This window comes from Triturus cristatus, chromosome 3_1 (assembly GCF_964204655.1).
Source record: "Triturus cristatus chromosome 3_1, aTriCri1.1, whole genome shotgun sequence".
Classification (NCBI taxonomy): Eukaryota; Metazoa; Chordata; class Amphibia; order Caudata; family Salamandridae; genus Triturus; species Triturus cristatus.
The window spans coordinates 47,450,168-47,594,346 of NC_140583.1; the positions used below are offsets into that span (position 1 = coordinate 47,450,168).

General features: G+C 43.9%; 1 protein-coding gene across 1 annotated transcript; it reads left to right on the forward strand.

Moving 5' to 3' along the window:
- Window positions 1–6,466: 6,466 nt before the first annotated feature.
- LOC146859670 (embryonic protein UVS.2-like) lies at window positions 6,467–63,865 on the forward strand. The gene is made up of 13 exons (XM_085643421.1): window positions 6,467–6,587; window positions 13,551–13,575; window positions 14,210–14,275; window positions 16,056–16,196; window positions 16,298–16,415; window positions 28,637–28,812; window positions 31,602–31,683; window positions 34,619–34,746; window positions 40,489–40,610; window positions 42,657–42,882; window positions 54,619–54,737; window positions 56,600–56,822; window positions 63,525–63,865. Exons 1-13 carry the CDS (start codon window positions 6,519–6,521, stop codon window positions 63,533–63,535), a joined length of 1,506 nt encoding a protein of 501 aa, XP_085499547.1. The 5' UTR covers window positions 6,467–6,518; the 3' UTR covers window positions 63,536–63,865.
- The last annotated feature ends 80,314 nt before the right edge of the window (window positions 63,866–144,179 follow it).

Genomic DNA, 144,179 nt, shown 5'->3' on the forward strand with positions numbered 1-144,179 from the left:
AAGTGCTAGACCTCAAGGGCAGGTTTCCATGGGCTCATGTAATATATACTTTAAGTCATCAGCATGTGGGAGCACACATTTTAGGGAATATTTTGGCAGATGCAGCTGCCAAAACTGCAGTTGCTACTGCTAATGATGCTGCAAATACTCTTTCTACAACAAGAATTGATAGTGATATCGTGGCTGCTGTTAATGCAAATAAAGACGGCACACCTAACTTAAAGGCTTTCCTTCTAAATATCCCTACCACTTGAAAGAACATAATATTCCCTTTGTAATTATTCCAGGGATTGGCGATAATATGATATCCAAATAAGATCACTGACTAGTTTTAGTGATAGCTGAACATGAAGATGTTGCTTCTGCACATGCTAGTGGCCACTATTTTTCTGCTGCAGTTACGTTTTTGGTGGCACGGTTTGTACCAACATGCCAAGAAATATGCCCTGTGTTGTGACATTTGTCAACAAATAAAGGCATCCACCGGGGCTCGTCTCCGGCAGACACAACCTTTTGGCTTTGTTCACTTTGACCATTGTGATCCACTGATTTTAGATACTGCATTCACATTTATTAAGTTGCTGCTGATTCTTGCTTGAAGTTCCTCTGGGTTTGACCACAGTGCTTGACTGATGCTCGAACTGTTACTAAAGATATGCAAGTCATTATCAGGACGAGTGCATGTGGTACACTCCACTTGGACCGGGGCCCGGCCTTTGCTTCCAAAGCTTATCGGGGTTCTATGGCTTCCCTAGGTGTACAGGTGCATTGTTCATCTTCATACCGGCCCGAGCGCAATTCTATTGTGGAAAGGATGAACCGTGACTTAAAGCAATCTTCAACAGCTAGAGTATTAGGCACAGGAAGTAGTTGGATCCATCACTGTGATGGGGTTCAGAGGAAATTAAATAACCTCCCCAAAAGATCTCTGGGTGGACCCTATACAAAGTCCTCTTTGGCATCAAAATGTATATTCCAGACCTTGACGGTCGAGACATTGTGACGGTGGCCACTCTCTTTGATGTAGATGATTGTTGTGCTGTCTTACAGGATCTACAAGACTTCTGTGACACCAATTTCAACAAGCAGTTCAAAATATCAGTCTCTGCAAGCACTGAGAAGAAACCATCACCTTCTGGTTGTAGTCCAGAAATTGGTGATCTCCTGCAAGTGAAAATGGCAGTGAAGAAGGAGTTTTGTTCTTCATACAGAGTGCCGGTGCAAGTCCTTGGAATTCAAGATTTGAGAACTGTTATCCTGCCCCCGCTTCTTGGTTCTCAAGACAATCATTTTGTCTCCATTGATCATGTAAAACTGCACCATGTGACCGATCCTCAATAGTTGGCCACACGGAGTCCTTGGTAGTTCCAACTCTAGTCTTGTTACCATACAGGAAATTCCTCTGCAACTAGTGACTCACACCAAAGCTGTTTCTCTATAGCTGGAGAGGGCACAGAATGCACCACACTTAAACCCTGCATCAGCATCCATCAACATGACTGGACCAGTTTATTGTGCCAGCCATAGGGCCACATCCAGATCACTGAAGTAAAGCAGTCTTGTAATTATCGGCCTCGGGGCATCCAGGATTGGGGCGAGGCCTAATGAGCGGTGTTCTTGCTACACAACAAATGTCACTCAACAAACAGATCTAAGCATACTGTGTTAGTGGATTTTGCAATTCCTGAGATGTGTAGGTTCCTGCGCCTACCTCGTGCCTCCAAGTCTTCATTCTTTATGGCCTCTGTTTTCAACAGTTTTTCCATTCTCTCCAAGTGATTTGAAGTGTGAGCAGCCCCGCCCTTCAGATCCGACACCTTCCCCTCTGCGGCATCCATTCTTTGTTTGTGGCGGTCAAGTCGTTGGCCCATGGTATCCAGTGATCAGGCCAGGGCCCCAAATCTACAATCAATAGCACAAAAGCCTGCCCTAAGTTTGGCCATTATGACGTTCGTGCCTACCAGTTTTTCTGTACCATGACCTCCCATGGCCCCACCCTCCGAGATGGGTGCATGTTTTACATGTCAGTGCTGGAGTACACTTGCAGAGCTATGTGCGTGTCAGGTACTGGAACAGCTGGAAGTTGTGCATGTCAGTGTCGAGGTGCATAGGCAAGCTATGTGTGCGTCCAGTACTGGAACAGCTGGAGGTTGTGTATGTCGGTGGTGAGGTGCACTGGCAGAGCCCTGTATGACTCCCTATGCAGCAAAAGATTGGGGAATAAAATAGGCACAAACCATTTCAGGATGTTTGTAAAGAAACATAGAAAGGCCAGGAGTCAAACAAAGCACCTGCAAAAAGACTCTATGCACCATTTAGGACAACAAGAAATCATGCACTACGAAAGAAAACAGAAGATATTCTACACTATGAGAGAAAACATAGTACACCGGAAGAAAACAGAAAACAGAAGCCACGATTATCTATGAAAGGAAAACAAAATATATCATATACTATGAAAAGAAGCATTTGCAATGCAAATAGGTCTCACATTTGTGAGTTAGAGCTATTGACGTTGTAAATGGCAATGTTTTTTACCTACACGTTTTATTTTTGGAGTGAATGTATGTAGTGTGCAAAATCCCTTGGAAAGGTACTGCACTTCGCAATAAATATATTGAAAAAGACGTAAAGTGTGGATTGTCTCAACAATTGCTTGGCACGTACCTCATGGGTGAAGTGCACACCGTGGTGCTTTACTAATGCGAAACTCATTAATAAAAGTAGTGCTTACTGACTAACCAACGTGATCAGGATCGGAGCATGGGACCGAATCCCGGTTTCTCTTTCATTTTCTAGACTATTTGACTGACTCTCCTGCGTCGTGGTTATCTCCCAAACACTGGGAGGCAATGAAGTTTGCCAAGGAGGCAGGGGCAGGGGGGCTTCGGGGGTACATGAAAATGTATTAATTGCCTAGTTGTCAAAGGTCGCCCGGTGCTATTAGTTAAAAGTGTGCAGATTTCATTAAGATATTAAGAGTACTTTACTCGCATCTATGAGAAAATCGACATTAACTAAACTAAATGCCAGCATGCGTGTCAGTTTTCACAGTGTTTTAGACAGTACTGGTTGCTTAGTTTCTTTGCATTAACGTTTGTATTTACTCTCTTACACAGCATCCAAAGTAAGTTACCTAACCCCAAAGCCCAGAGTTGTTAAATGACCCATAGAAGCGAGTGTTTACAGTTAAGCAAATGTGTCCAAATGTAATTTTGGTGGTGCCATGGAATGATCAGTCAATGAGATACTCGATGAGCAGGTATTTAACTACATGTGCAAAACATACGGTATTGTGGCTGCTGTTTGTTTGTACACAACCACCTCTCTGAATGTGTTTTTTAACACAGACCTCCATCTACCAGACAGTGCTCACAGAGGGGCAACTAAAGCACAGAATGAAATGTATTAATTTATCCTGAGTGTGAAGGCACCCGGAAGGCTTAGGTGCCTGCCCTGAGAGGGATCCCAGCGCTTCTACAGACTCTGCCGTGCTCCTCTGCACCAGCAGGGCACAGCTCAGAATCTGCTGCTTCTGCTAAGAATAGGTGAGGGGGATGAGGTTGGAGCATGCGGGAGTTCCCAGCAGATTTCCAGGTTATTGAAAGTGATGATTCTGATGTGAGGCAATGGAGACTGCCTTTGTCTGTTTGTCTGCACCAGTCTATTTCTCTACCATCTACCAGGCTCACTGTCATGTATCTATTCATCTCTCTTTGTTAGAGGTGCGCGAGGCAATATATTAATTAGCAGGTAGAGCCAGCCGGAGACGAGCCAAGCGTATACGAGCCAGTGGGCGAGCTGTGAAAATGATCGACATGTTAATCATACAGTAAACATGATGTAAATGTGCGATAATGTCTCTTCAGAATTCAAAAAAGTGCATTTCTTTAGCGCATCACCTCAGTACACAAGATTATAGCACTGAATTGAGAGGAAGTTATTAAAAGTGCTCGTTTTAAGCTTGAGTTAAAACACTGCTGCTCCACCCGCCTGACAACAATGCCATTTGGCAACTAAGAGGCGTCAGTTGCCATGCATACCCTGAATGTTGCCTAGAGTCTTATTATATTTAGAGCAATATTAAAATCTAGTTCATTAAACATGAAAATTTTTGTACAGCACGCATCTCGAACTTGCATATTTCAATGTGGTAATGATAAAGATGAAAACGGAAGTGCCGGCAGGCAAGAAAACATGAATGGGAGTGGGGGGCCAGGGGAGGGGGAGAGGTCACAGACTGAGGAAGGGGGTGGTGGGGTGGGGAGACAGAGAATAAAATAGTGTTAGGAGTAAAGGGGCAATAGCCGTGGAAGGACACAAATGATGGATGAGGAGGGACTAACAAGCCTCAAACTAATCGGAAGGCAGCATTTAAGACAAAAGCCAATGGGCTGACATTGGGCGGAGCTTCCACGAAGCTTCCACACTACAGTATATACTGCATGCCTTGCAAAATGACGGCAGCCCATTTGCGCTGCAACACTAGGCGAGACCTAAAAGAAAATAGTTTTAGGAGTAAAGGAGCCAATAACCGTGGAAGCATACAAATGATGAATGAGGAGGGACTAACAACCCTCAAACCAATCAGAAGGCAGCATTTAAGAGAAAAGCCAATGGGCAGAGAGTGGGCATAGCTTCCACGAAACTCCCACACTACAGTATATACTGCATGCCTCGCAAAGCTATCGCAGCGCATTCGCGCTGCAACGCTAGGCGAGACCTAAAAACTAGGATTAGGCAACATTTTAATGACCGCAGAGTAATTGGAATAATTTCAATAATTGCGCAGTACTCTTGTTATGCAAAATTGCTGAAATTACACAATTTCTCCAGATTGAGTAAGAATAATTTTAGGCAAAAATCCTACTGCAGGAGCACAGGAAGAAGAATCTATGCAAGAGTGAGTGGCTGGTTGATACTGCTGTGCATGTCCTATAGCATGTAGCACTATCGTTATTTTGGACACAGGAGTGTAGTTTGCATTAAGATAATAGCGCTGAATGCTGATTTAAACTCTTCCTGTAATTATGCAGAATTCCCAGTAATTTTGCAGTGATTACTAGTAATTATGATAGTTATGATTACACCAGTTACACCTACCAATCAAAAAACGGAACACAGCATGCTCAATGAAGGAAAAATAATGACTGGAGGTTAAAGAAGGTGGGTGGGCTCTCATACAATGTGGGAATTTCTTTATTAGGGAGATGTTGAGATTGAGATTGAGGTATGTAATTTAGGAAGGGACACTATATTCCTTTCGTGATGGTTTATGGTTGAATGTCCCTGGTGCCATCCTCACACTCTTCCTTCTGTCATTTCACTCTTTCTTCTATCCTTCCTTCCGTCTGACCACATCTCTTTCAATGTCCATGTAGCCTTCCACCCTTCTTTTCCTCACTCCGCCCTTCCTTTAGTTCAGCCTCCTACTATATTTTTCATCGACCTTTCCACCCATCTTTTCATCCTCAAACCCTGTCTTTCATACTACCACCCTTAGTTTCATCCCCCACTTTGCCTTTCATCTCCTGCCTTTCATCCTCCCACACTGCATTTCATCCCACTACTCTGCCTTTAATCCTCCTACTCTGCCTTTCGTTCCCTCACTCTTCCTGTCATCCTCCCACCCTTCCTACCATCCTACCGCTCTGCCTTTCATCCTACTACTCTGCCTTTCATCCTACTACTCTGCCTTTCATCCCACTACTCTGCCTTTAATCCTCCTACTCTGCCTTTCGTTCCCTCACTCTTCCTGTCATCCTCCCACCCTTCCTATCATCCTATTGCTCTGCCTTTCAACCTACTACTTTCATCCTACTACTCTGCCTTCAACCTAAAACATTGCCTTCATCCTACAAATTGTGTCTTTTGTCCACCAACTCTGCCTTTCGTTCCTACACTCTGCCTTTCATCCTCCTACTCTGCCTTTCGTCCACCAGCTCTTCCTTTCATTCTCCCTCCCTGCCTTCCATCTACAACTATTTAACTCTGATCCATCTACAAAGCTACTTAACTTTGCATGAAGAATTAAATCTACTCTTCAGACGCAAGTCCAGCTCATCAGATGCACTTTTTGTGTCTCCTGTGATCTTCTCCAATCCGGGTCTTTCGGTGCCTCGAGGACTTTTGTTGTTGTTTGAGGAGCCAAACCCTTGAAGGTGCGCCTGTGTCCAATCACAAATTCACCCTCTTACAGAAAGAAAACAGAGTGAAAGATTTTCAAACACGAATACATCACGGTGCAGGGTCTGTCATAGACCAAATTTACCACACTTAAAAGCTGCTTATTATTAACTCGGCTATGGCACCTCAGAGGCGATCCCAGGTCCTGCTCTCCAGGACAGACACACCGTGTGACCTGTGCAGAAAGAGGTATCTTCATTGGGGCTGAACGCTGATTGGAGGATGCTCAGCCTCTTCTGGGTATATAAAGGACTGGTCTGGGGTCAACAAAGCAACTCCCAGAAGGAATAAACTGTCCTCTGGTGACCTGAGCACTGCCCCAGAAAACGAGGATGGACAGTAGAGGATGGTCACTGATCGCAGTGAGCCTGCTGAGCACCTGCTGGAGCTTACCTGTACAGGTGAGACCCCTTTAAGAATGGTATATAGAGCTGAGTGCAGGTACAGGTGAGAGTTGCAGTAAAAGTGTTATATATGCTTCTGTGCAGTTGTAGACTGGTGAAGTGTACATCACTGTAAGTACACCTGTGCAGGTGAGAACCCCAGTAACTGTGTTATATATGGTTCTGTGTAGGTGTAGACATCACTTTAAGTACCCTTTGCAGATGGCAGGTGCAGTAACTGTGTTAAATATGTGGTTCTGTGTAGGTGTAGACTGTCAGGTGTGCATCACTGTAAGTACACCGATACAGGTGAGGCCCCCTTTAACAATGATATATAGCTCTGAGTGCAGGTACAGGTTAGAGCTGAAGTAACAGTGTTACATATGGTTCTGTGTAGGTGTACACTGTCAAGTCCTCACTCTGGGCCTGCATCCCGCCGAGATGTTCACGTCTCTGATTGGGCCATGTAATTCCTGGATCAAACTGAGCTCTTTGTAAGCAGTGGTCCTGTGTGGTTTGATATTTGTTGGCATCTTTACAACAGAATGGAGAAGTGTTACATTAAGCAAACATTACTAACGCCAGGCTTCTCCATTCTGAAAATGCAGGGATACGCCACCTTCAGAAGAATGCAGCGCACCCCTGTGTTTCCCCTAGTGCTGGGGCTTAATTCAGCTGCCTAGCGCCAACACAGGCACCCTTGCACCATAGTGCAAGGGTGTCTGCGTTGGGGGAAATGATTGTCTATGTGCAGGAAGGTCTCCCTACCGGCACATAAACATTAATTCATGGCATTTTGAAACTTCTATGTGTGCTGCTTAATTCAGCACACATAGAAATTGTACCTTCCTGCACATAACAAATCAAAGGCCTTTTGCTGTTTCTATGTGTGCTGTTCAATGCAGCACATAAGGAAACAGCAAAAAGTACGAGAAATAGAGCATTTTTCCTCGTTTCACCCCCTTAAGACCAGGTTTTCCCTGGTCATAATTTTGCGCTGCTCCATATTTACGCCGCCCGTGTAAAAATGGGGCAGCGTCATAATCAATGGGTGTTGCTGTGGAACGCCCACAGCAACACCCATTGCCCTCCCCTTTCACGCTAAGTATAGCGTGATAGGGTGGCTTATTTACAAGGCAGCATTAAGCCTTAACGCTGCCTGGTAAATAAGGCGAAGCCCTTATCGCTACAGGAACATCACTAAAAGTGACGTTCCTGTGGCCATAGGGGATTGTAAATATGCCCCTTAGTGTGGTGTTTACACGGTGTTTGTCTGGCTATTACACAATGTTCTCTACTTTCTGTGCCTGCACAATTTCTGCCACTTTTTACTGTCAAAAAATCTACCTGAGTTTAAATAACTATTTAGGCACAAGCTGCCATATGCGATTACCAAATAGCGATTTTTAAAGAATCTCTATTGGTAATTGCATTTCCTTATACATGTAGTATTCAAAATAAATTTTGCGATTCCTGAACATTAGCTAATAGCGATTCGGTATTTTGGAATTGCTATTAGCTAATGTGACTCCATTCATTCCTATGGGCCTACGGGCAACTTGAAGTTGATGGTAATTAGCGTTTCCTAAATGCACTGTTTGAATTTAGGAAAGGCTTGTTGCATCGCCTCTAGGGAATCGCAAATTGTGATTTGCTAAATGCAATCGCAATTTAGGTAATAGCAAAAAATTGCGATTACCTAATTTGCGAATGGAAATGGGTTCATGCATCAGAAAAGGAATTTTCCATTCGCAAACGGGCCAATTCTGCCAATCGGCCCGTTTGCGACCGTAAAAAAGGTTGATGAATGTAGCCCAAAGAGGAGTCTGCACCCACATCAGGATTAGTGCGGTCATCAGATGGTTCTAGTTGAGGTACCTCAAGGCCCACTCCATAGAGCCTTCTGTTACATTATAGTGAACTCTGTACATCTTCGGAGCCATCTGTGCTGCTGAAGGCCATTTGTTCTTGTGACACTTTCACAGAAATGTTCCTTCATCAGTTGTCAGTATCCAAATAGGTGCATGAAAGACAGACTTCACCCTTTACATTTGTGCAGACCTGAGTGCTTGGGTCAGGGGGCCAAACCATGCCAGGAGCCACAGTGTTTTACCACAGTATGGGCGCTTACATATGGATCCGCAGCAATATTGACTGTAAGATATCAGCTGCACAGTATCAACAAGGAAAGTCAACAAGGGGGCATTGGAACAGTAAATCTCCACTCCCCAATATACTCTTACCTTGTTGATACTGTGCATGGGGATGTCCTGCAGCCCACACCGTTGCAGGTGGAGGTTTGTTGTTTCGATATTTTGACATAAAGCCCAACCTACATCTTATGTCATGACTTTAGGGATCCCCAAAGTTCTAAAATCCTTATACTTACATTAGGTGATTAAAATGCCATTTTTAGGTCTCGCCTTGGCAGCGCACGCGCTGCATGCGCTGTCTCAGCGAGCCCTAAAGTAATCTGTATGTTGGCTTAAACTTCATGTAATCTGTTTTCTTGCTTGCAATTGGCTTACTTGTGGTATTGCTGTTGTTATCTCACTTTCTGTTGGCTGTCGGTCATTTGCTAACTTCCTTGTAGTCCCAATTCAGCGGCGCCTAACTACAGTGCTAATCCACTCTGCTTGCACTTCTTTTAATTGCCTGCAGTGTGCCATCTGTTTTTCACGCTGCAGTCTGCGTCTCACCTCCTTCCACTCCCCCTTGATTCTTCTGGCGCCCGGCCTCAAGCATGTCAAATCTGCCTGGAGACGCCGCTGGTTTATGGTTACTTTCTCTTTGTACTGCACGTGCGGCTAGATAAGGAAGTGTTTTGAACACAGTAGAGCCTCAAGGAATTGAACAGAGTGATAAAACACACAGCTATTAACAGAGAGTGAAAGGAAAGGAATAGAACGGACTTAATAGCATTGCTTACGATCATTTTCAATACTCGCTTGTTTTTTGTTGAATTGGTCCCACGCCGTAGACAACAGACATTGGAGGCAGGAGGGGGAGAGTGGGCAGCTTACACCAGCTGGCTCTGGCTCGCTGTTCCTGCCCCTCATGCTGCCTATGTCTGCTCCCTGCAGCTGCGAGCACTTTCACAGACCAGCCAGCCGCAGCCCTCCTCGTTTAATTTTAATTAGTCCTGCGCCGTAGATAGCAGGCATGGGAAGTGTGCGGTGAAGAGCGGGGCAGCTTTCCATATTCAAAAGACAGAATGTGAAAAGCAACCCGCAATTTAAATTAACATACAGTGGATAGTTCAGCTGCACGGACGTTTCGCCTTAATTCCAGTACACTAACATGAAATCACTTGTACGAACGCTTTCATGGTGAGTTTAATTTTCCTTTTCATGACAACTGTGAGCGCTTATCTGTTTGCTTTCCAGTGGATACATGGTCCATTGTGATCAGCGCAGTTGCGTCCCTACTTGTTTACAAACCACCCATCCCTAACTCCCTCGCATTCTTGGAATTCCTCTTCCCACGTGATTAGCCTTTGAGCCAGATATGTGGCCACATTAGCTTTACATGGAGTTTACAGACTTTCCCTGTCTGAGTCATTGTGAAGTGTTTGTACACTGCATGGTTTTGAACTAAAAAAGAAAAGATGGATAGAACTTTTGTTTAAAAAAAAAAACATTTGTTTGTCGAGTTGACAAACAAATGCTTTGATTTGTGAAAGCTCCCATTCTGTGCTTTCACTTTAATAGCGACCCCGCAACTTTGTTGAGATGAGCCCAGTCTAAAGAAAGTAGGCGGGCCGCCATGAAAGTGAAAACTCAGACCCCGGCACTTGTTTCATGTTGTATTCAACATTCAATGTCATCCTCTTGTAAACAAATCACCTCTGAGTGCCTAGTGTATCTGATTAAACAGCGGGAAATGGTCACGAATCGGAAGGTAAAAGGACCTTTGCTGTGCCTTTTTTATTCAGTTTCTATTACAGAGCAGAAAGCATTGTGCCAAAAATTGGTTACACCAGTGAATAGTTTTGTAACACGTCGCACCATTACATGCTTATTTCACAGAAAGGATAACAAGATTTCTAACCTGCAAATGATTAAAAAGTGAGACGGTCACAGGGGCATTTCAACAACAACCGGCGATAATTATCGCTAAGCGCACTTAGCGCTAGGCTAATTATTGCCGGCTAGCGTGGATTTTTATCGCTGAGATAGCGTGCCATTTGCAACTCTTATCTCAAAAGCAATAAAAATCCTCGCGCTAACTGCCTAACGTGAGATTATTGCTGGAAACCCAGCGATAATCTCACACAAAGTGGCGTTAGCTTGTTGACAGGGCCCCACAAACTTAGCCATGATATCCACCTACCATAGGATATCATGGCTAAGTCAGTCCTGAAGCAGGCGTAAGGAAAGTAGAGATAACAGGGGTTATCGCTACTTTTCTTGCGGCTATGCTTCATAGCGTGGGGCTTGATGATAGGAGAAATGTCGCTTAGCGACATTTCTCCTGTCATGTCAGGTCAGGAACGCCCACTTTGCATCTCATTAGAGATGCAAAGCTGGGCGTTAAGAATTAGTGCGCTAATGCAAGTTTTCACGCGTTAGCGTGACCTTGCTAATTAGGCGATAAAATTATCGCCGCTTTTCAGCCGAAAACGGCCGCTAAAGCGGCGATAATTTTCTATCGCCTCGTTGCTGATATGCCCCACAGTGTGTTGTTCAAAGGTACAACGCAAATAGAAGCTTCCAGAATAATACGGTAGAGGTGTATGTTTAGTGAAATCGTCCTTCTTGTCCTTGTGACATTGTCATTTATACTTGTAACTTGTCCACTAGAAACTGAACAGATGTTTCTAAGCAGTCATGCACCCAAGCATACACAAATGCTGCAGAAAGAATAAAGTCAATTAGTAAAGTCTGCACATCACAGAACCTCCACTGCTGAAACGGAGAGATATGGTTTGAAAACGATCTAGAGACCATAAAGAAGCAGATTTTATCATCATCCAAGAATGGCTGGTGCTGTTTCTGCATTACCCTGCTAATTATTTGCCAAGCCACCTTTTTCTGCAAAATAATTGAGAAAGTGAGTTAAGCGTCTACAAAAAACACATGCAGTTTCACTGAGGTATGAGCAGCAGGCCTATCAAGTCTATGACGACACCACACAACACGGTCTCCCACGCATCTTCACTGATGGAGTCCGAGAGTGTTTCCCCCCTCACCCTCCCCCTCGCCTTCTGATTTTGCACATCTTCCTAACGTCTGCTGCCTTCGGTTTGTTTTCCTTCCTTCTGCTTTCAGAGCCAGGTTGGGTTCATATGTTTTCAGAAAGTGTCAGCCTGGGCTCTCCTGCCCCTTCCTTCGGGTCCTCGTTAAACAACATTCAGTTGGGGGCGGCGCAATGCAGCAGCCTACCAAGGGGCAGATTTACAATAACTGGCGCATCCCTGCATATCAGCAGGGATGCGCCAGTTATTGTGCATCACGGCTCCGCCATCATGGATGCGCCGCATTTACAATGCGGCGCACCAAGGGGCAAAAACGGACAGATGCATGACGCATCTGTGCCGTAAAGGCGGCGCATTGCTGGAGTTGCGTCGCAAGCGTGACGTAGCTCCAGCAAGGCTCTGGGGTGCCCTATCTTTACAATGCTGCATCAATCCTTATGCCTGCTTCAAGCAGGCGCAGGGTTTTGACGCAGCATGGGTCTAAAAGTGACTGAGTGAAATCTTGTAGATTTCACTGAGTCACTTTCCCAACGCTGATGCGTCAAAACCCTGTGCCTGCTTGAAGCAGGCGTAAGGCTTGACACACCATGTTAGGGATAGGGTAGGTTGGAACAGTGCTGGAGTTGCGTCGCGCTTGCGACACAACTTCAGCACTGCGCCAACCTTACGCCGGCAGATACGTCACGCATCTGCTTGTCCTTGTCCATCGTGGCGATGCACCGCATTGTAAATGCGGCGCATCTGCGGTGGCGCAAGGGCAAACTTGCGTGACGCATCTTACCTGGAGCATCCATGCTGATTTGCAGGGATGCGCCAGGGAACATAAATCTGCCCCATTAGGTGTAAGCATACCCGAGTGCTTGATGGTATTTGTGACTGCATAGAATATGTGAAAGTATGACCCTAACACGCAAAATGTGGCTAGCAAGAATATAGTATTGTAATGTGTACTCTGTTTATGTTGATCGTTTTTCGTGTGATTGTGTCCTTTGGTGCTCCCTTATTTTTGAAATACATTTACTTTACTACCAATTCTTATTTTATTCTCCTTTTATTCATCTTCTCTTCCATCTTGCCTTTTTTTCGATATGCTGCTTTATTCCCCTCAAGTCCTGTGGTGTTTACTTTCGTGCACTCCCCCATACCAATCTCAACGCACTAGCCAGTAACCACTGAAACCCGACAAAGTCAATTGCTCCCACATTGCTGAGACCTATCGCGATATATGGGATAAAGTACCTCCATTGGCCGTAAATTTACATCACCTGCATTTGGTTTTCAGGGACGCGTTCTCGTCCTTCAGCCTCCCGCTTTTTTCAGTCAGAGTTACTACGTTTCATCAGTAACTTCCGTTCGCGTTGCCACATGTCTGTTACCCTCAGGGCATAGATAATGCACTGGCTCTTACATTAGTACTTTTTTCATTTTTCAGATACATACTTCCACAACAGAAAATACAATTCCACATAATTGCACTCTGATTTACAATCCCACTCCACATAATCCCAGTACACTCAATACCACAAAATTACTATCAAAATATTTCCACTGCACAGTATGCAAGATAATTTCACTACACAAATCCACGTCACACCCTACAGTTCCACCACACACAATTCCACAACTAACAATCTAAGCCACATAATTCCACTCCACATCACATACATCACTCCACTCCAAGCCAAAATACATGGGTTAAACACATTGTCATTTGCAACGCCAATACCTCTAACTCTCACAAATGCGAGACCTATTGCATTTCTAATGCTTGTTCTCTTTTGCAGAATGTCTATGAACTGGATGAAAATCGTAAGTACTTTTTAAATCGGGATATCTTTAAATTTGAGCATAGCTCCTGTACATAACGAAGCGCTGTGCCCGGGACGCGGCTGCATTGTGTACTATCTACGCAATGCGTTTAAATTGCTTTTTGTGGATTTACAAAGGAATAGATAGTAGGATGTGCCTGCGCGCCTTGTGCATGAACATAATGCTGCTATGAGTCGCAAGGTGTGAGGATGAAAGGAGGAGCATTCACACCACTGACTGCAAATGCAAAAAGAAGTTAACAAGATAGGAAAGTGAGAATGAGAGAAACACCGACAGTGGACTAAAAAACTCAAAACCATCGGCTGGTTCACTGAAATGGAGCGGTTTATTGATCGAACCGCTCCATTGTGTATTTACAACTGGTATTTGGGAAATTTAGAAAGTCACGCATTTTAAGAGCATCCGTCCCATAATAAAGATGGGCCTGCACATTTATCCTTGTTTGACACATATGTCCTGGCACCTGCAGGGTCATGCACATTCCACCCCTTCGTAGACACAGATGCACATTTGATTCCAGTGAATATTTCATCTTTTATAATTGATTTCTGAATCCGCCTATTCCTGTGCACCAGCAGCTGACGTGAAGCTGGGAATGTGCCTTCTCTTTCAGACACCGGGGATCCAGAGGAGCCCCTGACACCAGGCATCTTCGAGATCATCACCAAAGCGAACAAAGGTAAGAGAAAACCTCCGGCTTCTGGGCGCTAGACTTTGTTACATAAGATTCAACTGTGACACTGATCCGAGGCGCCTTTGAGACCAAGATAGAACCAAGAAAAGAGCAAACCTCAGGGTGTCTGGGCGCCCGACTCTGTTAAACAATAGTCAGCCGTGACCCTGTCCAGACATTTTCGAGATCGTCACCAAACAGAAGCAAAGTAATAGAAAACGTCAGGCCTCTTGGCGCTACACTCTGTTACAAGATAGTCAGCAGTGAGCCTGAGCCCAGGTGTCTTCACGATCATCACCAGAGACAACCAAGGTCCTGGACGCGGCCCTCTCTGCAGAGTCACTCCAGATCTGTGCCTTCCTCTGCCGTCCTTTTCTGAACTGGTTTTTGTTGGCTTTTAGGACTCGTTTCCTGCTGACCAGTGGTAAAGTGCTTCTGCTTCTCCCTAACACATGGTAACATTGGCCTGCCCCTAACTGTCACGTTTAATTTACTTGTAAGTCCCTAGTATCTGGTGCTGGGTGTACCCAGGGCGTGTACATTAAACTCTACTTCGGGGCAGCAGCACTCCTTGTGGTACCCACTAAAGTAGAGCTTTAAACATGTCTCAGGCCTGACACTGCAGCCTGTAGAGCAGATTGAAGCAGCCATTTACACCTGGACTCAATCCAGAACCACTGGCTCGTATTTGACAAATGCAGAATATCTGGGAACAGATGCCACCCTTTTAGAAACATACAGAGGAGCGGAGTAACACACTGAAAAAGAAATGCATTCTGGGAAATAAAGTCCTCCCCAAACACATTTAAAATTCATAGCATAGAAACATCTGGCAACAACATACAGGTATGTATCATATCATCATAACAGAACTATTATTATTAATCAAAGCATATGATTGGCCCACACTGGTAAATATTCTAAAGCATTGTGCCCTAAGATGTTGGACTTGTAGTGCCATATATGTTATATAGACATACTGTATACCTTTTGGATGAAGCTGATGGTGTGGGCTAATGGCCGGGATTACAAGTCGTGAGGCAGGTTTTCTACCATACGGAGCATTTACCTACTGCTCTCAGGTACGCCAGTGTGCGCCCGTCCTAGCCATAACGACAGGTTCATCCAGAACATATACTGTATATAAATTATATGACACTTCAAATCCAATATCTTAGGGCACGGTACCACACAGACACACACTCTCACTCTCACTGTCCCTATATGAGTAGACAAGGATCTCCTGATCCTGACGAAATGCCAAGTTCCCTCAGACTATGAAACGCATGAAACATGTTCACCCCTCTCACTTCACCCACACTATTTTGAGCTTGAGAGGCCCAGAATAGCCTTCTCTAGCTACGACTCTTTAGTTTCCTGTTTTAACCGTAGCATAAGGACCCAGCTAAAAAAGAATCCTGTGGGGTCCCTGTAGCATTTTTTATCTTGCACAAGCCTTTTTTCTCCACCTCTACTCATACCTCTTCTAACCACACGCCCCTCCAGCCCTTCCATCTCACATCGGCAAAAAGAAAAGACCTCTGGCGAAAAGCCACCTTACGGGGCTCGTTGGGCATTGCAGCGCCAGCCCAACGAGGAGCTGCCCAATGATGAAGCATGACACCACTTGGGGTGTTTAAGGGCCCTTGCTCCTCATGGAGTAGCACCCCATTTTTCCTTCTTATCTTTACACCTGGACTACCCTCCTTCTCCACCCCATTAGGAACTGCATACCCTTGTTCTTTCAATCGACACTGACTACTATCTCTGTGTTTTACTGTTGTAGGTAGCTCTCAGCTGGTGCATGAGGGGGACATTGCCATTCAACCAGGCCGCAGTGCCAGGATATGTCCAAACAACAGCTGCTTCTGGCCTAAATCCAGTGACGGGACAATCCCTGTGCCCTACACGCTCAGCTCCAATTTCAGTGAGTTCACTTTTACAGCAAGGCTCAACTTTGTCTTTCATAAATACCTTTCAATTTGCTTCACCTAATGTCATCCTCTCCATTCCTCTGTTGTCCCTCAGGTGCCGAAGATGTGGATGCCATCACAGATGCAATAAAAGAGTTTGCAACAGTGACCTGCATCCGCTTTGTGACCCGCACAGCGGAACCAGATTACCTCCAGATCCTGCCTGCAGATGGGTAAGAGCATAGAACACCCTAAGGACTGACTCCACATTCAGGATCACACCAGGTACAGCTCCTTCGGAGAGACTCATTACCTCCAAGTCCTACCTGTGGATGGGTAAGAGCAAAGGGCACACTATGGACTGATCCTACATTCAGCATCACACCAAATAGGGCTCAATCATATATATTAATCATTACCTCCAGACCCTAACTACGGATAGAGAAGAGCACAGGACACTAAGGATTTATCCTACATTTAGCATCACACCAGATAGAACTCCATCAGATAGACTTGTTACCTCCAGAACTTGCTTGTGGATGGGTAAGTGCAAAGGACAACCTTAGGACTGACCCTACATTCAGCATCACACCAGGTACTGCTTCCTCACATAGATTCATTAACTCCAGGCCCTGCCTGTGGATGGGTAAGAGCGCAGGGCACACTAAGGACTAATACATTCAGCATCACACCAGCTACTGCTCCATCAGATAGACTCAGTACCTCCAGATCCACCCTGTGGATGGGTAAGAGGAAATGGCACCCTGAGGACTGATGCTACAGTCAGCAACACACCAGACAGGAGTCAATTACATAGACTCTGTGTAATCTTTCCTGATTGTAACAGGACAAGACAAAGTAATGTGCATGATCACTAGCTCACATAGGACCGAAGGTAGAAAACCTTGGGCATATTTATTAAAATAGGGGTGCAGGGCAGAGCAGCAAGTCACTCTGGCTGCGTTGCCCTGCGTCACTGGGAAAGGGCAGGAATGTTCCATATTTAAGCAATACGGCACATTCCTGTCCTTTCCCCCTGTGCTGGTGCAGTTGCAGCAGCCTAGCACCAATGCAGGAACCTTTGCACCATGGTACAAGGCGTGCCTGTGCTGTAAGGAGGATTGTTTTTTGCAGGAAAGGGCACCAAGATCAGCAATTGCTCAAACGGCACCATCCCCAACAATAGCAATATCCAGAGAAAATCCCCCAAAAAGGCCAGCTGGTACACCCAAGAACTCAGAAGAGCGAAACGAGACAGCAGACATTTGGAGAGGAGATGGCGCACCAGCAAGGACACTTCTGACAGGGCAGCCTTCAAGACCTCCCTCAACCTTTACCACCACCTGTTCAAAGCAACAAAGAAGACAGGCCTTGTGGATGCATCAAAACCAACGCCAACAACACCAAGGAAATGTTCAGCCTCTTTAAGGAATTATCCAACCCAGCTGCTAGCGAAAATATTACCACACCCTTACAGTAGCTGTGCGATAACCTTGCCCACTTCTTCCACGACAAGATCGCAGCTATATTCAGAAACTTCGAAACCACACCTATGGACTTCCTCGACAGATATGCCACTACCGTAACTGACACGAACGACACACTGACCACCTGGAAAATCCTCTCCACCCAGGACACCACCTCCACCATGAAATCCATCCACTCAGGAGCTCTCACAGACTCATGCCCGCACAACATCTTCAACCTCAGAAATCAAGGGATTGGGCAGGAACTCGCCACCCTACTCAACACCTCTATCACCACCGCAACATTTTCCGATGCCTGGAAACCTGCTGAAGTCAGACTACTATTAAAAAAAATCTCTGACAACCCCAGCTAAGTCCGAAACTACTGGCCTATCTGCCTGCTCCCATTCCCAGAAAAGTTACTGGAAAAGATCATCAATAATCAACTCATGACACACCTGGAGCAGAACCAGCTACTCAACGCCTTCCAATCCAGCTTCTGCAGCAATCACAGCACTGAAACGGCGCTGATTGCATCCATGGACGATATCCAAACCTTCCTCAACCAAGGAGGGCATGTTCAGATGGATCACCCCCTTCCTCACCGGACAAACCCAGAGGATCCACCCCCTACCTTTCACCTCTGAACCCAAGAAGATCACCTGCTGTATCCCCAAGGGCTCATCCTCCAGCTCCACACTCTTCAGCGCATATATGACCCAGCTGGCCAAAATCATCAGATCTCACTGTCTCAACATAATTTCCTATGCAGATGACACCTAACTCGTCCTCTCATTCACTCACCAGCAGAACTAACTTCCACTGATCCATAACAAACGTCGCCGACTGGATGAAGAACTACTGCCTGCAGCTGAACACAGACAAAAATGAAGTACTGATCTATATCAACAGCAGCAACACATGGAAGAACTCCTGGTGGCCATCAGATATAGGACCTGCACCCACTATCTTCAACCACGCCAGAAACCTTGGAACCATCACTGACAAAAAGCTCACCATGAAATCACAGATCAACGCTGACTCCTTTGCCTGCTACCTCACTCTGCGCATGCTACATAAGATCTTCAAGTGGATACCCCAACACACAAGATGCACCATTACACATGCCCCCATCACCATCCCACTGGACTATGGCAATGCCCTCTACACAGAAATCGCTGCACACCTCCTACAGAGACTACAGACCATACAGAACGCCACAGCAAACTCATCCTCACCCTTCCCCCATGAACCCACATCAAACCCCACCTCAGGCAACTCCACTGGCTCCTTGTGCACAAGAGTTGCCAATTCAAGCTGCTTACCCACTCACTCAAGGCTCCACACAACCAAGGACCCACCTACATTAACCATTGCCTGAACTTCCACCAATTGTCGAGAATTCTACGCTCCACCACTTTTTCACTTGCCCATATTCCCTGCATCTACCAACGCAGAAGTGAAGGATGCTCCTTCTCCCACATTGCAGAAAATACCTGACACAGCCTCCCCAGGCACCTCCGGACCATCACCTTACTTCTGGAATTCCAAATGGCCCTCAAGTCCTGGCTGTTCAAATAAGCCTCCGGACCTGCAAGCGCTAGGATACCCTATTGGGTGATTAGCTGCGCTTTATAAATCCTGATTGATTGATGAGGGGGGGCTATCGTTTAGCATTGTACCTCTACAGGAAATCAACCACAGACCCAAGAGCACCCCAAAAACGGACGCCGCTGGAGCGGTCTGCCATCTTGCCTGCCATGGAGGCCTCCGCGGCCGGCATAGACTGCGAAGGCCGGTGGCCTGGGACCCTGTCGGAGGTTGGGGATTTGTGGCGAGTCTGCACGTGGACCGTCGAGAGGAGAGCGGACCTCGGGACGGCAGCGGCTCGTATTAAGATATGGGTGATGCTGACCTAGTGGAACGCTGTTGGTGCCAGATCGGGCATTCCTCTGCCATCTGGGTCTCGGGGCCCGCCTGCCACGTGAGGAGGTGAGTCGCTGGTGAGGGCGGGGGTGGGCGGGGGTCCCCCCCACTGCGGGAGAAAGATGCGGAGCTGAAGCCGGGTGGGGGAAGTGGAGACTTTTCTGGGGCCGAGACAGGCCGAGCATCGATGGAGGCCTTATGAGACCAATACCAACGAATCGTCGCTTCCTGAAATGGTGGCCGGCCCCTCCCAATGTAGGCAGTGATGACAGAGCCGAAAGTGAAGCACTCATTACACAAGGCCCCCCAGAGATCTCTGCGTCCCACATACTTACCATTCTATCACAGAGGTATGTTGCAGGGCTGTGCTTTCTTCTTTCAGGACTTTCAGGCACCTGCTCTGTTTTTTTCGGCTTGCCTGACCTGAACATGGCGGCCGGATACGAATACAAATTTTAATCTGTTCACCTAAAAGGGGCTTATATGAACAGCAGCTGCCCCTCTATGCTCTTAGGACAATATTCTCCCTACCAAGGAGTCCATCAACTCTTCTGGTCTGAAGTAGGGGTTGTTGATGTACCGAAGCCTCACAGGGCCATGCCTGACACTAATATGACAGCCATGCACAAGATGATTTGATCTGAGCTCTTGGCCAATTTAGACCTACTCGTGCCTTCTTGTTTTCCTAGATGGATTCTGTCAGGGCTCTGCTGTTTCTCGAGGTTGCCACAACAATCTAACTCATCTGCAGTATACGGCTTGTACTAGAGGGTGTGCAACACCTTTAATCCCAGCCCTATCCATGACACAGACTCTCTCGAAAACTGGCATCTACCCAGTGCCGCCTTACCAGCCTCCCACTGCAAAAACCATGGCAGATAAAGAGCTTAAGCCGAACAACAATCACACCAAACCTGAACCTGGGAGCGAGCTGGAGGATGAGGTGGACGGCGCTTCCCAGTAACTGTGTGACCGGTGCTCTCGTTGGAACTTTGACGATGCCCCCTGGGTGGAATCCATAACTGTCTGTACTTACCGCGGTGTCCAAGCAACTTTGGCCGATGCCCGGTGGAGCTGTCCTATGCAGCTATAGAGGAGTTGGGCTCTGGTTCACCCCTCGGCCGTCACCTACCCAGCCTGACATCGGACATTGTTTCCCTCATCTCCCTGTTGTGTCTTCCACCTGCATTCCTTAATCCTGTTTATCATTCCCCTCTACCTTTCACTCCCCTAAAACGTGCGTATGCGCTATAACTCATATTATTGTGTAATCTCATGTTTCTCTCATATGTCTATACTTGGCTATGTAATTATGTAACCTGTAACTCGCTGATCCTCATGTAAAGCGCTCTGATACCTCTGGTTCTAGCCAGCGCTATATAAAATTCTGCAAATAAATAAATAAAAATTGATTGATCTATACTCTATATCGTTCTAGGTCAATATAAACATACTTGATAACATGATACAACACCCTAAATGAGCAATGACCTTATGTGGTCTGAAAACTCTCAGTTAAAGATCACCCGTGGGCTGCTGACAATCACTTAGAGACCCATCATGGTTTTTGGTGTCTCAGTGAATGACCATTCATGTTCTGTGAGTTCTCACTGAGGTATCCCTATGGGTTGTGTTCTCTACATGAATGACCCTCCAGTGGTTCAGGACTGTCCGCGATGACCCTCTTTGGATTCACAGTGAAAGGCCCTACATAGGTTGAGGATTTAAAATGATAGGCCTTCCATTGGCTGTGGATTCTTAGTGGGAGATGGTCCTGCATGGGGTGCGAGCACCATTCTCTGTGGAGTCTTAGTTATAAATCCACTACTGAGATATGACCCTCAATGACTGGAAACTCTCAGTAGAAGTTGCCCCTCAATGGGTAGTAAACTTAGGGTTAAAGACATTTCATGGCAAGTGGACTGTCAGTGAAAGGCTTTCCAGGTGTTGTGAACTGAGTGATGGAACTTCCATGGGTTTACACCTTTCTGTGAGAAATAATACCAAATGGTTTTGACTTCTCAGTGAAAGTGTACCATAAGGGTTTGTGGACTCTGTGTGGTCTACCTACTGTTCCATGCATTTCTACTAAGCTCTCAATGCTGAACCAACGCTGGACTATAAATAGCTTAGAGGTACTGATTTTGGGATTCTGTATGCTTTGTTCATTCCCTATAGGTTCTGATGGCTGGATCCTGCATACTTTGTTCATTCCCTAGTGTTGTGATTAAGGGCGGGCAGAGAACTCCGCTCCGCCAGCGGAGTGTGCGGAGATTTGCCTACTCCGCGCTTTGCTGAGAACACGGAATATAGGGAAAAACTCTGACTCAGCAGTGGAGCGGAGTTAGCCAGCCACCCCCTACTAAATTGTCTCCCCGCCTCCACCCCCCAATAAAAAATACTATAAAAGTAATTTAAAAAGAAATAAAGTCACTTACCTTTACTGCGGCGTCCCCGGGCTGCCCTCGTCCTCCTTGCCGTACATCTTGCACACGCGTGCATTATCTTGCAAAAAATGCGCATTCGCTCATATATTTTGTGTTGTGTTGCGAAGTGTTTTGCCCTGGCCACCTCTGTTAGTAAGTTATTATATTCCTATTGCTTTATGTCTACTGTCTGTTTGGCTGTCCCTTCTGGGGTAAGTGTAAGATTTAGTTCACAGGATAGTAAGTCTTTCTCAACCTCCTCCAGCTATTTCCTCTTTTCTTTTTTGTGACCTGTTATAAGCGAGAGTGCTTGTACCTTCAGTACTGTCTTGAAAGACTCACAAAGAATCTGGGGTGAATCCACAGACCCAACATTTTCTTTAAAATAATCGTCAGTGGATTTGATGAAGTCAGTCCTAATATGGGGGACCTTCAGGTACCAAAGGTTGGGTGAAATTGTCTTGCGCGTGGGTGGTGTCGCTAGCGAGTAGCGTGCACAAATCGGGGAGTGATTCGAAATACCCCTTGCTAAATGCTGCCCGTCTTTGAAGTATTGCAGTTTGTCGGCCGGTGCTATAATGTGATCTATTCGGGAGAGACTGTTATGACCTCTGGAGTGGAATGTGTATTGCCGTGCGAGAGGGTTGATCCTGCACCACACATTCACGAGTCAAAAGGCAGCCATAAAGTCAGCCAGGTTTTGATCTGATGTGAGGGGAGTTTCTGGGCGGAAGGCAATCTTTCTGATCGCAAAGTGTCATGTTTGAGTCTCCTCCTATCACCAGGTCACGATCTGGTAGGTCTATTATCATTTTATTCATGTCTGGGAAAGCAGTCCTGTGAAGTGCTGGGGGTGCATATGCTGACATAATGTGGAAACATCTTACTTCCCAGCTGCCTGTTATGGCCACGAAGCGACCCTGTTCATCTAAGTGGGTCTGGTCAACCATAAAGGGGAATGCTTTCGCAGTGGTATACCTGTTCCTCTGTACTCCGATGCAAAGCCCGAGTGCGTAAATAATTTGTACCCCTATCTGTTGAGCGCTTTGCATGTGTTCCCGATTAAATGGGTTTCCTGGAGAAGGACAACAACGGATGCGTCTCTCTTTATATATTGGAGCACAATCCCCCTTTTGAGTTTGTCTCCTAAAGTGTTAACATTCACAGGGGAGTAGCTTGAGCGAGGTGTCCATCCCCCTATCCTACATGTGTGGCCCTGCCGGGGTCATAGTGGAAGTGACTGAGCATTGGTATCACATGCCGGAAATATTTTAATTGCCTAGCTCTCAAGTTTATTTGATTTGACTGTTTCTGCCAGTCAGTGAGCTACGATAAGTTTAGGGTCAAGTGATGCGATGCATGAAGTTTGTGAAGGAAAGCTTTCTGTTGTGACTCCTTATAGTACAACGGTAACTAGAACTATTCCCAACACCATGAGAGTGCCCCACCCTACCTCCCTGCATGACGGTGTCTGAACATTTACTACTCACCTCCCTAACATTGCAGAGCAGCTGTCACCCTCCCCTCCCTTTCAAAGATGGGATGTGAACCTACTGATCCCACCCCACGATCCCCAAAAATATATAATAATAAGACATGATGTGAATTCCTTTAGTCTTTTCGTTATATATGTCACTCGTCAGAGTATTCGGATACTTGGATAGGTGCCCGATCACAGAGGGCTAACGTCCTGGAGTACTAGTCCCTACAGATCGTGACTGTTGCAAGTGTGGATAGATGAAACAGGTTTAAGCCATCTTTTTACTGATATTGTCACTATGAAGCTGATGTTGCCGAGCTTAGATGCTCTTCGGGCCCTCAGGTGCTCCACCCTCTGTGAGCTGCACCTCTTCCGGGCGTGGGTCTACTCGCTTCTGTTACTTCTAGGGTCATTGCATCCGCCTGTCAGGGGTGCCTGAGTCACTGACTTTCCGCCATCCATCCAGCCATTTCCATGCTTCCTCGAAATATTGAAGAACCATGTTTTGCACTCTGCCTCTATCCTCAGCTTATTTTATACAAACAAGGGAACCCGAAAAATGGCTAAGGACCACGGGTATCAATTATATATGTAGAAATCAATGGTCCTGAGCAGACACTAAATTTTACATAAAATTAAATATAGACCACAATGGGTTACTATACACATCCGATGTCCAGCCGGACAGGGGATTTTTATGTTTCAGATACTAAAGGATATGGTCAAGGAGAATGAAAACACTACATTTATCGTGGGGCACAATCCTGCACCCTACAGCATGGGGAACGTGCGGGGGGGGAAAAGGGAATAACAATGCAGACAGTTTAGGACAAACAACAGTTACAGGCAAAGACTGAGAGCTGTTGCAACTTGCAGGCATAAATAAAGTTGTAGCATGTTTGACAAAATAGAGACCACAACGAGTAAGCACAATGGATATTTGTGGCACTATTTTTAAAAAGTCGACGTTTCGATCCCAAGCTCATTGATTAACGGGATCATCTTCAGGACTAAATTTATAACATTTGCCTGGTTTTTAACGCCTGTCAGAGTAAAGAAAACAAAGAAAATAGCTTGTGTGAACAAGGGAAAACTTAGAACATATTAAGATTACTCGAAAGTTATAGCATGTCAGAAGGTCAAGGTTATCAATTGTGCACATGGAGTTGTGGTTAAAACGATCGTGCTCGGGCCTATTCCGGTCAAGTGAGTGGGGATTTGTTTGTGAGTGTGCTATGGCAAGCAGGATTTTATAAGTGACATTCAATGGGGGAATGATGAATGACTGGAGGGGTTTGGAAGTTTAAGGCATCGGCGGGCTACCTAGTTTCTACGTAAAAATGGTTTAAAAACTAGAACCACGTGAGTTATTAAAGGTGTGTGAATGTGCATTCCGATCGTGAGCGGCATGGGGGACAGTCGTATTTATTAAAAAATAAGAACCGGTATTGGGAGGACGTGAAGTTATGAGAAACACGTAACCGGGGGTGTTAACCATTACGGAATGGCGCGTGACTCAGTGAGAAAAGTAAGTGTAACATGTATGCTTACCCCAATTGAGGACATAGGGGTATCACATATGGCAGGTCAGAGTGGAAACTGACAATGAAGAACAGCGTTGTTGCTTTTGGTTTGGTCGCTGTGAAAAAAGTTACATTGCGGTTGGATTTGGTGTGTCATAATCGATGTGGGGTTGGGATGTAAATGAGTCTAGGGCACATACCTTGCAGTTAAGGTTTCTATAAAACTTAGTGGGCGCCGGAGCGTGCTGCTCCTTGCCTGGATCGGCTGTTGGGTAGTTAGACTGTGGTGCAGATGGGCCACATTTCAATGCGCCAAGGTATTGCTTCAATATACTAATATGTTACAGTCCAAGCTTGAAGGAATTGAAAAAGTTATTGCTATGAGAGCACTAAGCACCAGCGCCCAGTGCCTGCCATTGAGCCGGTTACTACACAGCACATTGTTGCTGAGGACAGAGATCTCCATTGCTGTATCTCTCTACAGGTAAGACAACCCCTCACCCCGATGTAATTGACTGTTTTAAGGATTTTTCCTCACTTAGGCAGCCTTTGACTAAAACCTCCCCTTATTTTCAATTCCTTCAAGCTTGGACTGTAACATATTAGTATATTGAAGCAATACCTTGGCCGTGCGACTGGAGTCGGACCCTTACGTCCGGGTCGGACTCCCCCCCGCGCTGGCAGTGGTGTGGACGACGTTGGAGCCCCCTAATACTAGCTCTCCTCAGCCACCCTGAAGAACAGCGAGCGGACTCCATTTTGAAGTGTCTTCCTGCGGCGAACGGCCGGTCCTCACGGCAACCGAGGGGCGCTCTCGCCCTGTGCAGTTCCCGAGTGGAGCACAAAGTTTTTCCGGTGTCTACATCCTCGGATCTCCGGTATACATGGTCACTTTTGTCCCGCTACTAAGTGCCTGCAGTGGAGATGACGATGGCGCCTGTTCTTCTTGCTGAGACGCTGGCTGACCCTGGACTCGCAGGGTCTGCGCGCTCATGTGCCCCGGAGCTGATTGCCGCATCGGAGGAGCAGCGGGATAGGGCGGACCGATGCATGGTACAGAGAGACCCGACCTGTGGGGATGTATTGGCCGCCCTCGTGGCGTTAAAAGTGGCGATGCGGAGTACTTGCTGGGCGCTGACCCGGAGAATCGATGAGGCACTGTTCGCAACGGGACGTTCCCGGCTGGAGGATCCCCCGCCGCCCATGTTTTCTCCTGGAGGTGAAACAATGTTGCAGAGCGGAGGGGCGGTGGCGCGGAGTCCTCCTGGCTACAATGTAACGCGTCAACCCATCGACACGGATACAGTTGCAGGGACACCCTCCATTTTGAACGCTGTGACTCTGCCTACGAACTACCTGTTGAGACCTAGCCTTTCACTTCCCTTGCCAGATGTTACCCTGAAGGCACCTATCGCTGGAGCTTCTGTGGCATGTTACTGCTGCGTTTGGGACCCTGAGGTACGATACGGCTTTATTGTCCCCTTTCCTCGAGAGCGGCCATCTTGTCTCTTTGTCCTGGCTGAAGGTGACTCGCAGCAATGGACGGGCCTGAACTACATCTGCCGGTCCGGACAGGGGTGATGGCAGGCTCGTTGTCGCTTTGGTTGGATCGGCGGACGGAGACCTGGACTGATACACGTTTTGCTATATTGGCTGAGTAGTTTTTAATGACCTGTTTTTTGCTACATGTCGCTGTGATTTCGCCCCCTGTTTCCTTCTTCTGCCGGGGGGCAGACTTGTGACGTACTGAAGTGCTGGGGGGTATTGATTCGAGACCACCGGGTTTACGTGGGTCTTTTGATACTGTGCTGTACATGGCGCAGGAGGTATGGGCGGCGCGGGAGTCCGGGAGTTCGGCAGTGGGGTGGGCTCCTCCCCGCTCTCCTTTTCCTGGGAGTAATAGGGTAGTGCACTCTTCCTTTTCTATGGTTCTTTTTCCTTTCTTCTTTTCTTAATTCTACATTTCGGGTTCCTATGGGGCGACAGACACGTAGCTAGGGGGGGGGTAGGCCATAGCCTCGGCATGCGTGTAGGGTGGGGGGTCTTCTTCGGCACATTTTTTTTTATTTCTATGGGCCTTCTTTTTCCTTTTTCCGTCCTTTCTTACGTCTTTTTCTAGGGTCAGTGGGGGGGACTGCTGTTAGGAGGGTAGCGGCTGGGAGGCACACCTCGCTGCGTATCTATATCCTGGTATTATAGATTCGTGCCTCCATTTTAGATGTGTTCACTGTTAGTTGACTCTCCTGTTGGCTGTTACCCATTTATCATATGATCGTCTGTTCTGTACACTGATCCGTTCTAGTTTCTGTATCTCCTTACATAAAATTTTTAAAATTAACCTTGCTGTCTCCTGCCACTCGGTGCACGTGGATTTATTGTAACTTAGGTCGTATGCTTTTATGTGCTGCCGTGCCACCGAGTGGACATATACTTTGCTATCAAGCTTCAGAATTGTCGAGGCCGGCCGGATGGTTGTAGGCCCGTATTTGTCTTGTACACAGTGCTAAATAAAGGTTTATAAAAAATAAAAAATAAAAAATATGCCAACTGCCGATATGCCAATGTTAACATGACTTAGGTAAAGACCATAACCACTTTAGCACTAGTTAGCAGTGGTAAAGTGCGCAGAATACTTTTTGCAGCTAAACCAAAGTCAGTCGAAACAGGTGGTTGGAAGGCAAAAAGTTAGGGGAAGCTAGGTCTAACACCAAGTTACTTCTGTTATACATATGACTGCTTAAGAGCAGCAAGGGTGAGTAGCTGAGAATTGCTCCAGGGGGTGGTTGAGGGTTTGGAACTCACAGTACGATAACATATGAGTAACTAAAATTCCTGTAAAGATAATTTGTTAATTTTGATTGTGCTTTGCATTTACATAAAGGAAAGCAAGGGAGTTAACATAGAGAACACCTAAAACACAGAAGGTCTTGGTTGCTCATGTGGCCAAAATACAACCTCAATCAATACCCTAACATGCTTCTGGTACATCAGTGCAGTTGTAGCCCATGCATTGTGTTATCCTACAGGGAGATGTTATGCTGTTCTCTGCTACAGCCAGAAACTCTTTTATTATGGTGGTGTTTATAATTCTCCGGTTTAGTGGAGCAAAGATGTCAGACAAAGTGCTACAACATATGAGCATGGCTATGATATGCCCGGTGTTTGACTGGACAGGTTTCTCTAGGTGATGCCCATCACAACAGAGGGGCAGGAGTCGGTCTCAGGTCCTTTTGCTGGACAGAAATGTTGAGTCTAATAGGAAAGAACCACCTATAGATCCATGAGGTCTACATGCCAAGATTAGAGAGGCAGAAATATGTCTACAAAGGATAAAGACATTACATACAATGTAAAATGCCACACACAACTGGAACACTGACTGCATTGGAGTATGGATTCTAGCTGTCAGGGACTAAACAGATTTACCCACCGACAGCTGGTAAATCTGCCCTCCCAGGCAGATAATACTCACAGATTGTCACTGTCCTAGAATCCCTCCTCCCTTGCAGATAACAACAGTCAGAGAGGAGACGCACAGGCTGATGCCTTGTGTGGGGTAAGATTGTAATATTCTTTCTCCAAGGGTGACATTGCAGTGATTTATGGATCTCTCTTGTCTATCTTCTTCCTTAGGTGCTGGTCATACATCGGGAAGATAGGGGGAGTTCAGCAGGTATCCCTCTCTGGGGAATGTATGTCTAGAGGAACCATCCAGCATGAGCTGAACCACGCCCTGGGCTTCTACCACGAGCAGAACCGCAGCGACCGAGACAACTATGTGACCATCATGACACAGTACATCTCGCCTGGTAAGTGAAACCCCTTGGGTTCCACTTACTACTGAGATAAAAAACTGCGTATGGCTCAGGTTCCTTCTGGGCTCACCTTGGCAATGTTTTAGACCCCTGATTTGTTAAGCTTAAGTTTTATCACAAATTCCCACCAACACATCACATCCTTTCTATCAATCTGACCCTTGGTTACGGTGATAAATATTTGTTACTGTTACAGACTGTCGTCCTTTTCACAAAAATTACCACAGCTTAGGTCATTAACTGGAGCAATGCTTCATTTGAAACCGTTTGTTGTTTGCCTACATTTAACTCCCTGTACAGGATGGGAGACGACCATTACATCTTGGTCATCACACCGCATTACCATTACAATGCGGTTGTTACAACAACCGCGTTGTTACCACGCAAAGCCATTACTACGCAAGTCATTACATCGACTTGTTGTAGATGGCGTGCTAACATTAGGAATAGTATAGTTTACTATTCCAACACCTTCCCTACTGTTACATAGGCTGGAGTTGGAATAGTAAATTACACATTTCTAATGTCAGCACGCCATCTACTGCAAGTTGATGTAATGACTTGCGTAGTAATGGCTTTGCGTGATAACAACGTGGTCATTGTAACGACCGCGTTGTGATGGCACACAATGTAATGACTCGTTTTGTAACTAATCATATTCACACAGGATAAATTGTGACCCGTATTTGAAATGCCCATGCCCTGATGTCGATATTGAGAATCAATGACTGCCAACTACAGTGCCCTGCTTCAGAGTGACGGGGTCCAGATTTACACAGATGTCACACAATACAGCGCAGCACATTAATTTGCTGTGCTGCATTGCATGAAAGCAATACTAAGATGTGGTGCTGTTATGCTCTCTCCCAGTGCTGATGACAGACTTTAGGCAGACATGTAGCAATGCAGAGACCCTTATGTGATTGGGCTAGAGTGTCTGAGTTGATGAAGCAAAGTTTTTGTGCTGAAAACTGTTCCTTTTAATACATAAACTACGCTTTGAGACTTTTTTCACTTCGTTTGTGTGCTAAACACTGCAGCTCCGATGCAAAGTAGGAAAACAAGAAGAAATGAAAACATTTCACCTCATACACTTCTCTCGAGGTTGCACAGGATTTTGGCTCAAATCCCTGTTAACAATTTATTGTAGATAGGGGATTATGTCTACACCCATGGGTGGTTGCATAGGATTGCCCATGCACCACACATCAAATTTCCCCTTGATACAAATTCATGCAAGGCATCGCAAAGAGCAACTGTGTATTACTTTAAGTAACTTTGGTTTACAAGCCAATGCAAATTGTGATTTGTTTTGAATAGTGAATCCCAAGTGAACACTTTCCATCAGGCTTGCATTAGAAAAGTAACATAAATCTGACACAAAGCATGTGTTTTGCATCTGGGCCCAGATGAGTTGTACAGCGCCTTCAGCGAATATAAGTCTTTGTCCCGCAGTCTTTTCTCCCGCATGGAATCACAACGCGGTTGTTACAACGACCGCGTTGTGATTCCGCACACCATTACTCCGCAAGTCGGAACGACTTGCGGAGGGGGGGCGCTGGATGTTGGAATAGTATAATTTACTATTCCAACTCCAGTCTGTGCGGACACTAGGGAAGGTGTTGGATTTTAAATTCAACACCTCTACCCCCTCCGCAAGTCGTTGTTCTGACTTGCGGAGTAATGGTATGCGGAATCACAACGTGGTCGTTGTAATGACCGCGTTGTGATTCCATGCGGGAAAAAAGTTTAGTCATAAACGTTGATTACCGCCTTCAGCATCCCTCTTTCTCACTCCACCTTCTCATATACAAATAATAGTGTTTCTTTCTACAGTTTTTTTATCTTCTGTTTGCACGGCATCTCAAAAAGCCTCCTCTGTAGCCCCAAACCTCGGCATGAAACACTCCCCTCTCCCTCTTCATTCAAATACACGTCTCCTCTCTCTGAGCACAGCCTACTTCAACTCACAGGCATGTTTGCCTTAATCTTTATCTTCATCTTTTATTCCAAATTTTCAAATAAATCACCTTTGCTTTGAAAGTCATTCCTGCAAAGTAATAATACCTTTTTCATGTATTAATCCCACAAATCATCTATTAGAACTCACATACCCCTTCCACTTCTCAAATGATCACCACTAACTCCTAATAATTTACTCCTCCTCTAAGAAACTGGAGTAAATGAATGGAAAGGTTTTCTTGAGAGCTCAAGACTAATCCTAAATCTTGGGTGACAGGAGCAGTGTGCTCTCCGGCATAAAGTGCTTCAGTGCCTTGTCAGGGATAGTAATCGCTATGTATCTGTAACTACAATACAATCTGATGGGTGAAGAACATTCTCTGAAGATAATCAAGGGGGTTGGAACACTTTATGAGGCAAAAAAAAATGTAGAAGCAAAAAACATGATGATTTTCCGGTCAAAAAGACAACAGTGAGTAATCTTAAAACATAGCCGAAACTCCAGTATGCCAATCCCTGATGTATGGAGCACTGATATTTATTTAGTGTGAATCTCGCTAGGGAGCAAGTTGAGGCTGTTCATCAGATAGGATTTACATTTAGAATTACACAATTTAATTTCACATGCTGATGTGCCAAAACCCAAGATTTGAACCCCCCCCCCCTTGTTCCAAATTTGACAGCTCAGCCAGTAGACTATTTCTAAGCCCTGATATAGCAGAAGCCGCACTGCCCCCTAGTGAGCAGGGACCATTATTGAAATGTGCCCTATCAGGCTCAGTCAGCACTAACTCATCTTTACTGTCTGCTCATCTTAACAGGAGACATCAGCAACTTTAACAAAGAGAACACCAACAACCTTGGCCTGCCATACGACTACTCCTCAGTGATGCATTATGGGAGGTAAGTCTCCGATGCTCAGCTAAGAAGAGATTTTCTGCTTAAAACTCTCATTGAAGGCTTTTACATATAGACAGTGACCATGATTTAGATTTTGGTGGACAGTGTACTCCGTTGCGCGCATGACATATTACCCTCCCTGCCAAACCCTAGAACCACCTGCTTCATTTAAAGATGGGCGGACCCTAAGTATTCGGTCAACCAAGCCCCTGTTTTTTCCTGTCCATCACCACCAGGAAAAACCTAGCATTGAGCGACAGGAAGAGTATGATAACGACTCCCACAACCTGGGTGAAAACCTTTAGTAATTGAAAGGAACTGCAGTGATGATGGTTCCTTTTTTTGTGTGGAGATGACTGCTGGGCTGAGGTCATGTCTAAATTTGGCGGATGGAGTACCATCGGGATGGCATTCGTAATGTCCTTCTCCAACCCCTTAATCCTTCGTCCAGCAAACCCCAATTCACACCCAGTGATCCTGATCACATTCTGATGTGATCTCTTTAATCAGAGCTGAGATTGCGGGAAATGGCAAGTAGAGGGTGATGTTTATTTCACCTTTGCTGGTAGAGTGGATACAGGGAGAAGAGCTTGGTGGATATTGGATTCTCTATATGTGAAGAAGAGCACCAGAATGGTAGCTGTGTTTGTTAGGTGGAAGAGGGGCATTGGAAAGACGGCTTTGTTGGTGTCATGAATGCCAGCATTGGTAGCGCCATAGGTGATGAAAGTGAGAAAGGGCAGTAGACTCATGGCTGTGTCAGTGAACATGCTCCCGCAGAGCTGGCGGTCCATGGATGAGAAAGAGTAGTACCACCATGGCTGTGTTGGTGAACATGATTGGTTAGGACTGACGCTCTGTATGTGAACCGGCATACGGAATGATGGCTGTGTTTGTTAGGGGGAAGAGGGGCAATGGAAAGATGGCTTTGTTGGTGTCGTGAATGCCAGCATTTGGTAGCGCCATCGGTTATGAAAGTGAGAAAAGTCAGTAGACTCATGGCTGTGTCAGTGAACATGCTCTCACAGAGCTGACGGTCCATGGATGAGAAAGAGTAGTGCCACCATGGCTAGGTGGGTGAATATGATTGGTCAGGACTGATGATCTGTATGCAAAGTGGGGTATGAAATTATGGCTGTGTTGGTGAACATGATTGGTTAGGATTGATGCTCTATATGTGAACCGGGATACGGAATGATGGCTGTGTTGCTGAACATGATTGGTTAGGATTGACGCTCTGTATGTGAAGAGGGGTGCAGAATGATGGCTGTGTTGGTGAACATGATTGGTCAGAATTGACGCTCTGTATGTGAAGTGGGGAAGGGAATGATGGCTGTGTTGGTGAACATGATTGTTTAGGACCGACGCTCTGTATGTGAAGCAGGGTATGGAATGATGGCTGTGTTGGTGAACATGATTGGTTAGGACTGACGCTCTGTATGTGAACCGGGATACGGAATGATGGCTGTGTTTGTTAGGGGGAAGAGGGGCAATGGAAAGATGGCTTTGTTGGGGTCGTGAATGCCAGCATTTGGTAGCGCCATCGGTTATGGAAGTGAGAAAAGGCAGTAGACTCATGGCTGTGTCAGTGAACATGCTCTCACAGAGCTGACGGTCCATGGATGAGAAAGAGTAGTGCCACCAAGGCTAGGTTGGTGAACATGATTGGTCAGGACTAAAGATCTGTATGCAAAGTGGGGTATGAAATGATGGCTGTGTTGGTGAACATGATTGGTTAGGATTGATGCTTTGTATGTGAACCGGGATACGGAATGATGGCTGTGTTGCTGAACATGATTGGTTAGGATTGACGCTCTGTATGTGAAGAGGGGTGCAGAATGATGGCTGTGTTGGTGAACATGATTGGTCAGAATTGACGCTCTGTATGTGAAGTGTGGAAGGGAATGGTGGCTGTGTTGGTGAACATGATTGGTTAGGACCGATGCTCTGTATGTGAAGCAGGGTATGGAATGATGGCTGTATTGGTGAACATGATTGGTTAGGACCAACACTCTGTATGTGAAGTGGGGTATGAAATGATGGCTGTGTTGGTGAACATTATTGGTCAGGATTGATGTTCTGTATTTGAAGTGGGGTAGGGACTGATGGCTGTGTTGGTGAACATGATTGGTCAGAATTGACACTCTGTCTGTGAAGTGGGGTAGGGAATGATGACTGTGTTGGTGAACATGATTGGTCAGAATTGACGCTCTGCATGTGAAGTGGGGTAGGGAATGATGGCTGTGTTGGTGAACATGATTGGTCAGAATTGACGCTCTGTCTGCGAAGTGGGGTAGGGAATGATGGCTGTGTTGGTGAACATGATTGGTTAAGAATGAAGCTGAATGTGAAGCAAGGTACAGAAAGATAACTGGCCACCACAGTGTGGAACTGCCATAGATGATGAACGTGAGAAAGTGAAGTTCAGTCATGCCTGTGTCAGTGAACATGTTACCATAGAGTGGAAAGTCCATGGGTGCAGAAAGACAGGTAAATGCTGTCTGAGTTGGTGAACATACTCGGTTTAGAGTGGAAGCGCCATTGTTAACAAATCACATGAGGATAATACCTCAGTGCTGACATCTCTGTCATAAGCAGAAATGTTGTGAGACTCAACAAGAGGAATTTTTCAAACCAGTGCTTTTTAGTATCTGAGATGCTGAGTGTGAGGGAGGGCGCTAAGGTGAGTGTGTACTGCCACCTGTGGATTAGATGCTCATGAAAAGGAGAACTGAGATTGAGCTGGGCAGGATCTGCGGGGGGCTTGTTCAGTAAAAGCATTAGACAAGCAATGCTTTAAGCAAACACCAAATAATTTCACCCTCACCTGTTCCCGCAGTAGACTCATCTGGACTCGCTGTAGAGTTTTTTGGGTAAATAATGAACCAAGATGGCACATGCATCGTGGGCTTTATCTGTGATGTCTTCCTTTCCCCAGGTATGCTTTCAGTAACACATCTGGACAGCCGACCATCGTCCCCAAGCCAAATCCTGATACACCCATTGGACAGAGAGATGGACTTAGCACCCTCGATGTTTCCAAAATCAACACCCTCTACCAGTGCAGTAAGAAGTGCATGCTCGCAGATAGATTCAGAAATTTCATAGCAGTCACAGCATCTTTTCGTCTTAGACTGCAATGTTATCTTTTTTAATGATTCCAGGTCAATTTCCAACAATATAATCCATCATGGGACATTTTCTGTTTCTTTAGTTTTTTTGTAGAGCACACCCTATTAAATGAATTATTGTGTTTAGTTGCTAGGGCTGTTAAATAAATAATATAAAATAGCATGTGCATGTAAGTGCTGCAAAAAAGAATCAAAGTAAAACGTTTTAAGGCTTTCCTAAAGGTAAGTAGAGTATGTCTATTGTTAATATACAGAGGCAGTACATTCAAAATCTTTTTGCCCGTTAGCGAGAATTTGCAGTTTCCCTTCCTCTGCATGTCAGACAGACTGATGCTGTTTCCTTGATGCACTTGAAAATAAGGAATGCTTTATTGAAGATAAGGACCTTTTGGATAGGGCTTTGGGATAGGCACCAATGAAGTCTAGTCTGTTGATATACTACAATATGTCCATATTATTAAACCAAGTCATCTCACCATGTCTAGAGCATGTACCATCTTAGTAGTTTGATTTTGGGAAGCCCACTCATAAAGGAAATTAGTTTAATCCAGGATTGAATCAGTCAGTGAACCAGATATGATTTTGTGTTATTTTTTTGGATGTAGGGAAATGCCTATTTAAGTTGTCTTATGTTGAATAAACGTATACACACTACAGAGCCTCAAGTTCAATTCTGCATTCCAGATGACCCTAAGGGGCATATTATCTAGGACAGTATCGCCGCTTTAGCGGCACTTTTTTCCTCTAAAGCGGCGATATTCTTATCGCCCTATTAACAAGGTGGCGCTAACATGCATTACCGCATGTTACCAGCCGAATTTCTAACGATACGCATCTTAGCGAAAACATCGCTAATGAGATGTAAAGTAGGCGTGCCATCCTGAAACAACATGAGAAAGGTCGGTAACACAACATCTTGGTATTTACAATGCGGCCCCACAACCGCGTAGCGATGTAAAAAGTCCAGCTAACTGCGGTTTGGGCCAGATTTTAACACCTCAAAAAAATCTGACTTAGCCATCTCGTCAATGGGAGGTGGGTTGTCAGGCTAAGTCCACCATGGCGTATTATCAAGGATTTCCCCATCGCTGAGTTTTTATCGCTGTATTTCCAGCGATATTCATGCATTTCGCCGCTATCGCTGGACTTTTAATCACCTTGGAGATAAGCGTTGATGATAACATGCTAACTTAGGGATGGAATCCAGGAATAGTCGGCCATAAGTAAAACAGCACTGAGCGTGCTTTGCAATATTTCTCGCAATTTCTTGATAATATGCCCCTCAGGTTTTTTTAGCTTTCTTTTTGAAGGTTGATGTTAGCTCAAATAACTCTGGAGGCTAATCGAGGTTATTTGGGAGTCTGTGACTTGAGGCTATGGAGAACATCCCAGGTTTTGCTCCATTTATCATAAGCCCACTTTTATTCATCTCCATGGTCTCTGGGGTTAATGATAGAAAACAGCAGCTTGATAAACAAAAAAGACAGGAAGAAAGGATGAAAATTGGGGCACTTTACTTTCAACCTTTCCCTCTGCTGATTCGAAGGACTCTAGTCTGACACTTTCTGTCTGTCCTCTTAGAAATATTTCAAAATTATCATAATCATTCCATAGCTGTTTCTGCCATAGTAGGCATGGTTCAGATCTGGTCCAGAAGAAAGATCTAACAATATAAGTCAAGATGAAGACATTTCACCATCATCAGCTAAGGCAGGAATCTAGCACTGTCTTATTGCCCTGCTGAGGACTAAAACTGCAACCGATAGTCCCTCTTTGTTCTGCCTGCTGTTAGGATGAAATCTCGCAGTCATCTCCTGCATGGATCCCAGTATTAATCCCCTTCATTAATTCCAGCCTTTTGTCTCATCCTGACGCAATCCCAGCTTAAATCATCTGATAGATCACAGCACTTGTCCCCAGTGGGATCCCAGAATTTTTTTTCAGGGTGGATCCCAGCCTTTATCATATGGCGCACTGCCAGCACTTATTCCCATGTGAGATCCCAGTGTTTGTCCCCTGATAGGATCCCAGCATTTATCACTTATTTGCCCAGCAACTATTGGCCACTGGAATCCGGATTTGAATTGCCCCAATGAGTTCCTGCATGTATCTGGATTCCAGAATTTATCCCCTGGTTCGATACCAGAATTTATCACCTGATTAGATTCCACCATTTATCCTCTAACTGCATTTATCTACTGCTTTCAATTCCAGAATGTATCTACTGTTTGGATTCCAGCATTTATCCACTGATTGGATCCAGCCTTTATCCCCTGACTGGATTCCAGCATTTATCCTCTGACTGGATCCCAGCATTTATCCGTTCTGTTCGTGAGAGTATCCCAACTTTTTTTCCCATGTGAGATCCCAGCATTCATCTCCTGGCATAGATTCAGTGGATCCTGGAATTTGCTATTAAGTAGATCCCAGCCTGGATATGTAAATAGGATCCAACTATTTATTTCTGGCTACAATGTCAGCTTTGGTCTACTGACAGGATCCTTACTGATCTCTTGAGAAGATACCAGGACATATGTCCTAATAGGATCTCAGTACTGATGCCTTAGTTTGACTGACACACAATTGAATCCCAGCATTCATATGCTCATAATATCCTGGCTCCATACACCGATGAGATGTCATCATTGGCCTTTTATAGGATCTGAGCATTAATCTATTCATTGAGTCCTTGCATTCATGCCCTTCTTCTGGTTGGTTATATTATGTTTTTGATGATTCCAGTTCAATTTAAACTAAAATCATCCTTAATGTTACATTATTGTTTTTTCTGTTTATTTGTAGAGCTCACATTATGAAATACATTAATGTGTTTAGGTGCCAGGCTCCCTAAATAAATAGCATAAAATACTATAGAAATGTAAGTTCTGCAAAAAGAGCACACATGAATGTTTTAAGGTGTTCCTAAAGGTAAAGCAGAGTATGTCTATTCTTAATATCCAGTGGCACTACATTCAAAATCTTGACCAGCAAGAATCTGCAGTCTCCCTTCCACTGAATAACAGTACCTGCGATGTGAAGACGGTATAAGCCACAATAGCCTGAGTTGCAGGAGGGAAGATGTCTAGTGGTTCTACCACACAGACAGGCTGGTGCTGTTTCCTTGATGCACTTCAAAACAAGGAATGCTGTGTTGAAGATGATGACTTTTTAAATAGGGCTTTTGGATGGGTACCAATGTATCCCTAGTTTTAAAACAAGTCATGTCACCATGTCTTATACATGTTGCATCTTAGTAATTAGATTTTTGGAAGTTCACTCATAAAGGAATTTGTTTCATCCAGGATTAATTCAGTCAGTGTACCAGACATGATTTTGTGATATTTGGTTTGGTTGCAGGGCAATGACTGTTGCAGTTGTCTTAAACTGAATATACCTGAAACACTACATTGCTGATGTGAGCCTCAAATTTTGTTTCGTAGATGACCCCGAGCCTTTTAGATTTCTTAGTGAAGGTGCATGGGATCTCAAATAAAGGCAGGGGGCTAAGTGAAGTTATTCAGTGACATGAGCCTAAGCAGAGCATCTAAGTTGTTGCTCCACTAAACGTGGGCCTACTTTTATTCATCCACATGGGCACATTATTTAGGCCTTGTTTAAGGGCAAAGAACCCGTCCTTCAGGCCCCACAAATGCATATATATTAGTATGTCATTAGCAAATAAACAATATTTCAGGTCACTGTCCCTAATGAGGGAAAATACCAGCTTGAAAAACAAGAGAGAGGGGAAGAAAGTGTGGACCCTGGGGTCCCAACATTCAGCTTCCCTCCCTGATGACTTGAAGGTCCTGACCTGACACTTTGTGTCTGTCCTGTCAGGAAATTATCAGAACCATTTTAGCACTTCATCCAACACAGTGCCTTTCTGAGCTGGTCAAGCAGTAGATCATAGTCCAATGTGTGGAATGTGACTGATATATATAACAGTATCAGTCAAGATAAAGATGTTTCATCATCTTTAGCTGAGTCAGGCAACTAAAACTCGCCTACTGCCCTCCTACAACTTAAAACCTGCTCCAATTGCCACTCTCTGTTCTTCCTGCTGATAGAATGCAATCTCAACATTTATCTCTTGATAAGATCCCAGCATTTATCCCCTGACTGAATTACAGCATTTGTCTTCTTGTGATGCATCCCATTAGTTCTCTGATAGGATCTCAGCACTTATTCCTCGATGGGATTACAGATTGGACCACAGCATCTATCACATGACTTGATGCCAGCATTTATCTCCAGATGGGATCCCAGTGAGAAGAACCCAAAATGTATCCCAATTGGATTCTAGCATTTATTCTCTGATTGGATCCGAGCATTAATCCCCTGATTGGATTCAAGCTGTTATCCTCTGATTGGAGTGCAGCATTTATACCCTAATTGGTTTATACAAAATATTCCCTGATTTGATTCCAGCATGTATTCCCTGGTTGGATTACAGCATTTATTCCCTGATTGGATCCCAACATGTATTCCCTTATTGGATTCCAGCATTCATCCCTAGTGAGATGCCAGCATTCATTCCATGATGGTATCCCAGCATCAAACTTACTTATGGATCCCAGTATTCAACTCCCAGCATAGATTCAGTAGATCCTGGAATGTGCTACTAATTGGATCCCACCATTCATATGTAAACAGGATCCAACTATTTGTTTCTTGCTATGGTTTCAGTATTAGTCTGCTGACAGGATCCTTACCGATCTCCTGAGAAGACACCAGGGTATATTTCCTATTAGGATCCCATTACTGATGCCTTAATTTGATTGAACAACTGACACACGATGGAATCCCAGCATTCATATACTCACAGCATCCTGCCTACATCCATCAATGAGGCCTATTTTGATTCCGAGCACTCATCTACTGATTTTCTCCTGGCATTCATCCCCTGTTGGAAAGTCAACATTCTTCTCCCTTAAATGAGATCCTGGACTTCATATCATGCAGCGATCCGAGTATCAATTCACTGGTGGGATCCTACCATCAATCCACTAGTGGGATCCCATTTTTAAATTTCTGATGAAATGCCATCAATTATCCGCTGACTGAACCCCACCATTCTTAACCTGATGAGATCTGTGAACTATTTCCTTCTTTTTGGAAAAATGTTCCTCTTATGTTGGTGTTTCAGATGGTTTTTAAGTTAGAGTTCTGCTATGCCCCTGTTTGTTCCCTTTACGGAGATCACATTAGTAGTTAAGTGGATTTATAGCTATATACACCATGTATGTTCCGTTGATCTGAATACACAACTTACTATAGACCAGTACAGAGACAGTGGAGTAATAAAAAGATGTTGTTCTTGGTGCAGAATAATTTGCTTTTTCAGAGTTTCTTTTTTTATCTGTGTCTCTGAAAACCTATCCTTCCCCTACGGCCATTTTACCTGCACCAGGGCAGTTTGTGATGAATCTCAGTGTGTCCAGTGCAGTTTTTGGTACCTACTTATATTCTTTTGCATGCTTCCATATCATTGTGAAGACCCGCACTAGCCACAGAGATCATTGCTTAGATCAAGGAGCTCCTTCTTGGTGGAGATATAAGATACCTACTTAAATACTAGTGAACATAACTGAGAAATTCTGGGTAGGAGTCGTTGACGCTCTACCTGTCAGGTTCATTGTGCAGTTTCGAGACATTTAATTTTCATATTTGGTTTCAGATTTGTGCAGCACTCTTCTCACTGACCCAACCGGCACCCTGACGTCACCCAATAACCCTTCCTCGTACCCAAACAACATCGACTGTGTCTACCTAATCCGAGTGCCTTCTGATAGTGATAAGGTAATGTAGTCAATCAGATTTCCTCCTGCAAGAGTCCTAGCTGTCTGGTGGTGGGGCTTAGAGTAGTGCACTGGGTTAAGACCTGCCTGATTGACTGGCGGCAGAGGTTTCTGCTGAGGCAGGTCACTATGGTTACAGTGTTCCATCAGCTGGGAGGAGAAGAATCTGTCCTTAGAATGTTCTCTCCAATGACCTTAGTACTATAACCACAGAGCTTCGAAGTAGAACTAATGAGAAAGCATTATTGAAGCCTAGAGTAGTGCTGCCACAGCAGAGTAGATGGAATAAAGGTTAAAGAGTTGGTCTACAAGGGGCAACTAAGTTAGACTTTATTCAAGTTCAAATTGGGCTTCAAAGAAATGCCACATGGGAGTAGTAAACAAAGGTGAGAGGGTATCTCAGCAGAGTTCCCCAAAGGATATGGACATGTAAAGGTAAATCTATTAATGAGCAGTGTAGCAGGACAGAACACTGGAGTGCACAGCGACAGGTACAAGAATAGCGAGTTTTAAATATAGTGCTACAAAAATATCATAGTCAAAATATCAGTTACCAAAATATAGATATGGTCAATATATGTATAGGTAAGTATAGACTTACTATACTTAGTTTCACTTTTTATCTTGAGAATATATAGATATATGGCTTCAAGGTAGGGTGTATGCGGAGAGTAGTAAATCTATACTTAGCTATACATACTCTGGATGTTGAGACAGTTGAGATTCTGGCTACATTGTTTTTGTATGTGCTATTTCTCTGCTCGATATTCTAACATACAACCCGTGCACAAAGCATGAGCTTCTCTTCCCAATGTGGAAATCCCTCGTGAGATTTACTCTGAAGGGCGGCAGCCTTCTTCTTTTCATGATCTGCTGTTGGGCATCACTCATATTCAAAGGTAAGACACAGGTTATTGGTAATCCGAAGGCGGTGCCCCAGAGGTTTAGGACTTATGATGAGTCCAGTGAGTAGCCAACTGTACTAGGTGTCTTGGAGCTTACACCAGCTTAGCTTCCCGGTTACTTCTTTAAGTATGTGGTCTTGGCAGAGAGCTGCAGCTTAGCATGGGCAATCAATAATACAGGGGTATGAGAGGTTTGTGCCATGCTTGCACCACGCAACATGGCACATGCCCAACTCAATACTTTATGGCAGATTTGCGTGGCTCTGATTGTCTACATTAATCTGGAGTAAGGCAATGCGGTACAAATTGCTATGATGCCTTACTCTTCCCTGGGTGGGCATTGCATGGGCATTGCAGTGGGTGGTCCCACCCAACTCCCAATGATGTTGATGCATTCCTAGATTTGCAAGGACTTTGAAACCTGGAAGTGTGACAATATCTCACACCTTCACATGGAGGGCATAACGAGGGGAAATATCTTTATATCTCCTTGTTTTTCCCTCATTCCATATGTGCTGCATTCCATAGCACACATAAAAAGAAGGCACCCCTGTCTGCACAAAAACAATCATGCCTACAACACAGGCACACTTGCACCATCGCGCAAGGGTGCCTGTTTTGGCCCTAGGCTGCCAAACTGGCGCCAGCACAGGGAAAGAGGACAGGAATGTGCCGTATTGGATAAAAACACTACATTCCTTCCCTCTCCCTGTGATTAAGGGCAGTACCGCATCGTGACTTGTTGCGCTGCCCTGTGCCACAATTTCCATAAATATGCTCCCTAGTGTGTAACTTCTTCACAACACATTCCTGAGCTTCAGCAGAGGTTTGGTTCCAAGGAGAGGCAACATGAGTGAAGACAGCAGGTGCAGGGTCAACATAAGGGTGTCATGTCTCTTTGAACACGCAACTGAAATGGAGTGCAGGTGGTGAAGGAGGCTATAAACAGAAGCAGTCACTAAATTAAAGAGTCGAGGTAAAGGAAAGCAGGTATTGTTTGAAAGTCAATGTGAAACCACTGACTGATTCTAGTCTGGGATATCTTTCAAAAACTGAAAGTCAGTCCTTTTTAAACAAATGAAGGTTAGAAAGTTCTAGACACTCTAGAAATTGTATGTCTAATTTACTGCTCTTTTTCTCAGATTCTTCTGCAGTTTGATGCTTTCGATCTCCAATCATCCCCAAACTGCAACTCTGACTACCTCACAATTTACGATGGCAACAATAAAGCAGCCCCAGTCTTACTCAGCAGAGCGTGTGGGATCAGCCAGCTCCAGCCATTCACCTCCACCGGAAATGAGATGCTGCTGGAGTTTGTGACGGACGGCTCCATCACCGCCAGTGGGTTCAAGGCCTCCTACAGCAATGGTACGATCCTTGGTGACAGGCTTCCTCAGACAGGGAGGTGGACTCAGAGGCCTCCTACAGCAATAGTACAGTCCTTTGTGTCAGGCTATTGCCAGACTAGGAGAAGGAAAGCAAAGGTCCCCTACAGCAATAGTATGGTCCTTGATGTCAGGGTGTTCTCAGACAGAGGATGGAGGGCTCAAAGGCCTCTTACAGCAATTGTATGGTCCATTGTGTCAAGACACTCTCAGTCAAGGAAGGGAGGTTGCAAAGGCATCCTATGGCAATGGTATGGTCCTTGGTGTTGGGATACTCTCAGTCAGTGGAGGGAGGTCGCACAGGCCTCCGACAGCAATGGTGCAGAACTTGGTGGCAGGCTCTCTCAGACAGAGGAGGTGGGATGGCAAGGCCTCCTACAGCTATGGTATGGCTTTTAGTGTCAGGCAACTGTCAGTTAAGGGAGTGGGTTGTAAAGGCCTCTTAAAGAAATGGTACGGTCCTTGGTGGCAGGCTCTCTCAGACAGAGGAGATGGGATGGCAAGGCCTCCTACAGCAATGGTATGGTCCTTGGTATCAGGCTGCTCTCAGTTAAGGGAGTGGGTTGTAAAGGCCTCCTACAGCAATGGTACACTCCTTGGTGTCTGGGTGCTCTCAGACAGAGGAGGTGGGATGGCAAGGCGTCCTACAGCTATGGTATGGCTTTTAGTGTCAGGCCACTCTCAGTTAAGGGAGTGGGTTGTAAAGGCCTCTTACAGCAATGGTATGGTACTTGGTGTCAGGACACTCTCAGTTAAGGGAGTGGGTTGTAAAGGCTTCCTAAAACAATGGAATGGTCCTTGGAGTCTGGCACTCTCAGAAAGGGGAGGGAGGTCACAAAGTCCTCCTACAGCAATGGTATGGTCCTTGGTGTCAGGGCGCTCTCAGAAATGGAGTGGGTTGTATGGTATGGCCCTTGGTGTCGGGTGCTCTCAGACAGAGGAGGTGGGATGGCAAGGGTTCCTAAAGCAATGGTACGGTCCTTAGTGTTGGGCGCTGAAGAACCAGAACCTTTTGGGCCTGGTGGCGCAGGGTACGCCCAAAGTCTCCGGAGTTCACCTGCTTCGCTACACAGAGACACTGGACACTCTGTCGGCGTTAGAAGATCAGATTTATTTAGCTGCAGCTAGTACAGTTATCCTAGAAGTACACAAAGTAGGTTCTCAGGAGACTGCCACTTCACTCTGTGGCGCACCGGGTTAAATACCATACAATGTTCATAATCATTAATAAAATGCACTCCCAGAGCATACAAGAAAGAGCCAATAAGGAAAGTTGGAAAACAAGGCGGAACCAATAAGTAAGGTTTGAAAACAGAAGTGTCAGATGACTCGAAGAGACCTCTCCTCCAACTATGTTTGTCACTCCACCCTCAAACTAATTTATTAACAGATTCATGACTAACTTGCAGGTGGCGAGATACGTTTGTGTGTGTTGGAGGACAGTTGTGAAATGAGAGAATGCTAGCAGGAGACAGTGAAGGCCAGTCGATAAGATAAGGTCAGGAAAGAATAGTGTGAGCCAACAGATAGTTGAGACGCGGATTAGAAAAGCCAGACAGGGATTAGTGTACTCGGCTAGTTCTAACACCAGCTTTGCAAATAGAGGCCGAAGGCGCATTTCGACACCAGGCTACAGAAAAAGCAGAATAGACTTTGTTCGCCGTGCTGCCTGAGTGATGGCAACACAAAATGGCGGCGGGCCACAAAATGGCGGGTCGATTCGATCGTGATCGAAAATCAAAGTTCCTCAGACCCTCCTTTTGCCAGAACTCAGGCAAGATAGACCCATGTTAATCTGAGTCCACGTCAATAGCCATGAGGTCATCGAGCTGTTGCTGTAACATCATTCTTATGTTTTCTGTTACTTGTGATTTGGGTTTTGGGATGCACATAGTAGCACAAAGATCACAGATAGCGGGACCACAGTGCATACAAAGGCAACAGGAAAATATAATGGTCAGGATTATACCAAGAAACGTCAATGCTTTCCAACCCCATTTGGACAGTAGTCCCCAAAACCATTCCGTTAAAGACCAATCTCCTTCGTCCTAATGGATAGACTCGGAGATTATGTGCAACTTGGAGATAGCTTGGTATACTGTCGGAGCGTCATTAGGTATGAAAATACAGCAACTTGACCCGATCAATTTGCATACTCCACCACGATCGGCAAGAACAAAGTCTAAGGCCACTCGATTTTGTAATGTCATAAGACGATCCGCCTGTAGTTCTGCCGTGATGTTACTTAAGGCTCCTACAATGATGTCTATTGTAGTCTCTACGACACGGACCAATTGCCTTATATTTCTGCTGTTAGCCATTGGACCCCAGAAGGGAAGAAAACCTTTAAGGAAATCTCCTCCCTCTTGTCCTGCTGTGTCCTTTGAATCAATAATCCCTCTGCCGTATCGGGTTCGGTGATGATTTGCGGAAGTGGTGTAAGTAGGGGGAAGAAGAAAGGCTATATAACAAGTACCAGAGAAACCCGTTGGTAACCAAGTATAAGCTCTATTATAGCAGATGAAATAGGTGCCTTGAGACGGCACTAGAGGAGGCGAGTTCTGAGAGGAATAAACATATGTGTAGGAGCAGTTATTCCTTTGTGTAGTGTCAGAAGGGCGATCATTTATCTGTAAGCAGAAGTTACCCTGATGTGGTATAGTCCAAATCGGCGAGGACTTTCCTTTTCCAACCTTACTACTAAGACTAGACATATATTGGGTGACGTTCCAATTAGTGTATGCTTTTCTTTCGTCAATGGAGATTTTACTATTTTCCATGATCTTAGCCATAGCTACCATAACTTTAATCAAAGAACTATGACTAAAATCCGGATAATTAATATGTGAACTAACAGATCGTCTGAATTTGCTTTGATAAGCATTGGAGAAGATGACGAAGTAAGCCCAAGCAGAACCCTCATAAGAGAAAGGGAGAACTAGATATGGCATTCCTTTCTCTGTGGTATGTGGCATAAGACCACACACCCAACAATCAGTTGTATTAACCACTAATTGGTGCTGATGTAATAGCTGGATAAAGGAATTGTTATAATACTCGGTTCTTCTGACAAGTTCATGTGAAGGAAGAGTATGAAAGAGGTGTGGAGAGATAGTAGAAGAAGGCAAAGAGGAAGAAGGGGAGGCATCTTTTGGCTGCAAAGCATAAATTATACAACTAATAAACGCCAAAACAATACATAATGATATAATAACACATAAAGTTATGCTGAAACGACTGTACATTATTTTACAGGATGTTTTCTTCATTTAATCTTTTCTTTCTTTATTACCTAGTGTAGTTTCCATCTTACTAATGGATGCTCACGGCAATCTTCCTCAATCACTTAAGTCACGATGTTCCACCGTCCTATGACACTGAAGATCGTGCAGGCCTATTGCCACTACTCAGGTCGTGACTTAGACTCCTACCGTGACCCTGCAACCGGGACAGAATACTACACAAGGGAGAAAAAGAGTCTTAAATGTTCTTTGGTCTAGCTCTTAAATTATATCGTTCCTTCCCCGGAACATTCTGATCTTGGAACAATGTTCGTGGTTTAGTCGTATCCAAGCGATGATGTGATGGAATTGCTTCCTGTAAAATGTCGTTGTCCTCTTTCTCAGACAGTGTCCCACTCAGGTGTGCATCGCTGAAGGGTACGAATCGTGGAACTCTTTCACTTTCACAGTCACCAACACCTCTGCGTACCCATTGATCGTATGGCAAAGGCACTTTCTTACAATGCACACCTTGAATCCAATTTTTCTTTCCTTCGACTTTAACTGCTGTCCTCGTAGTAAGAAGGACCATTCGAGGCTCCCGCCATCTGGGTTCCAAATTGCTGGACCTCTCAAAATTCTTTACGCATACCCAGTCACCTGGTCGGATGGAGTGACCTGGGTCTGTGGAAGCCTCCGGCAGAGCACTCTGAACCTGTTGATGAAGAACACGCAATTTAGTCGTAACAGGTCATGCAGATAGTCAATCAACATTGGATATGGTAAGTCTGAGTATTTCTTAGGGCGAGGGATTCCCCATACGTTAGCCAGACGGCCAAACACCACTTCGTATGGGCTAACTCCCAAATGAGAGTGTACTGCAGTTCTGGTGGATAGCAGAGCTAACGGCATGGCATTGGGCCAATTGATTCCTGTACTTGCTAGAACCTTTGCTAACTTTAATTTCAAGGTTCTGTCGTAACATTCTACTAAACCCGCTGACTGTGGATGATTTGCCGTGTGGAACTTTTGCTTGATACCAAGACCTGCACAAACTTTTTGCATGACTTGGCCAACAAATTCGCTCCCATTGTCACTCCAGACAATGCGCGGCAAACCAAACATGGGGAAGAATTCTTTTAGAAGGATTTTAGCTGTAGATAGGGCTGTGTTATCCTTTAGAGGGTATGCTTCTATCCATCTTGAAAAGGCGCATACTACCACCAGAACATATTTGAGGTTGTTGTACCGCTCCATATGAATGTAACGATTTGCAACACCTCAAATGGATATGTCGGAGGAGCAAAGTAACCTGCTGGAGTTGGGGTTCCCTTTCCCGGGTTGTACATTAAACAAACAATACAGTGCTTCACTACATTGTCTGAACATTTTGGGATACTTTCATTCTGCCACACTGGAGCCAGAAGTTTACAAATGCCTTTTGCACTCAAGTGGGCTGGACCATGTGCCATAGTAACCACTGGGAGAACATAGGCATCTGGTAACAGCCAACGTTGATGTTCAGATAATTCCACCCAACAACCCATCTCATCTAACATTCCCATACTTTCTTTCCACTTGCTCATCTCCCTCTCTGAAGCCTCTTTCTGAATCACTTTTACACTTTCCACTGTATTCTCACACATTCCTCTTTCTCTGACCCAATTCGCAGGACCTGCCACATACATTCGACTTGTTGAATCTCTCGCTGTCTTCTTTGCTATTTCTTCTGCATACGCATTTCCCCGACCAACATTATCCGTAATCTTTTTATGTGCACTACATTTCACTATCGCTATTTGGGTGGGTAAGGCAAGTGATTCGAGGAGATCAGTCACCAACTGACCATGTTGTAGTTTGGTGCCATGTGAAGTGAGAAAACCCCTTTCCTTCCAGAGACGCCCAAAATTGAACGCTACACCAAAAGCGTATTGGCTGTCAGTGTATACGTTCACTCTTTTCCCTTTCGATAATACACAAGCTCTTGTTAATGCTACCAATTCTGCTGCTTGCGCTGAATTGTGTCTAATACGTGCAGTTTCCACAATCGTATGTAAAGTAGTTACAGCATAGGCTGAAACTGTATCTCCATTAAGCATTTTAAAACAAGAACCATCTACCCATAGAGTTCCATCCGGATTCTCTAGCGGTGTGTCTCTCAGGTCAATTCTTCCTTTTGTCTCTTCCTCAGTATGGAAGAAACAATCATGCTGGTCCTCAAAACGTTCCTCATTTGGAAGGGGCAACAAAGTAGCTGGGTTTAGGGTATTACATCGTTTGATGTGTATGTGACTAGCCAACAGCGTTAGCTCGTATCCAGTTAGACAAACGCTCGTAAGATGCTGTGTTTTCGTTCTGTTTAGCAAAGTATCCACTGCATGTGGCACCATGACAATGAGAGTGTTATCCAACACCACTCCAGCAGACTGTCGGATGGAAATTGCTGCTGCTGCTGTCGCTTTGAGACAACTGGGCAATGCTTTAGCTACGGGATCTAACGTAGCCGAAAAATAGGCACCTGGCCGCTGTTTGTCTCCAAATTGCTGTGCTAAAACTGACAATGCACAACCTTCTCTCTCATGAACATAAAGCGTAAAAGACTTAGTGTAATCTGGAGTGCCTAGTACAGGAGCAGAACACAGAGCGGTACGTAAGTCAGTGAAACTCTTTTGGCCCTCATCAGTCCATGGAAGGGTTCAGGCGTATCTTTTAAAGTGAGTGCCAACAAAGGTTTGGCAATTAGAGAGAAGTTAGGGATCCACTGTCTACAATAAGAAGTAATACCCAGAAAGGCACGTACTTCCCTTTGTGTGGATGGTACAGACATTCGCGTAATCGCCTGAATTCGTTCTGGTGTCAATCGTCGTCCCTCCTTTGATAGGAGATGACCCAAGTAGGTAACCTCTCGACAAACATATTGTAGTTTGGAAGACCTTGTGATTCAGTTTAAACAAGTGGCGTAACAATGCAACAGTGACATCTTTGCAGATATCTTCTGAATCAGCGGCGACTAATAAGTCATCCATATATTGGATAAGAGCAGCACCAGACGGCAAGTGAAAAGTATCAAGATTACATTTTAAAGCTTGGCTGTAAATAGAGGGACTTTCACAATAGCCCTGAGGTGCGCGCTTAAACCGGAAGCTTCGGCCTCCAAGAGAGAAACCAAAAATGTCTCTACTCTCTTCTGCAATGGGAAAACTAAAGAAGGCATTCTTTAGATCGATAACAGAAAACCAAGTCGCTGTGGAAGGTATCATTTTCAACAAAGCAGTGATATCTGGAACAACAGGAAATTGTGGAATCACAATTTTGTTTACTTCTCGCAGATCAATTACAAAACGGTACACAGGAGGCTGAGAAGGATCAGTGCGTTTAAGAACATGAAGAATAGGACTATTGCATGTATTACCTCTTGTTTCTTCAACCACACCCTTCCGAATCAAGTCATGAATGATTCCCAAAAGCGCTTTCTCACCTTCTGCAGAAATTCTATATTGTGGGATGCGCGGTAATTCAACATTGGGCTTGAGAGTGACAACATAAGGCGGAATCTCAAGACAACCTACATCGTTCGGACCCGTGGCCCAAAGTGCTGTTGGAAGAGAAAGTAATTCAGGTGGAAACTGATCTTTGGACAAATACATTGGGGAGAACAATTTCTGTCCTAAAGTAAGATGTACGCCAGAAGGAGAACAGTATATTGTAGCATGCATTCTTTTCAATAGATCTAGACCCAACAGATTCTCACCGCAACCATTCGTTAACAGTAGTGGAGCTTCCAAATCATAAGGACCAACTGAAATAGGCAAAGGGCAAGAAACTGGATTGCGAACAGGGGCGCCAGAAAATCCTACGGAAACATTTGTTAAGCCAGACAAAGGTGCCCCAGGGAGTTTAGAATGAATGATAGAACTTCTCATTGCTCCAGTATCCAGAAGAAATGGCTCTGAAACACCCATTGTAGTGACGTTAACATAAGGTCCATTTTGATCTACTGGGATTGGCACAACTCCCTTACTTTGGCCATGGCTGTCCTAGTTAGCATGAAGACTCTCATTCTCACCTTCAACATAATGGTCTTCATTTTAATACTGTGCAGACCTCACATTTTGCTGATCAAAGTAGTTCATGGAATTGGGAGAAGAAAGGGCACGCTGTTCTTGAGTCAACACACCCCGACCTCTACCTCTGTTTGCTGACTGGAGGCCAGCACGACCTCTTGGAGCAAATAACGCTCTGTTGCGCTGCAATAAAACCGGACAACTATTCTTAAAATGACCTTCATCTCTACATATAGGCACATTGATTAGGACCTAACAAAGGTCGCGGATTGTATGGCTTAAGTTTTTGATACAACATCTGAAGCTGCGGGGGCTGCTGAATTTGAGGCTGAGCATAACGTGGCGGATAGGCTTGTTGCAAGAGAACCTTCGTTTTTAAATCTTTCGTCTTTTTCTCTTGCTTTTCTTTTTCTTCTTTGTCCCTATTCTCATAATATTGCGCAGTAGCCAATATCTGAGCAGAAGAAGAAACAGCCCATGAACTTTCTGAATCTTTTAATTTGTGTGACAGCTCGGGAAGCAAATTGAATACAAATTTGTCCACGAATAATCGCTGTCCACCCTCTGTAGCCATGTCTTGACCACTGTGGTCAATAAATGTCTCCTCGAAACGAGTAAAGAAGTCAGAGACACTTTCATCTTTCTTTTGTTTGCATGCTGCTAGTTTATCCCAGTTAACTCTCAGTGCAGGCATCATAGTTTTCATTAACGTAATGATTCTATCAGGGAGTTCCGAGATCAGAGCGTCAGGCTTTGCGCCACCCACTTGGTCTCTATCTGTATTAGTTATAGCATCCCAAGTAGCACCTAGTTCCTGTGCGTGATCCTCTCTACGAATCGTAGCCCATATTGTCTGTGGGACTACATTTCCCATTAGCATGTCAATATCTGCTAGATTCATAATGCAAGCATCAACTGTCTGCGATAATTCTTTAGAATAAACTGCAGGGTTCTTACGAGGATCTGGTAGAGTCTGCTTAAGGGCCAAAACTTCAGATCTCTTCCAAGGGACATGTACCCATATACGTTGGAAATGAGCAGGAATAGGTGCATTACCACCTACTCCCGCAACCTCTTCTTTCCATACTGGAGGAACCTCTCTCATAGGATAATTTTCCGACGTCAGTCAAACCAACGGATCGGAATCAAGGAAAATCTGAGAAAACAATAAGGATCTATAAGAGATAAGTGTCCTTACAGCTTCCTCAACCTTAGAACCCACAATAAGTCCTTTCTCAAAATCAGTCTGAATATTTAACATATCTTGTGAGATCGGACTCAAACTCACATCTTCCCATTCTTTAATGAGAGTGTCGCACATTACATTGAAAACATATCTTTGCGTAGGCGCATTCCATTGCAAAAAGGTAGGCATAATATCAAGCACACTGTATTGTGGACCCTTCTTGATCCATTTTTGTGCCAGAGAGTCTAACTTCTCTTGTTCCTCAAAATCTGGGAACTGACTACAAGATTGTCTTCGAACAATAGCCGGAGACACATTTAAAGCTTCAAAGAAAGGAGATAGAATACTAGTGACAGAGTCTGTGAGACGCTTACGCACAGACGGAGAATTAGAGACAGAGTATTAGGGGAACTGACAAGAGAAGAATGGATAACTGCAGGAGGAGCAGAAGGCAAAGGAGATCTAAGATCAGGAGATGAGGGTAAAGAAGTTGAGACTAACGGTAAAACCGGCAAGGGCGGTAATACTGGAGGAGGCAAATGCAGAAGAGCCGGAACAGGCGGAAGTACCACTGGCGGCTGAACAGGCTGTAACGGCTGAGGTACATTGGCACTTTGCGCATAGGGCGGAGGCAACCTTAATAAATGGGACATTAGGGGATCTTCTTTTATATCTTTCTTTTTATCAGAAGGAGAAACAGGCAATACCGGATAGCATTTATCTATCGCCATACGATGTTGTCTTTCTGAAATTTCAGCCGCATTATCAATTTCAGCATTTTTGAACTGTTGGGCAGCCTGTATAATTGTCATACCCTGTGCTTTCCTATCTCGTTTTGCTTGTTTAATTTCTTTCTGTTTGGCTTCCTTACGCCAAAGGCGGTAAGAGTCAAACATTGCCGGCCGGGCTTTTCTTTTGAATAAAACTGCTTCCAAATTATCTAGCACATTAGGATCAAAACTACCATTTTCTGGCCATTTGAGAACACCATCTTTCTTCGTATATCAGGTCCATGTCTCGCTAAAGGCAATGGGGCTGATACCATGTTTTGAGTAGAGCTCATATGTGGGAGTTCCAACCGAAGGAATCGGACAAGAGTCCTCAAGTCGGGAATCCCTATTACAACCAAGACAACAAATTCTTCCAAACTTAGTCAGACCAGGCATCTCGAGATGTCTCCTGTCTGTTCACAAACTTCAAGGGAGTAAAACTCAGTTTACGCAGCACAAATGCACTTACCCTCGGCTTTATCTTTTGCAAAAGATAAATCTAAGAACCCAAAGAAATCAATCAAAGAACCAAAACTTGTGGGCGCGACCCACGAAAATACTTAACTAAGGATGTCTTCTTCCACCAACAGAGGCCCATCTATCATCTTGCCTTACCATACATCATCAAAGGAAGGGCCAAAGCAGGGTGGCAGTCAGGGCAGCGGTCGTCAGTAGCCGTCAGGAAGGAGTAACCGCGCTGCAAAAGACCTTCGGACCACTTTCGACATACAGGGGTCGCTTAGTGTGGCTCGCGAACCCTCCGGTATTTTCTTGCGGGGTTCCTCACGACCTTCGAGCAGAACCACTGAAGCCGCCCAACGTTGGGCACCAGTTGAAGAACCAGAACCTTTTGGGACTGGCGGCGCAGGGTACGCCCAAAGTCTCTGGAGTTCACCTGCTTCGCTACACAGAGACACGGGACACTCTGTCGGCGTTAGAAGATCAGATTTATTTAGCTGCAGCTAGTATAGTTATCCTAGAAGTACACAAAGTAGGTTCTCAGGAGACTGCCACTTCACTCTGTGGCGCACCGGGTTAAATACCATACAATGTTCATAATCATTAATAAAATGCACTCCCAGAGCATACAAGAAAGAGCCAATAAGGAAAGTTGGAAAACAAGGCGGAACCAATAAGAAAGGTTTGAAAACAGAAGTGTCAGATGACTCGAAGAGACCTCTCCTCCAACTATGTTTGTCACCCCACCCTCAAACTAATTCATTAACAGATTCATAACTAACTTGCAGGTGGCGAGATACGTTTGTGTGTGTTAGAGGACAGTTGTGAAACGAGAGAATGCTAGCAGGAGACAGTGAAGGCCAGTCGATAAGATAAGGTCAGGAAAGAATAGTGTGAGCCAACAGATAGTTGAGACGCGGATTAGAAAAGCCAGACAGGGATTAGTGTACTCGGCTAGTTCTAACACCAGCTTTGCAAATAGAGGCCGAAGGCGTATTTCGACACCAGGCTACAGAAAAAGCAGAATAGACTTTGTTCGCTGTGCTGCCTGAGTGATGGCAACACAAAATGGCGGTGGGCCACAAAATGGCGGGTCGATTCGATCGTGATCGAAAATCGAAGTTCCTCAGCGCTCTCAGTCAAGGGAGGGATGTCACAGAGGCCTCCTATGGCAATGGTATGGTCCTTGGTGTTGGGGCACTCTCAGTCAGGAAGGCGAGGTTGCAAAGACCTCCTACAGCAATGACACGGTCCTTGATGTCAACCCACTCTCAGATGGGGGAGGGAGGAAGAAAAGGCCTCCTATAGCAATGGGGGAGAGAGTATGCAAAGGCCTCTTGTTGGGACCCAATGAGCTTTACTAACAGGATATCTGGGCATGTTGGCATAAGGTTTACTGCAGGAAATACCTGTTTCTCTGAATCAATAGCTGTCTCACCATGGAATTCAAGGAGATGTCGTGGGCCTAGTACACTATCATAATCCCCTTGACTCTGGGAATGGAGCAGGGGTGGCACATGGATTAATGGTGTTTTGTTTCTGATTTCTCTGCATGTGGAATCTTCCCCAGTGATGATCAGGGTTGGCAAAGATCACACTGTGCGCAAAATATATGGGACACATCTGATTAGTGATGTGGGAGAGTACCGATAAGGATCTCTGAAAATGGGAGTCCTCTAGTGGCAGAACTGCTCCCTTAACATGAGCTCTATTATTCACTATCCTGACAGAAAATCTGTACTTTCTGACTGCGACCCCATGACATTAGGCAGCAGGTTCCCAGATGTGCACTAATATCTTCAATTACTTGCCATGCACCACTATTTTGTGGCCATCTGAACTGAGGTGCAAACAGCGTGCAGGGGGCCTCAGGCAGAATCCTACTCCGGTATGGCTGACAGTTGTTGTTGAAGGGCTGAAGCTGAGCTGTTCTGTGTTTTGTGCCTGTGGACATTGTACTCTGGTGACCAGTACTCTATGCTGTGGAGCACGTAAGATGATTTTTTCTTCTGTTGACAGTAAATTGCGGCCAAAATTTCACCAGCTCTCCTGGCACCATCTCATCCCCTTACTTCCCCAACAACTACCATGCCAACATGGACTGCGGCTTCTACATCATGGCTCCAGCTGGATACAAGGTAAGTACCGGAGCAACCCAGTGTCATTTTAGTACTGATAATAAGAGCCTTGTAGGCCCTGGAATCATGAAGAACCTCTTAGGTTGTCTGACAGAGATGGTAGTATAGCATCATGATTTTCCAGAACAGGGAATCAGAGCAATGTTAAAAATTTGACCTAGCTTTCCATTGCACTCAGATGATCATATGTCGCTTCTGGGTAAAGAAGGCGTATAGGCACTGAACTGTATATATAAGAGTTCAAGAACTCCCTTGCTGGTGGGATAGTGATTGTAAATAATGGGCAGAGCATACTTCTTCTTCCTTATGTCACACTGCCCCCTACTGGTAGGACAGTGATAGTAAGTAAGGACCAACACATACTTCTTCCTTATGTCACACTGCCCCCTACTGGTAGGACAGTGATGGCAAATAAGGGCTACTACATACTTCTCCTTCCTTATGTCCCACTGCGTCCTGCTGGCAGGCAGTGATGGTAAATAAGTGCCAACGCATATTTCTCCTTCCTTGTCTCACACTTCCCCCTACTGGCATGATAGAAGAAGTCAGAAATGGGTGTCACATAGTCTTCTTCATTATGGCACACTGCTGGTAGGCCAGTGATGGTAAATAAGGGCTAACACATATTTCTGCTTCCTTATGTCCACTTCCTCCTGCTGGCAGGACATTGATGATATATAAGGGCTAACACAAATTTCTCCTTCCTTATGTCACAATGCCACCTTCTGGCAGGACAGTGAAGGGCTAATGCATATTTCTCCTTTCTTATGTCTCACTGCCCCCTGCTGGCAGGACAGTGATGGTAAATAAGGCATAATGCATACTTCTGCTTCCTTATGTCACACTGCCTCCTGTTGGCAGGATAGGGATGGTAAATAAGGGCTAATGCATATTTCTCCTTCTTTAAGTCACACTGTCACCTGCTTGCAAGACAGTGATGGTAAATGAGGTCTAATGCATATTTCTCCTTTCTTATGTCTAACTGCCCCCTGCTGGCAGGACAGTGATGGTAAATAAGGGATAATGCAAACTTCTGATTACTTGTGTCACACTGCCTCCTGCAGGCAGGACAGAGATGGTAATTCAGGGCCAGCACAAACTTCTTCATTATGTCCCACTGCCACCTGCTGGCAGGACAGTGATGGTAAATAAGGGCTAAAACATATTTCTCCTTCCTTATGTCACACTGCCCCCCACTGGCAGGACAGTGATGGTAAATAAGGGCTAACACATATTTCTCCTTCCTTATGTTACAATGCCTCCTGCTGGCAGGACAGTGAAGGGCTAACGCATATTTCTCCTTTCTTATGTCTCACTGCCCCCTGCTGACAGGACAGTAATGGTAAATGAGGCATAATGCATACTTCTGCTTGCTTATGTCACACTGCCTCCTGCTGGCAGGACAGTGATGGTAAATAAGGGCTAATGCATATTTCTCCTTCTTTAAGTCACACTGCCACCTGCTAGCAAGACAGTGATGGTAAATAAGGTCTAATGCATATTTCTCCTTTCTTATGTCTAACCGCCCCCTGCTGGCAGGACAGTGATGGTAAATAAGGGGTAATGCAAACTTCTGATTACTTGTATCACGCTGCCTCCTGCAGACAGGACAGTGATGGTAATTCGGAGCCAGCGCATACTTCTTCCTTATGTCCCACTGCCACCTGCTGGCAGGACAGTGATGGTAAATAAGGGCCTATGCAAATTTCTCCTTTCTTATCTCACACTGCCCACCTACTGGCATGATAGAGCTGGTCAGAAACGGCTGTCACATAATTTTCTTCCTTATGGAACACTACCTCCTTCTGGCATGACAGAGGTATCATTTAAGGACTAACACATACCTATTTTACACCCTGCAGGTCTCATTGACATTCACATCTTTTGCCATTGAACTTAATTCAAGGTGCTCCTATGACTCCTTGTCTATCTTCGATGGTGCCAAGACCACCTCCCCGCTTATTGGCAAATACTGCGGATCCAATCTAGTCTCACCAGTGAAGTCCACCGGGAGCTCCCTTCTGCTACAGTTCCACAGTGATGAGTCAGGGAACATGAAGGGTTTCCAGGCCACCTACACCTTCGGTAAGTTTATCTACGGTACAGTGACCCACTGGCTCTTCATCACTGAGGCTCAGCAAGGAAGTGCTTGTTCTTATTTGAGAAGAAGTGTCAAAGGCCTGTAAGGCACCAAGGCATGTGTTTTAGTTGACTGTGCTTGGGGTTAGCCTGTATCCTCTGGATGCTAAGCCTGCTTAGAGATACCCAATTCTCTGTCAAGAATAAAGCGTATACAAAGACCACAAAATAGCCCTGTAATCCACCCATTAACCACAGGGATCATGAAGGTACCTTGCTTGGCTACAGAGTCAATGGAAGATATTTATACAAACTGTACATGGAATGGATGTAAGGATGTGACCCTGGTGCATTGGAAGGCCGAGCCACTCACATGTCCACCAATACTCAAACAAAGTTCTAATACCTGGTACCTTAAATTGCATAAGTCCTACCTTGGCTATCACATGTGATGTCAATCAGTGCAAGGTTGTGCAATTTAGACCAGAGAGAAAGACTAAATAAATAGGGTAGCAGTGGCAGAGAAACTATATTATGCAAGTACAAATTGAACTTAAATATTCAGCATTCAAGATCAGCATATGGTAGGTTGACAAGGTTTGAACAATGAGCACCCCTCAGTCAGTGATTGAGATTAGTGCAGTAGCTGCAGAAAAGGATTAACATGCACCCATGCATTTATTTTATTTAAAAAAATTCTTAAATTTACCAAAGCTCTGACATAGTTTTCCACTCACTGCTGAAAGTCAGTTTGTGGGATTCATGCACACTTTCAGGTACAGCTGTGGCCACTGGCAGACCCTTTCACAACTCCCAATGATACCCATAACAAAGCGCTCTATTGCCAATTATTAAATAGCCTTGTTTCCCAGTATTAACTCTGGTAGTAGCGACATGTGTCACAGGGCACTAGTGTTAATTAATAAATAGCCTCATCTCCCACCATCTAACTTTAGTAGTTATTGACTTGTCATGTGGCTCTCGTGGCATTTAATAAACAGCCTTATCTCTCATCATCTAACTTTGATGGTAGTGACATGTGTCAAAGGACACTGGTGCCAATTAATAAATAGCTTCATATCCCACCATCTAACTCTGGTAGTAGTGACATGTCATGTGGCACTGGTGCAATTTAATAAATAGCCTCATCTCCCACCATCTAACCTTAGTTGTAGTGACGTGTCAGGGGTCACTGGTGTGATTAATATATAGGCTAGACTCCCACCATCTAACTTTGGCAGTAGTGACATGTGCCAAAGGGCACTAGTGCAAATTGATAAATAGCCCCATCTCCTACCATCTAACTCTGGTAGTAGTGACATGTGTCATGGAGCTCTAGTGCCAATTAATAAATAGCCTTGTCTTCCACCATCTAACTTTGGTCGTAGTGACAAGTGTCAAGGGCACTAGTGTCATTTAATAAATAGGTTCCCCTCCCACAATGTAATTTGTTAGTAGTGACAAGTGTCAAGGGCACTAGTGCCAATAAATAAGTAGCCTTGACTCCCGCAATCTAATTTGGTAGTAGTGGCATGTGTGGAAGTGCACTAGTGGCAATTAATAAACAGCTACATCTCCCACAATCTTTCTTTGGTAGTAGCGATGTGTCAAAGGGCACTAGTGCCAGTTAATAAATAGTCTCATCTCCCACCAACTAACTGGCAGTAGTGACATGTGTACTGGTACCAATTAATGAATACCTCGCCTCCCACATCTACCTTTGGTAATAGTGACAAGTGCGGAAGGGCACTCGAGCCAATTAATAAATAGCTTAATCTCACACATCTAACTTTGGTAGCAGTGACATGTGTCTTGTGGCACTAGTGCCAATCAATAAATAGTTTAATCTCCCATAATCTAATTTAGTAGTAGTGACATGTGTGGAAGGGCACGAGTGTCAATTAATAAATAGCTTTGTCTCCCACCATCTAACTTTGGTAGTAGTGATGTGTTATGGGGGACTAGTGCCAATTTATAAATAGCCTCATCTCTCACCATCTAACTCTGGTAGTAGTGACATGTGTCACTGCGCACTAGTGCCAATTAATAAATAACCTCATCTCACACCATCTAACTCTGGTAGTAGTGATGTGTCATGTGACACTAGTGCCATTTAATAAATAACCTTATCTCCTACCATCTAATTTTGGTGGTAGTGACATGTGCCAAAGGGCACTCGAGCCAATTAATAAAAAGCCCCATCTCCCACATCTAACTTTGGTAGTAGTGACATGTGTCTTGGGGCACTAGTGCCAATCAATAAATAGTTTCATCTCCCATAATCTAATTTAGTAGTAGTGACATGTGTGGAACAGCACAGGTGCAATTTAATAAATAGCTCTGTCTCCCACCATCTAACTTTGGTAGTAGTGACATGTGTTATAGGGGACTAGTGCCAATTAAAAAATAACCTCATCTAACACAATCTAACTCTGGTAGTAGTGACGTGTCATGTGGCACTAGTGCCATTTAATAAATATCCTTATCTCCCACCATCTAACTCTGGTAGTAGTGACATGTGTCACGGCGCACTAGTGCCAATTAATAAATAACCTCATCTCCCACAATCTAACTCTGGTAGCAATGACATTTGTCAAAAGGCACTAGTGCCAATTAATAAATAGCCTCATCTCACACCATCCAACTCTGGTAGAAGTGTCGTGTCATGTGGCACTAGTGCCATTTAATAAATAGCCTTATCTCCCACCATCTAACTCTGGTAGTAGTGACATGTGTCACGGCGCACTAGTGCCAATTAATAAATAACCTCATCTCCCACAATCTAACTCTGGTAGCAGTGACATTTGTCAAAAGGCACTAGTGCCAATTAATAAATAGCCTCATCTCACACCATCTAATTTTGGTGGTAGTGACGTGTCAAAGGGCACTGGAGCCAATTAATAAATAGCCCCATCTCCCACATCTAACTTTGGTAGTAGTGACATGTGTCTTGGGGCACTAGTGTTAATCAATAAATAGTTTCATCTCCCATAATCTAATTTAGTAGTAGTGACATGTGTGGAATAGCACAGGTGCAATTTAATAAATAGCTCTATCTCCCACCATCTAACTTTGGTAGTAGTGACATGTGTTATAGGGGATTAGTGCCAATTAATAAATAACCTCATCGAACACCATCTAACTCTGGTAGTAGTGACGTGTCATGTGGCACTAGTGCCATTTAATAAATAGCCTTATCTCCTACCATCTAATTTTGGTGGTAGTGACATGTGTCAAAGGGCACTGGAGCCAATTAATAAATAGCCCCATCTCCCACATCTAACTTTGGTAGTAGTGACATGTGTCTTGGGGCACTAGTGCCAATCAATAAATAGTTTCATCTCCCATAATCTAATTTAGTAGTAGTGACATGTGTGGAATAGCACAGGTGCAATTTAATAAATAGCGCTATCTCCCACCATCTAACTTTGGTAGTAGTGACATGTGTTATAGGGGATTAGTGCCAATTAATAAATAACCTCATCGAACACCATCTAACTCTGGTAGTAGTGACATGTCATGTGGCACTAGTGACATTTAATAAATATCCTTATCTCCCGCCATCTAACTCTGGTAGTAGTGACATGTGTCACGGCGCACTAGTGCCAATTAATAAATAACCTCATCTCCCACAATCTAACTCTGGTAGCAGTGACATTTGTCAAAAGGCACTAGTGCCAATTAATAAATAGCCTCATCTCACACCATCTAACTCTGGTAGTAGTGACGTGTCATGTGGCACTAGTGCCATTTAATAAATAGCCTTATCTCCCACCATCTAACTCTGGTAGTAGTGACATGTGCCACGGCGCACTAGTGCCAATTAATAAATAACCTCATCTCCACAATCTAACTCTGGTAGCAGTGACATATGTCAAAATGCACTAGTGCCAATTAATAAATAGCATCATCTTCCATAATCTAATTTAGTAGTAGTGACATGTGTGGAATAGCACAGGTGCAATTTAATAAATAGCGCTATCTCCCACCATCTAACTTTGGTAGTAGTGACATGTGTTATAGGGGATTAGTGCCAATTAATAAATAACCTCATCGAACACCATCTAACTCTGGTAGTAGTGACATGTCATGTGGCACTAGTGACATTTAATAAATATCCTTATCTCCCGCCATCTAACTCTGGTAGTAGTGACATGTGTCACGGCGCACTAGTGCCAATTAATAAATAACCTCATCTCCCACAATCTAACTCTGGTAGCAGTGACATTTGTCAAAAGGCACTAGTGCCAATTAATAAATAGCCTCATCTCACACCATCTAACTCTGGTAGTAGTGACGTGTCATGTGGCACTAGTGCCATTTAATAAATAGCCTTATCTCCCACCATCTAACTCTGGTAGTAGTGACATGTGCCACGGCGCACTAGTGCCAATTAATAAATAACCTCATCTCCACAATCTAACTCTGGTAGCAGTGACATATGTCAAAATGCACTAGTGCCAATTAATAAATAGCATCATCTTCCATATAACTCTGTTAATAGTGAAATGTGTGGAAGGGCACGAGTGTCAATTAATAAATAGCCTCATCTCCCACCATCTAACTCTGGTAGTAGTGACATGTGTGGAAGGGCGCGAGTGCCAATTAATAAATGGCCTCATCTCCCACCATCTAACTTTGGTATTAGCGACATGTGCCATGGGTCTCTAGTGCCAATTGATAAATAGCCTTGTCTCCCTCCATTTAACTTTGGTAGTAGTGACATGTGTCATTGCCCTTTCAGAGGAATACAAATAGGGTCATTTAGCAGTTGGTGGAGTGGCAGTCCTGCTGCTAATTGGCATTTCAGAGTGTTTTTTATGGCGTATGTTGTATATATGTATTTTTCATGTCTTTTATGATGTTAACGAATCGAATAAAGAGTATTTGACTGACTGACTGATAAATAGCCTTGTCTCCCTCCATTTAACTTTGGTAGTAGTGACATGTGTCATTGCCCTTTCAGTGGAATACAAAAAGGGTCATTTAGCAGTTGGTGGAGTGGCAGTCCTGCTGCTAATTGGCATTTCAGGGCCTCCTGTAGATGCCCACAAATGACAGGCAGTATTGCCAGTTAATAAATAGCCTCCTCTCCCACCATTGTAATAGGGAAGAGAAAGGACATCAGCCTTGTACCAAGGAGGAGTCCTAGTGTAAATTAGTGGGGTACTGCTCTGGGAATCTCTTAGTTCCCCCTCTTATTTGGAGATGGACAACTGCTGATTAACTGCTGGTGCTGCCTCCACTGACAATAAGTCATCTGTCAAAGGTATCTGCCTTTGATGCATCATTAAACTCACTGGGCCTTATCTACAATAAAGCGACTCATTGTGGAATGGCAATCCCTATGTCTGTGCCACACTGAGTCACTTTTAAAGCATAGGGATGCGTCATATTTACAATGGTGGGAAGAGGTGTGGCGCCGCGGCCAGGGCGACTGACTCTGGAATCTGGGGATCACAGTTTGATCATCGGCGCCGCGGCAGATTAGCCCAGCACTATGTGACTCTGGGCAATAGCTTGCTTAATCTTCCCGACGGCCCCCAGATCCTAGAGACCCTTACGGGTGATTGTTGGCGCTTTAAAATTTGGATTATTATGATATGTCGCATCCCTGAGTTTTCCCCTGTGCTGGTGCACTATCAGCTGCCGTGTGCCTGCGCAGGCACCCTTGCACCGTGGTGACAGGGTGTCTGCGTTTTAGGGGAGTTTGCTTAAGTATAGGAAGGAACACCTTCCTGCACAAAAACAATCACGAGAGGCGCTTTCTTCTTTCTATGTGTGCTGCAGAATGCAGCACGCATAGAAAGAGGAAAACATTTGAAGAAATGAAAAATTTCTCCTAGTTGCGCCTCCCCATGCCTCCCATGTGGTGGCGTAGCATTCTACTGAATTCATAGGTTTACGAAAGTTTGTAAATCTGGGACTATGACAGAAGCCATAAGTGTTGCGTGGGAATACCCACAGCAACACCAAAGGCACGCACCTTTCACGCAAAGTGCTGAGTGAAAAGCGGCTGGTTTTTTAAGGACATGAAAAGCCACGCAGGGTGGCTTTAGGGGTCCTTGTAAATATGGGCAGCAGAATGCACCACCAGTGCGTCACAAATAGTGATGCACTAGCGACCGGATGGGGTTATAAATATGCCCCACTCTGTCTAGGGTGGGCCTCCCAAAGCAGATCTGCCCTGCCTGTGTCTACCATGGGAAACATGGCGAAACCGGGCAGGGAAAAACAACAGTGGTCTCCATGGGCTGAGGGAAACACCCTGCATGTCAGGAGACATTGGGCTTGTTTGTTTTTATTAGAAATAAATCTCTGCTTAAGTGGATTGTTTGTGAGAAGCAAAAAAGAATTCTGCTGCATCAGTTACATCAAATTAAAATGGGTGGTCTGCCATGGCATGGTTGGAGACAGCACCTCTGCAGCCCCAGCAGCTTCGATGCACTGACTGCTGGTGTCTGAATGACCCCAAAGTGCTGCTGACCAATTCTATCATGGGGCTGGGCTCGACTATTCACAAAAATAGTAAAAGTCATGGATATTCTAGAATGATCAAATAATATGCAAATAATCATCACAGTAAATTTGCATTGTTCTTATTTATTAAATATATCATGAAACCCTGACTGAATTTTGCTATTCAGTGATGGACAAGTCTTCTCACAGTTCAACAACTTATTTGTGTTTTCCAATAATTACTTGCAGTAAATGCCTAACACAGGAGAAGCTGATGTGCCACAGCTCCCCAGAAGTTCATGCCTATGGAAGTACATCTGTTCCACATGAAGAATGGGTGGATGATTTAAGTACTGCATTTGTTTCTCTCTGTCAATTTCTCTCTCTTGCTGAACCTGTGTCATTTGTTCTGTTTCTTGTTGTAGCCAGAGAATGTAATGGCCATATATATTAAGAGGCAGGTCACCAACAATGGTTGCCAATTGTAAATCGAGAGTTTGCAACCTGCCTGACCTGGCCCCTAGTTTGCCACCGATAAATACGATGGTAAATTACACTGAGTGTGAAATATTGTGCTGATATGAAGTGAAATAAATACATAAAATAAAGTCTTGTCTCTTTTTGCGGATCATGTACCATAGAACCAGTATCACGCATCTGGTGTTAGATTAGCACATTACTGCAAATTTTGCCTTTACACAACAAACCTTGTTAGAAATGGGATTTCTGGCTGGCTAAGGCGTGTGCCAAAGCCAGGCAGAAACCACCACTCTAGTCAGGGTACGGAAGTTACACGCCAAAGATAACCCCTGCTCACCCCATTGGTAGCTTGGCAAGAGCAGTCAGGCTCATCCCGGAGGCAATGTGTAAAGCATTTGCGCACGCACACAGCAACAACATCCTAGGCCCTCCACAAAAGAAACTCCACGCAAGGTTATATATAAAAATAGCCTATGTATTATCATAACACATTAGAATGGTAAGCACATATTATACATGGGGCCACCTGGCACTAGGTCATATTTACAAGGGATTATGTACACCTGACAGGGCCAACTGGACCACTGTCAGTACCATCACAAAGTGAACTTAGTAAATGTAGAATTTAGCATAAACATAGAACACAACCAGTACTACTGGTAATCACTGCACTTAGCATCAGCCTGTAACATCAACTACATTAGGCTCAGTATCACATCAGGCTCACATTACATTCTGCGCCAACTTCCCCATCATAAACACATGAGGCCATCATCTCACCAGTCTAAATGCATTAGACCCTAACCACCTAAGTATAACTACATTAGGGAAAAACTCTCACTAGCATAAACCATAATATGTGAACGAACCTCATAATCATAAAACATATTTAGAGGTATCAACACAGCTGCGTAAATCATTCTACAGGAATCACATTTCCTAGCACCCAAAATCACAGTAGGGCCTGCGCCCTATAAACCTAACACTCCCCCTGGCCAACTGGCCATCCCAAAGGGGGCTCTCCTGCCCTCTGTCCAAAAGTCAGGGATGCTGCGAATGCAGCGACAGTCAAGGTTGCGCGCTTTGCCCAGGCCTAAACGTAGCAGCTGGCACTAAGTGCTGCGCAGCTGTGTAGGAAGAGATGGGGGCGAAGGAGTGCGTCTTACTCCTGGATTCAAGACTTTATTCGGTTTAAAAAACAAAAACCATGAAAGCGACAACATCATAGTACAAATTACACAGGAAAGATATAAAAACAAAAACAGCGGGTCAAATTATAATTCATCAAAGCCCATTGTTTTCCGAAGTTTAAAAACATGTTTAAAAAAGCTTAAAACTGCGGTAACAATTAGAACAGTGTCCATTCTTTGGAATTCGAAAAAAGCTGGGCGACATTTGTTTAATTTCATTTCTTTGAGAAGAGGGATAATGAATTTCCTGCGAGGTAGAGTATAAAATTTACAAAAAAATAAAACATGGATTTCAGATTGAGACGAAGAATCATCACACGGGCACATGGGCAAGTTAGACGACCATAAATTCATTTCTGGAAAGGTCAAAAGTCTAAACACAATATTTAATCTAAAACGGGTCAGAAGAAATTGATCATAATTTGACATCGGTAGGGTTAAGTATCGCTGTACATTGTTACAAGTTAACAAAGAAAAATGCAAAAATACTGACTTTTTCTTCGCTTCCTCTAGCCTTCTTTTTTCCTCAAGATATTCCATACATAACTTAGACAATAGGTTTCTGGATATACTATCCATTAAAAGTGGGTCTTCATAATATTGTTGGCGGCCAATTTTAGTAAAGAAGTTTTTGACATAGTTTAGCCAATCAAATCTACCCACATTTTCCAGTTTTAAGACATCCTGTAAGACGGCCCGATTCATAACACACTCACTAGTTGTCCATACCCTATGCCACAAGAGAATAGGTTGTATTCTGATAATATCAGATATATAAGATAAACCAAGTTCAATGTGGCAATTATAGGTTGCAACACTTTGAGGTGCAGTCAGGACGTACCTCAAGAACCTATTCTCTGCTTTTTGGATTAAATCTATATTGGAGTACCCCCAGAGGCCTGAGCCATACATAGCTACCGATGTACATGTAGCTTTATATATTGTTAAAATTTCTTTTATCGGTTTCTTACCCAGTTTTTTGATAACATTTTTCAAGGCCATTATGGTTTTTTGGAACAATAAAGTTCTGGCCTTTACCGCACTAGTCCACGCCCCAGTGTCATGAAACAAAACTCCAAGATAGGGGAAGGTGGGAGTAATTTCCAGAGGAACATTGTTCAAAAACATTCTTTTTGTCTGCCTTCGAGATCCGTTACCACAATACATTGAGAAGGTTTTACTACAGTTAACCTTTAGATCTAAACTAGACATAAAGTTCTCAAATGATTTTATCAGCTTTTGTAGTGCCACGGGGGTGCGTGCCATCAGGACCGCGTCATCCGCATACAGGAGTACGGGGATAGACCTCCTCCCAACCTTAGGCATATCCCCGCACTCCTTCAATAGGCGGCGCTCCAAACCATTTATGTAAACCAAAAATAGGAAAGGGGCCAAGACACAGCCCTGACGCACGCCCCGGCCCACCTCGAACCTTCTAGTGCATTGGCCCCCGATACCATAACGGACCGAAGCAGTGGCCCCTGAATATAAGTCTTTAAGAAAGCAAACAATGGAATGTTCCACACCCATCTCTTTCAAAATTGCCCATAACTTGGCATGTGATACACAATCAAACGCCGATGAAAGGTCCACGAACGTAAGATACAACCGTTCGCCCTTTATCCTTGTGTACTTCGATTGGAGGATCATTAAATTTAAACATTGTTCGACTGTGCCAATGCCCTTTTGGAATCCATATTGCAGATCACTCATTAACTCATTTTCCTCTACCCAACTTTGTAGTCTTGCCAAAACGATTCTCCCGAGGATTTTTATAGATGAATCCAGAAGGGAGATAGGTCTGTAACATGCACAGCTTTGTCTGTCTCCCTTCTTATAGATGGGTACAATAATCGAGGTAAGCCAAGACGGGTTTAGACCCCTTGCCAATGCTGCATTAAAAAATTGTACCAGCATTGGTCCCCAGATCTCAATATTTGCCTTATACAGATCTACTGGGATCCCATTGGGCCCTGCGGCCTTACCACCCTTCATTGCTTTCAAACCCGCGATAACTTCCTCCAGGGTTATTACCAGTTTTTCAACCCCAGTTCCCAAAATATCCCTTACTGGAGAATCTGTACTATGGCATACATCTTGCGACCTATAAAGAAGTGAAAAATGCTCCACCCAGTCCTCCTCGGCAATAGCAATCTCTATGCGCGCTTTGGAATTATCGTAGAGGAGCGGGGTGTTAACAGCCCTCCAGAATGCGGATGCATCCTTAAACTGCGATGCTTCACATAAGACTGCCAGGGCCTCCTTTTTTATAGCATTTTTCCTATTTTTTAGGGCTTCATTGTATTTTTTCCTACAACCTCTTATTTCAATAGGATTTCGAGGTATCCTATGGATTGCACATTTTAGGTCAGTTAGAGACCTAGTACAAAGATTATCGAACCAGCTTTTCTTACCCTTTGGCCTGTTCCTAGCCTCCACCCAAAGATTTTCCTTTATTGTGGAAGCTATGATGTTGTAATGCTGAGCGACATTTCTCCTATCATCAAGCCTCACGCTATTAAGCATAGCGGCAAGAAAAGTAGTTATAACCCCTGTTATCGACTACTTTCTTTACTCCTGCTTCAGGACTGACTTAGCCATGATATTCTATGGAAGGTGGATATCATAGCTAAATTTGTGGGGCCCTATCAACAAGCTAACGCCACATTTCGTGAGATTATCGCTGGGTTTCCAGCGATAATCTCACATTAGGCAGTTAGCATTAGGATATTTATCGCTTTTGAGATAAGCGTTGCTAATAGCACGCTATCTCAGCGATAAAAATCCACGCTAGCCAGCGATAATTATCCTAGCGCTAAGTGCGCTTCGCGATAATTATCACCGGTTGTTGTTGATATGCCCTGTGGTGTGTTTCAATCATGAATTATAACTGTGTGATCCCCGTGCACTCTGAGGTATGTGGACGGTTTAAAAATATAGTTTCGGCGCACCTTATGAAACACGAAGTCCCGGCGTGTCTTTATCAATGCAAATATGTTGTAAGAAAGAACATCTTCTCACTAACAAGGGCGCACTTAATATACGATGAAACTCGCTGGTTTCTTCATCAGTTTTCTTTTATTATTCAAAAATTTTTAACTCCAAATGAATTTCAAAACTTTGTCAGTTCATATTGACAATCATCGTTCATTTCCAATCAGGTGAAAATAAATTTTCATGACAACCTTAGATGTCCACCCAATGCATTTCGGGTCAAATAGAGGTCTGACCCTTCTTCAGGGGTCTAAAAGTAAATGAGACAGGACCATTAGCTTCACTCAAGCATACAGTCTAATACATGTGAATTAATCATGAATTTTAAATGCAAACAACCACAAATTAGATTACATTACACATGATCGTTAACTCTTAAGGTCTAACCGCTTAAAAATATAATAAAGAATGCCTAGTGGCTGCAATTTTTTTTTTAAATAAAAGTAAAAAACAGGCGACATTGGTAGTGCAACAACCTTCATCTGGTAAGGAAACATCAGCGAAAATGGTGGTGACAACTATACTCAGCGAGATTATGACTAACAAGGTGGAGGGCAAAGAAACAAAATCTAAAGCGCTAGAAACGATCACTAAATAAACTTACTCGGGACACAAAAGGTCTCTGCAGCTGTTGGAATTACACACTCGGCGTGTAGCGTTCATGCCGAGATAAGTGACTAGTTAAATCATGCAGGATAGGTCTATTTATATCACATGGTGCAGAGATAAGAGTTACGCTGTCATTGGCTCACGAGTGAACCAGTGAGAATAGGAGGCTGTGAATAAACCAATGGTTACGCGCACAAAATGTAAAGCTGTCATTGGCTCCCAAATGAACCAATGAAAATGAAAAGCTATGAGTGAACCAATAGTTACACGCACATAAGGTAACAAATGAACTGGGAATTCTGTGCTTACACGAAAAGTGTGTATGCGAAAAGTGAACAATAAAGTTAAACATGCGAAAAAGAAAAAATATCTCTGCACCATGTGATATAAATAGACCTATCCTGCATGATTTAACTAGCCACTTATCTCGGCATGAACGCTACACCTTGTTAGTCATAATCTTGCTGAGTATAGTTGTCACCACCATTTTCGCTGATGTTTCCTTACCAGATGAAGGTTGTTGCACTACCAATGTCGCCTGTTTTTTGCTTTCATTTAAAAAAAAATTTGCAGCCACTAGGCATTCTTTATTATATTTTTAAGCGGTTAGACCTTAAGAGTTAACGATCATGTGTAATGTAATCTAATTTGTGGTTATTTGCATTTAAAATTCATGATTAATTTACATGTATTAGACTGTATGCTTGAGTGAAGCTAATGGTCCTGTCTCATTTACATTTAGACCCCTGAAGAAGGGTCAGACCTCTATTTGACCCGAAATGCATTGGGTGGACATCTAAGGTTGTCATGAAAATTTATTTTCACCTGATTGGAAATGAACGATGAATATGATTGTCAATATGAACTGACAAAGTTTTGAAATTCATTTGGAGTTAAAAAAAATTGAATAATAAAAGAAAACTGATGAAGAAACCAGCGAGTTTCATCGTATATTAAGTGCGCCCTTGTTAGTGAGAAGATGTTCTTTCTTACAACATATTTGCGTGTTTCAATCATGAACCAGATTTTTGGTAAAAATCCAGACACAACAATGTGCGTCATGAATCCTCGTGACATTCTTGCATTCTTTATCAATTCGTAATAACATAGGTGCCCTTGGTCATATTTGCCCAATGCCTCATATGCTCTGTACATTCGTAACATGATGCAACAAAATGTGGCAAATAAGAGATGTGATGGGAAAAGTTTAAATGGGCTATAGGTGTGGCTGCAAAAATCATGCTGCATCGCCAAAACATTGTCCTGCCCTATCCCAGATGTGTTTCAAATGTAACAAAAAGGGAACTTTGCTGGAGTATGTCGCTTGTCATAAAAGTCTCTGGTGTCCAAGTTGGAAGATTGTGGCAGTGATGGTGACCACAATGTTGTGATGTTCATGATAACATGTAGAAATACATGGAAGAGTGAAACTGGGAACCTGGATAAATAGGAGTGCAGATATCGCATGACTTCTGCAGGTCATATTAGGGGGAACCTCCCATCTGTGCTATCCGTCTCAACAGAACTTGTGTTCCAGTGATGGCATATTTGCCGTCACAATTTAATACATTTGGCTTACAGATGTTAGGGAAATTCAACCCCTCACCTTGAAACCCTCCAATGTCAAGATGTTTGTCAAATGTGGCACGAAGGTTGAGAGTGAATTTGAGGCACATCTTGAATTCTATAATAAGACCATGTCATCTGTATTTTATGTACTGAAGTATGGATCCAAATTGTTAGGATGGGATGATCAGAGTGAATTGGACATCATTTAGATCCTAATCATCCTAATTGTATTATATTCAAATCTCGTTTGTTCAATGCAAGGACTGTTTGAGTGTGTAATGATCAAGGTATACAGAAATTCCATGACATTTTGGAAGCAAAACTGGGGAAATTGACTGGTTTTCAGCACAAGGTAATGCTCAAAGCTGAAGTCAATCCTGTGGTCTATACGGTTTGCAAGCTACCTCTATGTTTACGGGGGGGGGAGTTGCAAAGTGGGTTGGATCAGTTGTGTCTACTTGACATCAGAGAGCACGTGAAGGGTCTGAGTAATTAGCACTTACAGTTCTTACCCGCAAAGGTAATCAATTGCTGAGGGTGTGTGTTGATTTATGTGATCTCAATAATAATATTTGGGTGGATTGAGAACCTCTGCCTAATATAAATGAGATGCTGTGTATCTTGAAAGGGGGCATGATTTCTAACACTCTAGATATTTCAGCTACCTACCACCAGGTACTTTTAAGTAAAGAAACCAGACACCTTACCTTTTTTGTCACTCTTCTGGAAGCATTTCACTACATATGAATGAATTCAGTCTGGCACCAGCTTCCTTGATTTTCAGAGAATGATCAGGGTGATGTTCTGGGATTTGTCTGGTGTAATATACTTTCAAGATCACATCTTAGTATTTGTTAGTAATGTGGCTGAACATAACAAGGGGTTGAACAAAGTATTGTATGTTTTGAGAGGGAGAACTCCTGTTACATTTTGAGAATGCAAGTTTGAGTCAAATGGGGTGCATTATTTGGGCACTATTTAAGTGCTAAAGGTGTGGAACTCAAAATGAAAATTTTGAAAGCCATTGTGGCAGTGCCGTCAACAGAAAATAAAGAACAGTTAAAGTCTTACTTGGGTCCGATTACATTCTACTCAAATTGTATTCTCCATTCTGGCCATAAAGCAGCACCCCTTAAGGATTTGCTTCAAATGGGAAGTGCATATATCGGAAGTGAGAATTTCCCGTGCGCAGTTGAGACATTATAGGTTCTCTCCCTTTAAAACCATTCAAATCTTGGGATTCCAATATCAATCAATAAAGCACTACTTATAGAGCATGGCTAATCACCCCTGGGGGTATCCAGGCTCTGAGGTCTCACAGGTCTTTAGTCAAAAAGCCAGGTCTTGAGTCTCTTTCTTAAGTCTGTGAGTGAAGGTGATGTTTGCAGGTACAGGGGGAGGTTGTTCTAGGACTTGGCAGCCAGGTAGGAGACGGAATGACTACCACTGTGGCTTCGGTGGATGCGGGGAATGTGGGCGAGGGAGGCCAAGTCTAATTGTCTGGCGGGTTGGTAGAGGTTCAGGTGGTGGTTGATGTAGTATAATAACTGGTTGTGTAGGGTTTTGTATCCGTGAGTTAGCATCTTGAACTGACATCTCTTCTGGACACGGAGTCAGTGTAGGCTTCTGAGGTGGCAGGTGATGCTGGCCTATTTGGGGAGGTTGTGGATGAGTCTGGCTACATCATTCTATATGGACTGAAATTGTTCGAGGAGCTGGGTGGTGGTGCCAGCATAGAGTGCATTTCTGTAGTCCAGTCAGCTGGTGGCGAGAGCTTGTGTGATTGTTTTTCTGTTTGTGATCCATTTGAAGATCTTTCGAAGCATGCAGAGGGTGTGGGAGCAGGAGGAAGATACTGCATTGACCTGGCACTTCATGGTGAGTTTGCTGTCCTGGATGATGCCAAGGTTGCGGGCATGGTCCGTGGGTGTAGGAATAGGGCTGAGGTTTGAGGGGCGACCAGGTGTTGTCCCAAGGTGAGGTGTTCCTCCCAAAGATAAGGACTTCTGTCTTGTCCATTTTGAGCTTCAGGTAGTTGGACCTCTTCCAGTCAGAGACACTTGTCATGGCGTACTGGAAGTTGATTCTGCTGGTACGGGGTATTCCATGAGAGAGAGGATGAGTTGGGTGTCATCTGTGTAGGAGATGATGTTGAGTCCATGGGTGCAGATGATGTTGGCTAGTAGTGTCATATAGGCGTTGAACAAGGTGGGACTGAGAGAGGAACCTTGGGGAACATTGCATATAATGGTCTTGGGGTCGGAGGGGAAGGTCAGAAGGCGGATTCTCTGGATGCGTCCTGTGAGGAATGAGGTGATCCATTTGAGGGTGTCTCCCTGGACACCAATGTGGTGGAGTTTTCTGCTGAGGGTGTGGTGGGATAAGGTGTTGTATGCTACTGAGAGGTTGAGGAGGATCAGGGCTCATGTCGACGGTTGCGGCAATCAGGGTGGTCTTGGTGCTGTGGTTGGTGCAGAAGCCAGATTCAGAGGTTTTGAGTAGGTTATAACCTTCCAGGTGTTAAGTGAGCTGGAGGTTGATGGCTTTCTCAATGACCTTCGCAGGGAAAGGGAGGAGCGAGATGGGGCAGTCATTTTTTATTTTGTTGGGGTCGGTGGTAAGTTTCTTTAGGACAGGTATGACCTCTGCGTGTTTCCATGCATCAGGGAAGGTAGCTGTGGTGATGGAAGCATTGAGGATGGCGGTGAGTGCACTGCTGATTTCTTTGTGTCCAGGTTTGAAGACCTGGTGAGGGACAGGAGAACTCTCTGGCGATGATGAAAAGTTCCTTATTGTGGTTGGCACTCGCTTCATTGTGGTTTGTTAGGGCTTCATTATTAGCATCTTTGAGGACTTGTTAGTATTTGTTGAGGGACGATTTGAAGGGGGTGAGCGCCATCTTCTTTCCAGTCACTTGCATTCATGTTTAATGGATGAACAAGCTGGCTTGTTTGGTGGATTTGCTGGTGTTGGCCGGCTTTATGGGGGCGACTTTGTCTCCAATTTGCTGGTGGTATCGGGCCTGGTGATGTTGAGGGCAGTTGTCCAATGGGTCTCTTTAACTTTTTTCCATCTGCGGTGGGAGGACCTGAGGGGCTTGGTGGTGGAGCCCAGTGAGCCTGTGATGGTGAAGTGGAGTGGTCAGTCCAGGTTAGCTCAGTTACATGGCTGAACTTGACTCTGTCGTTGGATTTGAAGGTAGGGTCCAGTGTGTGCTCTACTGTGTGTGTAGGGCAGGTGACCAGCTGTGTGAGGTCGATATTGCTCATGCTTTCAGGAGCTTGGTGGAGTTGGCATCTTTAGGGTCATCGAGGTAGAAAATGAGGGCGCCGAGGAACATGTAGTGCTTGAAGTTGATTGCTACAGGGGAGATGAATTAAGAGATGGTGTTGCAGAATCCAGGGTGGGGACCCAAGGGTCGGTTTGTGAGGGTTCCTCAGATGGTAGTCTTGGAGTTGGTTTGAAGTTAGAAGTTGAGGTGTTTCATGATTGATTTGGTGGTGGTACATTAGAGGGTTTCCTTGTGGATCATGGCATTGCCTCCTCTGTGCTTATATTATCACCTACACCAGCAACAGTGGCTAAGGTGCAGTATTATTGCAAACATGGAGTGACGGCTGGGAGGAGGTAATTGTGTCTGTATCTAAAGCACTGCGGGGTCAGAGTTGACTTACTATACCATTGAGAAAGAGGCCATGACATTAAGGTGAACAACTCAACAGCTTAGAAAATTTATGTGGGGTGTTCCAGTTGTGTTACACACAGACCACAAACCGCTTGCTGATTTGTTGAGCACTAAAGATGGGGGGAGAGCTACCCCGAGAGAAACTAAGTGGCAGTCTCGCTTATGTAATGTAGGATTATCACATTGAATATGTGCCTGGAAAACAAAACTTGATGGTTGATTATTTATCCGGGATGCCACTTGCTAATAGCGCTGGTGAAAAAATTGTAGAAGACATTTTGGTGTGTGGGGCGAGGCAGATACTGGGTTTGCCTGATGGTGCGATTTCGGAGCAGGAATGGAGAGATGCACTTAAACAGGGCACTGTTTTGTCTCAAGTCAAAGTCTGGGTGAAGAGTGGATGGCCTTATATGAGGATTGTGAGCTCAGAATTTGTCCCTTAAGTGCATGTTGCAGCGGAGTTATTGTGTGTGGAACATCTGGTGCACAGCATTGAACTGTTCGTTGTACTCATCAGGTTGAGGAAGAGGTTTCACATGTTGGCACACAAAGGGCACTTAGGAATTTGGACCAATAAATGAAGAGTCACAGAGTACTTTTGGTAGTCCAGGATCGATAAAGTTGTACAAACATGTGTATATGACTGTGAGAGTTGTATTAAGAATGTATTTTTTGTGAGATATCTTACACTAGGCAGTGCGCTGCTCCTGCAATCGGCATTAGGCAGGTTTTGTACCAGGCTATGCACAGTTACTGTAATAGACACTGAGCATATCTTACAGTAGGCAGTGAGCAGCTCTTCCAATAGGCCTTTATTGTATGGGGCATTGACATGCTCTTGTAATGGATTTAGGGAATCTCCTGCAAGAAGCACAGTGCATATCTGGTAGTAGACACATTGGCCTAGATTTACTAAGGGCTTGCATCTCCATTGGGTCACACTAGGCAACGCAATCCCTCAAGTTAGGTTTACTATGCCATGCAAAGCTACATTGCATAGCTCTGCGTGGTTAGTAAATCTGGAGTAACGCAAGGCAGCACAAGCCACTTCCTTATGTTCCTCTGTGTTGGGAAGGTGTTCAATGGTTGCAATGTGGGTGTTTCCTATACATCCACCCACAGTTTTTGGCACATTTCAAGATATACTAAGACAAGTAAATCAGGGAATGGGTCAAAATGCTACGCCATCCCAACAGAGGCGTAAGAAAGAGAAATGTCTTTATTTCTCCTCATTATTTTTTCTTTCTACAAGTGCTGCTTTCTGCAGCACGCATAGAGGAGAATGTTTTTGTTCTGGAAGATGTGCCTTCCTGCACAAAAAATATTCTACCTGTAATGCAGGCATGATTGTACGATGTAGCAAAGGTGACTGTGTTGGCACTAGGCAGCACATTGTGCACCAGCAGGAATACACCATATATTAGTAGATATGGAGCATTCCTGCTCTCTCAATTCAACTCAGCGCAGCACAATATCCTAATAAATGAGGGGCAAGGAGTCCCAGTCCCCTCCAGGTCTTGCCATCAAGGTCTTGCAACATGCACCGCTGTTGCCTTCCAACAGAAGGGCAGGAGACCCAGTACATTGTTATGTCTGTCTATCTGAAGTAGACATTACCACCATCAGACTCATCACTGCTTTTCCAGCTGCAATAAAGAGTTAGGGTCAAATGTAGGATTTTTAAAGGACAGTTGCTGAGATCAAAGGAAAGGTATTTTTGATATGTTAAGGCAGGCCATTTTGCAATACCTTCACCCTTGTTTCGACAAAATCCATATCTGGTCATGTTGCCTGGACTCTGCTGGTAACGCAGAACTGTGTTTTAGGAGGACGACAGTACATCAGAACAAAGGGACTGACTCTGAGTACTACATCAGTGGCTGTTGGCCTAATCCGAGCTAGCTCACAGTACCTTCCAAGAGTAAAAGGTTATTTTGGCAACCTTGAAAATGACCCTCTAGTCCCCAAGGGAATCATGGAAACAGATTTTTCCCTTTTGAAACTCACTTACTCAATCATGTATGCCCGTAGTAAACAGAAGAAAGACACAAAGAATGTTTACAATACATTTATTGAAACTATCGTCGTCTATTATGAAGCAAATGTGCTGCGATCATTAGTCAGATGGATCTAAATCAAGCAATCAGCATTACTAACAGACTTCATAGGACAAACATAGCAACCATGGTAAATTATATATCTGTCTAGTTTTATCATTACTATGTGAGCACAGACATATATTTGTGATCTCTGAAACTGGCCTCCTGACACCTCATAACTTGTGGATGCAGTAAGGTAGTCCGCAGCATGAGCGCAAACTTAGTTTACACATGGCTGCATGTCGGGCGCTGCTGTCGTTTCAGTACTGTCATCACTGCCGTAATTCTTCTCTTGGCCCCTAAGGGGATGGGACACAGTTTATATAATAATACTGTTTTGCTGTGCTGGATATGTAGCTGTGTTATCGTGTTATGTCTAGACGTTAGAAACTGTTGCTGAACGAGCAGAAAAAGCAGTACATTAACTTGTTATGTATTCCCCAGTGGCGTAGCTAGGGTGGGGCGGTGGGGGCGGTCCGCCCCAGGCGGCACTATTTTGGGGGAGGACAAAGGCATTCAGATAGGGCTCGACTTGCTTTCGTGGACGTACGGAGACGGGCAGAGAAGGAATAGGACTCGGGCAATGTCCTCTTTTTTTTTGTTCTGGCAGCTGTCCTCCCCTCACTTCCTATTATTCCCTCTCTTCCTATCTTGCTCCTCACTTACTGAAAACCGTGACTTGAAGAAACGGTTCACAACCTCTCTTTCCTTCTTTCATTTAGTTGCTTCCCTGTGAAATGGATCCAAAAAAGAAAAACACTCTTGCGAGAAATGCACTTTTTCTGACATTTTACTATTCCAAAGTGCAGCAGGGTGGAGAGAAATAGAAGAGTTTAAATATGAAATATAAATACATAACTAAATAAAGCAAGACAGAGTGGTTGCAAAGTGGCCAGATTGGTTTTATTTACATCCAAATACATCAGCATCACTTTACAGAGTTTGCCAGTGAAGCGCTACTTTTGTTTTCTCGTCTTTCTTTGAACAGCATTGTTGTTCCCAGGTGGGAAAGTGTACCATTCCTGGAGGTATTGCAATACGTGGTTGATGGATGGATTGGAAAACAAAATGTGTACCATGGCTCTGTGTTTATGGATGTGGTCTTTTTAAACCATACTGCTTACGTTATGTAAGGATATAAGCAATGGACATTGAAACGGTTCTCTTCAGGGCCCTCTAGTCATGTCCTTAACTTTTCAGGTAAAACCACTCGCTGATTTCTGAATAGTGAGTGAGAGATCGTTAAGGTAACCATGTTGTTTCTGCTTACATTTCACACGCTTTACTTAATCTTGCATTCCCTATGAGTGGTTGTTTTTACTTTTTCTCTTTAGGCAGCATATTACTCTTATCAAGTGCATAATTTGAATTGAGCCACATCCAAGTGTTTATAGCTGAAGGCAGTGCGAGTTTCTCTCAGTGGGGCCGCGGGAAGTATGGTGTTCAGTGGGGAAGAGGATGTGGCACTATGGCCAGAGCTGTCGAATTTGGAACTGGGGAACCGGGTTCAGACTTCATGACCAGCCCACCAGACCACTCTACTTAGGGAGCACATTCCCATGCTAGACCTTAGAAGGCCCCACTAGACCTTAGAAGGCTTGATGTCTTAGCACAAGCAGGTGTACCCTACTGGTGTCAATTGTGAGTTAACCTTGAAGGCCTGTCCACCACAATCCATACTGAAGTTCATCTCCAGTCTTGTGGGTAGGCCTACGTAGCAGCACACCCTAGAGCAACAGTGATCCAGTCGCTGTGACGCTGTTACTGAGGTCACATGAACCTTGAGCAGGTTAGGGCGATGCGAACGGTGTGACCGCACTGGGTACCTATTTCGGGTGGGTGCGTAGTGTTTGCAAGTATATTATGGTTTAAAAAAAACTTGCTGCCTACTTCCTGGCCTCCAACAATTTTCAGAAACAATAAAAATGTCATTATAACTTTGGTGATTAATGTTCTTCCTAAAGAAAGATCTGAGTTTTGTCTAGTGGAAGGATTGACTCCTGGAAAGGTAGCACAGAGGGTTAATGTGCCTGCTGCAAAGAACATGTACCAGCGTGTTCTCAAAATTACTGTCAGAAAAACAAGTGTGTTATAGGTGGCTATGCAGAGCAAGCAGAGGCAGCCAAAAATGCAAAACTAAGGGAGAACCAAAGTGGGTCAGAAGGAAAATCACTATATCCACCCCCTTAGTCATGAAAGTAACTCTGCTACTAATAAAATAATCAAAGAACACGGCAATGCACACAATGCAATACTGTGATACATAATAACAAATAAAATAGGTCAAATAAGAATGAAATGAAAATTTAGAAAAGGGGCCAAATTAACTAGAACCAGAGGCACGCGAAATTTCTTCCAAATATTGATTGTCTATTAAATCCAGACCAGATTCAGCTTCCGCTGACCATGATTCCGCAATATACCCATTCAGAAGCTCCAAAGAACCAATATGATCCTCGTTATCAGCTGATGCTGAGAAAATATTTTCTCGTACTGCATCCGTGTTATTAGAGTCAGAGTTTGAAATTCTAGGAGCCAAAGTATCCATTTCTGAAGAAGGGAGTGGCTTATAGTAGGAGTCTTGAATTTACTGCAAGTTCATGGGACAGCTCTGAAAATGGGTCGTTCTTTGACTCATCATTTGGTCCATGTCCATAGAATCAGCCAGTTGCATTGCAAGACAAACATAGAGTGCCCATTCAAAGGGACACCAGAGGCAATGAAACATGGGTTGCATGAAAGTAAACAAGTCGGGTATGAAAGACAATGAGCAGTCAGTGGTCACTTCCTGAGGCAGTGAGTCTGCAAAGAATCATATCAGGCGCTCAAGGCACAGCTGGACTGGTGGTAACTTAATGACCAGTGGGCTTCAAAATGGAAAATCCACTGCGGAGCAGCAAAAATAAAGCCAAATGCAGCAAATGAGGAATATCACCAGGGGAATGCCTCTGTAAAGACTTGAAAATAGAGAATGTATAAGGGCAGATTTGACTCCAAATGGTTTCTGGAAGGTACTGACCATGCCAGTCCCAATTGCTTTGAAAAGGTACACTATACCAGCTTCCCAAAATTCTACGGGAGGCTGGTGCTTTAAAGCAATTGTAATTCAAAAATTGTTTGGGCAGATGTTAATGCCACACAGTGGCGGCTAGTGACGTGTGAAAGTGGTGACCTGAATCAAGAGCTACGGGTCTTAGAACTCACCGCAAACAAGAAGAGCCTAATAGCTCTGCACTCTCCCCATCAAATTAGTTAATCAGTTGGAAACATGTACTTTTTAAATAAATAAATAAAAACCAAAGCACTTAGCAATGTCAGTTTCACTTGTGAATGGAAGACCTTCGAGACGTGAGAACACAATCTGGTTGGTGTCTTGCTTTTCCTGTACATTGATTTTTAGTCTCTTTGTCTGGGATGTAATGCAGCTGTCTTCTCAGCCCACTCTTCTCTGCTGCCCCTTTCTCCCCAGGCACCTAGATGTTTGTTTCCTGCATGTACGAGCTCCTCGCCAAGGCACCTGCACTGGCTTTGGGTCCAGTGTATAATTTGTCCGTCAGTGTTATGTGGCCCCATTCATAGCTTAATTTGCTGTTTCACGAAGATGACAAGCATTTGTGTGATTTCCTTCGGTGACTGCAGTATTTCATAGGATGGCACTTCTAGGGGCTGTATTGCAGCTAAGCTACATTTGGGAAGATAGTTGCACCAACCGCTTCCAGCGTGGCATGGGGCCAGGTGATATCACCTTAAACATGGAGAGAACGCGTGGGTATAGCGCGCACCTCAACATGCTATTGACGTCTTCATAGCAGTGTCTGCAGAGAATGAAGGCACTGTTCAATCCACCGAGCCTAACTCGGAAGTGAAGGGCCAATGAAACCTAGCCAGTCCTGGAGCTGCTCTCATGCTATTTTCAGCATGAGAGTAACACCATGATTGGTCAGAGCAGGCAGATACAGTGCTCCTTTTCAGACTAGGAACCTGTGCCTGTAGCCCACCCGGCAGTTGTACAGCTATATTGGTGCTGGCTGAAGGTAACATGTTGGGCTGGCTGTCCCAAGACAGCCCGCCAATCGGACATGTGCACTTTAGGCAAGTCATTCCTGCTGCTAATCAGCAGCAGGAATGGCTTCAGCCCGAGCCGTGACACCGTTCACATTTACCTTTTTATTAAATTATGTTTTAAATTATGTTTGCCACAGCTGCTACGTTCACAGGCAGGCAATGCTCCGCAGCCCAAAAGGAGGAACCGCTGCTGATGCCTCCTCTTTTTGTAACAGTAAGGCTTTTAGTCAGCTTAGCTTGTTGAAATCTGCCTTCATAGTTAGAATGGAAGACCACAGGAACCATCTTAAACCTCGTGTGTTGGAGGAAAAAGCATGTCATTACAGCAAGTCACTATCTGTGAAACAGAAAGGACATACGGAATACCAACCCTCCTACCACAGCAATCTTGGTCATTTAACATTGAATAACTTGCATTGGAAAATACAATAATTTGGGGAAGAATTGTAGGGGTTGGTTTTACTTTTAGGAAACAGGCCAATTAAGCTGCCGTAGTGTTACAGGCGCCGTGAATTGTAATCTGTTTACAAGCAAGTGAGTGGCCAACAGAAGAGTCGCATTAATATCCAGTAAGGAAAATCTCTCTGTCCACTCATTCAAAATGGAAAGACAAAACTAAAATGGCAATGAAATCATATTACTACCATTTCATTTTTGATGCTTTCTGCCCAGCAGTGTGGTGGGGGGGACGCTCCTTTGCTCCCACGGAAAAACCACCGTTGAGAATAGGTGCATAGAATGTAAATAACGCCTTGGCACTGTTGTGTAGTTCTTATAGTACCCATGCAGGACCTGCGCATTTGGATAGCATAAACTGTGGGATTGGTGGCAGACTGGTTCCGTATAGGCCTGGGCAATAAAGTTCGTTCATTCATAGAATTTGGGTAATTTCGCATTTGGCGGAGAACTCGGAAATGCCAAAAATTCTGTGATCCTCGGCTTTGCAGAATTTTTTGCTTGTTCGCACTTTCAAAATGCGTGTTCGTGAGATATTTCTACGCGAGCACGCAAACAGCGTTCGCGAACAAGAAATAAGCAGCGCGAACGGGCGGAACAAGCAATTCCACATGTTCGCAGAACTTTTGGGTGCTTGCGGAGATTTTTTACTGTTTCGCAGAGCTTTGTGTATCGCGACTATGCAAATTCTGCCCACTCCTAGTTCCGTACACCCTGAGAAATGTTAGTCTGTTTGCATTTAAGCTAGCTCACAGTGCCACTAGTGTACCTTTTATTGGGGAGAGATTAGTTTCTGGCCGCCTTAGAACATGACAAAACAGATCCCTCAAAATCGTGGAAATAATGTACTACTTTTCTCTCCGTCACTCATGCTCGTTTAGTTTATCTCAGACCTACACAGAATAAACAGTAGCAGAGATATATGATTAGCAGTACTATGAATATAAAAGGATAGTACAGTTCTACCATTTTGCAATTAGCATCAATAAATACATGAATATAAAATGCATGATAAAAGTGTTCGTACTCCTAGGATGCCTATCTAGATGTATCTAAGTGTACCTAGCATGTGAGTAGGTGTGAAGCCAAGAATCCCACTAGGATTTAGTCGAACCCCAATACCTGAGTGTGAGAAATGTTGGAGCCCTTTTTGGTCTCGAGTTGGACACCCCGCAAGGGATGCTCAGACCACTGTCAGCTGGAGCTATTGCATGCAGGAGCCTCATGGTCTCTGGTCAGTGTGTCGGCCTGTAAGTCTCGGTTCCCTCTAACTACTGCTAGCAAGAGGTGCTCTTTGTCCCTTGTTCTTGTGTTAGCTATTGTTGGGTATGAGGATGACATATGTGATTAACCTTGTGCATGGATAATAGGGAGGTGGTGTATAGCCACTGCCTGGTTTCCAATTAGTCTTATGAATATTCATTAATGCAGTGTCAATCTAAAGATGAAGTCATAGAACACAATTGATCAGGGAAACCCTCCTTCTTTACCCAGGCCTAGAACTATGTAAAAAGTTCAAGCCTTAAAAGGCATTCAATCCTTAAAAGGCTTGTTACTGTTTAATGTAGGGGAGGTGATGAAGGTGAGAGGGTATGATGTTACCTGGGCCTATATTACGGTACCTATATGAAACATAACACCCACTCCTCTTCCCAATAGTCAACAATAATAATATGCAATACCCAGGCTTCCTCCTTGTTCCCACCCCGGAAGCAGCGCGAAGCCATCTCCCGCGCCCCAAGGGGTTTAAAAAACGGACACTATCCCCGCGTCGCCGGACCGCGCGCGGGCGGCGCCGGGCTGAGCCCGGGCAGAGGGCGGGCCGTCTGTGGCCGTCAGGGGCCAAGGGAGGCCAGGCCGGGCCCCCCCCGTGGCTCTGGAATTTAGGACTGAATGCAATAATAATAGTAAGACTTTTTCATCCTTGTTATAATATTCATATTGCCAACTGCGATTGTTAGCCATCCTGCTTACAGACTTTGTAATTTATTACCACCTACCATTACTACTTTGTCTGCTATATGCCCTAAAATGGCCCTCAATCCGCCTGATAACGTAACTAAAATGATAACTCCTCCACTGGGAGCTCCACGGAAAGGTACTTTAGATCATTTTCTGGCAAAAGCTGTTTCGAAACTAGACCACCAAATAGCGGACACAGAGCGTCGACTGTCGCTTGGCCCACTTCCTAACAAACTCTCGTCGTTAGGTCCCATTCAAACAATTCCCTCTCCTACATTACTACCCACGACCAATATTTCCACTCAAAGAAGTGATCCAGGTATTCCCTTGCTTTTACAAACTCAGCCACTGATAGCGGATACCCCAATGGAACCTGTGATTATCAATACCAACTCGAGCCCTTCTGCATACTCCATCCTGTCAGAGGCCCCACCCATCATACCACCCAAAGAAAAATCAAAACCTAATAAAAATAACAACCCCCAAAATAAACTAAGACCTGGGGCAACAGTAAAGAGAAAGCGGGGGGGTGAGGGTATCAAAGGTAATCGACCAAAAACACCAAGATTACACCCTAGTCCTGTACAAGCTACCAACGACCAACTATCTGCTGTCTCTGACTTAAATGACGACCTAATCAAGAGGATTGAACATTTAGTCAAATCCTTATTACTCCCATTTTCTGAGAGACTTAAAAGGCTAACCGAACAACTAGACACTTTAGTAGCAGCATCCTCTTCAAATACTGCACTACTGAAAGACCTAGCAACTTTTAAAACAACTGAAATTCAGAAATCCCCTGCCACTATCATCCCAAGGGATCCTTTACCATCACCCAAAGCCAATACACATCCCCTGGCCAAATCTATAACTGCACTAGGTCCTACAGGAGAGGGGAAACAAATACCCTCACCCAATATTCCAGGACATAAATCCACTAACAACATCAGGGCACCTTCTCCAAACAAGTCCCTAAAAAGAATGGACGTGCGCATAGATCTACCACCTGAGGCGGCACCTTATGCCGTTATACTGACAGGAGTACCAAAACTAGCATCGGGTAAGAAAGAGGGGTTCATAGAATTGAAAAACAAAGTAATTGACTGGTTAAGTAAGCAATGGCCTCTGCCCCCCAATATTAACGGCGAGATAATACATGTGAGAAGGCTGTCCTGGCTGGGATGTAGGCTAAAGGACATAGAGGGCGATATCATAATTACTAACTTTATGTAAATAAAAGATTCAAGAGCAGTAACTCATATAGCGGACTGGTTCTCCGAGAGAGGAAGGGAAGGAATATCAACCCGTGCCTTGAGCTACTTCTATCCCCAATCTCTTCTCACCCCTTGTAACAATAAATCCACCTCTAAAACACTTAGAAACGCCAGACATTCGTCACTACCTCAACATCTTAGCACAACAAGACAGTGGACGGACCACTTCCCCCCCCCATTCCTCCCAGACAGGTTTCACTCTTATCAACACCTAAATACTCGTAATATACCTCAGTATCCCTTATGGCCTGTCCCTATTACTAATCGCTTCGAAGTACTGACAGACTTAGACGACCCGGACTGACAGATGGAAGTATTCCCGGAGATTCATTCCCTTGAACAGTCTTTTGTGGCTTCCAATCCCTATTCTAACATTGGAAGCCTTGGTTTGGATGCCCATAACCACTGTGTTCAGGGAATCTTAATTAAAGAGGTAATCAATGATCAGATTCATACCAACCCTGATAAACTTCATTTGGAAGTTATTCCCCAACCTGATCTTATCATTGACCCTAGTTCCCTTTCAACTTTAAACCCCACATCTAGAGATGAAATTACCAATGTTTCCCTTACGAGGAAGTCAGTGGCGGCTCAAAACATTATTTCATGGAACATTGCAGGTCTTATTAATAAAATATCCCATCAACCCTGGCTAGACATTGTGTCTACTTTTAGTGTCATCTGCCTCCAGGAAACGTGGGCTGTTGACGAACTCCACATATTGGGATATCAGACTTTTCATGCACTTGCACAATTCATCCCACAGGGGAGAAATAAAGGAGGCCTGACCATATATCTCTCTACGACACAGGATATAAAAGTTGTTAAATACTTATTCACTGATTATTATCAGATTTTAGTTATTAGTTGGGGCCACGTAAATTTTTTGACCCTTATTAATTTTTATAATAATATTCCAATTAACAGCCTAGAAAGCCAGATCGATATACTTATTCAGAGTGTAAATACTATTAAGACCCAGAACGAAGATGAGTCACTTTTGATCTGGGTGGGTGACTTTAATTGTACAATTTGCCCATATGGATCCAAAGGCATTTGCGGCCTTGGTAAACATAAGGACGATAACCCAACCCATTTTGTTCACTCTAAACTGGGAAACTTTCTTAATAACGTGCTCTTTCATTTTAATTTGTCTTTTATAAATGAACTATGTACCCCAAATATCCCCTTTCAACCAACTTTTCACGGGCGGGGTTGTAGTTCAATTATTGATTTTACCCTTATGTCCTCATCCAACGCAGGGTTAATTATAGATTGGGAAACACATGATGTCATTTTTGGCGATCACTACCCAATCTCCTTCAATCTAAAAATTAAAAACATACATCAGACCTTCATAGAGAAGTTTACTTATCACCCTACTATTAATCTAGCCACAAAAAATGGCTACTCGATAAAATGGGATAGGGTAAATCCCGTAGATTTCCTTCACAAACTAATGGAAACCTCCCGAAATGATATACTTGTCTGCTTAACAGAAAAAGAGGAGTCACTAGAAATCATGACCTCCTTTTCAAAAATCCAACTTGATCTTAAAAAACTGTTAACCAGAGAATATCGTCCTAATTCTACAAACAGAAACGGTTGGTTTGATAAAAACTGTACTGGAGCTCTTCAAGCTCTTAAAAGGGCGCTGCACGAAACAAACAAATCACCAGCCGAGATTCGGAGGTGTAGAAAAGCATATAACTTGGCTGTAAAATCGAGGAAACAAACATTAAGAAAAGAGGCTTGGCTGGCTCTAAGTGAAGCTTCTAAAGCTAAGGACAACACAGCTTTTTGGAAAGCTGTCAATGCCCCTTATCTACGACACAACCAGTTAGACACTATAGATATAGCCATTAACAGGGAAACCTGGGTGAATCACTTCAAACTTCTATATGATAAACATGAAGACCTTATTTATAGCAATCCTCTGGCGGACGGGTTACTCATTCGAAAACCCACAATTTTATCTATTTCATTCCCAATAGACATATCCTTTTCTTGCCTGGAGATCACAAAGGCAATCAAAGATAGCCCTTCAGGCAAAGCTCCAGGTCCGGATGGCGTTCCGACAGATGTGTATAAAGCCGAGCCTGACTTGTGGGCCCCCCTGCTAACAAATGTTTTAAATCACTCTAATCGACATGGGTTCCCACCGTCTTGGTCTGAAGCCATAGTCGTTCCGATTTTTAAGAAAGGAGACAGAGACGACCCCACCTGCTATCGGCCAATATCGCTTTTAGATGCATTAATGAAGATAGCAGCTCGGGCAATTTTAAATAGAATACAATCTTGGGCGGAAGAGAATAAGATAATGTCACATCTACAGTATGGATTTAGCCCTGGTAAAGGCACTATAGAACAGAGCCTAAATTTGGCCTTAGTTCTATCAAAATATAATCAGGCAAAAAAGGGAAAACTTTTTGTTACTTTTGTGGACCTGACTTCCGCTTTTGATTGCGTGAATCACGAGATATTATGGTCCATTTTATCAGAGATGGGTATAGATTTAAACATTTTACACTTTATAATAGCACTTTATAGCGACGCAGGTGCCAGAGTACGTTTTGGAAACAAAGGGGAGTGCTCTGGCAAATTTTCTATTAAGAGAGGGGTGCGACAGGGGTGCATTTTAGCCCCCCTCCTTTTCACCCTATACATAAACTCCATTGGTAAACACTTAATGGAATCTCAGTATGATTATCCAACAATTCTGGGCACTCCTGCCCCATTATTTCTTTATGCTGATGACACTGCCATCATGTCTCGAACCAACATCGGCCTTCAGAGGGCTGTCCAGAAATTTGCTAATTATATGAAAGAACGAGGGCTAAAAATTAATATTTCAAAAACATTTACGATGGCCTGTGGTCCCGGTACAAAGAAAACGCCTTGCCCAATCTTCTTAGAAAACAAGAGAATCGAGACCACAGACCAATTTTCTTATCTAGGAATAAATTTTGATAGGAAGGGAAACTGGCTAGCAGCTATTAACGCCAGAAATTTTGCCTTCATTCGAGAAATAGGCGCCTTAAAAAAGTTCTCCTCGAAAATAGGTGGCAGACCAGTGAAAGAGCTGATTGAAATCTACAAAGCTAAATGCGTTTCTACTGCCACCTATGGAGCGGGCCTTTGGGGGATTGAAAATCCATCTCTGATACAACAAACAGAAAATCAGTTTTTACGCTACCTTTTAGGAGTCCCCAAATCAACATCAACCTATTTTATACATATTGAGTTGGGCACGCTGTACATCTCAGATGTTATTAAAATTGCGCCCATACTCTTGTGGCATAAAATCTGGGTTACTCCGGAGACCTCATTAAATAGAGATCTAATTACTGACTGTTTTAGCCTTGATGGACTGACAAACATTAAATGGCTTGCCTATGTAAAAAATATGCTGATCGAACTTGGCCACCCGGAGTTCTTTGTGAGGCCATCAAGTATGGAAACGGTGTCTAGAAAAACTCTAAGAGAGCTGGCTCTCAACCATCTAATTTCTAATAGATGGACCTTAGAAAAAACCAAAACAACAGTCACTGATTTCCAAAAAATAACTATTAATGAAGGCCTCCAAAGGTACCTCTTAACTCAGCCAAACTGCTATGCTCGAACGCTATTGACCCGTCTTAGATTTGGTAACTTTTTTCGCATGATCACATTCCCTGCCTGTAACCTTTGGTCTAATGAAATTTTACTATGCCCATGTGACAATATTTCTGCCCAATCAAATATACACTGTATTTTATTCTGTAAATTCTATCAGTTGCCCAGGGGAGCCTTCCTAAAACCGATTTTAAAGGCCTGGGGAATCCGTACCTGCAGACCTGCCATGACTAGGCTTTTACAATTAGAAAATGAATGTGTTACTTCTGCAGTAATCAGCTTTTTAAAATTGGTCATTAAATTTCGGAACTCAATGCAACCATCCTAAAAAGCATATTATGTCTTTTTATCCTTTTTAACTGTTCTTATTTGTATCAAATTTGTAATGAATTTCTATTTATATGTATGTATGCTTTTATGATTTTACTCTGAAAATCGAATAAAGCTTTCATGACTGACTGACTGAATATGCAAGTTAACCACTCATTTTACTAGGTGTCAGCGCATAAACGTTTTTCAATGAGCCATTAAAATATTTCTAAAAACTTTAAAATCGTTAAAACAGTTTAAAAAGAGAAAAAGGGGGAGAAAAAAAAATTCTACGAACTTAGTGTGTTTCAATTGTCCCTTAAGCCACAGTCCTAATTGAGTTCGTTTATATAAGTTGAATTTCTACAAGTGTCAAAAAGGCCATGCTTTTCAGTTAAAAACTGTCAATTTTTTAGGAAATGTTCCAAATTTAGTTTTGAAGGAAGGAGAATCCAAATTCCTTCCCAGCACATGTTGAGCTAATTATAGATTAAATGTTCTGGCTGGGAGACGCAACATCATCGCTGCTTGCTGCTCCAGGGGACGGTCCTTGTAACTCCTCGCAAAGTACGGCAATGGAGCACAGATGATATTCAGTACTGCCAACAATTAGTGTAGAGGCAGCAGGTGCTGTATTTGATACCTGGGTGCTAGTGGTGCTAATGGTGGAGCTAAAGCTTACTCTGAACACCATAGAAGTGATTGACCAAACTACCGCCCTTGCCTAATACCCTAGCTATTAAAGATTGCTTTAAGTTCCGGTTTTTCCTCTCCACAACCGAATTTCCCTCAGGATGGTATGGAGAGGAGTACCGCAATGCTACTCCCATACTTACCATGCCCTCTTTGTAAGCCCGAGAGCTAAACGCCGGTCCACGGTCAGAATGTAATATGCCAACTGCGTATGTCCCTATAAAGACTCTCAAATCTTTTATAACAGTTCGAGCATCAGCCGAGCGCTGAGGCCAAACCCATAGGAATCTGGAGCACAAATCCACTGTAAGCATGTTATACTTTTAGCCCCATCAGATTGTAAGGGGCCGCAGTGGTCCAAATACACACATGCAAGGAGTTTGTCTGGTTTTAATAGTGGTGTCTGTGGACCATGTTATGGTGGACCCCTTTATCTGCTGGCAGATGTCACATTTCAATACGTAGTCTTTAGTTTGTTTGGTCAGTCCTGGCCACCAATAGTGCAGTTTCAATAAAGAAATATTTGCTGTAACGTCTGTGTGCGCAGTGCCAAAACCCTCGTGTGCTGCTAGTATTAAACCCTGCCTACTATCCATATTTGGTATTACTCTATCCCCCAATCCAGGAATCTGAGCATATGGAATGTTTTGTGCATCTAACTTGTAGGAGTATTTGAGTGGAACTTTTTTAGGTACTGCTGGGCTGCCTTTGCGAGAATCAATTACAGCCATCCACAATATCACCGTCTATTCTCGTTTTAGAGCGAGAGATTGCAGCTACGGAATCTATGCATACAGCCCCCTTTTTCGGCTTCATCAGCCAATGAATTCCCTTCAATGTGAACACCATCACGCTGATGACTCGGTGTATGGATCACGTGAGCCCGTGGTAGTTCGTTTTTCAACTCAACTACCTATTCCCATAGCATTTTATGCTTAATCTTGCCAACTTTCGCATCTTTAAACCCGTTTCGTTCCCAATGATGTAAGTACTCATTGTACAACTGTATACAGTAAAAGGAATCACACACATTCGTGTGGGGAATCTGTGATCCGTATTTACAAGTGCCATTATCAGTGCCTTTTGTTCTGCAAATTGAGCCATGCAGTCTGCAGAAATTGCGTTTTAGTGCAACTTGGATAGAATTTTACATCCTGCATGCGACCTTTAACGATAGCACATTTTGCACTGTATTGTTGCTTCCTATGGCCAGTTGGCAGATCCGTCATTGTAAATAATATATTCATACTGATCGAGAGGCAAGAGTTCATTTGATAGACGATTTTCCTGTTTGTATTGCAGGAATTCATGTGTTTTTAAACTTGTATCAAATCTGAATTCAACGTCTGTTGCAGTAAGAAAATTAGCCCATTGTATCCATCTCAGATGTAAAGCTTTTCCATTTGGAATGCTAGCCCTATAACAGCTTCTAAAGTCGGTACTGGGGTTACGACTATTATGCGTTTCACCTGAGCCAGTGCTCTTTCTCTTGCTTCAGTGGTCTGAACTGTTGTCAGGATTTTTTCTGTTGATTACCGTTTCGCCTTCATTGAAGGTAAGTGTACCCGTGTTGACCCGCTATAACACGGATCACCAAGTTGCGTACATTTACGCGTGTCTGTAAGTGTTTGGAAGCAATCGTGTCTTCTTGTAGTGAATGTAGGATATTGAATTGTTCCTGTGTCCAATGCTTGACTGAAAAGTCAGGTTTTATTAAGTCGTGGAAAGGTTTTACTCTTTCTGTGTAATCCAAAATGTATGTTCTGCCGAAATTCAGGATTCCCAGTATCGATTGTAAGTTTTTTAATATTTTTGGAGGTTGGAGCAGTGCACACTTTTCTAAAAAGTTAGCTGCTAGGCTTTTCCCTTCACGTCAAACCTCCTATCCTAAAAACAGGACACTGAGGTGGGCTATCTTTGATTTTTTAAAGTTAAACTTGGAGCCCTCAGAAGCGAATCCCATAATAATGGTGCTTACCCTGGTCAAGTGCCTCATTAAGTCATCGTCCGTCAGATAAATATCATCCACGTAGGACAATGCTTCCTTATCAAAATTGAGGAGTAACTCAGTTACTCTAGCTGAGAATACCCCCGGGCTGTTCTTATACCCCTGGGGGAGTCAACAAAATTGTCGCTGGGACAATAATGCCGAAAATGTGGTGAAATACCTGCTTTAAGGTGCTATATTTTGGCAGAAAAATCCATTCATTATTATTCATTAATGCTGCACTGTGTGCGTTTTGAACAGCGAATGTCTTTGTGCAAGTGTTTAAAGTCTGTCATCTAAAACTAGACAATATGAATTAGCTGGTTTTGATATAGGAAACAAAAGATTGTTCATTGGTGAGGTGAAATTTTTGATCACCCCTTGGTATTTAAGTTGACCTAAGATCTCCCTGACCTATTTTTTAGCTTCTTGCTTTATAGGGTATTGCCTCTGAGAATTTGGTGAAACTTTTAATGGGATTACATGATCCGTATTTACAAGTGCCATTATCAGTGCTTTTTGATCTACAAATTGAGCCATGCAATCTCCAAGAAATTGTGTTTTAGTGCAACTTGGATCGAATTTTCCATCCTGCATGTGACCTTAGTGTGAGAAAGTGCCCTCTTTATTGCAATGTCATCATCCAACCAAACAAGGGCTCCAGGAGCTCCTGGCTGAGTATGCTAAGGGCCACCAATCTGAAAATAGTGATGACCAATCGGATGAGGAAAGGGATGAGGATGACAGGGCTGGTAACCCGCCTCCAATAATCGCGAGGAAGGAAAGGGTCCCCATACCCTTAACTCCAAGAATCAATCCCTGGGGACCTAGAGGCCACACAGGAGGGTCAGGTTCCAGTGAGGGCATTGAGGACAGCCTCAATGAGGAGGACAGCCTTTTAGCAAGGCTGGCCAAAAGATTGGATCTAGAGTCTAGACTGCTGGCTCTAGAAAAAGGAAAGAAAGGAGATGGGTTTAGCACCCATCAATGGTGGCAGCAATCCAAATAATAAGGATAAAGAGCAATCTTATGATCCTAAAATCCCCCAAAGGGATTGTCCCTAAGTTTGAGGAGGGTGATGACATTAACTAAATGATTCACAGCCTTTGAGAGGGCTTGTGACATGAGAAAGGTGAAGTAACCTCTCAGGGGGCACTCCTGTGGGAACTGTTCTTTGGCAACTGCAGAGACAGGCTACTTACCCTCTCTGGGCCAGATGCAGGGTCCTATGACCTCATGAAGACAACTCTGATTGATTGTGGGATTTGTACTCACAACTGAGGAGTACAGAATAAGATTGAGGGGGCTCACAAAACCCTGAATCAGTCCTGGATTGATTTTGTAGACTATGCAGTAAATACACTAGATGGTTGGTTAACTGGACACAATGTGCATGACTTCACTGGACTTTACAATTTGTTTATAAAGGAACATATTTTAAGTAATTGCACGAATAAAAAGTTACATCAGCATTTGGTAGACCTAAGTCTAATTTCTCCCCAAGAATTGAGAAAGAAGGCGGACCACTGGGTCAAGACTAGGGTGACTAGGGCAACCACTGGGGGTGACCAAAAGAAAGGGGTTACAAAACCTCCCCAGGGGAAAGGTGGTGAGAATCCCCAAGATAAAAAGTCTGAGTCTTTCAAAGGGCCCCTAAAAATCTGCACAAGGGGGTGGGTCCCAAACTACTCCCTATACTCTACAGCCCTATAGGTGGAAGAACTTTGATCCTGCAAAGGCCTGGTGTAACAACTGTAAAAAGTTCGGACACTTAACTGGAGACAAGGCTTGCCCTAGCAAGAAGGCCCATAGTCCTACGGTTACAGCTACTCCTGGTGTAGCAAGTCTCCAGATGGGCTCAACAGTATGCCCAGAGCAAATCAGGTTGCACACTGAAGCAGTTCTAGTTTCAGAGGGGGGGGGGGGTTGAGCTTCCCACTGTAGCTGTGTGACCACCCAACTTAAAGAAATACTTACAGTACCCTTGGATTATTGGAACTAGGATAGAGGCTCTGAGGGATATAGGTGCCAGTGTCACTATGGTAAGAGACGCACTGGTTTCCCCTGAGCAATATTTGATTGGGCGTACTTACCCAGTCACCAATGCTAACAGTGTTACCACTAATCATGCAATGGCTATGGTGACATTAGACTGGGGGGGGGGGGTTACTGGCCTGAAACAGGTAGTGGTCTCTACAAAGCTACCAGCTGCATGTCTGCTTGGCGACCTGGAAACCTCAGCCTGGGATGAGGTTGAACTAAAAACCCATGCAGCAATGCTGAACATCCCTGAATTGGTGTGTATAAAAACAAGAGCACAGAGTAAAAGGCAGGGTGAAAAAATAGTGTTGGAGCCTGAAAGAATGGCCCAACCTACCAAGAGAAAAGGTGAGAAGACTAGAAAACCAGCTTCTATTCAGCAAAAGGATCAGGACCCCTCTCCTCAGGGAGAGGACTTGGACACCCCAGAGGGAACTGAGCCTATGGAGCTTGACCCTTACCAGGTTGAACTCTTAGGCCCAGGGGGACCCTCAAGGGAAGAGCTGTGCCAGGGGCAGCGGGACTGTCCCACTCTTGAAAGCCTGAGGCAGTAAGCTGCTTCAGAAGCAAAGGGAGATGTCAGTGGTACCCACAGAGTTTATTGGGAAGAGGGATTACTGTACACTGAGGCAAGAGACCCCAATCCTGGAGCCACCAGGAGAGTGGTAGTGCCACAGAAATACAGGGAGTTCCTCCTAACTTTAGCTCATGACATCCCCCTAGCTGGACATCTGGGCCAAACCAAGACTTGGGAAAGGCTAGTTAGCCACTTTTACTGGCCCCAGATGCACCAAAAGGTGAAGGAGTTTGTCAGCTCCTGTGTTACCTGTCAGGCCAGTGGAAAGACAGGTTGCCACCCAAAGGCCCCCCTGCTACCACTGCCTGTGGTGGGGGTTCCTTTTGAAAGGGTAGGTGTGGACATGATGGGTCCACTTGAACCTCCCACAGCCTCAGGGAACAAATTCATACTAGTGGTAGTGGATCATGCCACTAGGTACCCTGAAGCAATTCCACCTAGGACTACTACAGCTCCTGCAGTAGCCAAGGCCCTCATTGGTGTCTTCACCAGGGTAGGGTTTCCTAAGGAGGTGGTTTCAGACAGAGCTTCCAACTTCATGTCTGCTTACCTTAAACACATGTGGAAAGAGTGTGGAGTATAGTACAAGTTTACTACACCCTATCACCAACAAACCAATGGCCTTAATAAGAGATTCAACAAGACATTGAAAGGTATGATTATGGGGCTCCCAGAGAAACTCAAAATGAGATAGGATGTCCTCTTACCATGCCTGCTTTTCGCTTACAGAGAAGTGCCACAGAAGGGAGTACGGTTTTCCCCCTTTGAACTTCTGTTTGGTCATCCTGTGAGGGGACCACTCTCTCTTGTAAAAGAGGGTTTCGAGAAACGTCTCCAAGAGCTCAAACAAGATATTGTGGACTATGTGCTTGGCCTAAGGTCCAGAAGGGCTGGGTACATGGAAAAGGCATCCAATAATCTTGAGGCCAGCTAGGAGCTTCAGAAGCACTGGTATGACCAAAAAGCTGCACTGGTTGAATTTCAACCTGGGCAAAAGGTGTGGGTTTTGGAGCCAGTGGCACCAAGGGCCCTCCAGGACAGATGGAGTGGCCCTTACCATAACCTAGAGAAAAAGAGTGAGGTCACCTACTTAGTTGACCTGGGCACAAGCAGGACACCCAAAAGGGTTATCCATGTGAACTTCCTAAAGCTCTACAATGACAGGGCTGACATCACCATGCTGATGGTGACTGATGAGGAGCAGGCATTAGAGAGTAAATCTCTCTCTGACCTCCTATCATATAGCCCAAAAGATGGGTCAGTAGATGGAGTTGTCTTTTCAGACACCCTCTCTGCCCAACAGCAGACTGACTGCAAGCAAGTCTTGCAACAGTATGCTAAGCTCTTTTCGTTGTCCCCTGGTCTAACAAACTAGTGTACCCATGATGTGGACACCGGTGACAGTGCACCTATCAAACACAAAATCTATCTAAATCAAATCAAAACCACTTTATTTGATTATTTAAAATTATAAAAGTATACAATACATGATTAAACAATTTAAAAAACGATCTAACAGTTTCATAAGTAAAAAAATATTTTATCTCGGTGAATTATTTTGTAAAAACTAATTAATTTCCTCCAATATGGCTTCCTGTCTGTTCCTCCTTGACCTAATAGATGCAACGAGGAAGCTAGAAACGCCAAACATAGTTACAGGGGATTCCATTAGTTGTAAAAACAATAGTGCAGGTTTAATTTGTACAAATGCTTTCTCTCTCAGAATAGGGACAATAAACCTTTTTCTAGCTTCAAGATACAAGGGACAGAAGAACATGAAATGCATGGTATCTTGGGGAGAAAAGTCATCACACTTACATGGGGCCGCATCTTCCGGCCTAGACCAACCCTGTGGATCACTTAATACTAAATGAATCTAGTTAAAACGGAATTTAGTCAATAGCCATCTATGATAAGCATTCGTAACTATTGACAGATAGGGGTGCATAGCCAAAGATAGATTAAGCAAGAAGTGAGCCCTTACTGTAGGTTTGCTTAACTCCTGGGATTCTCGCTCAACTTCGCAGTGCTTAATAAGATTAGTTTTAACCCACATTAAATCAGCTTTACATAGACCTTCAGGATTGGAGAAAATCTCTGGGCGCCCAATTTTCTTAGATAGCATTTTAATGTAGGACAGCCACTGGATTTCCTTCATGTTATCTAATTTGATACAATCTCTCAGGATACTATGATTCAACATAAGATCCGGGTTTAACCAGGTTCTGATCCATAACATAATAGGAGCTATTTTTATGATGTCAGAGATGTATCCTAGCCCCAATTCAAGATGGACCGCGTGTGTCGCAGTAGACTGAGGGAGCCCGAGAAGGGCACGTAAAAATGTATTTTCTTCTGTTTGTATGGGATCGGTTTTAGTATACCCCCATATTGCAGCCCCATACCTGGCTATTGAAACAGTTTTAGCTTGGTATATTTTTAAAATAGCCTCACAAGGCTTCCCTCCCAACCTTTTCGCAAAACCCAATATTGCAGCTGAAGAGCTACGTATCGCATTCACCTTGGTAGAGAGTTGAGGCGCCCAGGCTCCTTTATCATCGAAGACAACTCCCAAATAGGTGAACACTTTCACTTTAGTAATAACTTCTCCACTGCAATAGAAGGTTTTGAGGTGGTTTTTTCCCTTGCCCAGTGCCATAATATGTGATTTACCATTGTTAACCACAAGGTCCAAAGATTTCATAAAATCCCCAAAAGAATTCAATAATCTTTGAAGCCCGAGCGGAGTCCGGGCCAATAGAACTGTATCATCCGCATAGAGGAGTACAGGTATAGGAGTACCATCCATCCGCGGAATGTCAAGAGAAGCAGTTAACAGATTATCTTCTAGGGAGTTAATATACAATGTAAATAACATAGGAGCAAGGATACATCCCTGACGCACCCCTCTTCCAGATTTAAAACTAGCAGTGCATTTCCCCTCCTGAGTCATCCTTATAGCGGCTTTCAAATCTTTATGTAATTCCGCCAAAAAATACACAAGGGGCCTATCAAGTCCCAGCTCCAAAAGCATAGACCATAGCTTAGACCTGTTAACCAGGTCAAAAGCCGTGGACAGGTCCATAAAACCTAGAAAAATCGAGCCCCCTCTAGCTTTCGTATATTTTGCAACAATTAGATGTAAGTTAAGGCATTGATCCTCTGTACCCCTCCCAGATCTGAATCCATACTGGGCATTGGAGATTATACCTTTCTCTGTAGCCCAGTTTGATATCCTGGCTAGAATAACCTTTCCTAGGATTTTGATTGAAGAGTCCAGCAGGGATATGGGCCTATAACATCTAGGATCTCCCCTTTGACCCTTCTTAAACACAGGGATTATGATTGATCGGGACCAAGACTTCGGAGAAGCAGTTACGGCCGCAGAGTTAAAAACATTTAACAATATTTTAGCCCAGTACTTAGGGTTAGCCTTATACAAATCAGACGGTACCCCATCTGGCCCTGGCGCCTTGCTCCCGGCCGTCCCCTCAATAGCTTTCTCCACCTCTTCAATAGTAAAGTTGATAGGGGGGGAAGAAGAATTGGAAATTGGTACCTCAAAGGATTCCAGCTCAAGATTACTCCCATAGATTTTTTCAAAGTGGCCTAACCAGTCCTCCTCTGAAATGTTCAATTCTAATACAGAGTTCTGGGAGCCAGATAGCAGGGGGGAATTAATGATTTCCCAGAACTTTGAGCTGTCTTTCAATGTAGCTTTATCCATTAGGGCTACCCATGCATCTTGTTTAATTTCCCTTTTCCGAGCCTGAATTGCTTGTGAATACTCTTTCCTTAGCTGGACAACTAGCCCTTTATTTCTAGGATTGTCATTAAGAGCTTTTTTGAGTAAATTATGGGCTAAGCAACAATTATGATTAAACCAACCACAGGCGGATTTACTTTTATCACCCCTGCTTTTCATAGTGAGTTCATTAGCCACTTGAGAGCAGATAGCTTCAAATTACATTATTACATCCCTACCCTGAGAAAGCGGATCGGCACATATGTTTAGATGTGAACCAACCTTTGAGGAAATCGAATTAAAAAAATCTTCAGGAGTTACCTTGCTCCAGTTCAATCTCCTCCCCATATCTTTAACTTTCACATTGACTATAGCAAGTGACAGAGCTGGTTTGTCCATGAGGGAAAAGTCATTAGCCAATACCATTGCCACCGGGTTATGATCACTAAAACAAGAGCGTATGGCGTTATAAAAAATCACATGTCTTAAAAGCCCTGCAGATAAAAATATGTAATCTATTATAGATTCACAATCCCTAGCAGCATACGTGGGGACACGATTATTCTTATCAGGGAACCCTGCTTCATACAATTCATTATTAGACAAAAGGGTTTCCAGAGCTTCCCCCTTAGAGCTATGTTCAAAATGTTGAGGGGTTGTGAATTGTGGGCCGTCCTTATCTCTATAGTGACAATTTAGATTACATAGATGCACATTAAAATCACCCATCAGGATGTAATAACAGAAAGTGGATTGATTTACCTTATAGGATTCTAAAAATTTAGACAGCCAATGAATGTGCTCGTTAGGGGATTCCTCTTGCTGAGAGTTATAACAGTTAACAAAAATTAACTTAATGTTGTTTGTCAAGCATACTTCCAATATAAGGCAATTATGGGAGGTACATGCAACCTTGTTGATTCTTCCTATGATATTTACTGAGATCAAAAACATGAGACCCCCCCTGTCTCTTCCTGCTATCGAACTCAAAGCAGGAACAAAATAGGAAGTAAAACCATCAATCCAGAAGTCACAGTCCTTATCCCAAGTCTCTTGAAGGGCAATAATATCATATTGTTTTATAAAATTTATCCAGTCATTATCGTTCCTTTTTGACCGTAAGCCCGCAATATTCCAGCTTAACAGTTTTACCTTATCCCCTAACTCAGTTACAGCGCTATCAAAATTAAAATGGAGGTTTCCATGTCTCATTGTTGATTGTACAGGTTCCAGATGACCCAGAACAGCCGGACAAACGCTTCCCTGTTTCTCAGGAACCTCACGTCAGTCGCAGGTCTCCAGGTCCGAAAGTGCCCCAAATATATTATGGGTAGTGATGTTCGGTCCAAACCCGCAATGATGGTTGACGTTATAAGCTTGGGGGGCTGACATCACCATGCTGATGGTGACTGATGAGGAGCAGGCATTAGAGAGTAAACCTCTCTCTGACCTCCTATCATATAGCCCAAAAGATGGGTCAGTAGATGGAGTTGTCTTTTCAGACACCCTCTCTGCCCAACAGCAGACTGACTGCAAGCAAGTCTTGCAACAGTATGCTAAGCTCTTTTCGTTATCCCCTGGTCTAACAAACTGGTGGACCCATGATGTGGACACCGGTGACAGTGCACCTATCAAACACAAAATCTATCTACTGTCAGACCAAGTCAAGGAAATCATCAAAGCTGAAGTCAGCAAGATGCTGTAGTTAGGGGTTATTAAACCCTCTGAGAGCCCCTGGGCTAGCCCCAAACCTCATCTACAGGGTGGAAAGAGAGAAATGGGGTTCTGTGAGGACTATAGAGGGCTCAACTCTGTCACCAAAACAGATGCTCACCCTATCCCAAGAGCATATTAGTTGATAGATACATTGGGGGCAGCCAAATGTCTAAGTACCTTTGACTTAACTGCAGGGAACTGGCAGATTGGCATGCACCCAGCAGCAAAAGAGAAAACAGCATTCTCCACACCTGATGGGCACTATCAGTTCACTGTTATGCCCTTTGGTATAAAGAATGCCCATGCCACCTTCCAGAGGTTGGTGAATCAAGTAAGTCACTGCTGGGTTGGAATCCATTAGTGCAGCTTATCTTGATGATATTGCTGTCTTTAGTTCCACCTGGCAGAATCACCTGATCCACCTTCGGAAGGTTTTAAAAGCCCTGCAAACTGCAGGACTAACTATCACGGCATCCAAATGCCAGATAGGGCAGGGCACTGTGGTGTCCTTGGGCCACCTTGTTGGTGGAGGCCAGGTACAGCCCTTACAACCCAAGATCCAGGCCATCCTAGACTGGGCAAGTCTAACAACCCAGACCCAAGTCAGGGCACTCCTTGACTTGACTGGGTACTACAGGAGGTTTGTGAAGGGATATGGGTCCATTGTGACTCCCCTCACAGAACTCACCTCCAAGAAAATGCCCAAAAAGTTTAACTGGACAGTTAGTTGCCAAAAGGCTTTTGACACCCTGAAAGAAGCAATGTGCTCAGCACCAATTCTGAAGGCTCCAGATTATGCCGAGCAGTTCATAGTGCAGACTGATGCCTCTGAGCTAGGGATAGGAGCGGTCCTGTCCGAGACCGATGATGAAGGCCAAGACCAACCTGTTGCTTTTATAAGCAGAAGCCTTCTCCCCAGGAAGCAGAGTTGGAGTGCCATTGAGAGGGAGACCTTTGCCGTGGTTTGGTCCCTGAAGAAGTTGAGACCATACTTGTTTGTTACTGACTTCCTAGTTCAAACTGATCACAGACCTCTCTGATGGCTAATGCAAATGAAAGGGGAACATCCTAAACTGTTGAGGTGGTCCATTTCCCTACAGGGAATGGACTTTGAAGTGGAACACAGACCTTGGACTGCTCATGCCAATGCAGATGGACTTTCCAGGTCCTTCCACTTAAACAATGAAGACTCTCTAGGGCAAGGTTAGTCTCATTATCTTTCGTTTGGGGGATTGTGTGAGAAAGTGCCCTCTTTCTTGCATGGCATACCCTCCACTTTTTGCTGAATTGCTGATGTTTTTTGACTGAGTGTGCCCTGGGCTCCTGCTAATCAGGTACCCAGGGCCTATGTTCCTTCCCTAAAACTGCATTAATGCCTAAACCCAATTGGTCTCTCTGGCCACATGTCAGCCCCTGGTAAATGGTACTACAGGTACCCAGGGCACTGTGACCAGAGAAGGCCTCTAAGGGCTGCAGCACTTATTGTGCCACACTTAGAAGCCCTGTACCCTGACATTCACACACTGCCTTTGCAGGCTGCGTGTCTTGGTGGAGAACAAACTAAAGAGTCGACATGGCACACATCCCTGTGTGCCATGCCCACAAACCACTGCCCTGGCATACATCAGTCACCCCGCTAGCTGGGTGCCCTATGCTAGTGGTGGGGGTACAGGTGCATGAGCCCTGTGCCCCTACAGGGCCCAAGTCCATTCCTGGGCACTGTAAGTGCAGTGCTGCCATTAAGAGTATATGGTGCTGGGAGTTTGTCATTACAATCTCCACAGCACCATGATGGCTACACTGAAGACTGGAAAGTGTGGTATCAAACTTCTCAGCACATTAAACCCGCACTGATGCCAGTTAAGGATTTACTGTAAAATGCACAACAGAGGGCATCTTCGAGATGCCCCCTGAAATTTGACCAACTTCTAGTGACCTGAGTGAGTGGCTGCTTAGGCTACCACCACCTGAGATATTTCTGGACCCCTGGGTTGAGAGCCTGCCACTCTCGGGTGCCTGAAACAATGCACATCCTGGGATGAGGTGCCAAGCCTCCAACCCCAGGATGGGCAGGGTTCACGCAGGAGAAGCTTCAAAGGCCTGCCGCCTTTGTGAGCCTCTCCAGACCATTTGTTGCTTTCAGAATCTGGTCCCCACTGGTTCTAGCCCCCAATTTGGGCGTGAGAACCAGCGGGAAAAACAAGTGAGGAAGGGAGGTGTGCCCACCTTTGCCAACTCCACCCTTCAGGTAGGGGAGGCGAGGTGAAGCACAACCTCATACCTTGAGGATGGGGGGACCTAGCCAACCAGGGACAGGCTCCTGCCCCCCTCCCACAGGAGAGTGGCAGAATAGGGGGGGTGCCCAACCCAGGGAGGGTGGCCATTGGTCCCTGCCCTTTACCTACCTGTAACACCCCTAAATTTAGCATTTAGGGGGCACCCTGAACCTTGCTTTGGCAGATTAAGAAACCACAAGAAAAGAAGATAAGAAGAAGGACCGAAGAGCCGTGCAGAGCTAACAAAAGGACAACGCCCACTGACTTGGCCCCAGCCCTACAGGCCTGTCTCCCCTCGAACCTGCTCCTGTGAAACCCTGGTGTGTCCTGCAGCCAGCAACCTCAAGAACCCCGGAGGACCTGCCTGCCTTCACTTCAAGGACTGAATCTCCCATGAACAACGGACTTGTTCAAACTGCAGCTTCTTGCTCCGGCCGGATACCTCAAATCCTGCACACACTGCACCCGCCGACCCCGGCACTAGCTCAAGTGAAACAACACCCCGATGAGGTCACCCCGGCGACTCTGACCCAAGATCCTGTGACTCCTGACCTGCCTCAAGCCTCCAGACAACGCCTGCTGCCTCAATCCGGAGGACCCCCCTGCCGCGACCAGAGCAGGTAAGAAAATCCGACCCTAAAAGGCACCCCTGCACCCAACACCCCACGGCCTTGTGAGCCCCAACCATTTGGCACCTAACCAAGCCAAGACATCCCAACTTACCCCTCCTAGTGGTGGTCGGACCCAGAAGATCCTCGTCCCCGAGCCTGCAGCGTTTCTTCCAACTGGATGTTCCCCATAGAAAACAACAGGGCGCCGGACGTCGAAACAGCACTCTGCACCCGGCCGCCCCAGTGCCGCTGAGGGTGCACTCTTTGTGCCTACTTGTTTCCCCCTTTGCCCTGACCTAGACCCTAGGAGCTTTGCTCCCACAGCCGTGTGGCCTACTAGCCAGCAGCCGCCAACCGGAAGCCCCCTGTCCTCCATAGGATAACATTGGGCCTCAACACGCTGCACCCGGTCGCCCTAGTGCTGCTGAGGGTGCAACAACAGTGCATCACTGACCATGGGGACCCCTGAGTCTAACCCCAGAACCTTAACTTCCCCAGTTGTTTACTTACCTGTAAACCGATAACCTATTTTCCCTCCGTAGAACAACATTGACAATTTTCCCTCAAAAAAACGACTAAGTGTGGAGTTTTGAAAACTAATGATATTCCTTAAAAATCGTGCGAATAACAAAAACTTATTTACTCACTTGTTTTCAGGAAATGTCCGAGTGCTGAATCTAGGCACCCAGCACTGAGTTAGAAAAAGTAACGTAAAAGTAATTTACCTGCAATTTGTTGGAAAAGCCTATTCATTCCAATGTACTATTCCTGCTAAGTGTTGCAAACAACTACATTATCTGTAAACCAAGACCAGTACAATTTCTACTGCATTTTCGAACTGTATTCAATCAAGTAACTTATTACTGCAAAGTATTTTGATGCTTACCTGTGCCAGGCTTGCTTGGTTTTAGAAATAAAACAACAGTATATTTTTTTATACAAAAACAATTGGCCTAGAGTTCAGGTCTTGAGTGTGTGAATTCTTTTGCTGACTCATTGTGTACATCAAATGCTTAACACTGTCCTCTGATACTGCCATACTGCTCGACCAAGCTTCCAGATATTAGAGAGTAAGGTTCTATCTCACTTTAACCTCTGGCTACCTTTGGGGACTCTTGGGGGCATATTATGTATAGATTGCGATAATTTTCGCAAAGTGCACTTAGAGCCTTTTTTAATATCGCTGGCTATCGCTTGATTACAACGCCGTGTTAGCAGCCTATTAGCAACGCTTTGCTAGCAGGCGAAGTACAATCCAGCGATAGACAGTTATAATGATCATTAGCGTGTGAAATCCAGCGATGATTTCACAGCGCTAATGAAAAGCTTGGTAATAGGGGAGTGTGGACTTAACCATACAATCCACCTCCCATAGGCAGTAATGACAAGTCAGGTTTTATTATGGTGTTAGGATCCGGCGATAATTGGGGCTTGGAGCGCATTTTTTCTTCATTTCGCTGTTCAGAGGCAGCGTTGGTAACAGCGTGATGTTGGTTTAGCGAGCATTACACATGTTGTCCTAGGAGGGAACGCCTACCTTGCATCTCATTAGCGATGTATATCGCTAAGATGCATGACGTTAGGAATTCGACTGCTTACATGCGCTAATGCATGTTAGCGCCACCTTCCTAATAGGGCGATTAGAATATTACCACTTTAGCAGCAAAAAGTGCCGCTAAATCGGCGATACTGCCATTGATAATATGCCCATTGGACTCTATACACACTATACCTCACTTTGGTGCAGTATATATAGAGCCAGTTTCTTACACTTGGGCATTGGCGGATTGCTACTGACGTTGCTTCCCTTTTAATATTAGCCAGTATTATGGCTGATACCTGGTTGTAGCTATTTAATAACTTCATCCCTAAGTTCAGAGCAGGCTCTGCTCCGTACTCATTCTGTATTTGTCGTAATACATCAAGTATCACCGTTAATGAAGGAATACCATGTGTTATGGTATATATGGCACCAAAGACTGTACCCCAAGTGGTGCAATCCTTTAACTGTGGTGTTATCCCCATGGGCAAGCAGATTGTTAACATTCTGTGTTTTTCAAATGTGGTAGTATTTGGGAATACAGCCTCGAGCTGAGTTATTTTCTGAGCTACCCAGAATGGTATTTGTTCACATTTCATGGGCATTTTGCCCATTACCTTGTGTAATGTTTGTGGAGTTATTTTAGTTGGTGTACCTTGAGATTGATTACCATTAGTTGCAACTGTTGTTGGTTGGATTGTGAAAGTCTTCATGACGTACTGAGTCAAGTTTCTGTAGATTCTAATTAGATCTTTGTGATGTGTGAGTAAGCCTGGTTGTGGCATTGTATCAATGTTAGGATGTGGTGTGTAGCCAGCTAATACAGGCCATGTTGCCCCATCTCCTCCAAGCGGGCCTAATCTTACTCTGTTTCTTAAGTGAGGTAGGGCGCCTTTGAACCATTATAAATGTAACTGGTACATGAGCGGAACCATATTCTCCTGGTGCATCTCCCCCTGTGTTAGAGTGAAATGTGTGTGTTCTTGCATCTGCTTCTGGGAATGTAACCCATGAATAGAATACCTCTGTTTTGTTTGATTTTTGTGCCTCAATCACAAAGGCTACTAAGCCACCCCTAGACGATAAACCATCTTCTAGTAGTTTATGGGTTATAGTGCTGGAGCGGGTAAAACAAAAATATTTGGTATACCCAATCCATTTATATATGTTTATATTAAAACGACTAAAACGATACATTTTAATGATTAAACAGTGTGCTGTGATGAACTAATCAACCTCATTAATCAAGAGAATATACGTGGGAATGCATTTGCATGGCTAAAATAATAGGTGAACTAAGATTGTACGCATATTAAATTTATATGTTTAGCTTAAGCAACGTTTATGTGATTTGCGCTTAAATAAACCCGCATTAACGGCTTTAATTGTCGCATATGGCTAGATAAATGCATACACATAAGGGTATTAGCAAGGGAATAACATTGTTTTATTAATTTTGTATGTATTAATTACGTTTTGTGTTTCTTTACCTTAAGTTGACTATTTCGGCCTGCTAAAAGATGGCCGCCAACTGAATCCACACTAAAGTACCTGACTTCATGCAATTGACAGCAGAGGAAGGCGCCTGCACAGACTACGTAGCAACCTCTCCTTGAACCTCTGAACCAGGTCCATGAAGACTACTCTGGGCGAGATGCCAATGTCCCTGAACATGAAAGAAATGTTGCCATTTGGGAACCAAAAGCCACCTTTTCCACAAAAGACTGATACTTTCCAGACCTGGGAACGATTTTCCCATACGCCTAGTTTAATACATCATCCGTATGTGAACATTTAAATTGTTGCTTAAAATCTTGGGACGGGGCTGAATTCAGCCAATGAAATGACTAGAAATTATGAAATGTTTCCTTTATATGTAAAATTTCAGTATAAATATTAGTAGTCCAGAGAGGGAAATTAGGTTACCACCCTACGATCTTGAGACGCTAGACTCTTTGATGATTTTCTGAGGACCCGATTCTGACTTAGAGAACGACAATTAGCCAGAATAGGTAATTATGACTCAAGATTCTATTGCACTTGTTAGGATTTGACTTGCAATTTAATTAGACAAATAAATTAATTATTTGAAGAACTGTGTCGGGTGGTTATTTCTTGAAATGTATATTTATTAGCATAAGAATTGAAGTGTTTATCATCAAAATCACTAGTACAACTAAATGATCCAGTTGGCCTCCGGATGGAGGAATTGTCAGGATAAATAAATAAATGTGGTCTCCTCCATCCAAGGGAAATAAAGCTGTAGTTCAGAAGATAAATTGAAGACCACTCTTCCCTGTAGGCACGGATAGATTGATGGGAATGAATGTTGGTATTATGGACCCCACCAGCGTGTGATGTATGTATGTGCATGTGACTGTGGAATCATTCCGTCCGTGGAAGCAGGAGGAGATTTTGTGTTCTGAACTGCACCGGTTTTCTTGGTAGCAAGATGATGGTTTTTTTGTCTAGGTTTGATGAGTTGTATATATATATATATATATATATATATATAGTTACCAGTATCCTGGGTAGCTAGAGATGAGTTTTATTGTTCTAGTTGATGATTTTGGCATGTATATATAGCTTATTGATTATCAATTGATGTTGGTATATGTATTAACACTATATGTTGAAGTCGTATTGAGTTCTATGTAGTCTGTACGGCTTCTGGGATGTAAGAAGTCGGTGACAATTCCGTAGTAGGACAGAGGTAAGCGCTGTTCTCGGGAAAGACGGGATTGTGGTTGCCCGTAGGTACACGGGGAAACGCGTAAAAATTGAAGTTGCGCGCCGCATTGTCTGGGTTCGATTCGGTGGCATCATTGAGTGTCGCCATTAGAGATAATTTCTGTGTGAGAGAAGTGTATATGATAGCAAAGAGTTATTTGTGAAATTTCAGTCTAAAGTACCAGGAAACCAATAGGTATGCCGATAACGCTTTTTATGGAAAAGGTAGCAGGTGTTCTCTGAGCTTGCTAGAAGGACAGAGTAGAGTTAAGCGCTGCTTTGTTAACAAATGTTATAATTCTGTAGTGGGACAGACTGTACGCTGTTCTCGGGAAAGCAGGATTCTGTGTGAATGAACAGTACTTCTTTGTGTAAAAGTGCGTGAATGAAATAGCATTTGAATTAATTGAGGAACTCTGGTGTTACTTCTCAGGAGCATTACGTTTTCCAACTATGTGTTTTAATTCCGGAGAGAACAGTTAATTAATGCGTGGTAAAAGGGTGAAGTAGAGGGATGTGCTACTTTGCCAACGGACGTAATAATTCTGTAGTAGGGCAGAGGTAGGCGCTGCTCTTGGGAAAACAGGATTCTCGTGGGAAAGGTCTTTTGCTATTCTGTGGTTAGCGGAGCAGATAATGGAGATGTTTGTATGTTGTAACTAACCAGTATTGTAAAGTTGAAACAAAGTCTACCGAGTAGTTTTTGTAAAGGAGGGGTAGACTGAGGACAGGAGTCAGGAGTAGAAGCCGCTGCAGCGACTGTAGATGTCAGAAGGACCGCGCTGGGATTGGACAGCTAGTCAGTGACGTAGACGCTCCAGGATTGGTGCGTTAGTGTGAGTTGCACAGGGATTGGAAGTTGTGACAACGACGTAGACACTCCAGGATTGGTGCGTTAGTGTGAATCACTCAGGGATTGGAAGTTGTGACAACGACGTAGACGCTCCAGGATTGGTGCGTTAGTGTGAATCGCGCAGGGATTGGAAGTTGTGACAACGACGTAGACGCTCCAGGATTGGTGCGTTAGTGTGACTCGTGCAGGGATTGGAAGTTGTGACAACGACGTAGACGCTCCAGGATTGGTGCGTTAGTGTGAGTCGCGCAGGGATTGGAAGTTGTGACAGTGACGTAGACGCGCCAGGATTGGTGCGTGAGTAAGAGTCGCGCTACTATTGGATTAAAGATCAAACCGAGGTATAGAAGACTAAAAGAGTTCACAAAAGACGGGAAAATGTATTATCATTCACCCGAGAGAAAGAAAATGTCTGTGTTCAGTAAATTGAAAAATTTATTTGTAAAAGACAAGAAAATTGTGACTAGGGAAGGACAGTTACTCCCTCCGGCAAAGACCCCCGCATCCTTTATGGTTGCGAAATATGGGTACCATACCTATATCTGGTTAGACAATTGGGCGAAGTATACAAAGGAAGACGGAGTCCTAGCGTTTCCAGAGGATGGGTCTTTTAATTTGGCCATATTAAGGAACTTACGGGAAAGGATGATGAGTTTAGATCCGCGACCTAGGCCTACGCAGTTTGAGGCATTGACAGAGTGGTAAGATGAGATGCATGAGCGAGAAAAGCAGTGAAATGGATCTAGGTACCGGTACATGTTCGGCCGGCCGAATGATCGAGAAACTCATAGCGATAGAATGAGGAGGTGGCGAGATGCCAGTATGACAGAAGGATTATTTCCACTTAGAACGGAAGGAGAAAGTGGAGGAAGAAAATGTCTAGAAAAAAGAAATCATGTAGAAACCCGGAGGTATGGGACTAGTGACACAGATGACGATGTTTTAGATGATATGTTTTACAAAAGCCCGCCTCCGTACAGACAGGAACCAGAAACGCCTACTACAGGAACACCAGTAAGGGAGACTCTGAGAATCATTAACACAGAAGTTATGACCCCAGAAGTAAAACGGAGAAATTCACTTAAAGAGAAAGGGACTAAGGTGGAGAATGAAAATTCTAGAGAACTCGCAGAAACCACCTTAGAATTGACTGAGAAAATAAGGGAACTAACGAAAAATCTAGAAGCAGTTACAGTCCCTGTGACCATAGGTCCTGTTATGCCTATTTTTGAGAAGCAGAAAACCAGTGAGCATGGGCTAACAGTTCCGTATGTGAACCAAAGACAGGCAGAACAGCCCCTGATGAAAACGAAAGAGAGTTCCTGGGGACATACTATGGGTAAAAGTGAACTACCTGTGTCAAAGAATCCATTTTATTGTTCTGATACTGCTGAGAGAAACCGAAGGGTAGAGGGATTAATGTTAGAACCACAGAGACTGACAGAACCAGGAAATGCAGAAAAGTCCGTTAGCATAACTACTGAAGATTTGAATGATTGGCTAAAAGGTTTGCAGGATAAAGAAAAGGAATCTAATACCATTGATGTGGCCAAATTGAGAATGGTGTTGGAAGAATTGATTGTAGGGACAATCCCCACAGAAAAGCTGAAAAATTACCAAGATGAGGAGTTATTATTCCTGTGTAAGAGTGTCACATGGAGAGCAAAGAATTTACATGACAGATTATCAGAGATAGCCAGTGAAATGGGAATTGACATGGACAAGGTAAAAGCTTTACAGAAACCATACAGAGTGGATTTCACGGAAAAAGACATTGAGAATCTGAATGCTATTCAAAAAAGACCATGGTCATTTCAAAGAAATTTATTGTTAGACCATGATTATTTAGCTCATATGGCTTCGACAATTAAGGAATTTTTTTTGAATAATAATAATACTGCCTCGATGCAAAGTGTCTGGGACACTTTCAAATCAATGATAAGGGGTGAGACTCTGAGCTATTCGAGTTACCGCCCAAAAAAAAACCAAGCTGCATTTAGGGTGAGTCTGGATCAAATAAGGCAAGCAGAATTGAATTTAGCCTCTTGTGTTAGATCGGTCTTGGGGGTACAGGAAGCTCAAAAAATTTTGGCTGCTGAACGATCGGTCGTTTACTCCTTTCTAGCTGAGCGGGTAGCTGCGAAGTACAAAATGTTTAAAAAAGAATGTTACGAACTAAGCGAACAAACAGGTAGAGCACTAGCCCAAAGATTGAGACATAAAGCCAGTGCTACGGAAATAGTTCAAATGACAGATATAAATGGTGTAAATCAGGAATCCAGGTTAGGTGTATTGAAAGCATTTCGAGATTTTTATCAATCTTTATATAATCAGTCAAGCGACGGTACTAGTGTTAGAAATGATGCAGCTAATTATTTTTTAAATATTGACCATTCTCCCTTTCTTACTGAAGAACAAAAAACAATGCTAGCTGTCCCGGTCACTTGGGAAGAGATAGAAGGGGCTATTCTTGGTCTGGCCTCTGGTAAAGCTGTCGGACCTGATAACATTCCTTTAGAATTCTATCGAACATTTCGTAAAATTTGCAACCATTTCAGCTGCTGAAAATTTTTCAAGAAGCATTTAATGGCCGGCCGCCTCCATCATGGTCATTAGCTACTATCGTCGTATTAAAAAAAAAAGGAAAAGATCCAATGGACCTTGGGTCATATAGACCTATATCTTTAATAACTTCTGACAGTAAGATTTTTTCCAAAATTCTAGCAAACCGATTAAATGATCTAATGCCAAAATTAGTGGCTAAATCACAGCATGGCTTCATTAAAAAGAGAGATACAACGGATCATGTCAGAAGGATTATTACCATATTAGATTGGGCGCAGGCATCGGGATCCTCAGTCGGAGTAGCCCTACTGGATGCTGAGAAAGCATTCGATAAGGTCGACTGGGGGTTCCTTTGGCAAGTACTGACCTGGAAAAAGTTTTCTACAGAATTTATAACTGCTTTAAAAGCTTTATATAGACAGCCTAGGGCTGTAATTCGAATAGCTTCTGAAATATGTACTACATTATCAATAACGAGGGGGACTAGACAAGGGTGTCCTTGCTCCCCTCTTTTATTCGCGCTCTACATAGAGCCGTACTTGCAAAAATTAATAAACCAGGAAAGTATTCCCCCGGTCATAATCCATCAAACAGAATTCAAAATTTTTGCATACGCTGATGATGTCGCGATCGTCACCTCGGATATTAATTCAGCATTTCCTAAAATTATAGAGGCAGCACGGGAATTTGGTTTATACTCTGGATATAAATTAAATATAGCCAAAACGCAAATAATCCATTCTGCCGTCAGCCCACCAACTGATCTGATATACTCTACTACAGCTTTTTATTTAGGTGTGAAACTTTCGGCCAAGGTTGAAGAAATTGTTGGTCTTAATCTTGATCCACTACTTGCCTCTACCAATAGATCTCTTGAAAGACTAAATAATCTCCATCTTTCTCTCTATGGTCGTACTAATGTTATTAAATGCTCTTTTTTCCCAAATTTCTTTATTTTTTTCGTACCATACCTTTATTATTTCCTTCTAGCTTATTTACTAAAATAGATAGAATAATTTAAAGATTTTTATGGGGATATAAAAGAGCTAGGCGATCTCTTAATTGGTGCTCGTTTCCTGTATGTAGAGGAGGCTGGGGACTACCAAATTGTCGTCTATATTACCTGGCGGTATCACTTAAGCTCATGAGCGTTCTAATTTTTCAAGAAATACCATTAACCGATCCTTCATATCTTTCAATCTATGAAATGATTCTAGGTGCTCAGGCACGACAATGTCTTGTACGTTTTTCCGAACCAAGCTATTATAAAAAAAAAGATTTAAAGTTATATTGACTGCTTATCAGATATGGAAACAATTCAAGAAAAAATTTAACCTTAATAATCTCAGTTATTATACACCATTATTTCATAATCCGAGTCTGCCATTAATATTTTCAGACCAGACTCTGCAACAATGGCAAAGGCTTAAAATATTTCGACTAGGTGATCTATATCAAGGAGAACGATTCGCTTTATTCTTGCAGCTGCAAAAACAATATAATGTACCCCAAACAGATTTCTTTAAATACTTGCAAATACGCAGTTTTTTAAATACAAAAAATTTATTATATACCAATAAAATGAAAAAAATTGATATACTTGAATGCTGCAAAAAACAAAATAGAATTGGTATAATTTATCAGAGCATGTTAACTCGGATGGAAGATAACCTTGAGTCTTTCAATTTAAAATGGCAAAATGACCTGGGTATAGAGTCTGTTAATGTATCTGATGCTTTATCTTTATCTGATATAGTATTAATTAATGGATCTTTAAAAAGTCAATTCTTTATGAGTATATTTGATTTATATTATACCCCCGCCAAATTACTGAAATGGAAAGCTAATAGAGGTGACAAATGTAGTCGATGCAAACTTCTCGGTGCAAATTCAGCTCACATGTTTTATTTTTGTCCAAGCTTAACTCAAATTATTTTTGAAATTTAAGTATTTTTAAATAATATTATGAATTCATCTGTAACACTTTCTGCTGAACTTGTTATCCTTGGTGTGCAATCCAATCCGGTCAAAATTTGGACAATTGCTGAAGAAGGCTTTTTATTTATATCTATGTCTATTTTCAGATATTGTATTACCTCTCATTGGCTTGACGCTGACCCTCCCTCATTTTTCCAATGGCAATCGAAATTGTTAAACATTTATCAATTAGAGCAATCTGTGTATTGTTTAAAGGGGCGGAAAAAGAAAGCTTTTGGTTTAAATATCTGGGCTCCTATTCGCAATTGGATTAAATCTTAAAAGGCTAATTTGTTCTTTTATTTCAATGCTTTAGAACTGAAGTCCGGTTTGATTTAATCAATTATTTTTGTCAATTCTATGTATGATTCGCAATGCTCGATTAATTATTCTTGTTGCTGCAAAAATTTAATAAAGATATTTAAAAAAAAAAAAAAAAGAGAGAGAATCTGAATGCTGCAGGAAGAATAGGGCAGATTAGGGACATAATCACAGTATTAAGGAAATGGGGAGATGTGGACAAATGGAAGAGCAGATGGTATAGGAAACGAGATGACATATCAGACAGAACATTCCCAGCGTTTCCCGTAAGAGAAAAGGAAAAAGTGGTAATGGAGTTACCTATGAGAGAGATTCCAGGAGGAGGATATGTGCATGTCCCATGGACCAGACAGGACATTTTGTCATTTACAAATGACTTCCCTAGATTACGGGAAAAGCCAGTCGAGTGGTACAGACAGGTAGACAGATTTGTGAAATTATCCAAGGTACTGTGGATTGACCTGAATAGTCTGTTTGATATAATAGTGCCAGCAGACTTGTGGACAGAATGTAAGATAGTCATAGACTGGCCCACTAAAGAATACCCGAGAGATCCCAAAACAGGAGCTCCAGACCCGGAGGTCATGAAGAAGTATGAACAGGTCATGGCCTTCTTGAAGAATAAAGTGCCCCCAAAAGAAACAGATTGGGTTAAAATAGATCGAACACATCAAGAAGCGAAAGAGTCAGTCCATGCATATTATGAGAGGCTAATTCTGGCGTTCAAACAGTTTAGTGGGGATGATAGCCTGGGAGAAAAGGACCTGAGTCATTTTGTGTACAGATTTGTGTATGGTCTGCGTCCTGAGATTGGGGACATGATCAGGCAGCACACCGTGGACTGGCAGAGTAAGAAAATAGATGAGATCCTGAGACATGCTAAATACTTTAGTGATGAAATTGAGGCAAAACAGCGGAAACTAAAAGAGAAGGCAATGTGGGCTCAAGTAAAAGTTGCAGAGAGGCAGGAAGCTCAGCTAATAGAACAAGCCAATAATCCAGGCATAAAATCAAAGTTTGGTCCAGGAAAGGGAAAGGGTAACATTGAGGAAGCCAAGAAGAAGTTCCCTTGTCACAACTGTGGCAGGTTAGGGCATTGGAAATCCGAGTGTAAGAATCCACCTCTTGCTAATGATGAAAATCCGTCATTAAATCCACAGGTGCAGTGTGAGGGGAGTGGCCCATCGCCACAACAGCAGAAGGCTGTCGATCTACAGAATCAAGTGCCAAAACCGCCCTTTCCACATAGCCGTAGTACACAAAGATATAGCAAGGAAACGTGATTCTACAATGAAGAACAGGTAAACAAACCGCAACGCGCTAGCGCTGTGTCACAATATTGGATGCACAATGATGAAAGTGAGCCAGAAGAAATCTATTGACGGTGCCGAAAAGAGGAAGCAGAGTGCGTACTTGGCGCATCTGTAGAAATAGATCAGACAGGACCATTTGTAGATGGGAAAGTTAATGATGAAAATATTACTTTCTTAGTAGACACTGGAGCTACACGATCTACTGTCAGATCAGCAGAAGTGAAAAATCTTTCTCTTTCGGATGAAACAATCCAAGTAGTTGGTGTGTCGAACACCCAGATAAAAACGTACCTTACTGATCCTGTAAAGGTCAGAATAGGGAAATTCTCAGACATGCATAGATTCGTGGTGTGTGACACCAGTCCTGTGAATCTATTAGGGAGGGATTTGTTGTGCAAAATGAATTGCACCATATTCTGTACACCAGACAGAATAGCTTTTGAAACACCAGATGAGGATGTCCTGTATAAAATGACCATAGCTAATCGAGAGTGTGAGGTTGCTGGAACCTATGCAGTATTCAATCCAGATGAATTGCCCCCAGAATTGAAACAGACAGTGAAAGCAGCAGTTTGGGACTTCACTGGGGAAGATGTAGGCCTGATGAGAAATGTAGACCCAGTGAGAATTGCTGTAAAAGAGGGAGCTGTTTACCCCAACATTCCACAGCACAGACTGACCCCAGAAATAATAGCAGGGGTAACCCCTTTAATTGAGAAGATGATCCAGCAAGGAGTGCTGAGGGAAATAATGAGCAGTCCATGTAATTCGCCTATCATGGGACTGAAAAAGCCAAGTGGGAAATTCAGGATTGTATAAGATTTGAGAAAGGTTAATAAGATTGTCGTTTCCTGTTGTCCAATTGTTCCAAATCCCTCAGTAATTTTGTATCAGATCCCACATGATGCAGAATGGTATACGGTAATTGATTTGTGTCATGCTTTCTTTTCCATACCTTTGCATCATGACAGCCAGCCACTTTTTGCATTCAGGTTTGGAAACCGTATTTTGGCATGGTGCCGAATCCCACAGGGGTACACAGAAAGCCCTTCCATTTTCAATCAGCTGTTAAAAAAATCTCTGGAAAGCCTTACCATGCCTGAAAATTCAGTTGTGGTCCAGTATATTGACGACCTACTGGTGGCGTCAAAGACACGTGAAGCTTGTGAAACAGATACCATAGCTTTGCTAAATCATCTGGCAGATGGAGGACTTAAGGTATCTCCAGCAAAACTGCAGTACTGTAAGAAGGAAGTGACATACTTGGGTCATAATATTGAGAAAGGCCTGAGGAAAGTAACCATATACAGAATCCGAATCATTAGAGGAATGAGAGCTCCAATGACCCAAAGAGAAGTAAGAATGTTCCTAGGAATGGTTGGGTACTGTCGGCAGTGGATAAGTAATTTCTCCCTGATTGCCAAACCATTGGTGAGATTGACAAAAAGTGAGGTGAAAGACCCCCTTGAACTGAACAAAGAAGAATTGGCAGCATTCAAACAGCTGAAAAACAGTCTTTGTGAAGCCCCTGCACTAGGTATGCCAGACTATGAAAAGGAGTTTGAGCTATACTGTAGTGAGCGAAATGGGTGTGCACTTTCAGTGTTGATACAGAAACATGGAAGACAAAGAAGGCCAATAGCCTATTTCTCATCAATGCTAGATCCAGTGGCAATAGGTCTGCTAGGATGTCTGAAAGCGGTAGCGGCCACATGCCGAAGTCTAGAGCAGAGTGAGGGAATTGTGATGGGGTATCCAGTAAAAGTGTTTGTACCCCATAGTGTGGCAATCCTTTTGACAAGGAGTCGAACACAGTTTATGTCACATAGTTGGCTGATTAAGTATGAAAAGGTCATTCTGGGTGCGAACAATGTGAGTCTGGAAAGATGTGTGAATGTGAATCCAGCTACACTTTTGCCTGATGCAGAGAGAGTGGAGATAAGAGAAGAAGCTGATCATGATTGTCTGGATGTGCTTGATTATTGCACGAAACCTCGTCCTGATATAAAAGACCTATCACTGCCAGAAAGTGATCATGTGTTTTTTGTGGATGGATCCTGTTTGAGAACGGAAGAAGGAGTGTTGAGTGCAGCCTATGCAGTGTGTACAGTTTCAGCAGTTATAGAGGCATCACCCTTGAAAGGAGTTAGATCCGCTCAAGTAGCCGAAATAGTGGCATTAACCAAGGCATGCAAAATTGGAAGAAATGCAAGAGTGGCTGTGATGACTGACAGCCAGTATGGCTTCGGAGTTGTCCACGATTTTGGCCAACTATGGCTGCAAAGAGGTTTCCTGACCTCAAGTGGAACTCCCATAAGGAATGCAGAAGTGGTGGGAAAATTGCTTGAGGCAATACAAATGCCCAAAGAATTGGCTGTGGTGAAATGTGCTGCTTATGGACAAGGTAGTGATTACATCACTACTGGAAACCGGTTTGCTAATGACATGGCTCAGTATTGTGCCCGAAACAAATATTCGATCAATCGGTGTAAGGAAAAGGAAATGTCTCCTTGCTCCATAATGTTTACTAACGTTGTGGGAACATGGGAAGAAGTGAGGCAACTGCAGGATGAAGCAGGGGATGAGGAAATGAGACAGTGGGTAAAAGCAGGATGTGCCCCCAGAGAAAAAGATCATGTGTGGGTTTATCGAGATGGAAGACCAGTAATGCCTGATAGCATGATGTCAACCATGGCACGGATGTATCATGGCCAAGGACATCTGGGAAGGGATGCCATGATAAGGGCCTTTAAACAGACCTGGTATAATCCAAAATTCAGGCTGATTGCAGAGAGTCTCTGTCAGAGATGTTTGACATGTCAACAGTACAATCCAGGAAGAAAAACAGTGGTGAGTCTGGGTACCATCGGTCAGGAGGGAGGACCTTTCACTAGAATGCAAGTAGATTTCATTGAAATGCCCCCTTACAACAAACTGAGGTATGTTTTGGTGGTAGTTTGTCTGTTCTCTAGGTGGGTGGAGGTATACCCAACCAGAAGAAATGATGGAATCACAGTGGCCAAGCTGTTGTTGAGGGAATTCATCCCAAGGTACGGGTTCCCAATAACCATTGACTCAGACAGAGGAGGAAATTTCTACAATGAGATCATGAAACTGATTTGTGAAGCATTAGGTGTACAACAGAAACTGCATTGTGCCTACCGACCAGAGGCTTCTGGTGTGGTCGAGCAAATGAATGGTACCATCAAAAATAGAATTGGAAAAATGTGTTTGGCCACAGGGTTGAAATGGCCTGATGTCTTGCCTCTGGTTTTGATGACCATTAGGTCTACTCCCGATAGAACCACAGGTTTGAGTCCACACAAGATCATCATGGGCCGTGCCATGAGACATGTGTTTGTGCCAGTCAACAAGCTGATGACTATAACCGATGACATGATTTTGGATTACTGTAAAGGCCTGGCTGACGCAGTTCATTCTGTGTTTCACCAGGTTGGAGCAGATGCCACCACACTTGAAAATAAACCAGCCCATGATTTGAGCCCAGGGGACTGGGTAAGGATAAAAGTACACAGAAGAAGAAACTGCCTGGTTCCAAGGTGGAGAAGGCCAAGACAGGTCATCCTGACTACAACAACTGCTGTGAAGTGTGCAGGACTGAAAAACTGGATACATGCTAGTCACACTCTGAGAGTTCCAAATCCAGCAGACGGCATTGGAAAAGAATATTTTGACGAATCAGAATCAAGTGATGAGTCAAGCAGTGAGAACACAAAAACAAAAGTAAACCCTGAAAGGGGGGAAAATGAGCCAAGACTAGTTCAGACCCCCAGAGAGGAAATTCTGAGGAAAAGTTTGCAGATTTCAGATACTTCAGATTCTGGAGATGAGCAAAACGCAAGTGGTGAACACAGAAAGAAGAAAAGAAAAGAAAAAAACTTTCAGTCAGAAGTAACATTTACACCAAATGAGAGAGTAGCAGAAATTCCACCTGAGAAAATATTGGAAGAAGAAGAAGAAGGGACAGTTGTAGAAAGAGAGGGACAGATTGCGGAAGATCCCCCGAGGAGGTGTAGGGAACTGCAACATCCAGACAGGTGAAGGGACAATAAGTCAGCAAGAAGATTGCGTGCCGGAGATCCGAGGAGGGACAGAAGTAGGGCCAACCAAAGAGGTGGAAAAGGAGACTTCTGAAAAGGAAAAATCAAACGAAACAGAATCTGAGGACAGCGAAACAGAGATACCAGAAGGTCGAGTTCTGAGAAAGAGTACTTGGATCGAGGAGTGAAACGGTAAAGACGGCAAAACAAGAAGGAACGCCAAAGGAGATATTTGGCCAAATAAAATTAAGAAATTAAGATACAGATTGACACGACCTAAACCCTCAGAGGCTGAACAAGTGAATGAAGTAACTAGTCAGCATCCAGAGAAAGAGGGAGAAACAGAAGTGTCAGAAGCAACCAAACGGGCAAGAAAGCCAAACCAGAAATATAAGTCACCTGAATGGATGTAAGTGGCACTGCCTGAACAAGGAGAAGAGGCAGATAGTCAAGAAAATCCAGAGGAGACTTGGCTGAAACTGATAAAAGAAGAAGAGACTGGGGAAATCCTGAGAGTTATCTTATCCGACATCGGAGAAGAAGCGGAAGATCAGGAAATCCTGCATGTGGATGACGAGAAAGAAGTGAAAAACTACGAAAAGCCTAGCTGATCCTTGTAGGAATACACAGGATTGAATAAGAAAATTGCAATATTTGGACAACCTGATAAGTTTTAGCTTTAAAAGCTATAAGAGGCGGAGTAGAAGAGGCTAAAGACACGGTTAGATCTAACAAGATGGCTAACATAGATGATAACAAGAGTAGATGTACCTTCATGAGAAGATGTTGCAAGAAATGTTGCTGTTGTACAGGACCATTAATGCTTCTTTGGAGCGTACTCGCTCTTTTGATCTCTTTCAAAGTAACTCTAGATACATTAGCAGGACATACTGAGAATATGACTAATATAGTGAAAAACTCACAAAAAGTAATACCGGTTAGAACAAGCACAGAGCACGTGCATCAAGATAGGTCAATAAATGATTTCTCTAGTAATGTGTTTTCAAAACTGTTGTATGAATATGTTAAAACAATGGAAGTAAGGGATTGCTACGTCTGCATGCAATTACCTGCATCTGTTTCAGAAGGGGTGACTTATCATCATCTCCCAGCAACTTATGGAATAACATGTAGTGTCTTGACTAGTATATTTTATCAAGTAGGAAAATTAGAGTATAATTTGTCTAACATAGATAATATTCTTGGACGATTGCCCATGAATAAAGAATTAAATCCAGCTAAAGATGCTAATCCATTAGGAGAAATTTTTATAGAAACTAAAGGACTAACCCTAGAATATATTTTCAAGAACAATTTAACTTGCAGTTTGAAACCAGAAGAGAAAACATTCTTGGATATGGTTGAGGAGAGAAGATTGAAAATACACAAGAATGCAGAAGGACATAAAGAAGGGGAAAACATTTGGGCAATAGATGGGAACAAGGAAACACAAGGTGATGTTAGACCAACCATAGCTATAGATTCACCACAGAAAGGAAAATTATGCATCATGAGAGAAAGATCCCAGTATGATTACATATATATAGGGACAAGTGAGTGTCATGATACATACTTCATTGCATCTGGATGTGGATTTAGAGGTGGAGAAAACCCAGTTTTCCCTGGATTGTATATTTGTGGGAATAAGGCTTATTACAGGTTGCCTGACCATTGGTATGGCACATGTTATGTAGGCCTGGCCTTTCCAAAGATCTTTCACATGGATAGAGTAGAAAATAGTGGGCCAAATAACCTACTAATGCGTAGCAGAAGAGAAACCTGGTTAGAAATTGTAGGTGATATTTTTGGAGCCTTGATACCAGCAGTGGGAATATCTTTGAATGCAAATAATATTCGGAAGCTGTCCACCATAGTGGATCATTTGTCAACAAGCACAGCTGGAGGATTTCTATTGGTAAACACTGAATTAGTTGCCATGCGTGCTATGATTATGCAAAATCGACTTGCCCTTGATATTCTATTGGCAAAAGAGGGTGGAGTCTGTGGAATGCTGAAAGTTCAACATTGTTGCACTTACATTCCTGACGAAAGCAGAGATCTAAAAATCTATATAAAAAATATTACAGAATTGCATGACGAAATAAAACCACTGGAGGTTGAAAGTATCTGGACTAGAATTAGTAATAAGATGGCTGCTTTAAAAACTTTCTTAGGTAAATTAGGTAGTACTATAATAGGGAAAATATTATTTCCATTAACCTGTGTGATTTTTGTATTGCTATTACTTAGATTAGGATGTATGTGTTGTAGATATAGAAGAAATAAAAAGAAGGTTAAAAGAGAAATTTTACAAAAAGAGAGAAAAGAAACCAGAAAAAGATCTCAATGAAATAGAAATGGAAGAGTGGAAGGAGAGTATGTATGATAGAACCCAAAGAGAAGATGAAAGGGAAACAGAATTTTAATTAAGCAAAAAGACATTTCAAATTTCTGCAAAAGGGGAAACAAATTGAAATTTGTGGGTTGTTTGGTGGTGATAAAATCACCAAAGGGGGGATTGCTGGAGCGGGTAAAATAAAAATATTTGGTATACCCAATCCATTTATATATGTTTAGATTAAAACAACTAAAACGATAAATTTTAATGATTAAACAGTGTGCTGTGACGAACTAATCAACCTCATTAATCAAGAGAATATACGTGGGAATGCATTTGCATGGCTAAAATAATAGGTGAACTAAGATTGTACGCATATTAAATTTATATGTTTAGCTTAAGCATCGTTTATGTGATTTGCGCTTAAATAAACCCGCATTAACGGCTTTAATTGTCGCATATGGCTAGATAAATGCATACACATAAGGGTATTAGCAAGGGAATAACATTGTTTTATTCATTTTTTATGTATTAATTACGTTTTGTGTTTCTTTACCTTAAGTTGACTATTTCGGCCTGCTAAAAGATGGCCGCCAACTGAATCCACACTAAAGTACCTGACTTCATGCAATTGACAGCAGAGGAAGGCGTCTGCACTGACTACGTAGCAACCTCTCCTTGAACCTCTGAACCAGGTCCATGAAGACTACTCTGGGCGAGATGCCAATGTCCCTGAACACGGAAGAAATATTGCCATCTGGGAACCAAAAGCCACCTTTTCCACAAAAGACTGATACTTTCCTGACCTGGGAACGATTTTCCCATACGCCTAGTTTAATACATCATCCGTATGTGAACATTTAAATTGTTGCTTAAAATCTTGGGACGGGCTGAATTCAGTCAATGAAATGACTAGAAATTATTAAATGTTTCCTTTATATGTAAAATTTCAGTATAAATATTAGTAGTCCAGAGAGGGAAATTAGGTTACCACCCTACGATCTTGAGACGCAAGACTCTTTGATGATTTTCTGAGGACCCGATTCTGACTTAGAGAACGACAATTAGCCAGAATAGGTAATTATGACTCAAGATTCTATTTCACTTGTTAGGATTTGACTTGCAATTTAATTAGATAAAGAAATTAATTATTTGAAGAACTGTGTCGGGTGGTTATTTCTTAAAATGTATATTAATTAGCATAAGAATTGAAGTGTTTATCATCAAAATCACTAGTACAACTAAATGATCCAGTTGGCCTCCAGATGGAGGAATTGTCAGGATAAATAAATAAATGTGGTCTCCTCCATCCAAGGGAAATAAAGCTGTAGTTCAGAAGATAAATTGAAGACCACTCTCCCCTGTAGGCACGGATAGATTGATGGGAATGAATGTTGGTGTTATGGGTCCCAGCGTGTGATGTATGTATGTGCGTGTGACTGTGGAATCATTCCGTCCATGGAAGCAGGAGGAGATTTTGTGTTCTTAACTGCACCAATAGTATGTCTGAATTTAGGTGGAATCAAAATTACATCCACCTCTTCTTCTCCTGAGAGGTGCAGATCTACAACTGCGTTATTTTCAGCCCCAGTCTTAGTCATTTTGAAACGAAGAAGTTTATTCAAGGGAACTAAGATAAGGTGTTATACACAATTTAGGAACATTATGGACCATATTCACAAGGAGCTATCACCAAATTAACTGCACTTTATCGCAGCCAGAGTCGTGATAAATTTACCTCCCCATTCACAAGCTGGTGCTAACATCCCACAGCACCAGTTTACCCACGATAGCAGCCGCAAAAAACATCGCCACAGAGGATACCCACAACTATCGTTAATGAGATGCAGAGTAGGCGTTCCTGTGCCAGAAGCCGCGACAACACCACACCTCAACATTCTCAATGACCAGCCAGATCGGTGATAAGAACAGAAGACCAGCGATAAGGCGTGTAGCACCAGGAAATCTACACCTGCTCTCACCTGGTGGTAAGTCGTACGGCAGCACGACAAAAGGGAGACCAGCCCAGGGCCACATCGGAAGGGCAACAGATGCCATGGAGCCACACATCATGCGGCCCGAATACCCAAGATGGCCACAACACCCACCGACACCACCCCGGACCACCCCTCCCTGGCACCCCCCTAACAAAGACATGCCACATCAGCTATACAAAAACATGTACAAAATATTCTGCATGATGTCACACAATCACAACAGTTGAAATGCATGTGTCGTCACAGAAATGAGCATCACACATTCACTTTCGAAGCAACAAATAAAACTTTATTCAAATGAACACCGAAATTAAATGAAGACACATGGCGGCTCCCCGCGGGACAGTCCGTAGGTCACAGCCTGCAAGACAAAAATCATGATGAGGAGGTGTGTCCTGCGCACATCAAAGGACAGAGAGGGAGCAGAGGAGAGAGAGAGAGAGTGAGGAAGAGAGAGAGAGAAGAAGAGAGGGAGAGAGAGAGAAGAAGAGAGGGAGAGAGAGAGAGAAGGAGAGGGAGAGAGAGAGAGAGAGAGAGAAGAAGAGAGAGGAAGAGAGAGAGAGAGAGAGAGAGAGAGAGAGAGAGAAGAAGGGAAAGAGAGAAAGAGAGAGAGAGAGAGAGAAAAGAAGATAGGGAGAGAGAGAGAGAGAAGAGAGGGAGTGAGAGAGAGAGAGAAAAAAAGAAGAGAGAGAGAAGAAGAGAGGGAGATGGAGAGAGAGAGAGAGAGAAGAAGAGAGGGGGAGAGAGAGAGAGAGAAAAGAAGAGAGGGAGAGATAGAGAGAGAGAGAGAGAGAGAGTAGAAGAGAGGGAGAGAGAGAGACAGTGAGAGAGAGAGAGAGGGAGAGAGAGAAAGAGCTAGAGCCGCCCCTGCGCACCCAGTCCACACTGCTCACCTGCTGCCACTGGTGTGTCTCTAACCACATGCCGATACGTATAGCAGTACACCAGGACACACATCTGAGTCAGAGCCGTCATCTGAAACAGCGTCCAGATACATGACTGGCACAGTACACACACTTGCACACACACTTGTACAAGATAACATCGCCTACCCGCCCATGCACACCCAGGCAGAGGTATCACAAAGGCACCCACCGCCCACGGAGCATGCCCTCCCACGCACACCCAGGCAGAGGCATCACAAAAGCACCCGCTGCCCAGGGAACATGCCCGACCATGCACACCCAGGCCTCACTGCTCGCCTTCCGCCACCGGCACATACACAGGAGGTCCCACCACATGCCACTGCAAGCCACAAGCCCGGGCCCGTGGACATGGCACCCTCCATACCATGCAGCCACGCTCCGCAGGCCACCAGGTCTCACGTTTGTTGCTGGGACTTGAATACTCCATGGCAGAGGACATACCAGTGCACCCAGCAACATCGCAGGCTGCACACCCGCTCAGTTTTGATTTTTTCAGTATTACATACATCAATTGTGTGTCTTTTGCACACCCGATCAGCCCAATCAGGTACAGGTACAGACACTCTCTGCCTTCAGAGAACAAAGGATTTGGTGGTATGAATATTGGGGCCCAAACCCCAGAACTTTAGAACTCTTTTGGATCAAGAAGACTGCCAAGAAGAAGAGCTGGAGAAGCTGTGAGGAGGAACTACCACTTTGCTGTGTGCTTTGCTGTGTTGGCCTGCAGTGGCTGCTTCTGTCTTGGGCAGTGAATGGACTGGACTGAACTTTCTGCAATCTACTTTTGTGAGTTTCTCCAAGGGCTTGAGGTAGAGCTTGCCCGCTGCTCAAGTAGTCTCAGGAACAGCAAAGACTTCAACCTCTTCTGCCCTCAGCACGGGGATCTGTGTGTTTTGTGCTGCAATAGAAGAAAAGCGACCCGACGCCGCCTACAATGCCGCTGTCGACTTCGTGTCCTGAAGGCACCACAGAGGGCACCACCGCAATGCCGCACCGCGACCCTGGTCTCACCGACGATACGTGCTGATGCCACCACCGAGCCGCTGCTCACACCGCGACCTGTGGGCATCGCACTCCGCACCGCCTCGCTTCACGACGACGCCTTGGTATGGTCGATGACGTTGTTCCATGCCGGAATCGATGCCGCTGCTTGCACCGTGGTTCGAGGGCACCGCTCGTAAAGTTACACAACACACCGGTCTCACCCCAAACTGCAGCCTTGGCCTACTGATGCAGGTGCCATCGACTCCATCTGCCGACGACAGCTCTTCATCAACGACGACGACGCTGCCTGCACCGTGACCTGACAGCACCGTGATGAGCACCACCTTCATCTCGCACCACGACCCTGGTCTTACCGACGATGCCATCTGATGCCGCCACCGAGCTGCTGCTCGCACCGCAATCTGAGGGCACCGCACGTTACACCACTGCACTTCGCACCGCAGCACCCGACGCCTGCCGACACCAGCGCTTCTGACTCCATCAGAGAGGAGATCAAGCCACAATACATGTGACTTCAAGGGCCCTGACAACTCCTGCACCTACCTCCGGAACCGACGCCTGCGAACGCCGTGTTTTCGGAAGCTCAACGAGAGGTCATCGACGCCCTGCATTTCGTAAAGGTACTGTTTGCGGGTTTTCCTGTACCGTAACTGGCCAGCAACGCCGCGGTCACCCAGAACTGTTTTGATTTGTTTGCTCACGACGCCGAGATAGCCCTGGACTGAGCTATTGACATCAAGGAACTGTTTTTCAAGGTTATTTTGAAAACTGAAGGCTTTTAAGTAACCCTGGGCGTAGTTCGCGAAGTAGCACTTCGCGAAGCTACGCAAAGTGCCGTTCGCACTACACGAGCTACGCGTAGCACTTCGTGAACTGCGTAGTACCTTGTTCGCACTGTGCCAGATATCATTTTCAATGATTGCACAGTGCGGACAAGCAACCGGCACTGTGCAATCATCGAAAATGGCATCTTGCACAGTGCGAGCTGTAGTTTTCTGCTGCTCGAGTAGATTTTTACTCGAGCGGCAGCTTTCTCTACACGAACTGGTAGTTTCTCATCGCGAGCGGCCGCGAGCATACGCGACCACTCGCAATGAGAAACCTGACCTCCTCGCGTTGGGAATCTTGCCGGGAGGTTTATTTTCCATGCTCGCGATCGCCAACTTGATGTTGCTGATCGCGATCAAGGAAAAAGTATCGCCGGGATGTCATTTTGCATGCTCGCGGTCGCCTACTTGATGTTGAGGAACGCGAGCAAGCAAAAAATGACCGCAGCACTACGCAACACTACGCTACGCATGTTCGCACTGTGCTACGTGCAGTTCGCGTAGTGCGAAGTAGCGCGAACTTCGCAAACTACGCGAGCGTAGCGTAGTGCTTTGCCCAGGCTTACTTTTAAGTACTGTATTGTGGATTTTTATAATTTTGGTCTTGTTTTAAGTATATCAAAATATTGGATATTTTTCTAAACTGGTGGGGTGTCCATTTGTAGTGCTTACACTGTATTACTGTTGGTTATGTGCAAATGCTTTACACACTGCCTCTAAGATAAGCCTGACTGCTCGTGCCAAGCTACCAAGGGGGTCAGCAGGGGTTATTTTAGGAGTGTTACTCCCTTATCCTGACTAGGAAGAAGGGTCCCTATTTGGACAAAGGTGCAAGCTCTTGCCAACTAGAGACCCCCATTTCTAACAATGGCACTAACATTTCAGATGTAAATATGTGTATATGTGTAACACCATAGCCCGTGCATAACAGCCGAGTACAGCTCTCTGCAGAAAGATGACACCCTGATATTTCAGATGTAAACAAAGTATTGAAACGTTTTTTTAGATGCAAGCTTGTGCAACACTACAGCCTGTGCATAGTAAAAGAGTACAAATATATGGCACCCTTATAATTCCGATGTAAACACGTGCAACAACACAATCCCTGTATAGTAACAGAAGAGTTGGCTTCAAAAATATGACCCCACCAGATGTAAATATGTAAGCCAAACAAAAAATGGGTGGAGAGTGGGCAGGGATTATGCAAAGCTTCCCCGCTATAATATATACACCATGACTCGCAAAGTGGGCAGTGCATAGAAGAGCAGGAAAGAGCCACATCTACTAAGATAAGATTACCCTTTTAGTACAAAATACTATGCCTAGACAAACATTAAAAATTCTCCCACTTTGGGTGTGTGCTGGGGAGTGCAGCGCACATGCAAAGGTTGGAAAAGTTTAGAGAAATAAAAGCATTTCTCTAAGTTAAAGCAACTCCACGGAGGTGTTATTTTTCAGGGGGCCAACACCTGTATAGTTAGGGATTTGTGTCACGAGCCATGGGTGGTTGCTTGGGAAAGCCAATGTCCAACCCATGGAATGACCACCTGATGCAAAGTAATGAAGAGTTACTTCCAGGCAACTTTCCAGCGCAAAACAGCTTTGTCGCTGGAAAGTCAATTTGAAAAAAATAGTTTGTACTGGTTTGCCTCACTTATGTGACACAAACTCAGCACAAGATGTTAATATACCCCCCTAATTATTTGATCCTTTGGTAAATATAAACTATTTTAAGGTGTGATAAGATCTCCCTGTATAATCTAAAAATCCATCCAAACCTACACGAAAAAGGCCCAAAATTTGGTGACTAAAACGAAATGAATGATCACAGGTCATCACGACCGAAGACAGATGGTCAAGTGGCCTCTGACAGTTAAAACCGCGGCCCAGTATAACCACCGACAAACCAGCTGAGAGCTTGTTATGCGAAACAAATGTTCTCTGGGCAGAACTGCACTGTGGTATGCACTTATACTTACGCTTGAACTCCCCATGCCCCAAAGCAGCCTCCAGGCTCAAACTGGTATAGGGTAGTCTGGCCAGGCGCGCAACACCCATTGGACTCAAAGGGCTTCAGTCCCCCCCATCGTGTGTGGCAGCCCGGGATGAGGCAACTTCCCGGGGACACACACAGCCACACCCGAGCACTTCACAGGTCTTTAAAAGACCATTTGCATGTTAATGAGGCCTCGCTGTTGTTTCACCCCTTCCAAGAACCCCTGCAGCTCCACTCTGCCTATTGCTTAAAGATTCAGCCCCCCCCCCCCGAAATCTGCTCCACTCTGCCTATTGCTTAAAGATTCAGCCGCCCCCCGAAAAATGTTCTTAGCCCCCCCCCGAAATTTGCCTCTAGTTGCGCCTCTGAGTCTGGCAGTAACAGAAAGGTGGTTTAAAGGTCAGTCTCTGTGCTGGTTTCTGGGCCTGTTTTATGGTCTGTAATGAGTCTTTGGCTACCGCCACAGAAGTAGGATGCCGCCATCTCTTCACAGCAGGTCAGGGCTTTAAGTGAGATGAAAACACTGAAGGGGTCTCTCAAAGGGGCATGGCCGATGTAATTTAGGGTGTGGCTTAAAAATCAAATTAAAAATCTGTGCTTGTCTTGGTCAGGGTCGCGCTGGGACGCCCCGTTGCTGGGGCAGCCATGCGCGCTATAAATCAGCCTAATAATAATAGAATAGTGTGCCGCCCCACTGGTATTTTTCTGCTTCTCTCATTGCATCCAGATTTATAATGCAACAAGTACCATCACACCTGCAAGAAGCCAGGCCTTTTAGTGGTTGTAAGTTGAATGTAATAAATAAGCAAAGACTATGGCTTTGTTGTATATAATATTGAAAATGCTTCAGTTTTGAAATGATGAGACTGTGAAAGAACTAAAACGAGTCTCTTTGAAGTTGCATCAAAGTCTTTGAACAGCGGTACTGCAGCAGTTAAGATTTTCTTTTCCAACCTCAGGGTGGGGGCAGAAATGAGAGCCCGATAGCGGCCCGTCTCCGCACCTGCTTTTAAGAACTGCCGGTGCTCAGCACCGCACGCCCCGGCCCTCTTAAAGCCCTGCAGGCTGCAGCAGGGCCTAGGCCGGTCATTTAAGGAAGACTTCAGTCAGACATTGTCTTTGTGGCAATGCTTACTTGGGTTTAAGTCCTCCTGACCCCCTCACCGAGCTGTGAGATTCTTGTCAAGACAAATGAGATAGGAAAACCCCAGAGGTGAAGCCACCCAAATCAGTGCGCTTACTGATACACAGCTCGACAACCTCGGGGCCCTTTACACGCATATTCGTAGCACAACAGAGAGGTACAAAGTGCACGCAGGCACGTTTTGATCAAATCAGCCATTCCACAGAGCGATGGATCCAAAATAATCATTATTATTTTAAGAAGCAAAAGTGATTTTTGAAATGACCTGACCAACCTACTTGATGGCATCTCATCCTTAGAAAAGGCGTCCAACTTAGACAACATGAAAATATTTATCCTCAGCAGACCGGCACCCGCCCGAAAACCAGACGCCATCTTGGCTACAATCTGTCAAATATAAACTGTTGCTCCTGGTCTTCCAGGTACTTCTGGTGTTTCTCCTGCATACCCCGGCCGCACAGTTTTTCGGACCTCGATCCACCCCACCAAAAGCTTACATCCGCCCCACCTTAGCCCACAACATCCCTGCTTCTCATCCAAATTCCGTGCTTCCATCAATATTCTGGGACACATAGGCTACCGGCACGCTACTGTCATTTAAAATCAACGCAAAACTACCAACCAGACAAGATTTTATAGGTAAGAAGTCACTCCTACCCAGCAGGGAGCATAGTTTAGGACAGGGTTCAGATATGGGACCCCCACAGAGAAGAGTGTATGTTGTCATGGGTTGTAGAGACAGAGTGCGGACGTGGTACTACTACAGAGCGGTGCGCACACTCTAAGATGGGAGACAGGGGCGCCTGCTAAAATATGTCACCCGTGTTGATAATGCTGAATGTTTAGCGTGGCGCCCGGGGGCAGGACAGCAATGAGAAACAGCAGGGAGCATAGTTTAGGACAGAGTTCAGATATGGGACCCCCGCAGAGAAGAGTGAACGTTGTCATCTGAGCAGAGGTGGTCCCTGGCTAGTCCAACGTGAGGAGGGGGGGCACTCTTGCAGTGAGTGTTGCACATAGTTGGTGCATGGGCTGTAGAGACAGAGTGAGGACGTGGTACTACTGCAGATGTGTGTGCACACTTTAAGATGGGGGACAGGGGCACCTGCATATGGCACCCCTGTCAAAAATGCTGAATGTATAGCACGGCGCCCGGGGCAAGACAGCAATGAGAAAGCTGCCTGATGCGTTCCCAAACAAAACGAGCAACAGAGCTGCAGGCAGCTCCTGGGTGAGCCAGGGAATCCACGAGTGTGCAGACTTTTGGCGCATGCATAGAATATAAGGCAGCGCACGCATCTTAATACGCACTATTTTAAACAAGCATTTGCAATGCAATACGACTCTCATTTATGCGAGACGTATTGCATTGAAAATGGGAGTGGTGCTGTTAAAAAAGGCACGAACGGAAGTGGGGGGATGAGGGGTTGGCGAAAAATCACAGACTGCGTGAAGGGGTGGAGACAGGGGAAAAATTGTATTCAGTACAGAGGCCAATAGCCCCGGAAGCATACAAATTACGTCATGGCCATCAGGAGGAAGGACTAACAAGGATCAGGATCCAGCATTTAGGCTGTAATCCTAACAAAAAAATGGGCGGAGAGTGGGCGGAGCTTATGCAAAGCATCCCCGCTGTAGTATATACACCATGCCTCGCAAAGCGAGAAGCGCATGCGCGCTGCAAGCTAGGCGAGACCTAAAAACAAATTCTAAAGTACAAGGGCCTTGGAGATTAGTTCCCAATAGAGATAGAAGAACATGTACTGCGCTAAGCAATGAGTCTTTTTAGTAGCTTTTCTATGCCGAAAAGATGCGACCCCTCGTAGATAACATAATGCATATCCGCTTTGAAAAGTAATGGCTTGAAATATTAGCCGCGTAAGTGTGAGTCGGCCGCAGCTCAGAACACCGGACAAGGACCAGGCAGAATATATCCTCCTAATGTGGCCATATAAAGCAAAAGTTCAGTGAGTGCCTAAGAAATTAAAAATGGGTTGGTTTTCCCACCTTTTTCTTTCTCAGTCTTTAAAGTCATGTGTTGTGTACCCTGTTAGCAACCTCATTTAAAACCTTAACGTTAAGTCATTTTTAACTAAGACACATCCATTGCTTTTTTATGTGTATCCCCTTTATCCAGCTGATAAAGTGAAACCATTGAGCATGAGTTTTGAATGTGTACAGTAGTGAAACTAGATTTACATGTATAACATTTCTTCTTTTTTCTGAGTGAAAATGAATATGTGAACGAAAGAGTTACAATGTTCTCTGATTTTTCCCATTTTTCCTCTTTTCCTCTTTGTTCTTTCTTTATTGGCTATTAAGAATTCTCTCCAGAGGTATGCACAAGATGATAAATATTATTTTTCAGGGTACCAATTTAGTCCCACATAATATTGTTGGAAGCTGTTGAATACATGTATGGTCCTGAGGAAAGCAACCGGCCCTTTTTGGGTGCGAGATTGGCTGAAACATGTTGACTTTTTGGTTCTTTGATGTGTAGGATGACCTTATAGTCCTGTTAACAGCCTGTATGCTTTTACTCTTGCCCTGGTTTCCTTTTTAATTAAAGATTAAAAGGATTGTTCTTAGAGAGCTCAAATAAATGTTAAGGTTTCCCTTGTACAGATCCTGTTATGTCTCAGATGAAAGAAATTCAACCTCCTGGTGGAGAAGAGGCCTAATGATCATGCTAAAGATCATAAGTATGTCAGTGGAGACAACTTACTACTGAGGTAAGTGGTGAGTGAGGGCCTCACTATTACTGTTATCATTATCATTGGAAGAAACCATATCAACTAGTAATGATGTCATAGTATTCAGCGACCTAATTCCATATGTAATTATGCAGCCTCTCATCCAGGGCCCTCCCTATTTCCAGTACATTTAGCTTGGACTAAGATATATTACCCCAACATTCCTTTTAACCATCCATTGGGTCCAGTTCATGATGGGTCAGATAAATAGCAGATCAACTCAACCCATTCCATTTGGTCTTTAACAAGTTTATCATCCCTCCTTACTTGAGGAGGATTTCCTCTGCTGCAGCCAATTCAATGAAATCACAAATCAGCCATTAGTAGTTGGGGTCTAGTGCTGAAACAATGTAAAGCAATTCTTTTCATTGGCAGTATTTTTTCTAAATATATAACCTTTTGTGCCCATGCACCCCTTTTTTAGGTCTTGCCTAACAGCGCACACATGCTTTGTTGCTGCAAAGGGTATTAAAAACAGTAAAGGGTTTAAGCCCGCCCATTACTTACCATTTGATAGCTTGTCTTTTTTTGTTAACATCCAAAGACAAAGATATGGAGCTTAGCTCTTGCCTATTTGTTTCACCAAAAAGACAAAGCTATCCACACAGTTCCACACCACACAATTCAACTCCAAACATTTCCAATCCACACCACAAAATTGAACACCAAACCACTTAATTTAATTCAATAACACAATTACACAGCACACCACAAATCAAAACCACACCAGACAATTCCACATCATGCCGCAAAATTCAACAGCACACTGCATAATTAAACTCCAATACAAACCACTCCACAACACAAAATACAATTCCACATAATTCCACTCCAAACCACAAAACCACAAAATCCCACTTCATGTAATTTAAGGACACTCAATCCCACATAATCACTATCCATATAATTCCTCTGCACGCCATGCCACATAATCCACTCCACACCACACAATTACACAACTACAAATTCCAATCAAACCCACATAATTCCTCTACACACCACTGTATTATGGTTCTTGACTCACATGAATTTACTAGATAAACATTTTAAACTCTCCTGAGTCTGTGGTTGTCTAAATGAAGGTTTGTTATATGCAATTTTCACCTATTTAGTTAACTAAAATGTCCATTAACAAGAGGAAAATACATTGGATGAAGAGGTTTGGTAAGATATGATTAGATAAAATTCATCTTACAGGTATTAGCACAATAAATTGACCCCAGCGGTATTTACTAGTCTATTATGAATGAGTGCGTGTTTATGGGCCCAAATGAGTATATTGTAATGAGTATCTAAGGTTAGTGACCCACTGGATCAGTTTGACCCGCATGCCCCCACCTCCGCCACTAGGCACCCCCACGGAGAACTACTCACCGGGGCGAAGGAAGCAGGATGGCAGAGCTGGTCCAGAAAGATTACTCGGGCCGCAGGTGTCCGCTCAGGCAAGACAGGGAGTCGGTGGCGCCACCACAGCCCAGGACAAGCACCAGCCACGTGCCCGCAAGAAGGCCCAGACACCGCGCCAGGCCCCAGTGGTGGATCTCGGTATGCCTGCACCAACGGGGCCCAGGAAGGCAGCAGTCGATACCTCAGTACAAGGTGGGTCTGTAGAGCACAGTGCTGGGGACCGCACCGAGATTGTCCACAGGATTTTGAACGGATAATAGGCTTGGCTGGCAGAGCCCACTCAGAGTGTGGCCATCTTGCAGCCGGCTAAGCCACGGCCCCTCCTATATGAGGATTTTAACTTATAAACTGCAAGTAACAAAAAGATCTCTTTGACATAGCAGTAACCTATTGACCTATTAACATTATGTGAACTTCGTGATCTGCATGGCACATGTTTTTAGCAGCAGGCAAATTAACCCTCTGAGCTACCTTAGGAGGAGTCAAACTTCCACTAGACAAACCTCCTCTCTCACTCCAGGAAGAACATTAATCACCGGAGTAATCTTGACATTTTTATTGACGTTTGAAAATTGCTGGAGGCAAGGAACGAGGCAGCAGGTGATTTTCAAGCCATGATATATTTGCAAACAGGGCGCCCCCACCCAAAGTCTACGCCCTGAGTGGTGGCACCGATCGCACTGCCCTTGAGCCGGCCCTCTAACCACATATTCTTTCTTCCTTCATCTATTTTGTTTCCACCAGAAGTTGTCTGAATGGCTGACTTAATCTTGGAAGAACTAAGTGTAGACCCGACTCAAAACTGTAGGTGCAGACCAAAGATCTGATAGACAGCGTTCTCTGTTATGTTAGAGACTGAGTAACCTGTCCGCCAATCTCTAAGTCAGGCCCTTACTCCTTGTAGTCCATGTGCAGGACGTATCTGTTTGCTACCGGGCTTCATCTGGAGGTGTATCTGATTGTCTAGCCGGTGAATGTGCCTGTTCTGCCATACCACTGCCTGCCAGTTGCTGTTTTTTGACTAGTGCACAACATATAATTTGCTTGGGGACTCAACCTCGTTGAATAAAACATGAGGCAAAGCAAGATGTTATCCACAGGAATCTCAGTACCTTACCCATCCCTGGTGTTGTTTCTTTGCAATCTGGCATTTGTAGTGCTGATTTTGCAAAGGGATAAACAGAACAACACAGCTCGAAATAAAGAGAGAAAACACATTGACTGAAGGAAATATTCACGCGTGGAACTGGGAAACTTCAAAGCTTGACATGGGGCAGTGTGGGCAAATCCTGCTGCAGCCTGGATGCGGATTCCCAGTGTTTAATTTGAGTCAGGGGTTGCCGGTGATAGCCAACGACACTCATTTTGGGGGGACCAGCATTTATTTTGCTGCATCAGACTTGCAACAGGAGCAAGAGATAAGCAAAGTGGAAAGACGGAGGTAGAGAAACACCCAAACAATGTCAGAAGGGGAGATAGCAGGAACCTGAATGTGGGGCGATGAGGAGGATTATACAGTGTATTTGTGCAACCTCACTGTGTAATACACTTATCAATCCCTTTAGGACCATTTGGTTTCATCTGTCAAACCCTCAGCTCAACCCTCGGTGGCTAGGGCAATGAGAAGCAATGTTTACACAGAGGAAATAGTGTAAAACATTTAAACGGCACCAAAACATTTGAAGAAGAAATCAAAACAAAAGAAAAAATAACTGACACAAATTTATAAAACTAGATAGCATTTTTAAACAAATTTAGACACCAGTACAAAAAGAGCCACCGCAGAGTTCCAGATATATACATTTTAGAAGAATCAATAAATCAAAGCGTTTTCATCCAACCGTGAACAAGCCTTGGCAAATTTAACAGATTTAACACTTAGAAACTTTCACAAAGAAAACTTGGGTAGGTGTCAATTTGGTTGGGTGGAAGAATTTGGGGTGATCAACTGCAGCAGGTAAACTAGTCAGGGGGTACACAATAAGGAGCTATAGAGGGAAAGAAACCCAGGTCGCCCTCCACTCAAACAGTCTAATACTACAAAGACCTGGGTGTCAGAAGGTTTGTTATGCCATACATACTGGTTCTAACCTTATAGGTCTTTTGTACTACCCCTAATCAAAAAAGTCTTTGGGGGTAGTTGCCAGCTAGTTAGCTACCTTCACTTACTTAAAAAACAAAAACGTTTAGCAGTTTTACTCCGAGCAGTCTCGCAAATGATCGTGAAGGTGTCTAAACACATGTGTAGTACACCTGGGGTTTCTCAATGTGATTAACTACTGAGGAAACCGTGAATAAACAAATAACTTTCAAAAAATGTCAAAGAGACGTGATGGCACCTCACGTGCGCAACCCCAATGGAGCCTGCTGGCTGGTACTCGTCAGCATTGCCCACTCTTCTCATCATCGGCAGCCATCACGCTCCAAAACAATAAAGAGGTGTCCAAAAGATAAAGCCAAAACAAAACAAGTAGTGCGACTTAATAGTGAAGATTAAAAAGTGAAACAGGTACACCCACTATAGGTTCCAACTTTATTCCGCCTTAGGAGTGCACCTACTTCAATGATTAAAAAGGTTGCTGAATATGCATCCCCTCCTTACATGCCAACATGTTTCATCGCCTGGATTCTTTTTGGCGATTTCGTCAGGGCAACAAACGTCGCATGGCACACGATAAGGACACTTCTTAAAATCACACTCGGAGACTGCCAAGAGTAAAAAGACAATACACACATAACACTTAACTATGGTGTTCATCCCTTCTTTCTAGGTCCAATCGGACTCTAATGCGTGTGTCTATAAATCATTATTCCCTTACCCTCGTGGAGCCTTGGCCTCGCGTACCAGCTCGATGAATGAGGTCACCAATAGGCTCCTTATGTGAGTCCTCGGGGTTTTGTGTGGCATTCCACCGTAATGCCAATCTGTTAATAATTTTAAACAGTTGTTCAATATATTCTTGTGTTCTATTCCAGCCTATTATATGATCTCCCTCGCCATATAGATATTCGTATTCCTTCGGGTGTTAAAAAAGACTCTGAAGTCATGTCGGACTGCTTGTATTCCCTCTGTAATACAAATCCCCTCTCTCATCGGCAGGCCAGCCCCGTTCTGTCCTTAAAACTAAGAGGTGTTCTGACTCGTTCGTAGCCCGGTCTCTCATGCTAGCAGGCGATAGTCTCGTGGCCTCTAACACTAAAGCATTTGCAACATGCTAGCGCCCTCCCCTCATACATCACACCTCCTTACCACCTAAAGCCTCACGGAGCTCCTTCTCTCCGCCGGTCACCGGTGTTGTGATCCCGCGGTCAATTTATGCTCCCGCCCACTACTCGTCTTCCTCTGCGCGTAGCTAGAATGGGCGCCATCTTGGAAAGGGGTGGTGTGAATGTATTTCCCGTCAGGTGTTTCAGTGCCCTGGACCTCGAGGTTAGTGCCTTTATGCCGGGGAAACATGCACCTACATTTGGATTGTGCCGATGTGTTGAGCAGTGCTCTAAAACTTAAAACAAAAACTCCCCACATAAGGACCTCCTCATAACAGGGCTGAAACACTCGCCATCTTGGATAGGGGGGACTCGTGTGGATCTAAAGTTTTACTATTTAGCGTCCCAGATTGAATTTTGATTGCTCTGAGGTGATGTCTTATGTATATATAATATAATCTCCCCATTTATGTATATATAGTGTAATCTCCATCCCACCATTTATGGTATTGTGGCTTACTACATGTATATAGGTGAGTCTGAAATAAATGGGAGGCGTTTATCCACATATATATTCCTCTGGTAAATATGCTGCAATCTAAGTGACGCATTGGTCTAAAATGAATCCATGTTATCACTTGTGGGATCCCCCGGCATGATGTCACTTGACGCATTTATCAATAAGTACAAGAAGGCCCTTGCCCTCAAAAGCCTAACAACACATCCTCGTTTTGTGGGTTTTTGTCAAAATCTCAGGCACCGCAAGGGTCTAAAACCCTCTCAGGGTCCTTCAACACGATCACAGAGAGGGTTGGCGGAAGCGAGCCTCGCTCGTTACTATAGATGTATCAGTGCTTTAAGTACTCAGTATCTCGCCTTCCCCCATTCGATTTGGTCGTTCAATCCCTCTCGGTCGGTCTTCTCTTGGAAAATCCATCTAGCTTCCTTTGAAGCCAAGATTTCTTCCACATTCTGAGGCTGACCCATCATTCTTTCCAAGACCACCCAGGTAAAGGTGTGCTTGGTGTGATGGCAATGTTGTACCAGCTTTGTCGTTAACTTGCCTGCTCTAATGGTGCTAAGATGCTCTTGCATTCTAATTTTCACCTTCCTGGTAGTTAGTCCTATATATTGAAGGTTACATTGGCAGGTTAGTCTGTATACAACATTAGCAGTGTTGCAGTTGCTAAAATACCTCAAGAACCAGGTTTTTCCTGACTTAAGAACTACACTTTGGGTTTTCTTCGTAAGTGCGCACACTGAACACGACCCACACGGGTGGGGGCCAGGGGGGATGGAAGACTCAATAGATCTCTGTTCTGCTTTAACCCTTGAATGTACCAATTTATCACCCAGGTTGCTCGATCTTTTAAAAGCAAACCTGGGTGGGGGCATCTTAAAGCCCTCAGTAGATAGCAGCGCCCAGTGTTTACGGATGGACTGTCGGATCTTAGTGGCCAACGGGTCGAAAGTCATGACTACCGGAAGGCAGTCTTCTGTAGTTTTTTCGTTCTTTTGCAGTAAAACACTCCGGGGGGTGTTCAATGCCCTTTTTCTGGCTTGTCTGATGGTCTTCCGTGGGTACTGTCTCATTTCGAGTTTGGCACAGAGTTCTTTTGACTGATCCAAGAATGTAGTGGTCGAAGTACAGTTCCTACGGTACCGAAGAAATTGACCGACAGGAAGATTATCCCTGAGTGCTCTGGGATGGTACGACTTATAGGAAAGGAGAGAGTTCTTGTCTGTAGGCTTTTGATGTACTTTGGAACATAGCTTACCCCCTTCTGCATAGATGTCTAGGTCTAGGTACACTGCTGTGTGGTTGCTATAGTTCCATGTGAACCTCAGACTGGCATCCTGATGGTTAAGCCAGTTCAGGAATTGTAACAAACCATCCTCTGTACCTGCCCAGACGCAGAGAATGTCGTCAATATATCTCTTCCAGATACGGATGTTACTCTGGAAGAGATTTGACTGATGGTATATGACATGCTCCTCGAACTGGCCCACATAAATACAGGCCAAGCTCGGCGCCATCTTAGCGCCCATAGATGTGCCCGTAGTCTGCAGATACAAAGTATCCTTATAGCAGAAATAATTTCGTGTGAGGGCCAGTTCTATACATTGTAGTATGAAAGATTGTGGAGCATCATAGAACCACTCTTGTGCCTTAAGTGCATGCGCTGCTGCCACCAGCGCTGCATCCTGTGGTATACAGGTATAGAGTGACTCTATATCGATGGTTGCCATAAATTCATTCTCTGGATCAAACTGCAACCCTTCAAGAATATTAAGGATTGCTGTGGTATCTTTTACAAATGATTTCTGGTTGATGACTGATTCCCTGAGGAAAAAATCAGCAAATTGCGAGAGAGGCTCAAGTACAGATTGGATCCCCGAAACGATTGGTCGACCGGGGGGAGGACGTTGAGGTTTATGGATTTTGGGTAGAATGTAAAACGCCGGAGTTCTTGGCTTGTCATTAACCAAGAACTCGGCTTCTCTCGCTGTTATCCATTTCTTCTCCTTAGCCTCCATCACCATGGTCTTAATGGTCGCCAACAGTTCTCTCTGGGGATCCTGAGCTAATGGACGATAGTTCTGGCGTACACTGAGTAATCTCAACACTTCAGTGTCGTAGTCGATGGTGTTCATTACTACTACAGCCCCTCCCTTATCTGCGTTTTTGATCGTCAGATGTTGGTTGTTCTCAAGGTCCTTAACTGCTTCCCACTCTACCCTGCTCATGTTGTTAAATTTAGAGCTTGTGTTCTGCTGTTCCAATTGGGAGATGTCCTGCAGTACCTTGTTCTCAAAGACCATTACCTCAGGGCCTATAGTTGCATTAGATGGACAGAAATTGGATGGTTTCCTAAGTGTGGTGTTAAACACAGTTGAAGTATCCTGTGGTTTATTAGCGAAGAACTTCTTTAGTTTAATTCTACGCATCGTTTCATGAAGTTCAATCCTACATCTAAAGGGGTCGTGTGTAGGGGTGGGAACAAACCCTAAACCCTTGTTCAACACCTTTTCCTCATTGATGGTCAATTCATGGTCGGATAGATTCACCACTATGTTATTCAGAGTCATAGCTGGTTCCGTCCGCGGCTGCGTGTTATTCTTGGGGAGTGGGTTTGCCAATGCTGATTTTGGTTTTGGTTGCCCCTGCCTCGACCCCTGCTCCGCGGACCTCCCCCTCTGTTGCCCCTGTGGCTCTGTCCTAAAAAAGACCGCAGAAGGGATCCCAGGTCTTCGTTGTTTGTCTCCTGTTCGTTGAATCTTACTCTCGGGGGGTTAGATTGTGGGCCCAACTCCTCCTCTTCACTGGAGGTGTTATCAAATGTCCAGTTATTGGGTGCGCGTTTGGTCTGTTGTTTTCCACCCCTCCCTCTTCCTCCTCTAAATTGGTGTTCAACTATCTGGTCGTAGTATTTGTCCTCCACGTAGGGGAAAGCCCACTCGTGGGAAAAACGATCAAGATTTCTTTTGAGCCCTTTGATCTTTTGATTGATCATATAATTTTTATACTCGCTCAGGTCTTCCTGAATCCTTTGGAGCTGTTCCTTGGTGTCCACAAGGGTAGTGTCCCTCCTTATGCTCTCTTCCAAATCAACAATCTCCTTAAGGAGCTCTTCGCTTAATCTCTTTGCAGTGTTGATTATAAGGATTAGCCAATCTCGTGTACATTTATTGGCTATATAGCTCCAATCCAATCTAAATGTTTTGTCTTCCAGGAGTTTTTGTTTTAAGTTTTAGAGCACTGCTCAACACATCAGCACAATCCAAATGTAGGTGCATGTTTCCCCGGCATAAAGGCACTAACCTCGAGGTCCAGGGCACTGAAACACCTGACGGGAAATACATTCACACCACCCCTTTCCAAGATGGCGCCCATTCTAGCTACGCGCAGAGGAAGACGAGTAGTGGGCGGGAGCATAAATTGACCGCGGGATCACAACACCGGTGACCGGCGGAGAGAAGGAGCTCCGTGAGGCTTTAGGTGGTAAGGAGGTGTGATGTATGAGGGGAGGGCGCTAGCATGTTGCAAATGCTTTAGTGTTAGAGGCCACGAGACTATCGCCTGCTAGCATGAGAGACCGGGCTACGAACGAGTCAGAACACCTCTTAGTTTTAAGGACAGAACGGGGCTGGCCTGCCGATGAGAGAGGGGATTTGTATTACAGAGGGAATACAAGCAGTCCGACATGACTTCAGAGTCTTTTTTAACACCCGAAGGAATACGAATATCTATATGGCGAGGGAGATCATATAATAGGCTGGAATAGAACACAAGAATATTTTGAACAACTGTTTAAAATTATTAACAGATTGGCATTACGGTGGAATGCCACACAAAACCCCGAGGACTCACATAAGGAGCCTATTGGTGACCTCATTCATCGAGCTGGTACGCGAGGCCAAGGCTCCACGAGGGTAAGGGAATAATGATTTATAGACACACGCATTAGAGTCCGATTGGACCTAGAAAGAAGGGATGAACACCATAGTTAAGTGTTATGTGTGTATTGTCTTTTTACTCTTGGCAGTCTCCGAGTGTGATTTTAAGAAGTGTCCTTATCGTGTGCCATGCGACGTTTGTTGCCCTGACGAAATCGCCAAAAAGAATCCAGGCGATGAAACATGTTGGCATGTAAGGAGGGGATGCATATTCAGCAACCTTTTTAATCATTGAAGTAGGTGCACTCCTAAGGCGGAATAAAGTTGGAACCTATAGTGGGTGTACCTGTTTCACTTTTTAATCTTCACTATTAAGTCGCACTACTTGTTTTGTTTTGGCTTTATCTTTTGGACACCTCTTTATTGTTTTGGAGCGTGATGGCTGCCGATGATGAGAAGAGTGGGCAATGCTGACGAGTACCAGCCAGCAGGCTCCATTGGGGTTGCGCACGTGAGGTGCCATCACGTCTCTTTCACATTTTTTGAAAGTTATTTGTTTATTCACGGTTTCCTCAGTAGTTAATCACATTGAGAAACCCCAGGTGTACTACACATGTGTTTAGACACCTTCACGATCATTTGCGAGACTGCTCGGAGTAAAACTGCTAAACGTTTTTGTTTTTTAAGTAAGTGAAGGTAGCTAACTAGCTGGCAACTACCCCCAAAGACTTTTTTGATTAGGGGTAGTACAAAAGACCTATAAGGTTAGAACCAGTATGTATGGCATAACAAACCTTCTGACACCCAGGTCTTTGTAGTATTAAACTGTTCAGGGGGACCAGCACATTCCTAAGAAACTGTTACATCCACAAAAGAAGCAGTTCTCTAGCAGTTCCTGACACTTTATCTGCCTTGCAATGGATTCTTATAGCTTGGTCCTAATGCAAGGGATAAAGGATGCTGAAGATGCTGCGGCTGTGACGTATGTCGACAGGGATCTTATGGTCTTATTATTATCTTATCTTATGTGCTGAAAATGTGACAATAGTCAGGTGTACAGTGTTGAGCCCTTCCACCTTGTTACCAGACGCCTATGGAGAAGAAGTGAGCGATGAAGTCGAAGACGATTGTCTGGATGTGACGGAGCTTTGTACTAAGCCCCGTCCAGACACACAGGAAGAACCCCCGAAAAATGCAGAACATGAGTTGTTTGTAGATGGCTCATGTATGCGCCATGAGGAGGGAGGGCTGAGTGCTGCTTACGCTGTATGTACATTGGCTGGAATAGTCGAAGCATCCTATTTGCCAGTAGTCAAATCTGCACAAGTAGCCGAATTGGAGGCTTTGATTAAAGCATGCGAAATGAGGAAAAATTGGAAAGTAACCATTTTTACTGATAGTCAGTATGGTTACGGGGTTGTGCATCATTTTGGCCAACTTTGGATACAAAGGGATTTCTTGACTTCTTCAGGATCTTCAATTAAAAATTGAAATTTCATAAAGGAATTGCTTGAAGCAATACAATTGCCAAAAGAAGTGGCAGTGTTCAAGTGTGCTGCACATCAGTCAGGAAATGACAGCTGGTAACAGGTATGCTGACCAAGTTGCCCAACATTGTGCCAAATATAAAATGGCAGTGAACAAGAAAATCGAAACAAATGGAATCAGCTGCCAACGTATGCTACTTTCAGGATTAGAGATATGGGAAGAAGTAAGGATGAGCAGAGATGAAGGAAAAGAAAGAATGGGTAAAAGCTGGGTGCCAAAAGAGGTCAGAAGATGATGTATGGATGTACCCACATGGCAGGCCAGCAGGGCCGGACTGGGAATAACAACCGGCCCTGGCAATGTGCTCGGCCGCCCCTCCCCCCTTCCCCCCCGGGAGGGTGCCGCCGAGCTCTTTGCAAAGACCGGTTTTCGGCGATTTTGTTACAGGGATGATTTTGCAGCTATGCTGCAAAATCGGCCCTGTAACAAAAAACCGCCCCCAGGGGCCCAAAACCGGCCCCCACCCATGTGGTGCACCGGGGGATTGCCCGGTGCCCGCTACGGCCAGTCCGGCCCTGCAGGCCCGTTATGCCAGACTGCATGCTTTCACGAATGGCTAGAATGTATCAGGGAGACACTTAAATTGGCAGGGATGCCATGATCAGACTATTTAGACAGGATTGGTTTTAAACAAAGTTCAGGAGTGTAGCAGAGAAACTATGCCAGAGATGCTTAATTTGCCAACAAATGAATCCCAGACAAAAGACAGTGGTCTGTATGGGAACAATTAGAAAAGTGGAAGGCCCATTTATAAGACTACAGAGTGACTTTATTCAATTGTCCCCTTGCAGAGGATTGAAGTACATACTTGTAATAGTCTGTTTTTTTTCACGGTGGGTGGAGGCATTCCCTACAAGAAGAAATGACAGTATAACAGTTGCCAAACTTTTGCTGAGGGAACTGATCCCTCAATTCGGTTTTCCAGTAACTTTGGAATCAGATAGAGGGTCTCATTTTAATAATGAAGTAATTCGACTAATCTGTGAAGCATTTAAAATTGAACAAAAACTGCACTGTGCATACCGCCCAGAGGCTTCTGGAGTGGTAGAACAACTGAATGGCACTATGAAAGCAAGACTGGGAAAGATATGTGCATCTACCCCACTGGATTGGCCTGATGCTTTACCTCTTGTTCTGATGGGGCTCAGAAGCATTCCTGATAGAAATACAGTGTTGAGTCCCCATGAAATACTCATGGGAAGAGCAATGAGGTAGGCATGAATACCAGGACACAAACTGTTGAATATAACTGATGATTTAGTATTGGAATATTGCAAAGAACTGGCTGACCTAGTGCGTTCTATCTCTCACCAGGTTGGAGAAAACGCAGTTGCCAGGCATCCGAATCAAGCACATGATCTGAATCCTGGTGATTGGGTGGTGGTGAAAGAACACACTTGAGAGTCGTGTCTAACACCCAGGTGTGGAAAACCACAGCAAGTTATATTGGTTACCACCACAGCAGTGAAATATGCAGGCTTACCTAATTGGATTAATTCAAGCCATACCAAGAGAGTACCAGCACCTGGCACAGAAGGTTCTCAACATGCACAAGCAGTTGAGACTGCGGAAGGTTGTACAGCTGAAGGATCTAGAATAACAAGCTCTGAAAAAGCTGATCGAGAACAATCAAGCACAAGTCAGGATGACTGGATACCAGTGGTTAACATACCTGAAGTAAATGTGAAAACAAGAAGCCAAATCCATTTAGAAAGACAGGAGAGTAGTAAGGACCAGACAGGTATAGAAGAACCAGCTCAGGAAAGAGATGATACGCTATTGGAGAACCTGAGCAGGAACAGATAAGGAGAGAACAATCTACTCAAACTGAAGTGGATGCAATAATGAATGAGTCTGAGGAGGGACAGATAGGTCTAGAAGAACGCGTTTGGGCTGCATAAACCCAAAGTGCGATAAGACCCGAGCAGGACCAGTTAGGCTAAGAAAAACAATTTCAGGTAGAAGAAGAAGAGAAAATCAAGATAAAACCTGAACAGGGTCAGACTAGGGAAGAAGAACGCATCCAGGCAGAAAAGGATGGTACAGAAGTAAGCCCTGGACAGGGTTAGACAGACAGGAAATCTGAAGACGAAGATAACCAAGTTGTGCCACAACATAACGAAAATAAAAGAACACTTGAAGACAGTGACAGTGCAGTGCATGCAAAAAGAGTCAGAAGAGGTGACAATTGGCCGAGTGTTGTGAAGAGGCTAAAGTATAATTTCAAAACAGTTAGTCGAGAGCCTGATCAAGTAAACAAAATTTCTAGTCAGTCGGGAACATCTCCCGAACAGCCCAGACGACAAAGTCAAAGATTGAGAATATTGAAGAATAAATTCAAGGGTCCTGAATGGACCTATGTAATTCTTGAAGAATTCGAGAATCTAGATTTGAATGAAGACATTGATGAAGAAATGTTAACAAGACAGATTATTGAAGAAGTGAGACCAACCTGAAAATTTCTCAAAGGAATTTTGAATTCCACAAGTAAATCGAAAATATAGAAGAAGAAATCTTCTTGACTCAGAATGGCTGATGAGAGGGCTGCTGGAAAACCGAAACGAAATTGTGTACAAAAGTGTTGTAGAATATGCATATGTAGTATTTGTAGTACTCATAGTTTGGTTGCCACTGACAGTAGCCATCCCTTATTTGCTGGTTACAAAAGAAAGGAATAACACAGAAATGAATGAGAAAGTAGCTAACAATAAAGGAAATAGGGTAAGATTAGAAGCACCAGATGAGAATAAGATAAAATGAGACAAAGTAGATCTAAACGCAGCAGATGAGTTAGACATATCCCACACTGTGACAGACAATGACACTGCTTTAAATGTATTTATAAAGTTACTAGTGTAGTACGAAGACACTATGGAAATTAGTGATTGTTATGTGTGTATGAAATTACCAGCATCAGTAGCAGAAGGTGAGACATATCATCATATTCCATTAACATATGATATATCTTGTAGTGTCTTAGCAAGTTTATTTTATAGAACTGGAAAACTACAATATTATTATTCTAATGTAGATGTGTTGTTTTCCGAGGTTCCTATGCGAAAGAGCATGAACCCAGTTCTTAGTACTAAAGATGCACAGTTTATGGGAGAATATTTTCTAACGATGAAGACAATAGATGTAGCCCAAGCACAATTTAACATGTAAATTACACGGAGAACAAAATATATTTTTGAATTTAGTTGAGCAAAGGAGACAGGACTTCCAGAGAAAGGCTTCTGAACCGAAACCACAGATACCTCAATGGGCTGAGAAAAATGAAATTTATAAAACTCGCAAGACTTGTGCTGCTATGTCCCTGGACTTTGAAAAGAAAGGGAAGATCTGCCTCCATAGATTAAAGACGGAATATAACAATATATTTATTGGTTCCAGTGAATGCGAACATAATTTCTTAGTTATTGGGGCATGGGGACTAAATGGTGCAACAGATTCAGTATTTCCTGGAATTTATTATGTGTGTGGCAATAAAGCTTATTTCAGGTTGCCAGGTCATTGGTAATGGAGTTGCTATTTTGGAATAGTATTCCAATGGTGTACATCACAGGAAGCAATAAAGACACAAAGGAACTAACACGTATAAAAAGAGCTAGTTTCTCTGAAATAGTAGGTGACATTTTCAGTGCATTGATACCTTCAGTGGGAGTAATTCTGAATTCCTGAAAAATTTGTCAGCTATCCACAGTAGTAGATCGGTTATCTACTGACACTGCTGGAGGATTCTTGATGATCAATACAGAACTGGTTGCGATCAAATCTATGGTTTTGCAAAATCGACTTGCTCTTGATATATTATTGGCAAAAGAGGCCGGAGTCTGTAAAATGCTGAAGGCGCAACATTGTTGCACCTACATACCTGATAAAAGTGTTGAAATTGGAAGATATATTAAAAACATTACAATATTGGAAAAATAATTAAAACCACTGGAAGTTAATAGTGTATGGAAGAAATTAACAAATAGTATTACTGCAACAGAGAGCTGGTTTTCTAACATAGGTAAGAGCATAATAGGTCAAATAATACTGCC

Coding starts and splice junctions, on each gene's coding strand:
- LOC146859670 (XM_085643421.1), top strand. CDS start 6,519: ATGGACAGTAGAGGATGGTCACTGATCGCAGTGAGCCTGCTGAGCACC. Junction 14,276..16,055: donor CATCACCAAAGCGAACAAAG/GTAAGAGAAAAC, acceptor TTACTGTTGTAG/GTAGCTCTCAGCTGGTGCAT. Junction 34,747..40,488: donor CAACACCCTCTACCAGTGCA/GTAAGAAGTGCA, acceptor ATTTGGTTTCAG/ATTTGTGCAGCACTCTTCTC.